This window comes from Hippoglossus hippoglossus, chromosome 6 (assembly GCF_009819705.1).
Source record: "Hippoglossus hippoglossus isolate fHipHip1 chromosome 6, fHipHip1.pri, whole genome shotgun sequence".
Classification (NCBI taxonomy): Eukaryota; Metazoa; Chordata; class Actinopteri; order Pleuronectiformes; family Pleuronectidae; genus Hippoglossus; species Hippoglossus hippoglossus.
The window spans coordinates 8,477,715-8,609,396 of NC_047156.1; the positions used below are offsets into that span (position 1 = coordinate 8,477,715).

Sequence of the window (131,682 nt, forward strand, 5' to 3'; positions counted from 1 at the left end):
GTGAGGACATCAATTGAAAGGTGGTGCGATGGAGAAGCTGAACATAACCTGGTCATGGGAAACTATATTTAGAATTTATAAGCAAAGATGTTACGATGCTATAACAGCAGTAACAGAGCTGATATATTTATATTTTGTCATCATAAGACATCATATTTAAACGGTTTCTCTCCTTTCGCCCTGGTTCTTATCGCTGCCGTGTTTGTCGTCTGACCTGAAAAAACGTTTTTTACTGCTGCGTCACTAAGTCGCTCACCACAACGGCGAAGCTCTGGCCACACTGTTGTTTACCTTTCACAATTTGTGGACCATTGTGATTCAGCCTGGTTTTCCCCCAGTGCAGCCTTGTGCCAACTTCAGTTAGTTTCAAGCAAATAAAAAAATATCATAACAGCCACTCCTTAAAATAAACAGACTTTCGGAGGAAGGCTATTGAGACGAAGGGAATCAGAATAGACACTTTCATTCATTATTCACAGATGCTGCTCGGCTGTTTGATTGACTGAACCACTTTGATCCAGTCTTTATGCAAAATGTGTAAGAGGCAAAACTGTGCCACTGTGATTATATATATTAGGATGTGTGTTTACTGCTCTTGTACTTAGACATGCCAAAGAAAAAAATATATAATTATCATCTATTCAGAGGTTCTGTTGTATACAAATGGTTCACTTTTGGGCTCCTCTCGTGCAGTGGTATGCTATTAACATGACATATCAGAGCATGGTGTCAACATGTGGCACATTAGCGTATGCAGCTCCTCTCTCCACCTCCCTCTCGCCCTCTGCGGTTGATGGAGGTGATGTGAAAGTAGACAGATGGGGTTGGCAGCCAGACAACAGGCCCTGATCCTCTGCGTCTGTCGCTGGCCTCTCGTCTCTCGCTCCCATATTTCCCAAAGTGACGCTTATTCTCCTTATTATCTTCTCGCATTTCCCCCGTTTTCTCCTAGCTCTCTTTTATTTTACACCCTTTTCCTCACTCCCGTCACTTACGTTTTTTCACTACATCGATATTTAGTGTCAACATATTTCCCCTAATTTCTTTACCGTCCCCCCTATTTCACCCCCTTCCCCCCACGCTCCATTCTTTTACCCAGCGCCATTATGGCCTCATGCTCACGGAGGCCTTCATTAAATGTCAATTATACACCAGAGACCACACAGTGGAAGGAGAGGACACAATGATTTCTGACCCCAAAAGGTCAACGTGCTTATGTGCATTCAGCTCCTGTTGGAGAACAGTCTGTCGACTCTGAGGTCGTAGAAGACCTGCAGGGAGCTGCGATAAAGTGCTGGACAAATAACACATCTATGCAAAATGTAAAAAAAAAGTGTCATAGTTTGCTGCTTGTGAGGATTATGCACAACAAACACAGAATGTGCACAGCAGCAAAAGGAAAGAAGGGCTGGATTTTCATGTTGTGCCAAAAGAAAAGGCATTGTGTCTCCATATGTGCAAGAGCATGGGAATATTTCGATCCCACATCTGTGCACTCGTTGTGCTCCCTCGCTTGTTGCTGTGCGCGGGTCTCACACACCGTGAGGAGGACCAGGCCAGATGGTGAGAGTTGGAGGAGGCGGGGGAAACCACATGTTGTGAGTCTCCATTCAGACAAGCTGTGCAGTGTGGACATGCCCCCAGCTCTAAATAAACCTGTGGCAGCACCCAGGGTGGAGCCTATATAGCCCCAAGTGCGGCGGATAGGAGGCTGAGATAGAGGATGAAGTGAGTGAAGGGATTTCACAGGGGACCACATAACAAGAGCCTGTTTGTTGTGTGGGTGGACACTGTGTGCGCTGTCATTTATTTTGTCCTGAGCTCCGTGTTGCTCTTTGTTTAGTTTTTACCCCGTTGCACAGAACAGCACGGTCCTACAGTTCTGGACATCAAGAATAAAGGTGATGGGGCTTTTGTGGTCAGGGCCCCTCAGCTCTGGAACTCGCTGCCCGAGGATCTAAGACACAATCAGTGACATCCTTTACATGATTTCTTAAAACATATATTTTTAAAAGAGTCTTTTATTAACTACAGCACAATGCTTGATTGCCAACATGTCTTATCTGTGTTGTTATTATTTATTGTTTTTTATTGTTGGGGGATTTCTCCCTTTTATTAGTCTTTGTTTCTGATCTATTGTTGTTGTTTATTATTATTATTATTATTATTATTATTATTATTATTATTATTATTATTATTATTATTATTATTATTACTATTACTATTATTACTATTATATCTACATGACCACCTCCATCCCTGACCCTGCCTCAACTATTTCTCCCTTCTCTCTATTATAAATCCAAACGAGATGAGAATATTTGCACAACACTTTATATGTTTGACTGAAACGTGGGGGAAGTGGTTTGCATTCGCAGGGAGACAATAAAAGTGAGGCAGCGATAGAAAGATGCCATCTGGCAAATTTGAACTGGCTGCTATGACAAAAAAGGGGGGGCAAAGACGAAATTCTGTGCAAAGCCCCAAATGAGTGTAGGGTATTTCTGAAGGAATACAAACCACAGTGAGTTTCACTTAATTTCTGCCCCAGCAGGCCGTACATAGATAAGAGGACCTCTATCACAGGAAAGATGTTCCGTTGGGAGGTTGTTTTTTTTTTTAGCGAAACTTCCTGGGGCACATACAAAACCCACCGGCACAGCAGTTTTATCTTTTCCCCTTCTTTCCAGGGAAGGGCTCCCAGTTTACTAATGCATCTCCCTGTCAGCAAAGGGCTGGAAATAGGTGAGCACTGACCCATTTAGTCAGACTCGTACTGACCCCTAACTGAGGTGAGAGCAAGCGTTTGGTCCGGAGCTACAGCGGCAGCGGCTCAGATCATGTGTGCCCCGCGGTCTTTCATCTGAAATTAAAGGGAGGCGAAAGTTACAGGTAACATGTGAATGGGGGCTGGTTGACTTTGGGATAATCTAATGTTTCAACACAGAGGTCATGGTATCCCCTTTTTCAACACTTTCCCACCCGTGCTGCTCGTTTCAAGGTAGATCGTTTGTCCTGCTAACTGGTTTAGCGTTTGCTGAAAGGTGGACAGAAAGTGACAGAGGGCAAGATTCTCGTGGGAGACTGATGGTTAAGTTCAGCTGGCTCGTTGACCCACGTCCACCCTCTGTATCTTCCTCTGTGTCCTGCTAGATGCCCCTTTGTGGCCCCCCCCGGTCGTCACCTCTGGTCCTCTGGCCCCTGACGTCCACCCCCAGTGTGCTCCTGTCCACCCACTGTGTCCCCCTTAAAGAGCCCCGGGGTCAAAGCGGCAGCAGCGAAGGTGAAAATGCATCGCTTCCCTGGCCTGTTTGTTCAAGGCTGCCATTATGCAGGGTGTGATCAAGCAACCAAGTTCAGCTCCAAGATAAAAAACCCTCACCCCCACTACTATACTCTGTGTATCCCCAGGGAGATGCACCCCCAGTGTCTTCTCTCTTTCATTGCAGCCCATCTCTGGCACCAGACCTGCTCCCCATTTATTCTCTTTTCAATACCCCCCTCTTTTGTATCATCCTTTCATTTGCTCTTATGCCACCACGCTATTTGCGCTGTACTATTTCTCATAACCCTCAGCTCTTTCTCCGCCTCTTTTCTCCCAACTTTAATTTCGGCATGCCTCTTTATTTCCCTCTCGTCTTTTATCTTTAGTCTTCTGTCTCTCTATCTCCTCTCTGATCTTCTCTCCTCCGTCCATCTCTCTTTCAGTGTGGCCCGAGACACACAGCAGTCTGGAAACCGGCCCATCCCAACCCTGCCCCTGAGGCCCTCCGCACGGCCCCGTGGGTAATGGGCATTGTGTATTCCCACTGATCCCTGACGGGGCCATATTGTGCCTCGGCGGGATGTCAGGAGCACAAAGCCAACCGGCCTGCCACATTGTCTCACACTCCAAATGAAGAAGTTCCTCCTCTGGCTCGCAACACAGCCTTGAAATGTCAGCGGACAGGGAGGAGGTGTCGGCTGGTGGTGGTGGTGGTGGTGATGGTGGTGGTGGTGGTGGTGGTGATGGTGCTGCTGTGTGTGTGTGAGGGTTATTGTTGGAGATGAGGGTTGTGTGTTACTCATTAATGCACCAACACTCCACTCATTTGGATCCAAATCCCACAGTCAACTCCAAGACAAACACACACACCCACACACACTGATCCACACACACACCCACACACCCACACATGTAAAGGCTTACGTACATGCAAATGTCCACATGCACACACATGCACAGGCTTTAATTCATGAATGGTACTATTTTCTTCTGCTTTGCAAATGTTCACGTTAAAAAAACTAGCGCATTTTCTTTCCACCCAATTGGTTTTTCCTCTTGAACTTGAGCCGCAAGTTCATTGGCAATTTGTCCGCTCCCTCCACACAGACCCGCCGTGCTGTCACACTGATATACACTCACTATCTGCTGTATGATTCAGATGCTGATGTGCCACTAGATAAATAGAGATAAGGAGCTTCCCAGGCAGGTCTTCACCTTCCCAGCTATCACAGAGCAGGAGTGATTGGGAAGAGACGTGCCGATCTGACCTTTTTCTTTCCGCCTGTATACGTGTCCGTCGAAAAAGAGGTCAATATTAATTGTCTGGAGATAAACTGCCGCTTTAACACGGCCCCTGCTTCTAATTTCCTGTAGCTTTTATACGTGTGTACTAATTTGTCCTTGAACTAGATTACGTCCGTCATTCACTAAGGCACAAACATTATTTCACTGTCATGAATGGGCTTTATAGTGAGCAAATCTTATTGAACCCCATCGGCCTGTGATTGGTATGATACTAACAGTCAATTTGTATTTGTATCTTTAACCCATGAAGACAATCGACCCCTAATTTTAAGTCATCAAGGAGCTTCTGTCGTTTAAAGGGTTCCTTCACTCAAATCACATACAACCACCCCCCCCCCCCAAAAAAAATCTGATAATCTCTTTAATCTCTTTTCTGTATATCAGAAATGTTTGTTAAAGTTAAAAATATGTTCTCTGTAACTTTATTATGGAATAATTTGGTAGATATTACATCCAGGCAAGAGTAATCTAAGATCTTACTTTTTCAGTTAGTTGTAAAACATACAAAAAGCATTAAAGTACAATATGAAAGTTTAGGTTTCCACTCGTGAGCTTTCAGTCACATCCCAGCAGATGGGGACAATCACAGGCTACATTTGAAAATACAAAGTTATGCCTAAGCATATAAATAACTGCATATGGATACAAGTGGCTGTGGATGCTTGATACTACGCTTTGATTCATTGCTGCTTCTTAAAATCACTGAACAGAGGAAGAGAAGCTTTTTGAGAAGCTATTGATGAAGAACATTTAAAGACCAGATACACTGAGAGAAAAAAAAGTCATTTGAATCACATTTTCCTTTATAAAAAATGTACATAAAATATGTCTCCAAACTTCACATGTCCATCATTTGTATGTAATGTTACACTATCTAATTTCTTCTCATTTTACTGTCGGTGACATGATACTAAATATGAACTTCTGATTGATTAAATCTCACATGTACTGGTTCTATGTCATTTAAATAACTTCCATTATTGTAGGAAGAGATTAACTTTGCTCTGGAGCTTTATGTCTTTTACTTGTCTGAGTGCAAAAACAGCAAAGCAGCCTCTTAATCAAATTATAGCTGCCTTGTTGACATTGCACTTTGCTCTGCACAGGAATGCTGATCTCACATACTCTCACATACTTACCGTCATTACATTCCAATTACTAAATTAGTCACTTAACAGGGACGATGTTTGTGTAAGAGTCGCATTCATCGGTGTGGACATACGTTCCTTGTGCGTGTTTGCGTAGACTTAGAAAAATCCCCGTCGTAGTTAACCAAACCAAAAGTACATGTGTGTTTGTGTTTGTGTTGCAAACTGCTCCCACCGCAGTGTTTCAAGCAGCTTAATGAAGTGGTGTTCTCTGGGTGAGAGTGTAAACGTGTGTATTTGCCTGCCAGCTGGAGCGGCCAGGTCAACAGGACGTCTGAGGGTGAAGCCTGCAGGTTGAGCAAACTGCTCCCTGCAGGTCCAGTGTGGGGGCTGTTGACAGTGACCACAGTCAGATTAGCTGGGGCTGTACTGCAGACATGGTCGGGGCTGAGGGGTCGAATCCCGCTCTGCCCAGTCGTTCAGATGCTGTGGAGAGACCCTGTCTGCATGTCTGAGCTGAAGAGCGATAATCCTTTGTAGCACCCGCCACACCAGAGCCAAATCTCTCGAACGTCAATGTCTTGTTTTTGTCCCTTATTGTTTTTCTGCTCACTTTTGGAGTACCGTCTGTTTCTACTCTCATCTTAATGTCATTTCCTTTTCAGAGCCTGTTCACAAGACTTAGTGGTTTGAAAGGAAAGGCTCACTTTTGCTCCACATGGGCCTCTAAGTTAATATAACCTTGATGCAAGGGTAGGAGACGTTTTCCTATAACATTCATTGCTTGACCAGATATATATATATATATATATATATCACACTAACCTCCAAAACAATTGCTAGAACTGTTTCATGAGTCGTCTGATGTCAGGTGGTAGTGGTGACGATGATGCTACTTGCAGTTTATTTTAGACAAAATAATTTTCTCAAACAAATCCTCACCTTTGGCCGTACCATGCATGGCCTCCTTTTTATCAAAGTCAGCAGTGATCCTGTGCATTAAAACAATAACTTGGGCGATGTTTGTCATTGTCACATTTGTCATCAGGCCAGAGAGAAAATGATAATAGATCAAGTTTTTGTTGAGTTTTGACGGTGACGGCTTTTCATTTTGTAGGAAACAAATCTCATAAGAGAACTGCTATGGGAGGGGGGTGTAATAATTTTTCCATTTGCCCTTTTTCATCTTCCAATTAAGTTAACGGGTTAAATTCCTTGTTGGAAATAGGAAATATGGTGAAAACTAAAAATGACGATTAATATTTTGATAGAATTCTGTGGTGAAAATCTGTGCACATACAAGGGGAGAGTCAATGTGCTGTGAGAAGTGAAATATGAGAATTTCCAACTTATCTCGGCACTTTTCTCCCCGAGGCTCTGACCGTTATCCACGTTCTTCGCTTACATTCTCTAAGTTTGTACATAAGCACAACCATGTCTCTGTTTTACATTTCAACTGTCCGTCTACTCTTTCTCATCCTGTCTCTCTCGCCTTCTGTCTCCCTCCCTTTCTCCCCCTTCTCTTTTCTCTGACTTATCTTTCCATTCTGCAGTAATGAGCGTGCTGTAGCTGCAGGCCTGTCCGCTCTCTGTGTTAATCCTTCCTTTCAGCTGGAGGGCCATTTAGAGTACAAGCACCCACAGCCTGTTCCAGACTTTAATTAAACATTCTTGGTGTCGCTGTGTTACCTTGCACTCACGCTCTCTCTCTCTTTCAGACATGCACACGCATGTGTGTACTCTCTATCCCCAGCATGCAACTAGTGGAATTAATGCACATTATATTTATTTGGCAGCAGCTCTGGCTCATACCTGTCTGCCCGGTTGATAGGGGCAGTCATCTATCACACATTTCATCTTTTTTTGGTTTTCAAAACAGCAACAGTCAGTGATGCAGATCAGGTCATCAGAATGTGTCAGTCATTCCCCTCATTTGCTCAAATATGTATTTTACTCCTCTCTGGCTGACATGTTAGAGATTTGAAAGACGTTCTCTTATGACTCCGTTCAGACAAGATGAAGTATTGCAAAGCGGTTATGTTATTCTTCTACTTAGTGATTTGAGGGGGGCACGGTAGAATTTATTTGACTTTGAGAAATTTGCTACAGGCGTAAAGTAACAAAGCCTGCACTCCATAAATCAATCCGGAGATATCGGGCTCCACAGTTCACCCATGCATGCACACAGCTTTGTGTACACACCCTACGTTCACACTCGTACAAGCTTTTTCTCCAATGGACATTGCTCTATGAAAAGAGCATTTTGGTGGCTGACATTCAAGTTATGTGATTTTGGCTTGGTGAATTTGTGTGTGTGTGTGTGTGTGTGTGTGTGTGTGTGTGTGTGTGTGTGTGTGTGTGTGTGTGTGTGTGTTTTGTATGTGGCTTGGCTCAGACTCTTTCTGCAAGTCTGGCAGGTTGTCATGGTATAATGACTAAAATCTCTGCGCTCTAAAGGCTTTCCCTGCTTGCTGCAAACATGCATGCACAAGGAGACATGCATGTAAATAGACATGTTCTGTGCACACACAGATACACATCATTAATGCCGATCGGCCAATCGCGACAGCGGCTCGGTCAAGATAAACCATTTCTCACCAATCAGATGCAGAGGAAGGCTGGAATACACAGCGCCGGTTCCCCCTCACTGTGAGTGAGTGTGTGTTATCTTCCCTGGACCAACAGAAAGCCTCATTCATACTCAGGTCTTTATAACTAGCCAAAGAAAGACTAATTTGGGTGGAGGGTTTTTCTTTTTTTTTGGCGGAGGGGGTAGTGTGGGGGAGCTGTATTGTTTGCCTAATCCGCAGTGACTGCGAAGTTGTACGCTGTGCAAATAACGCATATTTGAGCAGCTCTGCACCAAAGTAAAGCTCCTTCCCCCCAAATGTTGAGATAAGCATTGGGCTTGGTTTTTTTTTATTCAGAGAGCAATGTCTTAACGGTCAAATCTTTTTGTGTCCCTCTCTCTCTCTCTCTCTCTCTCTCTCTCTCTCTCTCTCTCTCTCTCTCTCTCTCTCTCTCTCTCTCTCTTTCTCTTTCTCTGTCTCATGCCATTTTGTTTTCCACCAGAGCTGCACAACACATCAAATCACATTGGAAAAACTGGCATTGCGAAATGACTTGAATCACAGAAGAAATTGTGGAATTCTTATCTTGTTGCTTATCAGCGTCTGTGTCTGTAGAGAGATGGGACAGGATGAGTTATGACATTCTTCTTTCAGAGCAGACAGAAGAGAGGCTGCTGAGTGACGAGGAGGCTGAAACATCTCTTCAGAGATTTTTCTTCTGATCATTTCTCCTTTCTCTGACCTCTTCCTCTCTTTTACACGCATCGCTATCCAAGCTTCTTGTTTGAGAGAGACTGTCAGACGACCTTTCAGAAAAGCATCATTAATTAACTGTCGCCAAAATGTCCTGTATATGTTTAGACGTGTAGTGTTTAATCAATTAATAATTGAATCAATTAGCAATCCATCCATCCATCCATGAGTGTTAAGTCCAATCGGTTTCTATATAATATGTTATGTTGAATTGAATCATTCCATCCCACATACATACATGCAACCAACCAACTGTCCCCTTAAATTAATTTGTTCCCTAAACGTGCCAGAATTTTTTCTATAATCTTTAATCTTACTTAGAAAGAAAACCAACAAACACGGCTGGTTTGACTCATCCAGACAATTAAACACCTAAACCAGCGAATCAGTCGAGTAATAACCCAACCAGTCAGTCAGTCAGTCTGTTGGTGAGGATCAGGTCCAGGTCCATCACTCTCAGCGCTGGCAGAGGACAGAGTGAAACACCCCTGTGCTGCACTAGAACTGCCTTGTCCCCCCTTGTCTGTTTATGAAGACAGTAGACCCTCACTGGTCATGTGCTGTGTTAAAGTGTGTGTCTGCGTGTGTGTGTGTGTGACGGTAAGCTGGCACGCATCGGGCCTCAGTGAAATGTTTCACCTTGTTTGACGTAGAGCATCCACGGCTGCTAACGTGGCCCTGGGCCGCATGCGGAGCGTTTTGACGATGTGTCAGTGTAAATCTAAACGTTCTGACACATTGCCTTTCTCCGCAACTTCACAGGTTTTCCCTTCACATGGCCCAGGGCGGACTCGACTATCTTGCCCACTATTTGACATTCAGATCAGTCAATCCATAACATTAGCATTGGTTCTCAAACACAGGAGACTCTCTGGCTTGGAGCACATAAGTCAAACAGAGTGCACCAAAGAGGGCCTGATAAGGAATATGGGCTAAGAGCTAAATCCGCTGTTTATTCTTTAGCGATTTAAGCCTCAATAAATTCAGACAGCTGCAGCAGTTAGTGTCATTGTGTCACCTTTTGAATTACTGCGATAGATCTCGGTATCAGAACTTTAAAGGCCCTGTGTAGTTCCGGGCCTTTTCCCTAATCTCCCAGTCATCTGCATAGAACTGCATAAAACTACCTCTCACAATGGCCGGCGCAGATCAACACCAACAAGGCTAACTTGTCCAACAAAGTGCTGCTTTATTTCAGCCACCCTTTAAAACACACAAGCGATAATCTAGGGGGGGAGTGTTTGGATTTGAGGTCTGAATCTCTCAAAAGCAAAGCAGTGCTCCCCTTTCTTCCCCTTTTTGCTGTATTGAGGAATTCCCTTATCTCGCCCCACCAGTGGCGTCGCACAGAAAAGAGCAGGCCGCTCCATTGTCAACCCCTTAGAGTTCCAGTCTTGTTTGATAGTGTTTTCTGCGGGTCACTTGACACCCCCCTCCTTCTTTTTCTCCGACCCCCCCCCATGCCCCCTCATTGTTTGCCTCTTCTATTATTCCCCCTAACCAGATTCAGGGTGTTTTGGGATTTTTTTTTTTTGAAGGAGAGTCGGGGGGTATTGAAAAGTAGGATGAAGGGAGGATAGGGAAGTTTGTCATCATTTTGAAACAGTGAAAGGCCTCAGTCTGCTTGCAGCCAGTCAGGGTGAACCGAAAAGTCACGGAACCATATGGAGCCTCCAGACAATCAAATTACCGTTTTTCTCCTGTCCTTCTCCCACCCCCCCTTCTTCTTTCTTCTTTTCGTTTTCTTAAAGAAATTACCAGCTACCCCTGAATCAGTGGAATATGTGGCCGAATTCCGCCGCTCCTAATAACTTAATGAAATAATGAGATCTTCTGTTGTCCATCATTCCCTATAGAATTCTGGGGAAAAGCCTGGCTCTAAGCGACAAGGTGGGGGCCGGGGTTAGGGTAATATATTCTAAACTTCCATCGAATTTCAGTCGTTTTTAGAAAAAGGATGTTCAGCATAGGACAATAAGCCCAGTCGTGTTACATAACTTACATTCAACATGAGCAATAGCTATTATAAAGTCTATTTTTGCTCCATTCGAGTCTACACCTCTTGTGCCGCTAATAATTCCGTTAACTGGCTGCAGTGACAGAGTCAAAACACTGTTTTGATATTTGCAGTTACAGCTGCAGACAGTATTACAGCTGATGTGAAGTATGACTGTTTTATCTCCTGTGGAAGAAGAGGTTGTCACTATCTCCTCTAGAACTCGCTTCTATTTGCCATGGTAACAACCCCCCCCCCCCCCCCCCCCCCCCCCCCCTCCCACCACCACCCCTCCATCCATTTAAATGGCAAGGTGAGTGGCGAATAGCCAGGGGGTGTTCCCGGGAGCCGAGAGACACGCACGTGTTTTGGGGTAGAACTCACGCCAGAGTCAATGCCTGGGTGGCCAATTAGCAAAAAGGAAAGAAAAGACCCTGTGCCATCAACCAATGACGGCTGGGAGAGAGGAGAAGGGGGGGGGGGGGAGGTTTTTTTGTCTGTTTTCCTCTCCCTTTCCTCCCTCCCTCTGTTTCTCTTTTGCTCTCTAACTCTGTCTGTCAACTTGGTGTCCACAGCAAAACTCCGTCGGAATACCCAATGAGGATTACTAGACTGGAAGCAGTGGGATTTCTGGAGTTGTGTATGTGTGTGTGTGTCTGTGTGTGTTTATGTATGTACGTGTGGCTGTGCGTGTGTGTGTGTGTATGTGTGCATGTGTGGGTGTCTCACTTGTTGGTGGAACAAAAATGTCCTAGTGTGTCCTTAGACAGACATTTGGCTGTGTCCCATTGGCCATAGAGGATTACAAACCCTCTCTTTGCCTCTTCACACTGGCCCACAGTGCTCCACTCCCCCCCACCCCCCCACCCCCTGGCTAATGACCCAGTGAGACACATTCATTCCTTCAAACAGTCCTCAGATCTGGGCTCATCCCTGATATTTCCCCTACATTACACATTTGAAGACCAGAGGCTGATTATCAAGAAATCGCGGAGATTTAAAATATCCGGTCTGCGGATTCTCGTGCACCTCCTCAGGCTACTGCTCCAAAGATTTTGACAAGTTCAAGTTGCAGTTGCAGAAAAAGGCCACTTGGCTTTGTTGAGCAACGATTTCCGAGTCGATCTAACCTGTGGGATTTTTATGGGCCATAGACCTTAAGAAATCTATCTGGAAAGTAAATGGCTCGCAGTTAATATTGATGCTAAAGTCATTAAGCATATGCTTGAGTCTAAACCACTCCAGTTGCTGTTCAGCTCCGTGGGCGTTTGGCTGCTCTAATGCTTCAAGAGATCAACAAGGCGGTGGTTTAGCCTCGTTCCTCCCAGGCCCGCTCATTAAAGACATGGGAGTGGATGGAGTGTAAGACAGACCTGTGGCAGCCTGTCTTTCACAGGTCTTTTACTTCAGTCTTCATTTTCTCGCCCAGCGCCTCCAGATATTCTCCCTGAGCTGCTCCTCCCTGACGCCACGCCAAGCCCTGAGCACATTACTCGCCCTCCAGCAATACATAACTATGTATACACACATCAGGGAAAGGAGTGGATATGACGGGTAGAGCTCAGGGCTGCAAAAATTTGTTTTGATCAAAGTGGGTTTGTAGTAACATTGAATGTGAATGTTCCGATTTTTTCATACTTTGAATACTTTCAATTGTTATTATTCAAGGAAGCAGGAGAGGCTTCCTGCACATATGACCTATACACTGCCTAACTGTAGAGACTGAGATTTGATATAGTTATATTGTAATACCCCAATTAACCTTTCTTTCAGAACAGTTGTAAATGCATTCAATTGTGGTGCTGCACTTACAGTAGGTGCATTAGAATGAATGCGTCTGCGCTTTTTGGACAAACAGTCCAATTTTAATGACTCCAGGCCTCGCTGTTGAAATTGAGAATAACTAATGAGTGTGTGCCAGTGGGTGTGCGTGCGTTTGTGTGCAAGCATGCAATTTTGTGTGTGTCTGTGTGTCCGGGTGCGTGTTGAGGAGCGCAGGCCTGGAGTGGGGTGCTGCTACCGCATTCGGGTCTTTGTGGCTCTCTGTGAAGCGGGGTCGACCTTGTGGGGCTCTCCTCTGGGGCCCAGACAAAGCCGGTGCAGGATTATCCACCCCGGGACAAAGTGTGTGATTACCATGAGAAAACAGCCAGCTCCAGCCCCATAGCCAAGGACTGCCAGGCCTGCTGGAGAGGTGGGCCGCCACTCATTAGCTGCAGGGAGAAGTTGAATGCGGGCACACACTCACCGCCTTAGACGCACACACATGGAAACACAATGGCACACACGCACATAGTGATACGCATGCTCATACTGATACACGTACGCGAGCACTCACTGGTTTGCAAAAACTGCACAATTATGAACGTTTCATAATTTGTGAACAGCACGCCTCAGGTGAGCCGGTATTTGTATGATGAAAATGAAATTTAGTTATCTGGACTGAACCAGGTCTTTTGTACAAATCCAAACAAAACTAGAAGAAAACCCATATATACTTATACTTAAACTTAAAGCAATGTTACTTTCTTATTCATGCAAACTTAAGCAGAATGAGTTTACCGACCACAAATACACCAAATACATTCTGGAGTTTAACTCTTAACTCCATGATGCAGAAAAATTCTAGTGTTGTTTTGACAATATGACAATAATTTGTGCTTTTTGTAAAAAAAAGAAAAGCACATTGACAAAAATGGGAATGGTACAAGTTTTTTTGAATATGTCACCTTTTGTTTTAATTAAATACCATTGACATGATCATAATTTATGACTCAGAGTAAATTGTGATTAAAAACTCACAAAATAATGTAGGTTTTTGTTTGGATGTTAAAAAAAGTCGAATGTAAGGTGTATACTAGCAGTTCACTCCACTGAGCAATGATATCTTTTCTCATGTAATTAATCACACGTTCACCATATCGTTATTAGAGTCCAACTGATATGGACTTTTGGGGGCTGATGCTGATATTAGATAAAAGTAAATATTTTATACGAATATATTGGCCGATGTTTTTGAAGGTTTTCCCTCTCCTTTGTCGAGGGTCAAGCACAGAGAATGTAGCACCTTCTACAGATTGTTATTCCCTATGAGGAAACTTGTGATTTGGGAATATCACATTTGACTGATTGATACGTATTTAAAAAATATGTGGCAATGATTCCTCATATTGGCCAACCAGGATCCTGCCAATAATTAATAAACCAATAAATCATTCTGGCTGCACTTATATGTAACCAAATTGGAAATATGTTTGATGTAATATTGTGATATTGATTCAGACCAATCTTGATATATCCCTGATGTGAATATTTGTGTGTCTGTGTATAAAAAGGCTAAACCATGTACGTGTGCATTTCTTAACGTACATCAACACGTGGTTTGCAGCTACAAAGTGCATAGAGTGTGAGTGTGTGCTCCACAATGCACAGGCAGGGATTGGTTTCCCGGCCTGCTGCGACGACTCCACACACGACCACAGGTCTTTTGTGGAGTTTGCATTTTAAGCCCCCAGATCAGTGGATTTCGCACCTCTTCACTGAAGAGTGTCTCTGTCTACCCTGGATTAAAGGGATGAGCTGATACTCTGTCTCCTCATCCCTCTGTCTCCTCGCAGGAGGACGAGGGGAAGATGTCTTTTGTTGGAGGAGAGAGGCAACCCCACTCGAGTTGAGTTGGAGAGGCCTCGGCGATGGAGGAGGTCTGGGAAAGGAGCAGAAGGAGGGAGAATGGGAGACATGATTATTGATGAAGTTTTCAAAAGACGCCTACGAGGAGGCTCCTCACTCCAAAGGCTGTAGAAGACAAGCAGACACGCTGAGAGCGAGAGGGAGAGATGATGAGCGTATTGTTTTAACGGGGAGGCCGCTCTCAATCATCGGGGAGGTCAAGAGTTCGGGCCCCTGCCACTTTGACCCCTCACTGTTACAGCAGTTTTTGTGTAAAAGCCACTCTTTTATGTCTTTGTTTTTTTACAACTTTGTGCTATTTTATGATCTCTTTGTTTCCTCATTGTTGGGAGGAGTAGAAGTAGCAGTGGGCAGGACGGACTGAGTTGGTGGGGAAATGTATTGCTCCAGACATATGCCTTCCTGAAAATGACTTCTCTTGCTTTGTTTGACGTCATCTTTGTTTTTTTGAAGCCATTGTCTTCTTTCTGTCTTCTCCTTCACTTTCATTTATCTTTAAGTGGCTTCTGTCCTTCTTTCAGTCCAACTCCTCGCCCTTTTTTCTGTTCTCCTATTCCTCTCCAGGGTGGGAGACAGGTCACAGCTTTAGGGGGACGGTGAGCCTGTCACGCGTGGCTTTGTCTCGGCCTGCACCAAAACATGCCGTCACGAGTTACCCCGGCAACTGCCTTTCCTTTTTTTTTTTTTTACCACCCTACTGTAGTTTGGTGGAAATGGCAACATTCCTCCTCTGTCCGGTGACTCTCCAGTGACTCCCCCAAAAGGTCACTGTGACTTTTAATTCCTCCCCTGATGGTGTGATTCACGATTCGCCCTCTTTTGCCGGTTTGTGTTTCATGTGTTTATATTTGACTTCCAAAAAAAGCCAAAATAAATTCCAATCTGATCAGGCACTCGGCTATTCATCTACCTGGAGAAGGTTGCCAAAATGCTCTTCGCCGAAGCAGGAGTTGTTGAATGTCACGGGAGAGAAATGAATCCTGGTGCATTGCTCTATAAATATTTGACTCTCCTTCCTCGAACCCTCACCGCGAGAAGAGGCTCTGCCTATTCCTGCTCTCCTTACCGGGGGGAGCAGGGTGGCACGCCGTCTGATTAATTGACTCAAGCAAAGCATAGATCATGTTTTTTGGGAGACCTAGAAAAAGTTTGGGCCTCTCCTCTGTATCCTACAGAACATCTTATTCAGCAGTAAATTTGAGCGTGTTATCAGTAAAACGCTGCTAAAGCCTGCCCTGCTTCTTCCCACTTTCCTTTGCAGTCTCTTCTCAGACCTGAGCTGTGTGCAGCTGTGGCATCCAATATATTTAATTTATAGATGTATCGATATCAGAATGATCATAATCATGTGAATAAGAATCATATTCAAAAATATTCCAAATTTCATCTTTAGTCTAAGACCTAAATTTAGATAATATATTGGAGTTACTGGAGTTACTGTTATAACAGTGTGGGAAAACCTGTGAATATGTTGCTTGTCTTTGGAACATACTTCCCAAGAGAATAGCTTTCGTGTGTGTGTGTGTGTGTGTGTGTGTGTGTGTGTGTGTGTGTGTGTGTTTGTGCGTGTGTGTCTGTGTGTCTGTGTGTGTGTGTGCGCACTATGAGATCATCTGTGAGTATCACAGATGGCCTGGGGTCCCTTCGCTGACATGACTCTCATTTATAACCATCAGGGGTGGATGCTGCACCCTTGTCTCTCTACTGAGCTCATTCTCCTTCACACACACACACACACACACACACACACACACACACACACACACACACACACACACACACACACACTCACACTCTCTCCATCAGACATACACACACACACACACACATATACGCACACAAACTATGGACTGGTGCACCCTGCCTAGCAACGCTCGGCACTGGAAGGCATCGCACTGCTCTGTGGTCCAACTCTATATTCAGCTGAATCAATGGATGGTTGACGCTTGAGGATTTGGCTGCTGTCCACAAGGGGGACTGTTTGTCTTTGCTGGTTTTGTCATCGCAGTCACCACAGAGTTATGTCACTTTCTATTTATCCAGACAACCACACAAAGAGGAAAAATATTTTTACTGAATATTTCTTGTGTTTAAATTCTTAAAAATGATATTATAAATATTCTTTTTGAAACCCTGGCTTCACTCTGTTCAACAGTTCCTTATGATTTTGAATTCCTCGAGTGAGGGAACTCAACAAGCTGTTACACACACACACACACCCCTCCCACCGTTTCAAACCATCTACAGCAACCAGTGTTCAGTGAAGAAAAAAGGATCAGTTCCTTCTGGTGTGTTCCCTCAGTCCGTTTAGCATAGGTCCCCACCCTGGGGCCTTCAGGCATGGCTCGGTGCCCTGACGCTGGAGTCTGGGGGAATGCACACCCTGCTGAATGCTTTCTAATGCCTCAGAATGGTCTGTAATGAGCTTGGAGATGCGGCGCTCCGTATGGCGTAGTTCACCTGGGAAAATCCCAATCTGTGCATCGGACACAGGCCTGTGTTTTCCTTCACCCCCCCCCGCACACACACACATAAAACCAGAAACACATTCAACTGGGGTTTTGCAGTCTCAGCACACTATTGTCCATTAAGTGAATAGAGCTGGAACGTGGTCAGTCACGGTTCCATTAGGGTGTGTTGTGTGTTTGAGGACTGATGTGTGCTCTGTGTGTGTGTGTGTGTGTGTCTTAATATCATTCTGTGTTTTACATCTAATTTTGTGCTTGTCATCTCCAGTTTTGCACTTGTTCCCCGTTATCGTCCTTGTGTCCAACATCTTCAAAGAATACGTTTAAGTATTTGAGTAACAACAAATATGCAGAATATGTAAAACGACACCAACTAACCTCCGTGCTGGTGCTGGGCCCTAATTAACAATAGAGGTGCCACATATAACCACATTCGTTCCCTCTCTCCTCCCCTCCAGCCCCCTCTCACTTCCACCAGTCTCCTCTCAGCCTCACAATTCTCTGGGGCCTCATAAACTAGCACACTGAATTTGGACAATCCAACATGTGATTTATTTCCCCTGACCAGGGCTTTATCCTTGTTATTAATTCCCTTGTCTTGTAACCTTTTCTGCATAAACCTTTTTCCTCAACAGTTTGCAGGTTCTCTATATATATTTTTTTCTAATTTCTGTATTTTATTCCACCTGTTTTCTTTATTCCCTCATGTGAATACCAGTTGGAAATCAAGGATGTCTTGTGTTCTTTTCTTTCTCCATCCTTGCCTTAAATCCATCTTTTACACTGTACATCACTCTCTTTGTGTGTGTGTTTCCCCTCCATCACCTCCATTTGTGTCCATACAGCTGCAGGGCCTTCTAACATCCATGACCAGCAGTGAGAGGTGCTCTATCGGCAGAGGGTGTGAACGTGACCAAGCGGGGACTGCCCTCTCTTCCTTGGGCCACAAAGGCAGGATGGCCTGCAACAGAACATCAGCACCAACAGAAAGGCACCCGCTTTTGTTTGCACTTAATGGATGCTGCCCATTCACTTAAACGCTCCCCTCCTCAGTCTGAGCTCCTTTTATTTTTCGGTTGGGTCTTCTTTTCTTTCTTTCTTCCTTCTCTGTGCCATCAGAAATCAAATCTGTGGTCTGGCATCAATACAGTTGAGTGAACATCTCACACAAAATTCAATGGTGTCTTTGAACCTATGTAAATCCTCCACTTTAGCCATTTCTCTGTGAATGCTCCCTGCAGATGTGCACTTAGTCCCCCTCCTCACCTGAGCTTTACTGTTCCACTTCACAGAGCTTCTGTGGTCAGGTCAGCCGACCACGGTGAGCCTCTGACTTGTGGGCCCCTAAGTCAGGAGTTCGGGGTCCCTACTGCCCCCCAGAGGGAGTGCCTGTGGATGCAAGGGGAGGGCCAGGGGTGGCCCTGTTTGACAGCTCAACACACAGGGTCTGCTGGTGACCAGGGGGCCATCGAAGGGGCCTTACTATGCTGCTTTAGATAGAACCACACCCCGGTTCCATCCCCCAAGCCTCCAGGCTGTTGTTCCCCCGGAGAAGAGGGTGTGTTTGCAGGAGAGACCAGGCGAGGAGAGGCAGGGCCCGGGACAAAAGACGGTCCTCAGGCCAGCACTGTTCTGCATGGTAGCGGCTGTATTCTTCTCCCGTCTTTTTTTGCCTTTTCTTTTCTTTGGGGTAGCTGCCTTTGTGGGGACGCGATGGAGGCCGGGGGGCAGATATGATGGATGGAATTGGGGGGGGGGGTGCATGGACAAGCTGGGGTCGGGGGGGGGCACGGGGCCTCAGTGTCGTGCTCCCTGTCTGAGAGGAACGTGCAAGGCATGGGGTGGCCCTGGGTGGTAGGCGGACTCGGGCTGGGGGGGTACGGTTTTCTCTCTTTCATTCCGAGGGAGTGTGGATGGAAATAAGGGGGAGGACAGAAGCCTCGGTGTGAAGAAGTGTGTGAGAGATGTAAGGGTCTGTGCAGGGTATATGGTGTGTATGAAGAAAGATGTTGCTGCAGGTGGGAAATTTCCGGGGAAGAAGGCACACGTTGAGTAAAAAGAATCACATTTTAGCCTTGTGTGGGATCCAGCTCCCCTGATGAATCTGCAGGAAAACTCCAACAGAAGCACAAACGCCCTCAAGCTGCTAAACTGTGGTTACCATCACAAAAATGTTCTAAAAGCAGTTTCCTATATGATGCAATTAAACATCAAATATCTAATAACATTTTCCACATAATTTTAAAATTTGAATAAAGGAAGAGACCAGAGGTGTGTGCACAAAGTGTGCACATACTACTGTATATGGAGCTCCACTCTCTGGGGGTGAAAAGACAGATGAGGATACAGAGTTGGGATGAGGCCACAATATTTCATCATAGACAGTATAGAACCAGGGCTGGATAAATTGTTTAAAATAATCATGATATGGTCGTCTTTCGGCCGACGACATATAATACCACACGCACGGTACGAGACGCTGTCATCAATTCTGAAGCTTCACTCTCTTCTTCCCCTCTCTGGTTTCTTTTGTAATCCACGTAACATCTTCCTCTTCACATCATGAGGATTAGAAATAGTAGTTTTCCCGAGGGATCGACCTCCTCCCTCACTGCACCTGCACACTGTGGAATGTCCTCAAAGCAAATCAATGACGGCCCGCTTCTCAACTTCCCTCTCCCGCTGTCCACCTTGCATTGAGGAATGCCCAAATCCATAGAAATACATGAGTGAGAGCTTAAAACCACAGGAATACCTTTTACCAAACCCCCCATTCACCCAATCACACTCTTTTTTGACAAGCACTTTCAAAAACAAACATCACATCAAGTGATCTCTTATTATCTTAGAATCAGCTGTTTTATTTTCTTGTTTGTTTTCAAAACTTGTTCGAAATGCTTTGGATTGTTGTCGAGGTCCTTGAATGGGGCTCTAAGACAAACAGTAACACCTCATACCACTCGCACAGTTGTCTTTCAGATGAACTGCAGCTCTTTGTTGACACATACAGACCACCTGCTGCATGACAAAGCGCCCCTACGCCACACTTTCACTCTGCCCTCACCGAAAAAAAGATACCAAACCTCCTCCTGGTGAGGAAAAAGACAAAACAAAAAGGAAATCAAGGCTGACGCCAATCTTCCGCCCATCAGATACCAATCAAGTCCTGGCAACCTGCTGGCATCCCTCTGGACGACTGAGATCACTATCTGGCAACATGCTGGTCGTCCAGTAGCAGGCAGCCCGGTGGCTGTCACCCAGTGCCCAGAGAGAGACATCCTCTTAGGGCTGGGACAAAGGTGGCTGGTCCTCAGGGATTACCCATTAGCATGCTAGTCTGTGTGTTTAACACTGGCCTGAATGGAAAGGACAAGAGCCAGCAACCCAGTCTATTCTTAAGCAGGGAAGTGTTACTGTTTCAGCTGCTAATGCTGCTCTGACTTATGCATATATAAGCATACATGCATATATATGAGAGGAATTTTTGTTACCATCGGTATTTCTGACTGATTTCATGACAGCTCTGCTTTGTGAGGTGAAATGTGTAGTTTAGGTTTGAATTACTGAAATTATAAAATGAAGACCTTAGTCTCCAACTGAACATGTTATTATCACAATCATTATTTCGAAGATATTGAGGCTCAAGACTTTAAAATCTGTATCTCGTGTCTTTGACTTTGTCCGAACAATGTGGCTTGTTTTGAACTTCTGCACTGGGCCTTATCAGACTGGGACGTTACAGTTTTTTATGGCGGCACGTGGCTCAGGAGGAAGAGTGGATCGTCCTCTAACCAGGAGGTTAGTGGTTTGATCCCTAGCTCCTCCATTCCACGTGCCAAAGTGTCCTTGGGCAAGATACTGAACCCTAAATTGCCCATGAAAGCTTTGCTGACAGTGATGTGTGATAGAGGAAGTGATGAACATATGGACTTTATGAATGTGTGAATGGCAAAAGCTGTACTATTAAAGTGGATAGTTCACCCAGAGATGAAAATTCACAGGGGTAAACTTTGTTGCAGCAGAATCCAATACAATTGAAGTAACTGGTGACCAATTCTTCAGACGTAATAAAACAACAGAATAAAACATAACATGCCTCCGTACTGCTCGTGTGGACTCAAACACTTCACCCACCCCTCCATCGGCATAGTGGTGAGTAGATAATGAGTGAATTTTCATTTTTCAGTGAACTATCCCTTTAAGTGCTTTGAGTGGGCCAGATAAGTGCTATATAAAAATGTATATATAGATCGTTTTTATTGTCAGATGTGCAGATTCACTGAGAAACAGCAGGGATGTAGGAACCAGAGTCTGATCCACTTTGGGATTCTTTCGACTGTGTGACGAGACCTGGACGTTGAAACCAGGCGGCAGGTGAAAGGATGCCTGCTCTTCTACTTCAGTGAAACAACCTAATTTCTAAATGGTGATTCAGTGATGTGTGTGTTTGGGTGACCACAGTCTTTTTTTCTCTGCGTGTACGTGTCAGCCCTAATGATGTGTAAAGACGCCTGTATGGAAATGTGTATTTGTGATCCCCCCTCTGTGATTGTGTTTTGTGTGTCTCTTTTGCGTGCTGCTGTGTGTGTGATTATGTGCTCAGACTCGCTGGCTGGTGACTGATAATAACACAAGAGGCCGTGTGTTTGTGGATCTCTTAGCTGAGGAGATTCCCACCGTGCTCAGTGTGTCTGGGCCCTGTGTGTTTTTGGGGTTGCACGCGTGACTCCGCCAGCTGTTCTATTCTCCTGTTGGCCCCCTCAACCCTGCCCAGCCCTCGCCCCTCGCCGACCCCTCCTTCCCTCAGAGGCGTGCTCTTCATCTGATAAGGGCCGCGCTGGCCAACCCTCAGCGGAGCTCCTCAGAGCCCCTCAGAGCTGCTCCACGCTAACAATGCGCCCGCCTTCCCCTCCACGTTCACACCATTTACATGTGAAAACACTGGGTCTTATCTCCAGTTCACTGGAGCTATGGCACAACAGCCAAGTGAGTGTGCACGTTGGTATATGTGTGAGTGAAAGTAGGCTTGAGAGAGAGAGAGAGAGCTGCATGAGTAAAAGCGAAGTGAACAGTGAAACACTCATGAAGCTAAATCTGTATTTACACTACCGTTCAAAAGTTTGGGGTCACCCAGACAATTTCGTGTTTTCCATGAAAACTCACACTTTTATTTATCAAATGAGTTGCAAAATGAATAGAAAATATAGTCAGGACATTGACAAGGTTAGAAATAATGATTTTTATTTGAAATATTAATTTTGTTCTTCAAACTTTGCTTTCGTCAAAGAATGCTCCATTTGCAGCAATTACAGCATTGCAGACCTTTGGCATTCTAGCTGTTAATTTGTTGAGGTAATCTGTAGAAATTTCACCCCACGCTTCCTGAAGCACCTCCCACAAGTTGGATTGGCTTGATGGGCACTTCTTGCGTACCATACGGTCAAGCTGCTCCCACAACAGCTCAATGGGGTTGAGATCCGGTGACTGCGCTGGCCACTCCATTACAGACAGCATACCAGCTGCCTGCTTCTTCCCTAAATAGTTCTTGCATAATTTGGAGGTGTGCTTTGGGTCATTGTCCTGTTGTAGGAGGAAATTGGCTCCAATCAAGCCCTGTCCACAGGGTATGGCATGGCGTTGCAAAATGGAGTGATAGCCTTCCTTATTTAAAATCCCTTTTACCTTGTACAAATCTCCCACTTTACCAGCACCAAAGCAGCCCCAGACCATCACATTACCTCCACCATGCTTGACAGATGGCGTCAGGCACTCTTCCAGCATCTTTTCACCTGTTCTGCGTCTCACAAATGTTCTTCTGTGTGATCCAAACACCTCAAACTTTGATTCGTCTGTCCATAACACTTTTTTCCAATCTTCCTCTGTCCAATGTCTGTGTTCTTTTGCCCATATCAATCTTTTCTTTTTATTGGCCAGTCTCAGATATGGCTTTTTCTTCGCCACTCTGCCTAGAAGGCCAGCATCCCGGAGTCGCCTCTTCACTGTAGACGTTGACACTGGCGTTTTGCGGGTACCATTTAAAGAAGCTGCTAGTTGAGGACCTGTGAGGCGTCTATTTCTCAAACTAGAGACTCTAATATACTTGTCTTCTTGCTGAGTTGTGCACCGGGGCCTCCCACTTCTCTTTCTACTCTGGTTAGAGCCCGTTTGTGCTGTTCTCTGAAGGGAGTAGTACACACCTTTGTAGGAAATTTTCAGTTTCTTCGCAATTTCTCGCATGGAATAGCCTTCATTTCTAAGAACAAGAATAGACTGGCGAGTTTCACATGAAAGTTCTCTTTTTCTGGCCATTTTGAGAGTATAATCAAACCCACAAATGTGATGCTCCAGATACTCAATTAGCTCAAAGGAAGGCCAGTTTTATAGCTTCTCTCACCAGCAAAACAGTTTTCAGCTGTGCTAACATAATTGCACAAGGGTTTTCAAGGGTTTTCTAATCATCCATTAGTCTTCTAAGGTGATTAGCAAACACAATGTACCATTAGAACACTGGAGTTATAGTTGCTGGAAATGGGCCTCTATACACCTATGTAGATATTTCATTAAAAACCAGACGTTTCCACCTAGAATAGTCATTTACCACATTAACAATGTATAGAGTGTATTTCTGATTAATTTAATGTTATCTTCATTGAAAAAAACAGTGCTTTTCTTTGAAAAATAAGGAAATTTCTAAGTGACCCCAAACTTTTGAACGGTAGTGTATGTCCCTACTTGAGCTTTAGTTTCCTTCCTTTTTCCTGTAAGGGAATATATTGAGAACCTATACAAACAAATTCAAATCACAGCAAGTATTGCCGAGCACTAGCTGAAAAATAAAACCCTTTACTATAAGTAGGATATGAACCAGCTTTATCACACTTGCACTGTATCCAATAGCTAGTGGCTACGGTAATGCCAAATGAAAGACCCCTGTGAGATCTCTGATCCATCACCTTGGAATATCGCCACGGTGTCCGTTAACTACAATCCTCATCTGCAAGAACACATCACTGCTTTCCTAGCTGCACCCAACACAGCTACTACTCAATCAGACTTTACTTGTACAGCCCATATTCACCAATCACAATTTGAAGGTGCAATGTCCTCTGCCATTAACCCTCGACTCAAAATTATATGATGAAAGACTATGTAAGGGAACCCTCTCCCAGGCTGTGGCTCAGGAGGTAGAGCGAGTCACCTACTTACCACAAGTTCAGCAGTTCGATCCCGGTCTCACCCCTTCTGCATGTCAAAGTGTCCTTGGGCAACATACTGAATCCTAAATTGCGAAACTGTACTGCAAAGTGCTTCGAATTGTGATCAAGAGTATAAAGCACATTTGTACTTTTTTTTTTTTTACATTTTTCATTTAGCTGACGCTTTTATCCAAAGCGACTTACAATAAGTGCATTCGACCATGAGGGTACAGACCCAGAACAACAAGAATCAAGAAAGTACAATTTCTTCAAAAAAGCCAAACTACAAAGTGCTATAAGTAAGTGCCATTTAAGTGCTACTAAATTGTTAGTTTAAACTTTTATTCATGATATCGCTATTGACAGTCATAGTCTTATCTCTGGGCAGGCATACTGTATATCTAGGCAATTTTAGATGTCAAACTACTACTATAATTCCTCTTTTCCTTTCTCTGCATGACTGAAAGGTTCACTGACGTAACACCTTTTAGTCTTGGTCTCATCTTCTGTGGAGGAAATAGGGAGAGCATCCTCTGGGCCAGTGTCACACCATGTCACAGCACATGCAGAAATGCCCAGCTGTCGAGCACAGCGAAAGAGAGAGAGAGAGAGAGAGGGACAGACGGCAAAAAGGGAAGCGTGCAGGCTTTTAATTAAAGTCTGCATAGTTAAGGGCCCGGGCTAAGCAAACATGGGCCTCCAGCATATCCAGAGTTTAGGATGAGTACAGAGAACTGCAGTGTGATGAAAGACAGGCAGCTCCTCGCATTGAATAAAGGGAGGAGGGGGTGAGGGGAGGGAAAATAAAAGAGATGCACAAGGGTGAGAAGATAAAAGATGAGCAGCTCGGGATAGAGGACAATTTGGAGGCGAGGGGGCAGGTAGAGTGATGGGATGGACATGAGAGGGGACGGGTGTGTGCTGTCAGAGATGCTATCACACGTTTATCTTATGTATCATTATGTGATACGGATATTGGGATGGGAGGGGCGAAGATGAGATCCAGAATTTTCTGTGGTGGTGGGGGTTGGGGGGGGGGGGGGGGGGGGGGGGGGGATCATTTCCAAGAGGGAAAAACACAATTAAAATTGGAGGGCGGAGGGCAACTGGTGAGATAGTATTCAATCAGAACCGGGTGTCAAGGATGTAGATAGTTGCCATGAACCAAGATATAAGCAGATGTGAGCTTGAATACTGTTGTAAGACCAAAAACACATCAGGAGCTACATGACAAAACCAACACTTGATGATTACACAAATGTAGCAGGACACAAACAAAGAGCTTCAGTTAAACACTGGTCAACTTAGAGCTGAGCTTTTTCCATGATGGTGACATGGTGACATCTATTGGTGGACATGTAGAACTACAGGGCTCTTTTCAGCTGCTAAAAACATGTGTGGAGGGCAACTATGGATACTTGAGGGACTCAAGAGCTTCCAAGCAAAATGATAATTACTATAATTTTACTGCATTTTCATGTGTACAAAAAAGCAAAAAACAAACAAACAAGCAATGATACTTCAAACACAATAGAGATTTCCCATCCAAACCTATATCCTCTTACCCCCTACATGGTTAGATTTAAACTTCAAGAGATATATCACAATAATCCCCTATTTCATCAGGGGAAAAAAAGAAATATGATTTGTGTCAAAACTTACTTAACCCTCGTGTTGTTCCTGGGTCGGATTGACCCAGAGTGTGTGTGTGTCTGTGTGTGTGTGTGTGTGTGCGTGCGTGAGTACGTGCGTGTGATCATACGCAAGCCCTGGCCGGTTAGGGTTAGGGTGACCCAAGGCTTGTCATTATCCAATTCTCCTGGGGTAATTGAGACCAATGGATTGTCATTCTCGATTGTCATGGGAGGGGTCATTTAGACCCCCAGAAAGGGCGCTGTGGTGCTCTGTGGGGTCATTTAGACCCACACCTGGTTCCAATTGAAATCAAGGGGGGTACATTAGACCCACATATAAGTCTCAGTGTGCCACTCTCTCACGGACCATGGCATGATGTCACGTCAGGAGCGTTTCACCAGAGAACAGGCTCTCCAACAGCTATTCTCCCAGCAACCATCCTCTGAACCCGAAGAGGACGCGAAAGAGCCAGACCGAGAAGCGGACGGACAAGGAGATGGAGAAGCAGACCGAGAAGCGGACAGAAAAGCAGACCGAGAAGAAGACAGAGAGGACGGAGACGACGGCGACGACGAAGACGACGACGGTGACGAAGACAGAAAAAAGCAACAGGAAGCCCGCCATTTTGACTTTAGTGGCCATTTTCCACATTTTCCACATTTTTACTTTGACGTACTTGTCCCAGGGCTTTCATCTGATCAACTTCAAATTGAGATGAGTGTCATCACAACAAGATGGAGATAAAAACTAACCCAAAGATCGATTTTTCGTCACACGGTGTGACCGTGGCATGGCGTCAAAGTTTGATTACACGCCATCAAAACACGAGGTTCTGTATCTCGGACATACATGGTCCAATCAAGTCCAAACTAGACATGCAAGACAAGAGTCCCGGCCTGATGACATCTACACAGAAATCATGACTTAAAATCACAGCGCCACCTGCTGGCTAAAGGAAGTGACATGTTTTATACTTTGATGAACTGCTCCTGGCTGCTTTACAATATACAGCTCAAGTGAGCTCAGTCAAGTCATTGGACCATGGTCAGAATTGTGACATTTCCTCAAACCGTGTAAACATTGAGGTGCGGCGAAGGTTCATCCTTCGCCAAAGGAGACGATGTTGTCATAACTCCAGTGTGCATAGTCCTATCACTACCAAACTTCTGTCACATGATTAGAGTCCAAGCCTGAACAGCTCTATGTGTCAATATTTCCTCAGTGTCATAGCGCCACCTACTGATTCGCCATGAAACAGGAAGTACTTTGTAAATCCACCTTGCATTATCCAACCGGCTCCGAACTACTGACCTATGATCACAATCCTGACCTGAACAGCTCCATATATTAATATTAGTTCAGGGTCATAGCGCCACCTACGTTACGTTACTTTACTTTACGTAACTTTTCATTACTTTTAGTTACTTTTCGTTACTTTGTAACTTTTCGTTACTGTTAGTTACTTTTCGGTACTTTTCGTTACTTTGTTACTTTTCGTTACTTTGTTACTTTTCGTACTTTTAGTTACTTTTTTGTTACTTTTGTACTTTTAGTTACTTTTTAGATACTTTTGTACTTTTAGTTACTTTTAAGTTACTTTGGTACTTTTAGTTACTTTTTAGTTACTTTGGTACTTTTAGTTACTTTTTAGTTACTTTTGTACTTTTAGTTACTTTTTAGTTACTTTCGTACTTTTAAGTTACTTTTGTACTTTTAGTTACTTTTTAGTTACTCTTGTACTTTTAGTTACTTTTTAGTTACTTTTGTACTTTTAGTTACTTTTTAGTTACTTTCGTACTTTTAGTTACTTTTGTACTTTTAGTTACTTTTGTACTTTTAGTTACTTTTTAGTTACTTTTGTACTTTTAGTTACTTTTTAGTTACTTTCGTACCTTTTAGTTACTCTTGTACTTTTAGTTACTTTTTAGTGACTTAGTTACTTTTGTACTTTTAGTTACTTTTTAGTTACTTTTGTACTTTTAGTTACTTTTTAGTTACTTTTGTACTTTTAGTTACTTTTGTACTTTTAGTTACTTTTTAGTTACTTTTGTACTTTTAGTTACTTTTTAGTTACTTTCGTACCTTTTAGTTACTCTTGTACTTTTAGTTACTTTTTAGTTACTCTTAGTTACTTTTTAGTTACTTTCGTACTTTTAGTTACTTTTGTACTTTTAGTTACTTTTTAGTTACTTTCGTACTTTTTAGTTACTCTTTAGTTACTCTTAGTTACTTTTTAGTTACTTTCGTACTTTTAGTTACTTTTGTACTTTTAGTTACTTTTTAGTTACTTTCGTACTTTTTAGTTACTTTTGTACTTTTAGTTACTTTTTAGTTACTTTTGTACTTTTAGTTACTTTTGTACTTTTAGTTACTTTCGTACTTTTTAGTTACTCTTGTACTTTTAGTTACTTTTTAGTTACTTTTGTACTTTTAGTTACTTTCGTACTTTTAGTTACTTTTTAGTTACTTTTGTACTTTTAGTTACTTTTGGGTCATTTTATTTTGCCATATCGGACTGAAACAGACATTCACAGGAAAGACCCACTCATACACATGAATTCTGAGTCAGAATTTTATATTACTTTCAATATAAAGAATACAGGGGATAAAGAGATCATGACGGGCAACACTACAGACATGTGAATATCTAACCTACAGAAAACAAATCAGAACAGAAAATATAATTTGATCTTAAACATTCCTTTAAAACAGAACTTATATATAAACAACAGAGCAGATAGACTGATATCAATCTTCTCCTGAGAAATGTTTTCCAGTTTTTACAGCAAATAACACGACTTCTGTTTGACTCAACAAGCCTTTGCACATTTTAATATGATAAAGGTTTTTATATAATGGAGGTACAAACATTTGTGACACAATTATTCCTTTGGAGGGTAACATCATAGGAGAAAGGATCAATAATGATTATCTTTGGTTTGATTGTTTTTTCACCGCTGGCTCTAGAAGAAAAGTAAAGAGGCAAAACATTTCTATGTTTCACGTGTCACACATTCATCTCTCACTTTAAGATCTAAAGATGTTTTCTACTTTTTAATAGATTTCTTTACTTTCAAATCTCCTACGTACAATGTCAGGAGCAAAGATCAATGGTACATGTGTAACACAGATCCTTCAGATGTGGAATGGATCAGTCTTTGTTTTTATACTTCGGAGGATGATTTCCCCGAACGCCACACAGTCAACGTCATATACATGAACTAATCTCAATCTCAATATGAACAATCTGATCTAAAATGAGATAATCTCAAATGTTTCCTGGTAAATCTCAGACCTGGCTTTAATACGATTTTAATTTCTGTCCAAAAACATTTCAGAATAAAGGCACTAAGAGCCATTGTGGCACAGAATAAAGGCCTCAACAAAATACTTTGAATGTATTTCTTGTCTTTGCATAAACAAAAATGATTGGTCTTCTATTCAGACGGAAATGTAATAAAACAATATTATCTTTGCCAGCAGAGGAATGATATAATGTGATAAATTTATATATATATCTGCCTAATATTATTTAAGCAAAACTCAATGGTCCTTTTTACTTTTTTGCTGGAATTTAACCAAATGACAACAAGTAATATTTTGGAAAAAAATAAACACAAAAACCACTGATCTAAAAGAAATATCTCTAATTTTAAGTACCACTAAAATAATATAAAACAGTTTTTACAGGCATCATTTATCGGTTCATCATCGAAGCAACAGGTTCATTCCTATTCGTAATGTCATCATTGTTTCGTCTTCTATTTGGATAAATCTGAAAACTGAATCCACTTCAGTTACATTGAGGCAACCACAGCAATTCATCAAAGTAAAGTGACTCCCAATAGCACAGATTTATCACCAAATGTGGGTAAACTTTGAATTTTTCTACCCGGAGAAGCCGTACGGATGAGCACGAATGTCCGATCAGTTGAACTGACGCTGCCAGCTCCACGGTACAAAGTCCTTGTAATGTCCGACTGAGCTGATGTTCAAACAGATAAAGGACTGAAAACATCTGACAATACACACAAAATGCAAATACAGCATTATGCAAACTGGTGTTTTACGGTTCCACAACAGTTTTCCGCTACGTCTACAATTTTTCACATTGACCACACACAGTCCAGCCATTTATTTGGTTTTGACCTCGTCTTGATATCTAGTATTCAGCTATTTTACAATTTGAACACAATAAAGATCTCTCATAAACCTAACTATGGAAAATACCGTAGATGTGAAATGTAAAGTAGCGTGAAGAGTATTTCAAAACGTGATTTTCATTCAGCTCTCAAGTGCTAACACTGAGAAGAATAACACCACTCTAACCTGATTAGACTGTTACACAATGATCATTTCAGGTGCTGCCACTCGCTGCTCGCATTATATATGTTGTGTTAATGACTGGAAATGTGCTCCTCCATTTACTACGTATTATACACAGTTCTTCTTCAAGGCGAGCACAGTTCACCTGCACTGAACTGATGACAATTCACTGAATATGCAACTGATTGAAGTGCAGTTCAGCCACGACCCCAGCAGGGTGAGCCAGCACACAGGATCAGTCTGCAGAGGCTGATCTCAGTCCAGTGCTTCACTCAGCCGGTGTGTGGGAGGCGAGTTAAGGATGCTGTTTAGTCTCTCGGTCCCTGTTGAATAATCCTCAGCAGGTCTTTGTTGTGGACTGTCCTGGCCTCGAATGACCCTGCAGCCTGGTCCTTCAGTCTCGAAGTACCAAATATTATCAGAAGGTTAGGGGGGGGGGGGGGGGCTGCTACAGCTGCTCGGACTCTCCTCTGGAGTTCGGCTGTGAGCCCGAGGTCACAGTTCGGGGTGTGGAGGGTGCAGCGGGACGCGCTGGTTGGTGGCTCAAAGGGTCTCGTGGGGCCTCGTACTGAGGCAGCTCGTCTGCTGACGGAAGTTCCCGATCAGGGAGGTACGGAGGAGGAGGGAGATCAAACCATGGAGGCCGACTTAGGACAAGCAGAGGAGAAAATGATTAGAATATGATGTCACATTCATGAGGTGTTACATAAAAACTGTACAATGACGTTTTTCACCACCAGCACGCAAAGATTCAGGATGTACACAGCTTTCTTTGAAAATGATCGAATATTTAAGAGACCATCCTTAATTAAGGTAACCCATTAATATTTGTGGTTCACATTTTTATCATTTAACCCAATTCACCCTTTCCACGATATTATGATTCACCTGCCATTTATTTTAAGCAGCTCTGAAGATGACAAAAGCAACAAATTGTTTTAATGGGAATATTGTTGAGGTATTAAACACATTTATGTAAATTTTTTATTAGTCTTTTAAACAGCAACATTCTGCTTTTATTATGTTAATGAGTAAATTAGTATAACAGAGTATGTAGAGGATTCATTGTTTAATTATTCATTATAATGTTGATATTCCCAATAGCATCATTTACAACAGATTTGGTTAGTGAATGAAAGTTGACAGTTTGGGACAAATTTGATTAAAGTAAATGATGTCACACCTTTATTCTGTCATATAATAATAAATGAGCTTATATTTGCTAGTGTTGCTACATGCAACTTTCAACACCACTGTTTCTGTTTCTTACTTTCATACTGGTTTACAGTGGAAATTGTTCTTTATGGCTACAGACAAAATATTATACATCTCCATACAAGTGTTAGTATCATTATTCCTCTCACCTGACATCCAGAACAGCTTGTGAGTATGATGGAGGTGAGTCCATGGAGAGTCCGGAGGGATACAGAGTCCCTGAGAGCAGCTGCAGGGCTTGTGTAGTGGAGCTGCACTGGCCTGCTGTGGTTGGCGAGCCGGGGGAGAGACCTGGACCTCCAGGATGGACGTGGCCCCGGTCCAAGATGACCAGACGGGACAGCAACAGGGGCTGGTGGTGGTGGTGGTGATGTGAGCTCCCTCTCACGCCTCTGGGCAGCAGGACGCTACGCTTCCTCTGGTGGTGGAGCACCAAGGCCAGCAAAGCCACCACCAGAACGAAGATGACGGCGCTGCCGATGACGGCGTAAGTGATGCTGGGGTAGTAGCGCAGACGGTAGTCTAGTGTCACAAAGTCCTGGCCAGGGGCTTCTGCAAGAGAGAGAGGAAGGAAATAAAGAGTAAATGAATGATGATGTAGGAGGTTGGGGAAAAGAGAGGGTGACTGATGGTGAGTGAGGGAAAGACGGATGTCGAGGTGGTAAACAATTTAGGGGAATAGGAGGTTGAGTAAACGGCAGGATGAGTTGTGAAGTTGCAGAGCCACGGGAGTAGAGAGAGGAATTGAAGTGGATGGCTGTGAATATCAAGCAGTAAATAGTTTTCTGGTTCATTTTAAAATGCGTTCTATATGATTCAATAGAGGCAGCCTCTCTAGGAGATGAGAGCGCAACATAATAAGCATGACAGCAGTCAGACTCTCCCCGAGAGCTCCCAGAGATAAGGAGAACAAATGGAGCATCGTGTACAGTGCAGAGGCTACTTTTGAAAAGCAGGGGCTCGGTCTAAAATCACGGAGCCCGCTCTTTTATTGTGAAGAAAGAAGAAGAACAGAGAGGGAAAAAAATGCTTTGTGAGGGCAAAACAGCTTACAGCTCCTTTAGATAAAAAAAGCAACTTGATATGCTTGGTGTTGAGCATGGTGATGAGAGAAGGCAGAGGAACACCAGGGGCCTTCACTGATTACCGTGCTTGTCGCAGGGAAAGGGGGAGAGTGCAAACTACTTAGTAGTCCAGGGAATGTTCACGATGGGAGCCATGGCCAGCAGTAAGAAACTCACAGCAGCCAACTGGCTGGGCTGAAATGAGGAGAGGGACGACTGTAATGCCAGACAGCAGTGCAGCTTATTATTCCGGATGGGACGAGGGAATAGCACTTAAACATTTCCGCTGACTGATATTACAGTGTGAGAATTTCAATCAGGCACTCGGGGTGAGGTTCATGTAAATGGTGTTTCAGCTGCTTACCGGCAGACAGTACTGTTGTACTGAGGAGAGCAGGAGGGAGGGAGGATGTAGGGAAAGCTATTTATTATGGATGTGCAGAGAGGCTGTGCTAATGAGGAATGGGTTACATAAAAGTATTTTACAGTTGCTGTTTTAGTTCAAATTACACAAATGCCTCAGGGGCCCTCTAAACATCAAACCTCTGCGTGCCTCATAAAAAGGTTCAAAACACTCATTGGGACACCTTCTATGTTTTGGGCTGTTTCACACACTGTGTGTATTAAAGCCTAATACTCACAACAACTCACATCTCTGTCCACTGGCCGTTACTCTGACAGTTGAGGATATTGTGCTGAGAGCTTGTCTGGAAATGACCAGATAATGTATCTTGGGGATTAATCAAAAGTCAGAAAATGCTTCCATCTGTAAGGATTTGATCTCCTGAGACCGAAAAGCAGGTGAACCCTTTTGTTGTTGTTGAGCTTTTTAATGTGTTTCAGGCTTATGTAGACTTACAGGCTCTTGGGGGATATTGTATTTAGCAGAGGGATGAGATTCCCTTCATATGTACAATCCGGAGCCACAGGCTGCGAAGAGTCAGGCTGAACGTGCACGAAAAGACAAGTGTGAAAAGTCAGTATGACCATGTTTAAGGAAGTTACAGGTGTGATCCACATTGCCAGATAAAATGACTGAGAGAGGAAACCCTTTATTTTTAATTCAGATTAAACAAATGAGATCAAATGTCTTAATTTGTGAACTTAATAAACAGATTCTATTACTGAAGCTAGCTCTCTCTCCCTATTTCCAGGCTTTATGCTAAGCTAACCAGCTGCTGGAGTTTCATAATTAATGACTAACTGACTAACTGACGCTAGGTCTGAATGCACATAAAGATTGATGACATGACAACTCCCCAAAAGTACAGCCAAAGCATCTTGATCGCCCCCTAGTGGCTTTGACTAAAAAGCCAAAGTACAAATCAGATTAACTTCTCTCAAAGATGTTTTTGGTCATTTTAGTTATTTTTTTCACCTTGACCTATGTTCCAAAGAAATTATTACCTATAAGTTTGGTTTTAATTATCTATTTAAAACTGGGTGGAATGTCATGATTAACAGCGAAGGCAGAGTCGTGATTGGTCGAGTGCATGTTTCGGCAGGATGGTCGAGTTCGTGGATAATGTGGAGACACATATTCCTTCTTTATATCCAGTCTATGTTCTGTTTTCAGTCTTTATGCTAAGCTAAGCTAACCAGCTGCCTTAGTTTCATAAACACAAGTCTTGTATATCTCCCAAAATGTCAGACTTTTCCTTGAGGACAAAGATGCTTGGTGACTAAAGAGAGACTATAACAGCTCAGATGTGCCTGAATGTTTGTGTGAACACACCAGCGATTTATCATCAGAGGACTTTTTCCCCAGATTGTTCTCTGCCAGACACAATGCTACATGTTTTCCCTGTCTCCCTGACCTTGAAGGCCTATGGGAGTATTCAGCCGCAAACGTGTGTGCACATACCGTTGAATTCCCAAAAACAACCAGCCTGGCATTCGGCCTATTTATGTACCAATGTGTAGTCAGGAGGCCCCATGCCTTAATTAAAACTAATCTAATTCAGATGCTCCCGCCCGCTGCCCCAGACCAGCCAATAAAACAAGCCCCCCTCGACCCCTCCCTTGTGAATCAAAATTGGCCGGTCCTTCACGGTACCAATTAATTATGAACTGGACCGTCAGCAGAGAAAGGCCGAAACAAAGAGGAATTATTTCCATAATTACCTTGTGAAAAAAAAGCGGCAATAAAGAGATCCCACCACTGTCACCCTAGGCTGCCTATCAAGTCTCAGTGCAGTCTTCTGGGAGCAGAAGAGTAGCACACACAAAAGGAACTAATGCTGTAACATTAACAATGGGAGCCTCTTCGGTATATTAGCAATTGAGGCCTGAAAGGCTGTTTCAAATCACACAAGAGATGAAAAGACAGGGGAGAAAAAAAAGAGAAAGAGACTGAAACAAGCTCTGTCAGAGGAGCGAGGTCCTGTGTGTGTGTGGAAGCCATCACCAGTCAGTGTGTGTGATTGAGCACAACATTCTGTGTTACAGCCAATTTTCGTGCTGTTTGTTGTCGATGTGGGACAAAGAAAGGTGTGACCATTACATGCAACAAAAGGTGAAGGGAGGTCAATAACAATAACAATGGGAAATGTGATTCAAAAGGAAAGAGTCCCAATTACACACCAGCACCTTATGGCCACACACACACTCACACACTCACACTCACGGAATACATCCATTAGTTTCTATCTGCAAATCGGAGGGTTCTATTTTTTTGTAGTAACTTTCATCTTTGTGAAGAATGGATTCGTGCATCAAAGTCCTGTACGGCTGAGCCAGAATCAGATGTTGTGTTTATGGAACATCAAAGGGGAAAAAGGGAAAATCCACACACTCGTATCTCTGATGCAGTCTTTTCATTTTAAATCCTATATGTTAACATTCCTGCCAATGACTGGTTTTCCAAATTTTACTGATACACAAATCTTTTCGCTCTTCACCACATGAACTCATCCATGCCCGGTACCACTCACATCTCTGACAGGATTACTTCGTACTGAATTTGCTCAATTGAACTATGAGGATCAAAGTTGAACATCAAAGTTCACTGGAGGCTTTTCCTGTCTTGTCAGATCTGACATGAAAAGATCAAATATATCCACCCGCCCTGTCGACCAAGGGCAACGTTGCTTGGACACCGCTGAACTTAGAGGGAGCGTCGGAAGCTTTTCTTCTACAACTCATTCAATTTGATCCAAGTCTCGTGTGACATGACAGAAACTGAAAGTAAAGACCTGCTGCATGGTTTGTCGTCAAGCTGAAGTTGATCAGCGATTTTTATGGCTACTGGCTGCCATTCTAGTTGGAGACTCGTGTCCGTAGGTGTGAATGTAAGGTTGGATGGTTTGCTTGTCTCATCTGTCGACCCACAAAGGATAAGAGATACATAATGAATGGATGGACGGTCTTAAGTAATGAATAAATGGTTAATTAAACAAGATTATGGGAAATGGGTAAAAAACTTTAAGAAATGTAAAATGTCTGCAGTAGCTAATGGATAAACAGTACACAGAGTTAGTCAAACGCAATCAGGACACTGGTTAAGATAGTTAACAAACAGTAACACCAACATTCAGCTTCTTCCACTCCAAGTCACAGTAGTAATAATGCAAACGTGACCTTTACCTAAACAGGGAGTAGCCAATTGTGTGGAAACAAGAACAATCTTAATACAGTACAGTATTTCAATCCTTGAATTTGAACAAAAAAATTGTTCAATGGACTATATTTTAGTCCATTGATGGAGTTACTTGTTTATAATTATGTAACCTTTTTTAAATAATTGCAGCGAGGACTGTCACAACATCTCCAAGAGAGAAACACTGCCCCCCTGAGGGAAATTTTGGGAGCATTTCTGGGTGTTCACATAAAGGTCAGCATATAGATGCACTTGGGTTCCAAGCAAATAACCTCACAGTGCCGTTCTCCCGATGGCTCTATACTGTATTCATAAACTCATAAACCTGTTACTGTTTGTGGAGGCTTAGAGGGGAGGACGTGGGGGGGCAAGGCGCAGCCTTTCAACTAGGCCACTTTAATTACATGAGAGTGCCTCCTCCTCCTCCTCCCTCGCCACATCTCTCTCCATCTCGTCCTCCCCTATCCTTTTCTCCCCTCTCTCCTCCACTTTGCTCCACCCCTGCTGGGGCCTTTTGTTTCCCCGTCTTGTTTCTCCTCTAATATCTCCCTCCCTCTCTGTCAGCTTCCCAGAGCTCTTTCCTCCCCTCTTCACCCTCTATCCCAATCTGCTCTCGTCTCCTTGACAATTTACTGACACGAGGATGACATGTACCTTGTCTTTAATACACAACAACTGCACTCAGCCTGGATTACACACTATCAAAAGCAAAAAAACTACTAATATAGTTTCTATTTCTTCAATTTCTCTTACTTTCCCTATTTGCACTATTCCACTCTGTTCCCCTTTCCACCGTCTTTCTCCTTCCAATAGTCTGCCACTCTTTTTTTGTATTTCATTATCTCGGCCGCATTTTATTACCCCTGCATGAGAGGAGAGAATTACAGGGAGGCAGAGAGGTCACAGGCGGCACAATAGTGGACAGAGGAGAGGAGCTGAAAGAGAGGAGAGCTGCAGACAGATGTGGATGTGTTAAATGGGAGAGGTAAGAATCCTTTGTGTCATTTCAAGTTACATGTGCACGAATCTCCTTTATCACAGTCCAAGAAAATCTCCATCTCCACACACACTGCACAAAATTACAGTTACAAGGAGCTGACTCACACGGACCCCCTGCTGTAAAGGCCTTCAGCACCAGGAATGCACTCTTTCTGCCCGCACCCCCTACTCCCCTCTCTTTATGCTCCATCCTTTATCAACCTGACTACCAGCTCTCCTCTTCTTTGACAATTTTATTTTCATTTTGTGCGAAATGAAAGGAAATCAAAACCTGTGGGGGTTCAGACTTTACTCAATGAGATCATACCTATCTATGGAGGCCCAGAGAGCTCAAAAACACATGCAAAGTATGAAAAAAAAAAAGATAAACACACTGCAGATACACACAGAACAACCTACTAGGTGAACTTGCTGCAGCAACACAGACAACATCACAAGTGTTTTGAGGGGACACAAAAAAAGAGATGAACCTGGTTGGGTTAATTACACTTATCCGATTTTCCAACAACCGCATTCAGCAACTTCAACAAAGTCACAAATCGAACAATAAGCATGTCCCATTCAGGCTCATATATTTAGTTTTGCGTCCATTGTGCAACAAACTTAAAACTTGTTTTTGTATTTGTTTGTGTTGTGTGTATTTGCAGAAGGTTACTGTATTTACTCAGGTTTTGTTGTCTTTATTTGTCTGTGTTTTCCTAAGTGCCTTGAGCTCTAAGGGCCACTGAACATACATAGTCAATGATGCTTGAGTGGATTTTGTTATTGGCTTGTCATAGATATACAAATGACAAATTACATGATGCAAGTTTGTCCAACTTATGCACATGTCTCCATTTTAAAGTAAAACAAAAATGTTACCAAACCAATACCTCAATATCATGTCTCGAATGATACTGGTATAGGCCTCAAAGATCTATATATTTTTAATGCTAAATTCAAAAGCATCAATAACAAAGAATTATTATTTCAAAAATTGTTTGACTCCTCAAGATACTGTTCACATTACAATATCTAAATGTCTCTGACAGCCCTGTGTGTGTGTGTGTGTGTGTGTGTGTGTGTGTGTGTGTGTGTGTGTGTGTGTGTGTGTGTGTGTGTGTGTGTGTGTGTGTGTGTGTGTGTGTGTGTGTGTGGGTGTGTGTGTGTATGTGTTTGTGTGGGTTTTACACATTTGGAAAACCCCAAGATTTACATTACAGTGTAGCTGAGCCCATGAGTATTAAGAGAGGAAACTTTCACATGAAACCATTTCTTAGTTGAAGTAAAACGAGAGCAACAATCCATCGAGAGATGCAGAACAAGATGACACAGAATACTTGCACACATACACAAACACAGCTACTGTACGCAGCAACTGAAGCAGAGAGAGGGCCGATGTTAGTGCACAACGGGCTATTGAGCATTCAGCGATTAAAACGAGCTCTGAAGCACTCTGTTGTTTGTCTTTAATCAAACTACGCTGCAGATCAACAGTCGACACGCTGTCAGGTTGCTGAGATACAAGCTTTTCCTTTTTTTTTAAATGGAGGAGCACATTCTTTTGTCCTGATTGGCTACCTGGCACTGAATATGCAAACTCACAACTGTCAGGATACGCTTATCTGGGTTCAATGAGCAAAATCAAATTAAAAGAAATCGGGCTAATAAAAGACTCCACATATCTTAATTGCCACACTTAAAATGCCTCAGAATAAAAGAGGCATCTCACATTCACAAAGTGCCATCTTTGAAAAGAATCCAGATTGGTTAGGGGGAGAAAAAGTCCTCATTCCTTGGCTTCAGAATTCCAGGGTTTGCTGCTGCATGTGGAGAATCTGTCCGTCTTCAGGAGGTCTGTCACAGCAGAGCTTTGTCTTATTGTCACTTTTTCTCTGATGTTAATTACAGGAACGGGCTCACTTGGACGCCCTGTGTACCACAATCACGCCCTTGATGACACAGTGATAAAATGAAGTGCAGAACCTCAGGAAAGTGACAAGCGTGGAGGAGAGAAGAGAAGAGGACCACTAGGGGGCAGACAATTCACACTTTTACTTACATGTACATGAACTGTTCACACACACACACATACACACTCCATCTGTTAGTATGGGGCGGGCATCCAGAGCAGGGGAGGGCATGAGTTGGGTTGAGGGTTGTGGGGGGGGGGCATGCCATCTGACTTCTAACATTCCGACAAAGAGATGCAAACATGTGCGATTAACATCCAGTTCCCAAATACAGAGAGCACGCCAGCCAGGCATTAAGTTCAAAGGTACAGTTCAAACACACACACACACACACACACACACACACACACACACACACACACACACACACACACACACACACACACACACACACACACACACACACACACACACACACACACACACACACACACACACACACACACACACACACACACACACACACACACACACACACTCTGCTTGCTGATGATCACACAAGTAAAAACACGCCAATACAAGCAGAATCCCAGAAAGCCTTTCATCCAGGTCCAGCGAGCGTGAGCTAAACCCGTGTCACATGGTGCAGAAATCTGAAAGAAATTTTTTTGGGGGGGAAACAACAAACAGCCACTTGCGGGTTGTTTGGTTCTCCCTTCAGACGAGGAGTCTCTACCAGCACACATGGAATCAAGAGGGTGAAAAACAAACTCTTAAAAGTGAGTGTGGTGGATATAGTCAGGGATTTTTTTTGCTAATAAAGGATTTTAAGACCGAAACATCCAGCTTTTACTGTCTTACTGACTTCATTTACATCTGCTATTAAACAATAAACTCTTGAATCTTAAGTCTGCATGTGTTGTATAATGTAACACAGTCATTTACTTATTTCAAGCATTGGTCTCGTCTGAATTCTGTGTGCTTTGCATTTTGGTCACATTTCTTATGCACAATATGCCAAGCAGGTGAGGGGTGTGGCAACTGGGCCCCGAGCTGAGAGGGGGCCCCCAAGAACGGTTGATTACGAAAGTCCAAAGAAGCAACAATTTTGTGAGAACCCCCTTAAATTCTATGACCAGCTGTGTTCAGGAGACGACAATGACGCCATGGTCGAAAACCCCCTAATGAGGCTCCACGCCACTAACTTTCTGCCCAAAGCTTCATAGTTTCTGAGGTTTGTTTGATGACTAGACGTCAGTATGTGCTTTGTTTGTAAGTCAAATAAAGGAATTGTTTGGAATGATGGATCATGTGTTTCTTGGTGGGGGGTTTGGTTTGGTTTGATGTAGGGCCCCCCCAAGTCCCCTTTGCCTGGGGCCCTTGAAATGCTACTGGGTGTGAGGTTTATCTATTGTCAACATAAACACAGGTGAGGTGAGGACACGATACAGAAAGACGTGTCTTTTTCTTTCTCTGCAGGAGGCCTTTGAAAACAAGAATTTGAATTTCACAGCAATTGCTGCAGCTGTGAATGTTTTTATTGTTTTCATGTTGATATTGAAGATGAGATTTGTCCTTTGTTTGATTCGTCATCACAACTAGCAGCTGTGATTTTAATTCTGACCCAGGAGTGGACACTGCCTTATGTTATCTAATCACTCCAGTCTGATCAGCTCCAGAGGTGGTCTGTCTGATCCAGTCACATTGTGATAGTGTCTGTACACACCTTCACCTTCCAACAACATCCAATCGCCTTTTATGTCTTAACACACCTCACGTGTTTTCACTGTTGCACCTGAGATGTATGGTATTTGTGTATGGGCTGTGTGTTACAGATAAGACATGTCCACTCAGCCAACACTGATAAATGGCTTTTGATGCAGGTGTCCCCGCAACCACCAACCTGTGAAACACCACAGTGTATTTCATCTATAGCAGAGACCAGGAGACTCTAGAGGTTTTTTCGCTGCATTTTTAAACAAAGTCTGCACAGATCCAACGTCCTCTCGGCGAGGACAGTGGATTTTTCATTAGGTGGCTACGTGCTTCACACAGTTTATTTGCAGCGAATTAAAGACTTTATCGCTCTGACCTACACCCACTGTTAAAAGCCCTTTCAGCAATTGCCTTCATGCAATCATTTCAGACCGCCTGCATTTTAAACCGAGAGAGAGAGAGGAGAGAGGGAGAGAGAGAGAGCGAGAGAGCGAAGGACAGAGAGAGAGAGAGAGAGAGAGAGAGAGAGACAGAGAGAGAGAGAGAGAGAGAGAGAGAGAGAGAGAGGGAGAGAGAAGGACAGTTTCCTATCAACACACTTCTTTTCAGAAGAAAAAACTAAAACGGACTGGACTGTTTGAAGTCTAATTAAACAATTTCATCTACATTTTAAACCTGCGCTCTCTCTCTCTCTCTCTCTCTCTCTCTCTCTCTCTCTCTCTCTCTCTCTCTCTCTCTCTCTCTCTCTCTCTCTCTCTCTCTCTCTCTCTCTCTCTCTCTCTCTCTCTCTCTCGAGACCTGAGGGGGTTTGGACCCTCGGCTCGAGCATGTGATCACCCTCGTTGTCCTCTGTTGTGTGTTATTGTTTTTATGAATCCTTGCTGCCAACAAACTTCCCCCTGGTGGGACATGAAAGATTTGCTTGATTGAAAGCTGCTCTGCCAAGCAATTCTGGGAAGCGGAGCAAGTTAACTGCTCTGCAACGGGACTGTTCCAGGTCCCCTCGGCATCCCAGTGTTAATATTCATGTCCCATGCTGTCACCCCGTTCCTGTTGCTGTGCCCTGCCATGTACTGTATGTCTGTTCTCGTTAGCATGCACAACGAAAGAAGGCATTTATGTGCAAGCTTTGTGTGTGTTTGTGTTTGTGTGTGTGTGGCATTGTTAAGCCTGCCTATCTCCAAAATAACTTCTGCATGTCTTTATGATGTTTTGGAAGAGAGCTGTAAAGACTGCATGAATATTTGTGTTGAATGTGTTTGCATGTGTTTTCTGTCTGTGTACGCGTGTGCGTGTGTATATCTGTCTGTGTCTGTGTGTGTGTGGCGCTTTGGGGAAAGGAGGTTGTCATGCTTCATCGGGCCTCTATTTGCCTGTCCTGTAATAACTTGTCCGCTCCATTGCTCACCACTATCAGACCCCCAACCCCCCCCCATAACACTCAGTCACAGCTTACTGTGGGCGGCCAGAGGAGTGTAAGGGAGGTGGGTTAGAGTTAATGGATGTCTTCAGCATCTGGAGAGCATCCACAGAGCGGAGAGCAGGGATAGATGGGAAAAGAAGACACGGACATGTAAGGTTGAAGGGCGGGTGAAAGAAAGACGAGTTACTTGATGCATTTATGCAGCAACGATTGTATATGAGCGGGGGTTAAACGCTGACTGTGAAATAATAGAGAGGAGAGCAAGGTTGAGGTTAGGAAAGAAGCACGGCTGATAAATGCAGTAGGTACGACTACAAGAGGTATTTCTAATGACAGAACCTTCAGACTAATCTAATAACCAGTGACGATGCTTATTACTGCTACTGCTTTACAATAATATTGATATTTGTATGAGGAAGACAGCACAAAGGGCAGCACAGACAAAAGCGAGATATAAATAGTTATCTCCTAATATTTAACAATCTTGTTTTTATGTAAGGATTCAGAAGCTGTTACAGTGAGGTATCACGCTATTCATGTATGTTAAATGGTTCATGTAAGTATGGATATATGTGCACATGCAGTGCAGCATGTGTGCGTTTATACATGTATTTCTATTTTACGTGCTCCAATGTTGTCTTTTACTTGTTTCTGGAGTAAAATAAAACGAATTAAAGAAAATAGAGCAAAGAAAGAATGAAAATAATACCAAAAATAGATTCTAAGTGGATGTATATATTACAAAGAGCTGCTGCTGATGAGGGATGACGGCAGAGAAGTGGGACAGAAGAGTGGTCGCTGTAACACAGTGGGGGAAAAAGACTCTAAGGTATGTTCATGATTAAAAAGGCTTTGGAGAAAAGATGGGCTGTGAGTATGACTGTTGTATCTCAGAGAAGCAGACTCAGTAAGTAGCTGCAGCAACAAAGACGCGTCACTCATCGTTTGACTTGTAACATGTTGCAAACTTCAACGGATGCACACAAGAGTTTCAGCTCTTTTTTTGTTTTTGGAAAACCTTCAGTCGAGTATGGCTCTGAAGGCAAGGCCAGTTTCTTTTCCTGGAGGACAAGGAAGAATGGGGAGGGTGAGAGGTTCGCTCAGGATTGCTGAGAGGCTTTGACTACAAGCCCGTCCCACCAAACCTGATGGGTGTCACCATGGCAACTACTCTTTGGGGCCAAAAGGTGAGTTCGGAAGCTGGAGAGCAGACACAAATAGGACTCAGATTTTTGCAGCTATCCTTATTAGAACTTTCAATTGATTTCCATTCATTGTGGAAAGCCAAACCTCAGCCATAACCTAAACCGTGACCAGTTCATGCCCGTAACATATAACCTTAACCTAACCATAATTAACAACCTTATCCAGGACCTCAGAAATTATGTTTTGGACCAGGATTTGGTCCCCATGAGGTCAAGGTCAGTGTTAATGCTGGAAATGTAAAAAATACGAGCGCACACACACACGCACACGCACACACACACACACACACACACACACACACACACGCACACGCACACGCACACACACACACACACACACACACACACACACACACACACAGCCCAAAGCCTGGATGTGATGGTGATGAGTGATAAGACCGTGGAGATTAAGAGTCTTATTCAGGACAGTGTGTGCATGATGTGCAGGGATGACATCTGCAGGCTACAACCAGCCTCCCCAGAAGGGACAGGAGACTATTATAAATTGTAGCCCGCAGCTACACAGCAGGCAGAGCGACACGCAGGAGTCAAAGAGGAGATGTAGACTCATTTGACAGCTTGAATGACAGGAGGATGATATAGAACGACTGGCTGTTGAGTGAAAATTGGATTTGGTGACTTATGAAACTTTCATACAAAACAGAGGTGGCGCTAGTTGAGAGTGAATGTTGAAGAAGAGCGCTGGCTGACATTCACAGAGAATTAGGATGTTCATTAAGCTCAAATGTGAAAAAACAGCATGTGAATAACTTATGAAAATCTGTGAATTTCTTTCTTCTTGTTGAAATATCTTCCTGCCAGCGGAGTGATTTAACACCATAAAGTATGCCATAATCTGTTAAAATCTGTGGGAACAGAGTTATGTGAGCGCAGTGCTGAATTTAAATGCCCTGCTTTCACATTTATCTGCTTTTTGTCCTGGAGGACAGAAACAAGCTGTACAGAAATATTTTTGAAGGCTCTGCAGATGAGCATCTTTCACCACGATGCTCCAGAATCATGAGTTAAGCACCACATTTTATATCCATTACCTTCAGCCTCTAATATAAGGATTTATTAGATATCAGATTACAAGGTGTGAGGACAAGTTAAATGGTGCCAGAGGCAGCACGGCCAGATAATATGATGAAGGTAGATTGTTTGATGCAGAGGAGGATAAGGCTGAGCTGATCAGTGAATGATATTTCAGAAGCATACAGTAAAGGAGAAAAACTATTTTAAACGAAGTCAAATTACTGACAGTCAGTAAATGAATGTATCCCTTCATTAAAACGCCGACATTCAAAACATGTGAGGCATCTAGAAGCCATGTTGTTGGGAGGCAAACACTGAAAGAAGCCTGAAGTGATGACATTGGGGATATTGTCATTTCTCCCATTATAACATTTGCATTTCGGTGGCTGCCTCAAATCCCCAATGTCACAGCGTCCTTGAAAACATAATTGAAGTAGACTCTCGTTTTGCCAGGAAATCAATCTAAAATTTGTTATACTGACAAAATGTCACTCACTCACACAGATGTTTTTTGTTCTCCTGGCCACTATTTTAAGTTTTACTGTCTTTGTTTCACAGCTGTTCATCAATGGCCTCAACTGAATGGATTTTTCAACTAAAAAAATAAAGTGCTCCTGTACTAAACCAACATATAAGTGTGCAGCTTTTTCCCGAAACGTGAAAAGCAACTGAAAGTGTGATAATAGTGGTTTTGAATGTTTTGATTCAATGCCACGTTAAAGTGCATATAATAATTTCCTTCTCTTTTAGTTTCATTCCCTTGTAGACAGAAAGCTCATTTGGTTTCTTTTGTTATAATAATGTACAAGTGTTTTTCAAATGTGTCTGTTTGAGCAAAAAAGTCAGGTGCACACAGGAGAACTTTGTTAAATAATTCCTCCTCTTCACACTTGTTATTAAAATGTTTCCTTTTAATGGATTTTTAATGCAAGTGATGGGGAACAAAATGCAAATATTTCACATTTATCTGAAGCTTATATGAGGCTTCAGCAGCCATATGAGTTGTCTAGTTAATAAAATCAAGAGGGTGAATTCCAAAGTTACACTCTTTTTATTATTTCATTCCAGTGGAGGAACAGAAATAAACTGAGAAAAGTTAGCACTAAAGATTTAACTATGGAAGATATTCACTTGATAAGTCAAACTCAGACGTCTGGAGCCCCACAATAAAATGTAGATTTTCTTCTGAGTCACTTTCTTTTTGTTGACTGGGGACATTAGGACAAGATCTTGAAATGGCAATTTATAATTAGAGGAATGATGACAGATTACAGAACAATTGTCAATCTATCACTTAATTAAAACACTGATAAAATGCCTGTAATGATGACATTATGAATATTGTCATGTCTCCCATTATAACATTTGCATTTCGGTGGCTGACTCAAATCCCCAATGTCAGAGCGTCCTCCAATACATAATCTACGAAGACTCTCGTTTTGCCAGGAAATCGATCGACAATTAGTTTTGCTTTCAAAAGCACTTGATAGGAATAAGTGGTGTCCAGGAAAGACCTACAAATTGAAAAAAAAATACTGTTATTTGTAAAATCTGGCTGTAAACGTACAAACAAAGGCATCTTGCGATCAAGCTAGTGCACATGTACTGCTGCTTGTTTTAAGTTGAGTGTGTGAATTTCCAGTGTAGATGTCAGCTTTATTGATCACTTAAGTGGCAGTTAAGCGATCAGGCATTCTCAAGCTGTCACTCACAGTTAAACCTGCTGACTTGGTCACAAAGTGCCCCGGTGGCTGGCAGGTCTGCAGATGAGATTAAAGCTGGTTAAAAGGGCCAAAGTGCTGCAGCTTATTGTATCAGAACTGAAATGATGACACTTGTTTTTTTTTTATCTATATAGTGTTGGATTCTGTGAAAAAATGAATCCCTTTGTGAGCAATACGTGACATCTTTTTTACGCTTGCAGAGGAAGCTGAAATACTTTGAACTGGGAGCGAACATCCAATAATATTCTTATTAATTTAAGTTATTAATGTAACCACATTTCAGAATGTGTGAAAAACAGCACTTGATGTTCCCTTTCCAGGTGTAACTCTGACACGCACATGCACATGCACACGCACACACACACACACACACACACACACACACACACACACACACACACACACACACACACACACACACACACACACACACACACACACACACACGTGCACGAGCAGTGAATTCCTCCTGGTAACCTTATCTACTGTGAAGCGGTGGTGACAGGAGACTGTTTCAGAGAGTGAGGTTCCAGTTGAAAGCACTTGAGTGAGTTTTCAGAGCAAGAGATCATAGCTACACAGACAGGAGTAATTACGGTGTGGGGAGACCCGTTTTTTGAAATCACAATGTGGCATATCCACTGCGGTAGAACAATTTCAGCTATTTTCTATTATCTTTTCAAATTTTACAACACAAAACCCTGAATAATTAACCAAATGTGTCCATCTAACCTGCCAATAACAGAGACTTTCTGTCAGACTTAGTACGGCAGGTAAGAAAATATCACAAAAACTGGAAATAAAAACCAAATGCATGCAAAACCCTGGTTGAGTAATGTGTGTGTTAACAGTATGTAATGTATGTCTGATTCCGTGTGCGTCCACTGGTCTGCACAGGGGATGAGGAATGTCATTCAAGGCCAAAGGAAACCAAGGACAGCCTGCTCAAGACTTATCTGTTGAAGGTACATTGAGCAGCAACTTCCTCCCACACCACAGGACCCACGTTATTCTGCCAAGCCACGCTACGATAGGTCTGAGCTCAGATAGAGGAGAGGGAGGGCGGGGGGGATCTGGCTTCAGATCAAGAGGGATAAACCCTGGAAAAATACACACCAAAAAGTCTGCAAAGAGCATGACTGTGTTTCGCAGCCACGCAGATACCTGCATGCACACACAGACACAAAATATCAGTGTCCCGCTCACAATGCCAGGCCTCCCCTTGGCCGCACTCCTGCCCTGTTCTTCTCCTGGTTTAAGAAACAGAGCAAGACCTCTGAAGCCCATTGCACCATCTAATCCCCTCTCCTTCAACAATACAACTGGTCAGGCTGGTGGAAGCACAAGGAGCCCCTGCTTCTTTTATCAGTCAAACAACAGAACAACACAGCCCATTGTTGAAAGCCCATGGCCCCTGCTCATATCTCTGTGTTCAGCTAGAGTGGAATCAATGGGCTCTGTCTGAGTGATAAGAAGTGGAGCATGATGGTCAGCTGGGCCGCTTGTACATATTTACTCCAAGTGTGACAGCATGGGTTGACGAAGCACGGAAAGATTGGGGATCCGTGCCTAAAGGGAGGCTGGTACCTGGAGGTCAGAGATAAGGCTGGTTGCAGTGCTTCCTCTGAGATAAGTGTTTGAACTCGTGACCTCCTGTGTATAAAAAAAAAAGGCAGGGTGGATTTGATCTGTGAAGTATAGCGGTCATGCATTCTGTGTGGTCTGAACGAATAGCAGGGGGCTGCACTGACGAAAATGATGAAGCAACAGAACGAAATCCCAGTAAGTCGTATACTCTTTGTAGTATTTTGCATACTTGCTAGCTGGTCTTGCATCTGAATCTTTCCCTTGTCTGTCAACTTATTTTCCTCCCTCCATTTACATCTCCTTGCACATCAAGTGAAGCGCACGGCTGGAAATAGCTGACAGGCATCTTCAAGAAGACCAAAATGATTCGACAGCGACAGAGTTCAATAAATTGTGAAGATATGGTGAACGGCGCATTCTTTGGCACCTCTTCTCCTGGCTATTTAAATCACCACCGCCTCATTATCCAGGGGAAAATAGAACAAAACTGCTCTTCTCGCTAAAGGAAAAGACCAATTACAATCAAAGCTTCTAAAATCAATTATGCATATTCTGTACAGCAGGGGTTCTCAAGCTCATCTATCCTAAAGACCGCTTCAGATTGTTAAAAAACATTCCAAGGAGCATCTTCCCAAATAAATATGAATAATGTAACATAAGATGATGCGAAAGAAGAAAAATTAAACCGGGCTGTAAATATTGTGTTTTGTCACTGTCAGCTGTAATGACCAAAATACAGCTGCCTACCATCAGTGAGACATTTGGGCTCGCTGCCGGGAAGTAATGAGATCGAGACCGGGTGGGATGGCTGACAGGCCGACTTACAGGGGGAGCTTTCAAAGTTGCTTTCGGTTTGTTCCTTTGCCTTTTGATTTTGTGACAGTCACAATGGAAAAAACCTGGACTTAAATGGGCAGAAGTGGTTGGGCAGGATCCACAGAGAGAGTCCGAAAATCCAAAGGTTTCCAGCTAGCTTTGTAAATGACCAAAATTTTATTTCAACTCCATTTGGCAGTACGGCTACCTCCATGTCTCACTAGGTGATGGTTCTGAAGCCCAACTTTTGGCCACATCCCACTGGTTGTGAATGACTGCTACACCACATCTTGATTGTCTCGTGGCTTCTTGGCTGAATTTAGACAGTGGGGCTCAGTGTGTGTTAAGTTTTAATTGTGTTAAAGACACTACTTTCTTCTCCCCTTGCTGTACTTGCTCCTTCCTTCCTTTGTGCTCTCATTCCCCCACAGCCTCCAGTTATTTGTCCATCTTTATTGACAGAATACTTTCCATTGTTTGATCACTAAACTTTCCAAGAATGTTTGTTTTGCTCTCTCCCTCCCTGATGTTTTTTTTGTCATCTGGTATCAAACATCTGCGTTTCCTCTCTACGCCTTATACTCAGCAGGAGCCTTTTTTAATGGGGTACACATCCACATTAATGCTTAGAGGTTAACACACAGAGCTGCATCTTTGCCAGTGTAATTGATCCTCATCCATTCACCCGCTCTCTCACACACACTTGTTTCTTCCCTATAATTATTGCTTCTGAAAATATGTAAAATTATTGATGATCCCCATCCATCAGCACCAGGCTCAGGCAAGCATGCAGATTGTATAACAACGAAACACAATCTCTCGCCCACACAACCGCAGATGAGTCGGACCACACATCAAGCTGCAGCACACAGTGCAAGCGAGTCAACTTCATGCCCATCTAATTGTTAATGCAGCCTCCAGCTATGCATCATCTTTAGCCTGAGGGAGCTGTGTGATGCTGTGTTAGGAAGGGGGATCATGTAGCATACCGAGGAAGGGTTTTGTGTTGTGGTACAACTTTCACAGATGCAATAACAAAACACAAATAAAACAGGATAAAAAGGCTAAAATAATAGACTATTATTTATTTTGATTCTCTATTCTTCTATTGATTTTGAAGCAAGGTACAAACACATTTATGAACCAGTGCACTGAAAGATAACAGTCAATTAGTTGCTTTGGAAAAATACCACCAATGAGCAAAGTGTTCTTTCAAATAATGCTTAATCTTTGTCTTCCTTTATCCTCTTTATTCTCCCTTAATGCTTTCACGAACTTCACTAAGTTTGTCCAGAAATATTCAGCTCTTTCAAAGAAAAAGAAAACCAGTGTCCACACTGTCGTCTTTCAGTATATTTATCTTTGCCAGTTTTCCTGGTTTGAATAAATGTACGGCTCAGTGAACAGCAAAGAAGTTAGTTTTATTTATTGGTGATGCAAAATGAAATGTAAGGACATTGCTACAGTAAATCACTAAATCAATAAAGCTACATCGCCTGAGGAATTTGATTTAACAGCAATTAATCGGAGGTATTTAATTTTGAACCACGGTTCTGGACACGCCCACAGACATTGCTGTTATGGAAATACGAAATTAAACAAGTGAATGAATGAAATGACATAAGAGTGGAAACATGATATGAATAAATAAAAAATGTATACTACTACTTAAAAGATGAACTCATACATATTTTGTGTGCCATATGCTAAATAACCCAGTTTTTTTTATTACTCCTATAATGTTTCATCAAATTCTTGGAGAGAAAATGAAAAAAAGACAAGTTAGAGAAAATTACAGCCTCGAGTTTTGAAGATATTTCTATGAATACCGACGCAGATACAACGTTTCCCAGTAGACTGGGAGAACTGGAAGATGCTGCTTTGAGAAACTAGGCTAGCGACTATAAAACACCACTGGAAAGCCTTCCCCCAGGAATACAGCCAGTTAGTCTAAACATGCGTGTATTGAGCATCATCTGCAAGGAGATCACCTATAGCTCAGTGCATATACAACAATGGCTATATCTGTGTGATTTAATAATTGCTATAATGTGCTATAATAATTTCTCTCACAGGACAGAAATGCATACAGAAATACAACACCATGTTTTGTATTCCCTAGCAGAGGTTTATGCAAAAACTACTGAACATATTTCCACAGAAATTGAAAGAATAGAAAGAACCCATAATTTTTGGGGTGGATCCAGGATTTCTTTTCCACTTGATTTAACATTGGTATTTTTTGACATTTTCACAGATTTCCCAATGGAAAAATTCATAATTCATGGCTTATTAGGAAACTTATATGTATGAGTGTGTGCAATTTGGTCAAGGTTGGTTGAGTTTAAGGGGACTGTTGGGCCTTGGCTGAGGTACGCGCTCTACTAAGTGTCATTCTTTAGTCAGTATTTATCCTGCAAGCGGTGGGGAAATGCTCCACTGCAACTCTGTAGCGCCATCTACTGACAATTAAACTGACCAAACTCAACTGCGTCAGTTGTTCAAATGAACAATCAAAATTCCCAGTAATGTAACTTAGATCGATTAGCACTGGGAGTGCACAACATCCATCCATACGTTCGAATGAATAAATAAATAGGGAAAAAGACAGAAAACGAAAGGGATACATTGGAGAAACAGTTAAAAAAAAGGTTAAAGCAAAAGCTCTCTTTCTATTTCATTAAACAAAACACTTAACCGGGGCCACTGCTATGGCAAACAGGTATGCAAATGTATGATGCGTATTTTGATGGTGGTTGGCGCTGACAATTAAAGTGAAAACATTAAAAACTATATTAACTAAATTAAAATTAGCTGCTTGGAAGGTAAACATTTTATTGCACATAAAAGGGACATAATATCTTTATTGATTGGGTATCAAACTGCAGACACATCCAATAAAGTGTATAGTGCTGTGTTTAGTTGTTTAGAAATTCATCCAGTAACCACGTTCAAAATGTAATGCAACATATTCATTGACAGAGCACCAGGCTAGAGTGATTCACACAAGGCAGCAAAGTGAAATCAAGTCCACATGTATTTCTACAGTCTCCGAGATCTGTGCTCGTCTCAGAGCCAGAGAAGCTTGTGATGTGTTTTTCAGACTTTCAGACTCCAGCAGTTTGGAAGATTATTATTCTAACAGTGACCCATGCCGACCAAAACATACTGAGTCAGACTGATCACTGATTAGATATCACTACAAATGGCACATGTACTATGTTTAGCCTCAAGTTAAAAACAATGTGAAGGAGATATGTCTGTGATAATAACACTGCATATGCACAGTGTGGGGACACTGACAGTGTGCTGAACAGTATAACCCAGCAGCTAGCATACACCACAGATTAGTACACACACACTTGTCCTGCAGGCACACTTGTCCTTGTTTTTTCTACATTATACAGCCACCAAACAAAGCTGGCTGAGAGAGGGGCCAAAGGTGAAAATCACAGCTCAAAAATCTCTGCATTGCTCGCTCCAGCCCTCCCTCTCCTAATCTCCAGCATGGTTTTAACATGGCACTGACATGTGGGCGTCCATGCGAGAATATCGAACAACGGGAACAACACAGAGGGAGAGGATGGGTGAGGCAGGGACAGAGACCGCAGACAAGCAAGAGCAGAGAACAGAGGCGAGCGGAGAAAGCCCGTGATGAGAGGAGACAAGACAGTGGGGCACGAGGAGGTGAAACCGTAAGAAGAAGTGATGAGGAAAAGGTGGAGATGGGGGCCAGACATCAAAACTGTGAGAAGCTGATGGGAGGTTAATGGTACATGAGCGGAGTGAGTCAGACAGAGAGGAGAGAGGCCAATGTGAAAAAAAGGAGAGACTGCAATTGAGAAAGACTGTGCCGAAGCCAGTAATTACCATGAATTAGATCACGGTGTGAGCTTCAAGTATGACCTCCATCAAAATATCATACCCTGCAGTTCATCTCTCATCCCCGCACTCCCCTGTCATCATCCACATCCACTGTTTTTGTTTGCTGATTTCATCCATATTCCCTCTTCCATCCTTTGTCTCCCCTGCTTTGTTTCAGTCCCACCTCAGCCTTCTGGCTCGACTTCAGTCATCCCGATCCCGCTCGCTTGCTTTGTTGTCCCCCCTTTCCCCAGTGCTCCTCTCTGTTCTGCTCGTACCTTTGCTTCCTGCACCTGTCTCTCAGCTTTCCGCCTGCTTATTCCCGTCTCTGAAGATGTCCTGCTTGCTAATCTTTTTTTCCTCCGCTTTGTTTCTCCCTTTACCCTCCTTCCCTACCAGCAACCATGACCCCTTCCCCAGCAACTGTTTCCATCTCTTCTGCTTCTTTATCCTCTCCCTTGATTCCCTGTCTTTCTACACAATGAATGCAGAGGGTTTTCATCTTTTTTTTTTCTTCCTCAATGGCTTTGCCACTCTCCCTAATCCCTCATCTCCGTCAGCTTCCCTCACGCTCTCCATCACTCTCTCCCTTGTGCTTTCCTTCCCTCTTCTGCTCCGTTGCACCCCCCAAACCGTCCTCTCACATTTCTGTCTCTCATACTCTCTGACATGCAATTCCTCTTCTCTTTCTCTGAGGCACTCTTCTTTTTCTTGTGTTCCACTTAAGCCTCCCTTCTTTTTGTATTTCCCTGAAGAACACAGACACTTGCACACACCAAGCTCATACAGGGACTCTCCAACCTCCAAAGCTCACACACACGTACAAGCACACTCTCTCACCTTTATCACCGACCAAACACACACCTTGATAGCAGTCGATTCTTCTCTGTCGAGCAACGCCTTCGGCTCAACCCTCACATGTGTGAAGGCACACTTAGAGTATTGGCAGAAAACACATTTGCAGAAAAATAACCTGGCCCATTAGAGTGAGACCTCGACTGACAACTAATGCATCACTCCAGGTTGTACATCTGTTTACTCCTAATAGCTGCACCCCAGTTTGATCTAATGCCACTTTAGTGGATGCACGGGTATAATGCAGCACCTCATAATTAATACTGCAAGAGTTACAGCCCCGACTAACCAATAAATAGACGTACATCATGGAGAAATAATGCATGGAGAGGTATTGCACTATTCAGTACTGAGACTGAAAGATGTAATCCAAGTGCCGTATAATTCATAGCAACCTGACAGGCAATCAATGGGATTTCGTAGCTTAAAGGAGTTGCAGGAGTGGGACCTACTACTTTTTATAAGATGCAGTGGAGCACCTGATGCTTGAGTTGATTTATTATTGATTTATTCATATTTAAGCCACTTTTATATGCTTTAAAGCACTATTTATCTAATAATTCCAGATATCTCTGTATGTCTGTTGCTCACGTGCCTCGAGAAGCACTCATCTTATCGCCTTCACACTTGGTATTGGTGTTGATAAGGGCCCAAGGAAGTGACGTGTCGGATTTGCTGTGATTTGGACACATCATACGTTCAGTGACTCGCAAGTTAGGACTTTACACAGCTGGTCTTTACTTGCCACGGCTCAATCACTGCGGGTCATTTTAAAAGTTTCAGAAAGAAAGCTGCAGCATTACCACAGGCCAAGAAAGCCCATTCCAAACAGGCAGATTTAGAACAAGCACTGCAGTAGTGATATACTGAAGCTGACAAGAGTTTGTCATGCTTTTAAGTGTTTCTGCTTTTAATTGATGGGTCTGATATATATTATCCTGAAGAAGAGATAATATGGTCAAAAAAATGATGTGGGGGGAAATTAAATCAAGCTCTGGGCATATAAGCATCTCCTAAAAGTACTGTAGCTAAGTTTCGCCAACATTCATCAAAGCCATCCAAGAGGATGGAATCCATTTCAGAGCACCTCTTCGCTTTGGATTCACACAATTCTCCATTCTCAACTGAGTGCAATTAAAAAAAATGCAAAAACAGCATTTTTCTCTTCTCTTAGGCCACAACGAGCCAACAGAGATAAAAAAGAGTCTCTTATGCAAACTAATGGAAACATTTCGAAGAAAAAAACGAAAACAAGTGGTGATTCAATTTCCCTTTTAAGTTTCTTTTAGTACATGCTGCAGCCATTTAAGACTTAATTAGTAATTTCAAAACTTTTGCAAAAAAAGTAGTCAAACTATCTGCTACCACTTTACAGCTAGTGAGGACGTTAGCAGGGAAAATAATGAGCTGTGGATATCTACATTGGTGCAGCCTCAACACCTCTTAGTTTCTCTTTAATGTGATATTGCTCCAGACGGATAATGGCCTTGTTAGACCTCATTGGAGTCTGCACAATGCAGAGTAGGTATGCACGTTTTTCTGAAAAGACTAGTGTATTGTGGAGAGAGCAGTGGTAGAGACGCAGAGATGAAAAGGAGAAGACTTTAAGAGAGAGAGCCTTGTTCAAAAACTGCACACTTTACATGGTGATCTCACCTCCTTTCTGCTGTCAGCCAACCAGCGTGCACACACTGAGGGGGCCACGGAGGGGCACGTTTTTCAAACCAAGTGTCCATGGAGCAGGGAAATGCAGGAGTAGAGGCCGGGGTTAATACACTCTGATGCAAATGTGACGCTCATAGAAGCACAAATCAGCGAGCTGACAAGCTTGTTTTTGTCTTATTTGGGGAATTCCATTTTATAGTGTCACTTAAGCAATTGTGTGGTTCAAAATGAGACCACAGAACATGATTCAATGCTTTTGGCTGCTTCATGGAGCCTCACAGACCAAGCCAGCTCAACCACAGTTTGACACTTTGTGCTATATCACCCAATTAACGCAAAGCCAGACTTTCTCTGGACTCATCAAGCCAAAAAAACTATTAAAGTAGAAGTGTGGGATGAATGGTTCCAAGAAAACAATGACTAGTAGACCCACTCCCTCATGCACCCACATACATGAACACACACAAACACAAAGGCACCCTCACTCAAAGTATAATTCCACCCAATACAGACAGCACAGCTTTTGTTCTGAGCCAAATTCCTCCACTAGTCTGTGGGTGCAGGTCGTCACTTGACCACCATCACCATGGCGACTGAACGAAGAGATGTTTAGGAGGGAAAGGTTGTTAATTTACAGGAGCCGGGACATCAACGGCTGACTGGTCCTGATTCAAGGACGGGGATGAATCATACAGACTCCGGTCCCAGGAGTGGCCCCCTGGGCGGCCATCGCCAATGGCAACGAGGCACTTAGACAACAGGGGCTCTGAAAGGACGGATACTTGGTGAGTGAGAGAGAAGGAAGGAAGGACAAGTGATACGAGATGAAATAAGTGTGAATATATTCTCAGATAAAGCAGAGAATACACACAACGTAGGATGCATCCAACCGATGGGTGGATGATGTACAGTGTTCACATGAAACAACATTATAGATTCTAAAGTTTATTGACAGATCGCCCGCTCTAAAATGCACTCTTGCAATCCTAGAAAACTATCAAGATGCTGCCAGCAGTGGCTACGCAGCATCTTGTCAACTGCTTGGCCTTCTTCTACTGCAGACCAGCAGCCAAGAGGCCCTCAACTCTGCTTTGTGAACATGCTTTCGGCAAACAAAAACAAAAACCTGAGTTCAAATCCATGGGCGGTGACATGTGCAGCGTTCCCTAGTTGTGCCTGTCAAGTGTGCGTTGGCTCTGATAAACTGGCACTATTACACTCCTCTCCCCCACCTCAGTCTACTGCCATTATGTGCCCCTACGCCATTTCACGCTCCCACCCACACCTTTCTCTCTCTGCCAGTGCTGTGAGTGCTACTGGCGAAGGGGCATGAGCAGATCAACATTTCGGCGCTGCACACGTCACTTACACAAGAATTGCACGTGTATTGAGTTGTCATTTGAATCTATAGAAGCTATATTATTCAGGCCCAAAGTCTAGCAGCAATCAGTGGGGGGAGGATGTGGCTCTGCGGAAAGCTATTAGCAAGCTAAAGGGATAGTAAGTACCGACTAAGGGACTATTAATCACTTGGGAATTCTTTGTTATTTGTATATTTGACTGACACTACATTAATTTCTAGTTTACTGGTGATGCTAATAGAGAGGCAATAGTTACTGTTATGTCAAAAGACACACATACATAAATACAGCCACGTCTGAATTACTAGTATCTATTGGCCCTGTAAATGGTAGGGCTGTGAAGACAGGTTGTTGAATACATAGTGCTTATGCAAAACAGCAGATGCGCCGCTACTGGATCTATCGAGTAGCTCTTACACAGCCTTAGGAGGATATAACAAATAGAAAGCTGCAGATTACTCACTGTAGGAGGGGAGCGTCCCTGGAGTCTGAAATGAGGGATTTGACTTCTCAGAGACGAAGCCTCTCCGTACACAAACCAGAGAAGGTTAGAGCTGCATATTGTACTGGCTGTGGGAGGCGAGAGCGCCTGTGTGTATGTGGTGGTGTTGGCCAAAGGAGTATATTATTGTTTTACTGAGCCGGCACTGTTAAAAAAAGACAAATTCCCCAGGCGTGCGATTTTCAACAGGAGGTTTATTAAAATGTGAAATAAAAAACAGAAGTGGAGGCTTTAAATATACACACTCGTGGTCCCCATCAAGTCTTGGTGCCACTAAGATCTGCAGACTCTGGGGCTGTGGGTGGGCTAATTTTCATCAAACCAATCAGGGTCAGGGGTGATGTCAGCTGCCAATGTTTTGATGATATAATCATGTTGGAGACTAACAACACTGCTGCCATCACCTCGCTCTGACTGACAGTTCTCTGAGGACCTGAAGGTCAATCATTACTCTGATGGGGTCGTCAAAACCATTACAAAAAACAAAAGTGGAGACAGCCTGGTTTCCGTCTTCTGTTCGCTATGTCTGGACGATTCCTTCTTTGTAAGAGTTATACAAGATATACCCTTGAGCCGAAAAGACAAATTCTTGTTTACAGTGCATTGTAATTGAAATCACATGTACGTGGTTACTTCCAGTAATAAATGTAGATGTATTCCAAGATGTGTCGTGAGGATTTTTGGTCTGGAGAACTGATGTTGGCCCTTTTTGTTCTAATCAGCCTGATTGATGTTGTGAGGCTTTCAAAGGCACAAGGAACCAAAGGCTGTGCCGTCTCTACCACTTTAAAGATTTATTTGCCTATTATTTGTCCGATTATTGCACCAATATTAAAATAAATGGCGTCTAGAAGAAGTGAAGCAGGTAGAGCATATAAATCTTCCCTATGTGATGCTGTAAAGTGAAAGTGCATCACGACATTTCACATATTCTTTTATGTAAAAGGACAAAACTAAATTTATTCATTCAATACTTATGTGTTGTCATTGAAAACTGATGGCTGTAGATCTAAATTTAACCCTGGAGCTCATTACCAACTGAAGTCAAATGAATTACAAATATGAAATCCTTCACAACAAAGGTTAAGGGATGAAAGCAGAGCAGGGATGTAGCCATTTAGCAAATTGTGCCCTATATTACTGTCATTGTATTTCTATATGTGTAGCGTATGGTGCTTTTATGAGAGCTGAGCGCTGCATATTTTCTAGAATAATGTGAACGTAAAAACCCAGTTAGTGACACGAGCTGAAAATTTGTAATAGCTGTAAAATATCCGTGCAGCACATTAGTTTAATTCTCTAAGTGGTACTATGTTAAACTGCGTCGGCTCATTGAAATACAAATAATATTCAATCTGAGTCACAAAACAAAAGCCTTAGATTCTTGTGTCAACACAAAACATACCTTATCTTGAAAAATGCACAAAGCCGGCAGAGAGCTTTTGAAGCCTTAAATCCATCATCTGTCCTCGAGAGTTTCTACCTCCCCCCCACCATGTACACGTCCCCTCTGTTACCTCTCAGAACAACTTCACTTAAGATGAAGAGGAAGGAGAAGACGCTTCTCTTATTTCCCCCCAGTCGTGTTCGATGTCACTAAAATGCCAGAGACTGAGAAGCTGTCTCAATAAAAATTGCTGTAGCACTTTGCTTCCAAGATGTAAAAAACAACTATGGTATACAAAGATTGAGATTCATTGCTATTTGCACACCAATGCCGGGAAATTCAATTTGCATCACAACGTCATGCAGAAAAAGTACAAAAAATAAAGAATAAATTTGTGTTTTCACCCAGGTTTCATTTACCAGAGCTGATAAAAAAAAAACATTTCAGACATAAGCCAGATGTTAGTGGGTGTTTATTGTCCAGTGGAAAAGAGTCTTGAGATTGAGGCGTTTTGAATCATTGAATCACTTTCACTCTTCCACGGTCGCAGCACCATCTGATACTCTTTGCTTGTGTTAATTAATGTGTAATGAGACAGGCTGATGTGTGCATTTTAAATCACTTGCATCACTTTTGCTAAATGGCACTAAGGGAATTCTCCCACACTTTTACAAAAGATGTCAGCCACTGTGCCGCTCATCAATTTTTCTAGCGCTGTCTTAAACTTGACCTTCAGAAAGATTTCACCGAGAGTTTACAGTGTTGTGTTGTATTAAGTAGGAAGTAAATCACTGTCAGATGTGCTGGATTCACTGAGTGTTTTGTCTGATTGTGTGTATGTGCTCATGCATTCGTGCACATGCTTCCTCGGATATTCAGAGTGGTTCTCTTGTTCTCAGCAAGGGCTCCGCCAGCAGTTAGCCAACTCCTGCGTGCCCTTCGGCTGTGTTTCAACAACAATTCGTTGCGGGGGCAAACGCGCGCTGTGTCACTGAACCCTCTATTTCCTGCTATGAGCCGACTGGAAGACCAGAGCAGAGGGAAGCTCAGCTTTGCAAAACTAGCTTTCATGTCATTTCTGTTTCTGGAGTTACACTGCTCGGCCTCAGGGCTCAACTTGAAATAAATGCTCCTCTCATCCTGTCATGAGCTTATCGCTGCCCCTCACTCAATCCAAATCCCTGCCTTTCTCTTCTAAATCACCTAACTCTGTTTGCTTACCTCCATCTTCCTGCCCATTGCTATTCATTGCTCCTCGCGACTCCCTTTTTCTGGTTTTCTATATTATGTTTTTACGTTGTGCACTTTCCATTTCTTTATCTCTGCTCTCCGTTACAGACTCCCCATCCCACTGCTAATATCTTTCCACGCCATTATTGCAGCAATGGGTTTATAGGAGATTGTGTATTGTTACATTGCAATGTTGGCCACTTTGCCAAGCCCTCTGCTATTTCGAAAATCAATTACGCATCAAATAAAACCATAAACAGTAAAAGCCGCTCTGTTCGTGTCTAACTGAGCTAAATTGTCTAAAATAACTCTAATTGAAAATAAAAGCACCTGAGATAAAAAAACATTGATGATGGTTTGTGTAGATCTAATTGTCTGACAGCTCTGGTGGGATAACCAATTGCTGGTGTAGCCATAATGATCTGTCTGCTGACAGGCAAGCTAATTTCTTGAATGTTCAGGGGAGACAAATGTGGACACACCGAGGCAAGTAATTATGGGTAAAGAGGAAGAGGAGCTGAACAGAGGAAGAGCAGCAGAGGTAGAGGAGAGAGAGTGAGGGAGGTGATGCTGTCGTCAGGTGGCTTGGAGCGGATATTGTACGTCTTATCTGTCACCTGCAGGACTGTGCTTATTATAGAGAGAGGGGAAGTCAGAGCAGAATGTAAGGTGAGTGTGAGGTAAGGTGTGTGTGTGTGTGTGTGTGTGTGTGTGTGTGTGTGTGTGTGTGTGTGTGTGTGTATAAGGGAAGAATTAAAGGTAAATGCAGAAATGCCATTACCTCCTCCAAAGCACAGAGGGTGTTGATAAAAGAAATAAAGACAGAACAAATTAACAAAAATATGAGCTTCCCCTCCCTGATCTGTTCTGAAGACCACCGCACCACAGAGCTCACAACCTCCCAGCACTCTCAGTATTTATGCAGCTCTACACCAAGTTTTTCAGCAGCCCTTCATTCATACTAATACTACCAAAAAAGTCTGTGATTGACAAAAAATGACATCTTGATAAAATCTTTCTTATCAGTCAGTATCATTAATTATCACAATAAAAGTCACATGATTATTTCTTTTTAAGAGTGAAGGTTGTGGTTTTAAACTTAATTTGCAGAGAATGACTAACACATAATTGATAATTTAATGTTTTGCTGTTTATCAAGTGTTTGAACCCCTAATAAGGAATATTATTGAACCCTTGTTATATTGCTACTGAAGAGAAATATATGGTGATAATCATTGATATTATTTCTTTATTATTTAATGTGTACTTTGAGTTATTATTTTGCTCCATGTCCCATTTGCTAACATGGAGGAGGCAGGGTTTATTACCTTCACTGCAGTCAGCCACCAGGGGGGGATCAAGACAATTTGGCTTCACTTTTATCGAGCTGTCATGTCGTCCATCTTTATAAATCCATATCAGAATAGTAGAATCCTTTGATGATTATATAAACTGCATAGTTTGTCAGTTGTGTCTCATCATAAAAACTTTTTTGCAGCCGAGCAACATCAACTGGATAAATGGTGTTGAAACCTTTCACAGGGATCTGCTTTCCATATTTTCAAGTGTACACTGTGACTCCCCTGTTTATCAGATACGTTCTGCCTCTTGAGTTTCGATCAAGTTTCTGCTGACTTAGCCTATCTTACTACTGGTAATAACATTACTGTCTCGTGGGCTATAGATGCTGACGGGTTATTGTCGGATTTTTTTCTCTCTGTACTCCAAACTTAGCCTGTTCTGACAGACTTTTTTTATTTATCTTAAAGACTAAATCAATATTACAGCAGCACTTCCGCGCAAGAAAAAAAACACAGTAACAGCAGTCCACATTTCGTTGCCTTGGGGTTTTATGCACATCAGGGTTGGACTGCTGGCAGATATCAAGTTGCCGTGCCAGTGGAAGTGCAGCTGAAGTGATGACAGAAGCTGTCTCTTGTGCCACAGTGGCAGGAGCTGCCTGTGAGAAGTGGAGCTGCCAGTGGAATTATCATGGCATTCCAGATGTAAGTGGTACCAGCGAATAAAACATTTTTTTTTCGATTTTATAACAGAAGATATCACACTCACTGTCAGGGATCATCCTACTGCTGCTTGAGTTACAATACAAACCCACAATGTCATCAACAGCATTGTACTTCAAACCATTATGCTCCTGATGCCACGGGCTGTGTCCAAAATCACCCACTCATTCACTATCCTCTACTCGGTAGAGCAGAATATTGTGAGTTTATCTGCAAACTAAAAAAAAAAACGTTTCGCACAGTTCTCGGCACATTTTCTCTACGCTGGTAATTACGTCAATGTCACAGGATTATGACGTACAGCAACAACGATGGTAAAAGCACTTTAAATGACCCTGTTTAAATGTAGAAATAAATGTTTGTCCTGCTCTACTCTTATTACATATTCTACCGCCTATACCAAAGGATTTGTCACGTGACTCTTCAAACCAGTCGGTGAAAATGTCAGCAAATATTACTTGTCTGTCTTTATCCGCATGATAATTCAGATCTTTTTTGATGAGAACAAGGAGGAGTAGAATTGCCAGAGAGAGAGAGAACGCTGAGATGTGCTGCTCTTGTTAAACTAGCAAGACATTGTCAAATTGTAAGTGAAAGGATGAAGACGATGACAAGGATCAAGAGTTTTTTTTCGATATACATATGTACACAGGTCTCTCTGAAAGTTCAACAGACATTGGAGGGACCGCTCTTCTGACTGTGGACTATAGTGGCATCCGATCTTGATGGTGGATCATGATCTTGCTGGCTGCTGACCATAGACTATGATTGCAGCAGGACTGCTCGATACATAGTATTTCTCCTCAGACACTTGACCATTAATGACACTAATCCACCAATTCACTGACCTTCAGTTATACTTCAAAATGTTTACCCTAATCAATGCTGCTAAAACCTTTATCTTGATGTTCTCCTTTACACTTGACATCCATTGCACTTCTGTCCGTCCTGGGAGAGGGATCCCTCACATGTGGCTCTCTCTGAGGTTTCTACGTTCTTTTTAAGTAGTCTTTCCTTACTCTTGTTGAGGGTTAAGGGCAGAGGATGTCACACCATGTTAAAGCCCTATGAGACAAATTGTGATTTGTGAATATGGGCTATACAAATAAAATTTGATTGATTGATTGATTTAGCAGAATTAAATGACAGCAGCCTGTGTCTCCATCAGCGTTACGATTAATCTGCAGTGGCTTTGCTGTGTCTTTATGAAGCACACACTGTAAAATGCACTGATGCCTCCACATATATCAGATGATGAGACACAGTGAGAAAAAGAATCTCTCAACTCCCTCTATCGTCATTTTATCCAAATAGAAAAGAAAATACTGTTATCTACAAGCCAGCACCTGTTCTGAAATCTGCTCTAAAGTTCACTGCCAATATTTCCCACAGACACGTTCCTGATCAAGTGAAAAAAAAATGACAGTGGTTACGTCTCAGTCTGATTTTGAAATTGTTCACATTTCTGTTAGATTACGAATCAACGGAATTAATTGAATGAAGATAGAGATGTCTAGAGACCTTTACTTTTTACTGTGGGAGAAAACGTATCTAACTCAGTCTGTATAATTGGTCTCTGCAGCTGCGTCTGCCAAACCCAACCACAGCATGTTGAGGCTTCTCGAGTTTCACGTGCAGTGTTTTTTCCCAATAATTGGCTCCAAAAATTCCCCAAAAGATAATTATCTACATGACCAGTCTTGGTACAGTGTAATAACAGTCCACGAGAAAGGGACGACTAATTACTTTCTACACATCGAGTGATGGCCAATTTGGATAGCCATTACTTTTATTTAAATGATTTATTCTTCATGAAATAAAAGCATTGTGGGTAGTTATTGTATCTTTTTGTTTCTCTATTATACTTGCACTTTAAAAAAAAAAAATCATTTTATAGATACTGAATACAAATGGTGTCTCAATCTGGACTTTGTAGACAGCCTCTAACTCACATCTCTGAAACCCATTCTGTGCATAAGTTGTCTACGACTCGAAAATGAATGTATACACACTTTTTGGTGTATAGGAGTGGTTATCAAAATGGGGAGGTAGGCCCCCCCTGGGGAGCATAGAGCTACTGCATGGGGGGGATGTGGATGACAAGGGAAAAAGTGAAATGAATTTGAATGAATATGATATATGTAAAGAAAGCATTTGCTGATATTATCGTGTTGACCTTAATTTCATGAAAATGTAACATGGATCCTTTATAGTCATGACTTCATTGTGTCTTTGTTAATAATTGATAAAGTCCATGTGGTGGGTGTGAACTTTTTGGGCTTCTGATCGGAGACCAGGGTCTTGTACTGTTTTTGCACAAACTCTATCGTTTACTGCTGTAGCAGTTTAATGGTTTTTTGTAGTTTTTGATCACCTTTTGCCCTTTTTTACATAAATATTTTCGTATAAGTGTGTCAGTCAAACTAAAATAGTTTACTATGAGAGTTAAAGGACAATCAGAGGGATGAAGACAGTCTCTGACCTGCTACAATTCACTGACCTATGTCGTAAAGTCAGCCTCAGCCTCAGCCTCAGCGTCTGATTTCCAGGGCCTGGGTAGATGTTCCGCTTCCAGTAATAAAAAATAAATCGAATCTGGAAACCTTGTGTTTGATTTAGTAACGTACCTGCTGTAGTCAGGCAGAGCTCCTCGTCACTGTTGTCCTGGCAGTTGTCCTGGCCGTTACACAAGAAGCTGCGGTCAAGACAGCGGCCATTCCGACACTTGAAGCGAGACTCCGAGCACACCAGTGGGTTGCCTGCTGTGGTTAAGTCAGAGCACAGGTCAAAGCTCAAGTGTTAGTTCAAAAAAGGTTTTCAGTTTAAAGTTATGTGAGAAACAGGAGCACCCGTCTAACTTTGCCTCGAAGCAACAAACTTCAGAGCATCAACATTCATTCTAAGCACATGCCATTAGCATTCTGTTGTGGTGGTGTGTGCATTTTGTTAGAAGTCGATTCTGGAAACCTGTTGATCGTATCCCATCTATAACACGTTGATATGATTACATTTTAAAGAAAACATGTTCGCAGGGATTCGAGAGATAAAAAATTTAAAACTAAAAAGAATTTGATCTGAGGAGTCTGATAAAAATCAAGAAAAATAAACATTCAAAATCCTGTCTCGACCTACCACTTCCGGCACTTTCGCATGTGTCTTTGTTCTGGTTTCTGCCAAATGAGACAGAATTATCTTGTGGGAAGATCCAGACAATTACACAGTTGTGACGCATCATCTGCTGGGAGTGTGGAGCAAAGCCCCATTTAAATGGCTAGATTAGATTTGTGAGTGTATGGCCCCTGCAGGCTAGGAACACTGCCTCTGACAATGGTGAGTGATTGGCTTGATGCACTTTCCCCACTGGGGAAAGCAGCAATGGGGTCAAGTGAGGACAACGTATATCCCTGATAGCACAGACCACAGCTCCAACTCCAGAGTAAAACATGACTCTCTCTCATTCATTTTCCTCTGCGAGATGAAAGACAAAGCAAACCAGCTCCAGCTTAGCTTTGTTTTCTGAGCCTTTTCATTTATTTGTTCACAAACTGACACAAGGAAAACTTGAGAGAGTAAAAGAAGAAGAGAGGAGTCGAGACAAAGAAATGAGTAACAGCTGTAGATGTGTAGCAATTGTTTTCTGCATTTTTTGCTGCTAATTAATTAAAGCATTTCACTCACTTAGTGATGATTTTTCCTCATTATTGTGCACTGATGCAACAACAAATAATTTGTACTTTTTGTAGTTAATTGATGAAGCCAATATTTATCTTAAAGGAGCACTCCAGCAAGATCGTATTTCTTTAACAATTACATTGGGTGACTTGAAAGAGACAGATTAATAAAACATATGTCAAAATTGACAAATCAGAGGCCAAACTATGCTCTTTTATTTGTGTTAAGCTAATAGACAGTTTGCCCCCTGGTGGCAGTGTGAGGAAGTGGAGATGTGTCTTCCATCTTTATATAGATTCTATGGTTTTGCTCTAAAAGCACTTAATCCTACATTTCCCACCTAATCTTTACCTTCAACTTATCTCCACACCCCTTGTTTGTAACTCTGTCTTTATGTTGTGTTTATTTGGTTTTAATGTGTTTTAGTTACGGTCTGACATGATGAGTAAAGGGACCATAATGTGTTAAATTGCTGGATTGCGTCTTTATGAGGAAGTACACATAAATACTCTACCATCCACTGACTGTATGATGAGTAGCTGCAGTAATAACTGTTATGACCGGAGGACAGTACATCACTGACTCACGGTGACCACAGCACGAGACAGATTGCTTTTATTGGATTGGGTTGCTGTGTGAGACTCACTGCAGTTCTCCTCGTCACTCCCGTCAGGACAGTCGCTGAAGCCGTTACAGCGGAAGCGGCCAATGATGCAGTGGGCGCCATTAGCGCAGGCGAAAAACGTCGGAGCGCACTTCGACTTGACCTTAGCTGCGAACAGATGGGAGGAGAGGGGGAGGAGGAGGAGGAGAAGACAAATGGATTATTGTCTGTGCGTGATGGGAGGAGGACACCGCTAATTTCCAAACTCTACATCATGTTTAATGAGAGAATTAGCCTTTGCTATAATGCACAAGAGGAGAGAGGAACCCACCAATAAGGCCGGCTGAGCTTTATTATTTTTTTATGGCAACATAACACGACTGTATGTTCTAAAATTAAAACTGTGAACCATTCAACCAGGGTTCAAACTGCTTAACAGCTGCTGTGTAGCAGAGACCAGTTAATTATTCAGCTCATTTTGTTCTGTAATGCTTATCTTCAAGTTCTCTTAAGTATGACAAGTACGGGGTGAGATCGCCAGCACAAAGTACTGATAGGCCACGAAAAACAACTGAATTGCAAAGACAAAGAGAGCAAATTGTGTGGGTGAGTGCTCGTATGGATTCTGCCATTGATCAGCCTAAGCAGGCTACGGGTCTTATCTCCCAGGACGGGCCCTGGCCTGAGTGACGATGCTGCAGAACATCAATGTCTGGCGTCCTCCGCTTAGCGCTAACCCCTGGCTTTAACTCAAACACATTGATCTTCCCCGGCAGAAGGAGAAAAACAAGATCCCAGGTAGATGCAAGCAAAGACATCACAAAAAAGAAGAACTCGCTTTATCTTAATATCTTCTTTGAAGTTTTCAATGTGACGTCAAGAGGAAAAGAACTGGAGGCCTGGCAACTGTATTTACAGTCGGAGGTAATGAGATACATCTGTGTGAAATACAGAATTAAGTCTCAGACTTCTGTTTCACTACTTTGGACTTGGTTAAACTACTCACGCATTATTCCACTTCTCGTAATTTACATTATAATACAAAAGATCAAACTTGTAAATGTGGCTTTGTGGGAGAGCTACTGCTGTTGTCGGAGTCCTTACTGGAGACAGACAAAGGAAAAGCTACTAACAACAGCTTAGACATTCTTATGAAAGAAGTTAAATAAGACTAAAAGTTAATTCCAGTGAGGGAATATCATTATAAACTCTGTATCAGATGAACAACAATAGGTTGAAAAGAAGAACAACCCACACATGTATACACACACACACACAAAGAGAGGGAAGGGTTTGTTGAGGGGGTGTTTGGGCATCTAGAAGTGAGCCACCAAACAGTCATTTTTTTTTGTTTTTTTGTCTATGCTGAATACAAAGGGTGGAATTGGCCTCCTCGTAGGTTGGCATTGTGCCGTCTCAAATGCCAGGGGCGCACATTTTTCCCTCTACAATATATTGTGGTTGGCTGATTTATGAGCTCTTTCAAGCTGCGGTGATTATGTGTAGCGAGGGGGGAGGGCTAGGCATAAAAACCACGAGGGTTTGCAGCGCCCGTCTCCAGGATGAAATGCAATCCGCTGAACGTGGGAGGGAGCTGGGATGATGCCCGATCTCTGTGTCTTCAGTCTGGGAAGCTTTTGTTTACCTGGACAGCAGAGGCCCGAACCACCCAAAGCTCATTTTGCACGGTATATCACAATCATTAAATCCAACGGAGAAAAAACTAAAACAAAAGCAGACGTGGCTTCGAGCTACAGCGACACATAAAAGAAAAGATACAAAAACATACTACTGTTGAGGGGATACTTACATTGAATTTCATCTGGTCAAAAACAAAGGCAACGTCATCCTCTATTGTGTATTTTTATTTAGCTTTCATGTCTTGAATTTTTTTGTGCTATTTCTAGATTCTTTTGTTATGAGACTATCAAGGGAATTAATGGAAACATCTTACATTATGCAAAGCGGCACAAAGCAAAGTGTCTGTTAGTTTCAGACCAAAGCAGATTGTATTTTATGTTACTCCTTAAATGTTGTGTCATCAAGTTCATTGTTTGCTTTATTGTTATCTTGAGGTAGTGAAAAGTGACCAACAAAGACCTAGTCAACATTGGACTGTTGTTTGAAGGGTGCATTGTCAAGACAGAAATATTCTTCTTACATAAACTACTGTCAGACCTGCACTGACCCCTGCATATTCTCTGGGAATATTTTGAGGGGGCTGTATGTGAGAAACGCAAAAGTCAGAGTCAGTTGCTCTGAACAATTTTCCTGCCATCCCCCCTCGTAATATGTCCGAAAAATGTCCAGGTGAGCGCAAGATAATGACCGTCAATGACATTTCTAACTACAATAATTAAAATATCTCAGGATGAAAAACAGTTCCAATAAACGTAGAGGACACCAACAACTTGAAAAGACAATGGGATTCTTGAGCTTTTGGTGATGTGGGTTTGACATCAGTGTTGATGTGCTGGTGCCGTGGAATGACACATCATGTGCTGCGTCCTGCATGCTCTACGCAGACCCCACCCCTCGCCTGAACGCTCCAGAGACTTTGCTGTCGTGAACGTCTGACCCGAACAATCTCCTGCTGCGTTGTTCGTTTACATATGTGAAAGACAAAATGGCTAGTGGCAGGTGCACAAGTGTAGATTGTTACAAACACAGATGATCTGCTTGCGTGCAAAATGAAACTAGTGTCTCTGCAGGGAGGAATTCTTTCTTCCACCATTATACTGCTGCTTGCTACACACACATGTCTTTTAAACATGACAGGAGATGCACACTGATTGGTTTATTAATGGTTACACCCAAAACACACCCATTATTAATCAAGAGATTACGCACCTTATGCATCAACCTGTATTTTACCTCGGTTAAACTTGGAAACGTGGATTTGAACGCGCCCTAACTGCACCAGCACCACGAGATGAGATTGTTAAAATAGAGGCAATAAAGTTTCTTATTGGAAATATACAAATTTCTCTTCTGTGCAGACATGGACTGATTCATTTATTTGCTTGGCAGACTTGGCAAGAAAGACAGCTCTGTTATTGCTCTGACATTCCTCATTCACTGCCTCCCTCCTCCGAATCCTCATTACCACTTCTACCGCTGGCAGAATTCATTTGACCCTGTGTTTGTTTTCCAAATTAGCTCAAAAGTCACATGAAGGGCAGGCTCATGAAGGGAACTTCGTGGGTGGGAGAGAAAGATGGAGCTAATGTGCTTAGCTTTGTTTTGGGGATGCGTGGCCCTTTATAGCCTGTGCTGAGCAGTTTTCGGAGCAAGACAAAAATTAATTAGAGGGAGCAAGCTGAGGGTGGAAGAGAAGGTGAAAACACAGGCTTTGTATGTTGATAATTCTGTTCATTCCATGTCCAGGACTTTCAATTTGAAATATCAATTTCAGCACCTCTGCCTTATTCTTCAAACAATTACCAAGAATTTCATCCTATTTTCTTTCCCCTCTGTCGTGACTCTGTTCCCGGGTTTGAGCAGCTTTTGTTTCTTGCCAAATTTTATTCCTCATCTCTAAGCCTTTGTAGAAGTTGTTTACGTAAAGCAGGCAGGGTGCTGGATGGCTTCCAAACTTAGTTCCAGTGTTCACTGAGCAGCACAAATGAAAACGAATGACTTTTGCAGTGGAGCTGATTCCTTCAGGTGAGACTATCAAGAGCAGAAAAACCTGGCTGGATCACACAGAAACGCGCAGCTGGAGGACACACAACCAAGAGAACAAAACCAGAAAAACTCTTTGTTACTGTCTCCTACACATTTACAGACACTGCATCAGAATTCTGCCATGAGAACATCTATAATTGAGAACACTACACGGTTTTCCAGCATCCATTTGAAATATTTTCACTACTAGTTTGGGGTAAAGTGTAACATGAAGCAACTCCTGTCTCTTCTGCCCTGTCATTATCTCCCTAGTGGCTTCGGCACTCATGTCACCCTGCATCCAGACAGCAAAGCTCCTGTTGCAGATTGCATGCTTTGCTATTCCCCAGTTTGCACCTCGGTGCCCTTCTACTTGCTTCTACCCCTTTTTCTCCCTCTCCTTCGGTTCCCCAGAGAGCAGCATAACTTGTACGGCACAGGTAGTCCGGGTCGTGATGGGCATGCATGATTGGCAGAGTGAGGAGAAGGAGGAAGAGACCATCAAGAAAGAAAACAGTGGCGAGGGAGCAGGGAGAGAACAGCGGCGGAGAAAGAGCAGAGACAGCTGACGACTTCAAAGGTTTCTCTGACCTTGCTGGGCATTTCAGAGAGGGAGGAAATCAATAGGTAATGGAGTCAAGGAATAAGCAAGAGGGGCAGGGGTAGATTCAGTCTAGAGGGCATCGGGGATCAAAATAATCATTCCACACATTTCACTGTCTAAGTCCTGCACTGCAGTTGTACATTTACAGCAACCGTCCGTGAGCAGAAAGAGGCATTGCAAAGTTATAGAGCTGCATAGCGTTACCTCAAGGGGCCAAACATTCACACGCCACCGGCATTCTGCACAGCCATCAACCTTCATACTAGCTGAGGAAGCAAATGTGGCCGTGCGGGAGGCGCATGTGCAAAATATCAGTTATATTTTAATGACTTTCAATAAAAGGGGGAGGGAAGGAAAGGGTATGGGAGAAAAAGCAGCGAGTGATCTGTCAAATAATGACCCGGCTGCAATATTCATCACAGAAAGTAACTTACAGCAGAAATTGCCTTGTTTGATCTGGTAGTGCCCAACGTTGTATTGTATTGTTAAAATGATGAGACAGCATGTCTTATTCTTTTGAAGACTCTGAATGAATCGCTTTGTCTAATTTGTGACTATTGATGGAGAAGTGTGTCTGAGAAAAGAAGACGGCAAGAGACAGAATCAGAGCAAGAGACTGTATGTAAGATCCTAGTCAGTATTTGATCCATGTCTCTTGGTATTAATTACACCCGCTCATTGATCAGCCGACCATTAAGCACATGCGATGCCCCAGACTAAGTCCCATTAAACCATCCCCTGCTTCCCTCACTGCTCTTCTTACTGTTCCAGTGTCTCTCTGTTTTCTCTCTATTGGTTTCTCTTTTCTTTTTGCTGTCTGAGCAGGGGTTAAAAAAACACACACAAACTGAGACATGGTCCATGGTTGGAGAGGGCATACCTCCACCAAGGCTAACGCCCTATCCTGCCATCTCAAAGAAAGTGCAAAGACATTCCTGGATGTGCCTGGTTATCTGGTAAACCGAATTGCTTCTTCCTTGGGTCACACCCCACCCTTCCACAAAGTTTCATGGAAATCAGTTAAGTGTTTTTTTGCGTAATCCTGCAAACTATCAAACAAACACAGATGATAACAGAACAGATCTGCGAGCGGTACATGGCTCTTTGTGTTTGCGTCAGTGCATTTGGTCATTGCTCTTATCGTGCACACTCTCCTAATCTCAGCAACCACTTGCCGCCCTCACCCGTGGTTGGTCTGGTGAAGAACTGGCAGTGTGTGTGAGCCTTCATATCTAAATCATAATCAATCTGTCTCACGAGTCTTTTAAGCGATTTCCACTCGAGCTGTCAAGCAGAACTTTGCTGCTGATAAGCATTTAGCGGCTCTTCTGAACTCAGTGTCTCATGAGCATTTTGAGGAGGTCAGTACACGCACAAAACCCCCCAAAAAACAAAAGCACCATTGATGTTGCTCCCGGCGTTTGGCTGTGTTATGACTGCAGAAAGCAATAATGCAATAATATTGGAGTAATCCAATAAACTGAATTTATTTTGCACCTAATTGTTATGAAGAGGTAACAGGATCAATAAACACTACATCAGGTAATGAAAACTCTAAATGGCTGTATCTCTCACTCTGATGAAGTATTAATAGACTTCTAAAATACCGGAATAACATCAGCCCTTGTGCGAGACTCCAACTGTATGTGATTGAGTGAAACAGGCCTGTACAGTGCATTCCACATTATGTATAAATAGATCTGAACTTGCAGCAAAAACCTTAAAGTATAAAGGTTTACTTCATTTTACTGGTATGCATGTGACAGGTGAGCAGTTCAAACTATATTTTCTTTGACATATTATCTTGTTTAAATCTAGACTTCTCCAATGTGCAGTAAATTCTGCATTGTCTATTACACAGTAAAGCCCTTTTCAGGCATGAATGGGTTTGAACATTTTACGGAGCTTGTCCTCCTCATATGAAGAACGCAGCAGAACATTGTCTGGATGAGATGCATTCAAAACAAAAAGAAAAAGGTCAGAACATTCAGGCGAGGGGTGGTGCCTGGGAAGCGCATGGAGGAGACAGAACACAAATCACCCCTTCTTGCCAAAAGCTCTCGAATATTGTCGTCTTTCCGAGTTGACATCTTTGTCGGCATCTTTTACGTCTATGACTCTCCTTTTTCATCCTGAAATATTTTTGCACAAGTCAAATGTTAGAAACGTCATCAACACTCCCACTCGCTCGCTTTATTCTCCCATGGGCTCACTCTGACATTTTTCTGAACTCTTTCCTAGGGGGCCGCTTTGAAAAGTTCCAGAAATTATCCAGAGCAACTGACTTGATATTTGCATTCTCACAGATTGGAAAATATCAGTGCAGGTCTGAAAACTTGTTGACATTATCCACAAAGATATCCTGGACATGCAGACAAAATAATGCTGAAGAAGTAAAACCTCAGAGAGTATTCAAGTGAGAAATGCTGCACCCAGAGGACCGAAACCAAGGAATACTTCGCAAGAAAAAGAGACTTGTTAGAGAGAAATAAAGAATAAATAAATACGTTTTTATATTAGAAGGATGTTTTGAAATTCGCCCATACTCATGAAAACATGTTCTGCAGTACAAAATGGACAGTTTGCCTTGCTTCATGCTGACGTGAGAGCAACTTGATTTTGAGCATTGCATGAGGAGACGAGCAGCCTCTTTGTGTAGTTAATGTATTCTGATTGTTTGTTTCGTTAGGAGCCACTAACCATGCTGAGAGGCCCTTCCAATTAAAAGTTAAAGCTTAACTTTCTCAGGAGTTTCTAAGTGTATAATTCATAGAGGCCACAGCCTCAGCCTGCAGCACTTCCACTACAGAATAGTCATTTCATTGAAATGTGCCTCTCTTGTTTTTTCTCTGAACAGCATTTCTGCCTCCCTCTTTGATACCTCATGTCTTGCTTTACACATCATGGCCACTCACCCTTTCACCCCTGCTATGTATCTCTGCTCTCTCTCCTGCCCGTGCCCGGCCCAGACAAGGGCAAAGAGGCTAATCCTGGCTCTGAGGCCCAGTAAGCTCAGTCAGCTCTGCTCCTTCTCTCTTCTGTCAGTATGCATTTTGTCTAACAGTCTCCCAGGCTGTCGTTATGGACACCAGAGAGCAGGATGGTACTTTTGACCTTTTTGTGTGGGGAATTAGTCAGCAGCCTGTCTCTGAATCATTGCTTGAAGTCCCCTCAGACCTGGAAACACGTAAACACACACAAGTGCACCCACATAGAGCAGATGGAGATTAAATTTGTGAAATAAATAAATTATACACATAGATTTTCATCTAAACTTTAGTTTAATTCATGTGGAGCAGAGTAGTCCATAAAAGATAGACTTGATAAAAAGGATCTGAAGGGGGTCCTGGCCTCATGCAGCAAGACAGTAATACAATAAGCTGCATCTTTAATGCAATAAGACTCAGGCTGGAGCTGTTGCCTCACTTCTTACCGCCCAGAATGTTATTTAAAAGGCAGCAAAACATATTTACATGACTCAAGCTGACCCTTGTGCCAGAGGGGACCGGAACGAGCAACAAACAAGAGGGGAGCGGTGGAGGTTGGGAGGAAGGGAAAGTCAGTGGCCTGGACTCCCTTCAGATCCTTTTTATCAAGTCCATCTTTTATGGACTACTCTGCTTTACATCAGTTCTGGATCATGTCAGGAGAATAAAACAGCTGTTCTGGTCTATTTCCGTGGATGTTTCAAGGTGCAACTACGAGGTTGTACCACTTTAAATGTTGCTGCAGCAAAGAATTGTGGGGGAGCATTTCTTCTTTCCTTTCACAAAGCATGGGCCGATGTCTCCTGCTAAAGGAGATGAGTTATGAAGCATTGACACTCCTTTCCTTATCCTTTAGAGAATTCGAACAGCTGTTACGATGGCGGACGCTGAAATACCTCAGGGTCATTTCACTCAGTTTGGAAGGTTCCTGAGCAAAATGGACGATTCAAACGCACCCTCTCTTTTCTAGATGAGGAACAATTTTGAATGTGAAGCAGATGAGGACACATCAACAATAACTAAATGAAGGGCAGAGGCTAACAAAGGTAGACCAGGTTTGCATGAATCATTTATGAAACCACTGGAGGTACAGGAATAAACGCAACTGTAAGAAATGAGAATCTGCCAGGAAGGGCATCACAAGTTCCTGTGTGGGTGGTTCTATCTTCCAACTCAATTTTATACTGGTTTGGACACTTGCACCCCCGCATGTGCAGGTGAGTGTGTTGAAGCTTTACAAATTCCATTCAGTTTCAAATGAAAATGTATTTTTTACATGTCCCACCAAGTCATTTGCACATCCAAACTGATTTGTTCTCCTTTGTGTTTGCAAATTTTACTACATGGGTTCAAAAAACAAAATTCTCGTTAATGAGACAGAGGCACATAAAGTGTGACCTTTACTTCGAGCTCTGCAGACGTATTCCTCGTATCAGAGACACATACATCAGCACAGTCTGCTTAACAGGGGATCTCCACTCGCTAACTACAGCTGTCTTCTGGTGCAAACGTGTGTGGTAAAAATAGGCACGGGTCCCACAGCAAAAGATGTACCAGAGAATTTCATGTTCCCACAAACATATCATAAAAAAATAAGAATATTATTGGCTACAAAGCACAAACTGTCCAACAGCGCCTACCAGCAACAGAAAAAAAGTATAGAGAGAGGAGAAAGGAGGGGTTTCTAAAAATATAACACTTTAATTATCTACAGTACAATCTCATTACTGGCATATTAAAAATTGGCTAATTATTGAAAGAGGTGGAGGCAAACTGTAAAAAAAAAAATCCACATTGATGGTGAATTAAAACAAATGTTCTGGGAAACCTCCAGACAGCAGCCAGCCGCTCATATTACAGATGGGAGGAAATTTAATATCCTGTGGTGGTCAACACTGCTCTGCCTCCATGATAATGACTGTGATCACAAAATAAAGTGGGCAGACGTCATCAGATACCCAGTGTGATTTCATACTAGGTTATATTAAACCTAGTATGAAGTCAGTCTGATAGTCCGTCCATCCTTCCATTATCTATACTGCTTATCTTTTTAGGGTCGCGGGGGGGAGATGGAGAGAATCCCAGCTGACATTGGGCGAGAGGCAGGGTAGTCTGATAAGCGATATTTCATGAAATAAAAGTTATTTTTCTAAGGAGTCTATTCTGAAACATACTATTTATCTCACTATTCATCCAATGGACAGAAGCAGACAAAGCTAAATCAGCTAAGTAACTGTCTATCTAGAAATATGTTTATATACATATATATATATATATATATATACAAACAGGGGGTGACTAATTATGACTGTACTTTCAGAGCTGTGCTGCAGTCTCAAAGTTTCCAGGCTCTAGAAATTAAGACAGCTCCTGCTGTAGCCACCGTAATGACTCCTCCTCTCTACCTCCTTCCCTTCGCCTCCTCACTCCCTTGCTCCCCCCTGCCTCCGTCTGTCAGTCTGTCCCTGCAGTGCCCCTAATGGAGCCAGAGGTCCGTCTGGGGACCCGTGTGAAGCAGTCGCCGGAGATATCGACTGACAAATAGCCATCTAGCCGAGGATAATAAGGCCCACTTATGCCAGAGCAGATAACGTCGGCAACAAGCACATATATTCTTCTGACAACAGGGAGGCAGGCTGAGTGTTGATGCTTTATGATAACTTGCTTTCATCTGTAGCAGTATTGCATGTAGTGTCAACCAATAAAAAAAAAAAATCCTGTCAGTAGGTTCAAAGCACTTGAGGTGTTTCTGATTGAAAATGAAGCAAGATGACACTTGCGTGATAACATAAAACGGGAACATTTACTGTATTTAATACTGATGTAATTTGTCTGAATGCATCTGAATATCATTATCTCTTCTCCAGGTCTGACAGTTGTTGACAGTTTAAGGTCACCGAGTGATGAAAATCTGCGGCACACAACCCATCAACCTAAGAAGTTTGATCGTGCGAAAGGCTTTTACAGGAATGTCAGTGGTAACCGAGTAAAGAAGACAGGCGAGGACAGCACATTTCCCTTCGTACATACAGATGACCTAGGCTGTACAAACTACAGAGATTGATGACTACAAAGTTTGGCTATAGAGTTTGTGTGTGTGTCTGTGTGTGTGATGGTATACCATGGGACACAGCTTTGTCAAAAGTAGTCTGCTTGTTCCCTGAGCTGCCAACCAGAGACAACAATGAGAGAAGTGACGGCTGAATAAAGAGAGGAGCACGAGGAAGAGGCAACACAATAGAGGATAAACCATTGGAGATATATGTTTTTTTTTTTTTTTTTGCTGAGGCAAACAAAATCTCTGCAGTATGCATTCGTGGCAATAGGCTTTTCTAACTGAAAACAAGCCTCTGTGAAGCAAATCACAAGCCAAAAGCCCAAAATCATCAGATGAAATAAAGAAGTGAGGTGTGGAGTGGTGGAAAAAAAAGAAAAAAACAGGAGTGCGAGACATTAGAGAGATGAACACATCATGTGGGGTTTCCATTCAGTGTGGCAGGGCCTCAAAGTCAATCTTCATCAGTAATCGCATCTCTGTACCGAGCTCTCGCTGAGACGTTCAGAGGAGAGGGAGGAGCAGCAGACCGGAGAGATCAAACCCCACTTAAAGTGAGGATCAAGTCTGAACTATTACTGTAGCCTTACAGTAGAATTATGCATGTGCTACTATTTCTGCACACAGAAGTAATCGGCCTTTGCTTTGATGGTATTAAGTTTTGCCCCGGTGCCAAACTGGGGCCGAGGGTCTTGCAGGGGGAGGAGGAGGAGGAGGAGGAGGAGGAGGAGGGTGCAGGCTGTGGGAGAGAGCGAACGGAGGATTGAGGAGGGAAGTTCATTTAAGTTGGCAGAGAATTAGGTTTAAATGGCCCTTGTGGCTCTATGGATGGGGAGGGGAGCTGAGGAGACGTGACTGAAGTGGCTATCTTGATACTTTGAGGCACAGCTAACAGCTAATAAAAAATTTGATTTGATAACGGAATTAAAACTGGACTTACGACAACCCCTCTCATCGCTCTTGTCAAAGCAGTCGGGCAATCCGTCACACTGCCACCCACCGGGGACGCACTTCCCATCTCCGCACATGAAGTTTCCAGGGATGTTGCACTCTGTGGTGAAGTTATTCCCTGGAAGCAGCTGGCTCTCTGATGGATACACAGTTAGAGGAGAGAGAGAGAGAGAGAAAGAGAGAGGGGGTGGGGGGGGACAAGAAAAAGAAAGAGAACAAACTATTACATTCTTACTCCATAACTAAACCAGACAGGTAGCGGGATATTGCATTCCAGCGATATTCATCACCACAGTCAAAATGGAAGACCCTTATTATCTCCATCCCGTGCTCTATTCAAAAAAGCCATATCAATCTGTGGGCAAATAAACAAGAGGACGATCCCATGAATACAAACGCAGAGGAGGTCATTCAGTGTTAACAGCACTGTGGGCATATGCGTCACTGTAAAGCTGGGCAACATCATAATAGGGGTAGATAAGGATACAAACACAGAAGACATACAAACAAAGCAGATATTTATACCATGGACACAGATGCACGGATACGCACAGTTACAGAGGATGTGTCCGAAAACTAGTTCGGGGCACGTCTAGGTTGACGCAGTGCAGCTGTGGCATAATGGGTTGGAATGTGAAACTGGGCCCGTCAGCCGAGGTTTGACACTATGCAGTGAGAAATCTAGCTCGTAAACAAACCTATAGGGCAGCGGGACGCAGGCGCTGCACCTGCTGCCAAGTGGTGTGGACCGTTAAGTCTTAAGTGAGAGTGGAGTTTACCCAAACAGTGAGCTTTTAAAAAAAGATTCTGCGGCAGAATCTGTAGGCGAAGGACAGGATTTTTAGTGCTTCTGGTTTCTGTTTCTTTGTTGGACCGATCACATTTGAGCAGGATTTGATTAGCTGCAGGTAAACAGTCCATTTAGAGAGCAAAATCTGCCTTCATATGAAAATAGTTGTTCACAAAGAATAGCCAAATTCTGGACCTAAAACATCTACACAAAGTATCACTGTTTGTGTGGAGAAAGGTGGAGTCTTGGCCCGGATACCCACTGTCTACACAGGACTCTCCTCCCACACTGCCCAATCAGTGACTGTGAGTGACACACACTGATGTTTCCAAAAGAAATATGTCATAAAAAGGGATTGAATATTCTACCTATCCGAAGCTGCGTCTGTTCTTCTAGTATTTCAAAAATAAATCAGATAAATGAATTCACTTTGTGTGGAAGAAGCAGGGTTTGTTTTCTACATTTAATCGTTACAGAGACACAATCTTGACAAGGCAGTATTCATTACTGAATAATCTATCTCACTGTGATACAAATAGAAAGTTTTGACCCCCTTGAAACGCTTGTGAATTCCTAACCAGCGATGGCAGGTTCGACGCAGATCGTTGATATTCAGTTAGCAGATTGTAGCCACTTCCCAGAGCGCAGCCGAAAAACTGGCAGAGATCATCTGTTCTTACATCATCCTTCTCCTGCTGCCCTTTTACCTCAGCAGGTTGGGGGGAGAAGCGGGAACAGATCCTCGTAAATTAGACAGCACAACCCTTCTGAACCGCTGCGGGGATGATGCAAAGCCTTCTTTTGTCTTTAGCAATATAGGAAGAGGGGGAAGACAAAAAGGCTCTTGTAATTTATGAGGACTGGAGCTTTTTAGATGTCATGTCTGAGGACCTGTCAAATGCAACAGTTGAAGAACAGATGCAATTCGAACAGATATCACCTTCACACTACTAATTCATGCAGTAGAATCTTCTTATTCACGGGACAATATAATAAGAGACCTTTACATGTACACAGCACCTTATAATGGTAAGCCTCTTGACTACACAATACAAACATACACAATACAGTGTGTTTGAGAACTGCCAAATGTAATTTTTTTTTAAGATCTATTTGAGAGAACAGCATCGTCTCCCCTGGCTCTTCCCCTGCCATCCTTGTTTGTTCAGCTCTTTCTGACAAAGGCACCTACACACACACGGGCAGTTTGGAGAGAAAAAGAAAAGTGCACTGACAAAGCAACAATGCAAAAAACAAACAGAGACTGCTGAGCTGCTGGAGAAGCTTAAAGATACGGTTGTGCTGCTAATTTCAATGAAAATTTGATTAATGTATGTATTAATGAATAAAGGAAATACGTAGGATATTATTACAAAGCTCACACTTGGTGCATTCATTGTTATCCTTCTAGTATAAATTACATTACATATTTCAGATTGAATTGTGGGTCCATTCCGACCCACGTACAAGAAGAGTAGGAATGACATCGAGGCGCCAGTGGTTCACTTGCGGTCTGAGAGGCATCAGGTTAATTGGAGAGTTGCTTTGAGACCCTTTGGCAGAAAGAGGGAAAGGACAGGAGGAGAGGACCATGTGTGTGTGTGGTTAGTGTGTGTGGTTAGTGTGTGTAGTGTGTGTGTGTGTGTGTGTGTGTGTGTGTGTGTGTGTGTGTGTGTGTGTGTGTGTGTGTGTGTGTGTGTGTGTTTGACAGACAGCTCATCTATTCCCACGAGCCTCCAATGCTGCCAAACCCTTTGCAGCACTTCTCACGTCCAGTTTGCGAGTCCCCCACTTGGCAGGCTCCACACAGCTCATTCCACTGCCCTTGTCATTCCATCGATACAGTAATAAGCCTCAATACTTACAGTGGTTTACCATTGAAGGTAACGAACAAGCCCCCCCCTCATTACCGCAGCACGTGTGGCTACACAGCTCATTACAGGCTGCTCTTTCAGCTTGTTAACGGTGTAATAACTCTCTACAGTAACTCTACAGTTCTCTGTGGACTCTCCCAAGGTGACCTGGAGAATTTTAATGGACATGGCAGTGTCCATGAGCAGTAACTCAACTCATTCATCTACCGGGTTTTAACTATTATGTTGTGGACAGCTCGGGCGTTATCCACAGCTGCACAACACCGCTGCGTACAAACAGTGGTCACGCAATGTGCGTGTGAGGGAGAGAACCGGAGGAGATAAGGCAGAGATAATGCAGGATGCTTGCGTATCTTGCTGGGAGAAGTGTAGCCCAATTGCTTAGGGTAAATGTTGACTATGCTATCCTTGCCTCTGAACACACATGCTCTGCTTCCCACCTTTTCCCAGCCTCTGGGGCAGTATCCAGCATATAGACTGTATATAAAGATGGACAACACGTCATCACTTCCAGCAACTATCCAGAAATGAAGCCAAAATATCCCAGATACAAATGCTATCATGTTTTTGGACCCAGAGTCTTTGATTACAATGGTGACCAGGGGATGGAGCCTGTGGTGTAGCAGGACTCCCAATGATTTGCGTGCTCGACCAATAGTGAGTCAGTCTCAGCTGTCAATCATGGTGTTTCACCCTGTTATTAAAGCATCATAAACCAAACAGACATACATAAAACATAAATGAGCACTTGTTCCATTACTGACAATAACTCCTCAATTTATTTCTCATTGCTGCTCCCTTCACCTCGATCAGACCAATAAAAACGTCTGAAGTTACTGGTGCTATATTTCCCTGTTATTTTAAAGGCACGTTATCAAAACAGCGAGCATCTACCTCGATGGGTGCATCATGTGCATATACTCTGCTTGTTACACACAGAGATGGTGTGAAGCACTTTCACTGCCCACACAAGCTCAGCTTCCTTTGCACAGAGGTCCAATCACCCAAGAAAGAGGAATGAAAGGGAATGGGAGAAATCACTCTGACTGGTGTATAGCATGTTACGCCTAAATTGCACCCATGATTAATAAAGACAGTAAGTACGATCCTTTTGGACAAGGTGCCTGACCCAGCAAACTCTTTTTCCCTCTGCTAAAGTAGGAAAAACTGAATTTGGACATATGCTTTGATTGTTAAAATCGAACTCACCGGATTTCCCAGGCTCTGGCTGGATACGTTTTCTAATTAGCAGTTATATTTTCTGTTTGCACGACTGCAAGAAAATTTCACAGGGTCCCTCAGGGTGAATTCCTCCCCTCTCTATACTGTATTTCAGCTCAGCTGTTGTTACAGATCACCTCTCCTGCCTGAATCATCATTTGATATAAAAAATAAGGAAACTTCCTGCATAATCAGGGGTCTAATTAGTGGATACTGAATAACACTGAGGTAAAAAGTTTAATTTGCAATATTTTCTTTGACTCATGTTTGAATCATAAGTGACATGCATCATGAGTTGGTCTGTCGTGGTGTGTGAAATATATTCAGAAGATGGGGACACTAATGAAAGCAAACATCTGTTGTATTTTTCCAAAGTTCAAATATCCCTTCTGGTCATGTTTTAAGACATAAACACAAATAATTAGAGTTGCATATTTTTCCACAAAAATGTTCAACTCCCTTCTTCAAAGTTTGGAAAGAACGTCCTGTAATGGCAGATTTGCATTTGTGTAATGTTTAATAGAAGAACAGATATGTATTTAGAAGAAGTAGATAACAAATGTGTTTCTGTGACTTACAAGAGTTGCAGAGGGGACTATAAGTGTTTATGGCCCTCACATGTGTGTCTTAGCAAATGCTTCACTGCAGGGGTTACTTAGTGTGTCTGATAGAGATGGGTGAGGGGAACTCTGCATTGTATACAGGACTTGAGTCTTTTGATGTTGTAGATCTAGATAGGGGATCTCGGAGACAGATTGTCTCACACCAGAAAGGCACACCAGGGGGCTGAGACGGAGATCTGAGACAGGAACTCTGCCCAACCTGGTCAGACATCAAGAGGCTGAAGAATACCTTTTGGCTCCTCGCGGGGAGGGGCTTCTGATTGTATAAATGAAGTGATTCTCCTGTGCTCTGTGCTCATTCTATACACGTCACACTAGGTGGCTGTGTGGGGTGAGCCCACCTGCAGGTGTAAATTAAACTTACCAGAGAGACAACTGTATGATTTGTGCTTGACTTTAAAATTCCCATGACAATTTGGCGTTGTCGGCAGGATCACTCGTGTGAGAGGACGCTCTGGATCTCATTGCTGAAGGTGACAAATGCTCAAAGAGTCTAATACTCTGACCTCAACCTCCCTAAACAGTTTGGAGAAGTGGGGGGCTTGATGCTGGAGAACCGGGAGTACTCTCACTGAAGTGATCTGGCGAACCAAGTACGGCAGGCAGCAGTGTCTTTCTGGTAAGCGAAATTTTGTTAGGATCCTTAGGAAAAGGGCCAAGGGAAAGAGATTCACTCATTCATTGTATTGAGGGACAGACGTGTCTGCATGGCAAGGTTTTGGAAATCGGTGTAGGATCCAGGAAGCTTCATGTTTCGATCTTTAGGAAAAGGTCAAAAAGGTATACATTGTAGGATATAAGTGTAAATATTGGAGTGTTTATTAATTTAAACACACTTTTAAGATTGGGCTCAGACGTCGGGCTCATGATAATTATAACTGTTGTAATAAGTAATGGTATTTTCAAGTGTTTAAAGACCTGCATGCGTAGGACTAAAGAGAAGTGTGTCTAGAGGGTTTGAATGATATTTCTCTGAAAGTATTATGATGCAGGCGGGGTATTTAAAAATGTATTAAGCAAGAGAAATAAAAACTTTTAAAAAAAAAAAAAAAAAAAGAGGGGAAAGAGAGGAGTTTTCTAAAAACCTCCTATTAGGAAAAAGTAACTACGTAAGAGATAGAATTGGGTTTGTTAAAGCTAATAATAAAAGAAGATAATCTTAAAACAAAACTCAAATAATAAAAATATTATAAATAAGATTGGGCTCTGATGTCGGGCTTATGACTAGTAGTTATTATTATTTTGCAATAGAGGTGTAGCTGGGACGGAAGGACCAAGGCCAGGTCCGGATCGTCTCAGTACAGCAATCTGTTGAAAATCTGATAATTCCAGTACATTTTGTACCTGCATGCGAGGTGCTAAAGAGAAGTGTGAATATGAGATTTCTCTAAGGCATTATATCAGGCAGAGTATTTAAAATGTATTAAGGAATCAAAAACGTAGGAACAATAATTGAGAAATTTGCCAAGTGATCAGGAATTACAAGAGGTAATTACAATAGACAACATTATATCGGAGATAGTTTTTATTGTTCCTTACAAAAGCATTTTTTTTTTTTTTGAAGGTTGGTTGAAGGTTTAAAGCATTTTGGTGTTGGTTGAAGGTTTAAGGTTACTAACACTAAAACACTAATAAACTAAACTTAACAAATTTTGTTGATGGATATGTGTGACTGTGAAAGAAGAAACATGTAGAATTTGATGAAACTAAACTGAGTATTTAAGTTGAGGATTTCAGCTGAGAAAGCAGAGGAGAAAAGAAAAAGAGAGGAATCTGAGAATCCTCGAAACTGGAGAAAAAGGTGAGTATATGTTTAAATATATTTGGGGTATAATTGCGTTTTAAAAGCTAATAGTAAAAGGAAAAATAAACAACCTCATAATAAATCTTAAAATAAATTTTTAAGAGATAGAAACGATTTGGTTAAAAAATTAAATTAAAAGACTTTTAAGTTCTTTTCCCATATAAGCAGAACTTTATTTTCCAAATTTCGTATTCTGCTGAACAAACCAGAGTTTAAATTTATAAAATAAGAGTCGGGTTCACAATTGCTGAGACAACCTATTTGAGAAAATAGGTTTAAAAATAGAGAGGATGACTGTGTCTTTTCCGAGCATGGGAAGTTTGAGTTTGAATTATCTTTGGTAATTCAAAACTAAACTGCGTGTGAAAAGAGAGAAATAAAAAGAATAAGAACGAAGTAGAGAGGACAAAGAAAAAGGAAAATGAAAGTAGGGATATTTGTGCTGGATTGAAGAGTGTATGGATGTTGTTTAACTGAAGTGAATATGCAGGAACTGAAATAATCTCCAGTCTCAGTGTCTCCGACTAGATTCTGATCTGGACTCAGCTCCACCAAGAGGTGGGCAAGAGAATGCCCTGGGAAGCAGCGCACACAGTGCGATTGATTAGCGGTGAGCTGGGGACAGTGAAGGAATTCATCTGGTGAGGACACTGAGATGGAGAGAGAGAGTTTCAAGCACGTCACTATAGTAAGAACACGGTTACACACACACCATGTGAATTAATGTTAGACATAGAACAGATGATTAAGATTGCTATTGACCATTGTGAGCTTGATCAGAAGATCAGTAGAGAGAGGCCTACTGTACTTTATGCTAAATATTTTCACATGATGTGTATAAACTAATGCCCGAACACACAAATCACAGTGAGTGGTAGAAACATCACATATATTTGTAGATTCAGGAACCGGAATCAGTTAATAAATGTGAAGAGTGTGATCTTACTCCTAAAATGAATGTTGGATATCTCATAATGATTGGAGCAACAGGTCTATCAACAGTGATAGAGAGATGCACTGTAGAATTGCTATTTTTCATGATGTGGTTGAAGGAGATTGTTTAAGATTCATTTTTGTTGTTACCACACTGCCTGATAAATCTTATGGGTAAAGATTTGATGTGTTCATTGAGTGGTATGTTAAATTTAAACACCGCAGGGCATTAGAGGTAACTGGAGTCCAAATAACATCTGCATTTGTTAGATAGAGAAAGGGGGATTTGACACTAGCATATCAATGGGATGTCTAGACTCTTTTCTACTCTCTGGAAGTAACACCCTCTTGCGAAAGGCAGAGGCAGAGAGACTTCAGACAAATGTGAACATAGATGTTATTTACTCAGAGAAGCAAACTTTTAAGTAAGAGCAAATTAAGTTTAAGAAGGTTATAGAGGATGTGAATTAAAGAAAAGATAAAGTAAGTTGGTTGTATTGAGATAGTAAACACTGTGTTGTCTTAGTAGTTTTGATAGACTCATTGGCTAAAAGATTTGTTAAAAATATCAACTTTTGATTATAATACTACTGGAGGGGAAAAGACATTTAATACCAATAAGATATTTTTAAAGAGGGTTAAAGGTTAATCGCAAACGATTTTCCATAGTGATAAATGAAATTAGGAGTGTTGAACTCATTCCTGAATGTGGTAAATCTTTTGATAAAATATATTACGATTTTTAGGTTTGGTGTAAACAGGAATGATATTCCTGAGTTGAAACAGGTACCGTCATGTTTGTGGACCGGGCACAAATATGTTTTGGGTCTGATCAAGGGATAAGACCCAACTAGAAAAGAATATCTGAATCCTCGTATGGAATATGTAAAGATTGTCTGTTAACACACTATTTTTTTTCCTGTAAGGAAAAACAAAGGAAGCAGAGCTTCAAACAATGTTTTAGAGTTTCGACAACTGCTGAGAGAGCTGTGATATTTGATGTGTGATATGTGACGCTGTGATATATGACTTTACTGGTGCCAATATGCTGATAGGATGATTTTGTTTGAGCAAAATACCTGCCACCTTTTAACAACCAGGTGGCTCAGATGTGGGACAGTATTGCCTTAGATGATAGACATCACTATTTAGAGATGCAATGTTTTTAACTATGCGACTCTTATCCCTACATCAGTAGGGAGAGCCAAATGATTGCGTAGCAGTTTGTTTTTCTTAACTAAAGAGAAAAAAGTTTTTTCTCCTAGTTTAGAATTAGATTTAAAGGATAAACAGCTGATTATGCAGAAGTGATAGTTGTTTGGTGATAAGTTCAGCATCAAAGGATGCAGCAACTGAGATAACCAAGTGGGTTTACGACTGTGTGATACAATAGAGGCTAAACCACTCCCATCACACTATTGTGCATTGACTGAAGAATGCAAATATGCTAGTGACAAGAGTGTTAAGATCAACACTAATAGCAGGTTTGCATGGGGGTGGCATGTGATTTTGGCCGAGTTGATTGAATAGGAGATTCATGAACCTATTTCACTTCACACTCATCTGTGTGCTGATAGATGCTGTGTTATCATGCAGCATCATGTTGTATGCAGTCTGCAAATGAGGAGTGCGTATTAAAGATTTTTAATGAACACTTAATGTAGGTTATAGGAGCTATAAACAAGGGTCAATCGCAATTAAATAATTTTTTTAAGAATACAGATTTAATTTAATAAATTAAGGAGTAAACTGTTGGTGGATAACAATTTGTTTGGTGGCTGACAGACTTATGATGTGGGTCACATGGATGATATTGTTTAACTTATGTATGTTTCTTCATTAGTTTGAATTGACACATGACTGTAGTCAGTGTGTCAAAAGGGAGGAATATAGATATAGATGTATTGGGTGTACAAAAACAACACTCTAAACAAGACTCAATAAAACCTTTTTATCTGAGTCGTGTAATTGAATTACAATTAAAGTAGGTAAAGAAATCCAGATTCCACAAAGTAAACAATCCACTACCAAACAAACAGTTTGATCATTTATAGAGGGAATTGGATAAAGATTAAATTGAATTGAGTAAGTTAGATAAATAAATAAATACTGTCTTGTTCTTGTTGACATGTATGCTATGCAAGTAGAAGCTTTCCCCACATCTAGACAGGATTCTTCAGCAGTGGCGCAGACACTGCTCGGAGAACTCATTCCACGTTGGGAAATTCCGAAAAGATGTCCACTGATAATGGTACACCATTTGTAAGCACAGCTTTAAGGATGCTGGTGAGTATGGGTATCGACACGAGGCAACATCGTGCCTATCATCCCGCCAGTGGCGGGGCAGTGGAAAGAAACAAACAGTGGAAAGAGACAACAACACATTGAAAAAAACGAATTGGTAGATATTGTGTAAAGCCGTCCCCTGTACTCTTTAAAATCCACAGGCAGGTGATGGACTCCCTACCGAAATCCATAGACAGGGAACTGCATGATCTGAGACCAGGAGACTGGATTGTGGTGAAGGACGTGAGAAGGAAACCAGGAGAGCACGTCGATGGAACGAGTGCAAACCAAGTGCCTCTCACCACACAGACGGAAGTGAAGGTCAACCTGGAGACATGCAAGCCATTGAAGGAGGATTTCCGGAGCCACGAGTGGATTCTACAGGACGGAGCGTGCGTTGTGTCAGTGTGCGAGCCTTCAGCCTTCAATTGTTTTGTGTTTGCAAGCAAGGAGAGGTGTGGAAATGATTAGGGCCACACGTCTCTAATCTCAAGAAGAGGCAACACTTTGAAGAGGGGGTTGGTGAGGGGCACTGCTGATACAATAGCGCCGAAGGGGGAAAACAACGACACCTGATGGGACGACTGGGATGCAGTTCGAGGGAAAAGATGGTTTCCCTGTTCATGAACACCGTCATCGTCGTCCTGCCACCAATAATATGGCATGTGAAACCTTGGCAGGAAGAAAACCACGAAATATAACCTGAGCATCAAAGTCAGGACAAAAGGAGAACTCATGTTCGACTTCCCTGATGAACTGACAAAGCCTGGAGAATGCATGGTTTGAGTCCATGAAAATATCAGAGACCCAAGCTCATTTACAGATTCAACTCATTGTGTGTAATCAAGAGATAAGAGTTCCACAGTGTGAGTGTCTCCAGATGAAAGGTTTTGGAGGACTTGCCCCGGGGGGGGAGCACTGTGAAGAACACACACAAACAGATGAGTTTGCTCTGGAGATGGAAGATTAACATCTTTAGAGGGGGGCTGGGTTTCCAACTCTTTCTCCCACTATCTAGGGTCAGGAATGACTCTGCATCACAGAAAGGCTTTGAGAAAAGATGCTAGCCAAGAAGGTGTTTGTCACATAATCAGGACGAATTGTGGCACATACACAGTGAACATTTTTGACAATATGATGCATATCGTTTCAAATTTTTAAATGACCTATTGTCCAGAGAAAGAACAAGGACACTCAGATTCCTGAAGGGCGGAATTGATGGTCACGCCTACTTTTGAATGATTGCAAAATATGTTATTGAAGTTTGTTGAAACCTATTTGAATTTTCATGTGTGTACTAGTGTTGTTGAACTGTTGTATTGTCTTTTGAGTTTAAGACTATGGTTATTTCCTTAATCAAGTCTATGATTGGACGATATGTTCAACTTCCTGAAACTCATCTATCCGGGATGTTTCCCTTCCAGGATGATGAGATGGTATAAAGATGTATAAAGGATATTGAGCCTTTTAGGCTCAAAGGGGGAATTGTAATGGCAGATTTGCATTTGTGTAATGTTTAATAGAAGAACAGATATGTATTTAGAAGAAGTAGATAACAAATGTGTTTCTGTGACTTACAAGAGTTGCAGAGGGGACTATAAGTGTTTATGGCCCTCACATGTGTGTCTTAGCAAATGCTTCACTGCAGGGGTTACTTAGTGTGTCTGATAGAGATGGGTGAGGGGAACTCTGCATTGTATACAGGACTTGAGTCTTTTGATGTTGTAGATCTAGATAGGGGATCTCGGAGACAGATTGTCTCACACCAGAAAGGCACACCAGGGGGCTGAGACGGAGATCTGAGACAGGAACTCTGCCCAACCTGGTCAGACATCAAGAGGCTGAAGAATACCTTTTGGCTCCTCGCGGGGAGGGGCTTCTGATTGTATAAATGAAGTGATTCTCCTGTGCTCTGTGCTCATTCTATACACGTCACACTAGGTGGCTGTGTGGGGTGAGCCCACCTGCAGGTGTAAATTAAACTTACCAGAGAGACAACTGTATGATTTGTGCTTGACTTTAAAATTCCCATGACAGTCCACCCCCTTCTCACACACACGCACACACACAGACACACACACACACACACACACACACACAATATTTCTCTTATTTGATTGAGCACACTGGCTTCCAAACAAACTGTGATGTTAGGAAATGATGCTTACATGTCCACAACAACCCACATTTTAGAAGAGCACAGAGAACATTCCCACCATTAGCAGCAAACTCTACAGATCCCTTATCCTTTGTGATATATGACAGTGAGGGTCTAACACCCAAGTGAAGCTGGTATGAGCCAAACACATTTATGTTTGAGTGGAGGGTGACTATAAACGTACCTTGTAAAGCTTTTGACCTGAGCTACCGACATGTGCCGCTATGAAAACTTTTATCATACAAAATAAATAATGCATACAAAAATTTACATTCACGTTCAGTCAGTGCACAAATGGGAAGCTTCCAACTTTTATTCTAAGATTTTTAAAGGCCTGGAGACTTCAGTGCACCCTAAGCAATTCTCTGCATATGCAAAGACAGGCCAAGCAAACAGCCTATGGTCCAGCAGCTCACTGTCTCCCAAGTCTTATGAATATTTTCATACCAGATGTCAGCACACCATGCCAACACTGGGCAGTTAATTTGGCAATAAAATCTATATGACTCTCTACAGGGGGTATTGAACATTTAATAAATCCCAAAGCGTGTATCCCCTTTAAAGCCCTATGGGGAATGTCGAGGCCTCGGGTTGTGCAGCAGTACTCATTAGGGCGATGGTGAAAAGTGGTGTGTTGTCGGGAAAGAAAGGCCAAGAGAGATGCAACAAGGAATATAAGAAAAGTGTGAAAGCTCACTAAGGGAAATAGGGGGAAAAAAGATGAGAAGATGAAGAGGAAAAATGACGAAGAGAGATCAAGGTCCAGCTGAACATGGGGAAATTAAGGGAGAACAAATTAGAGAGGTAATTAAAAAAGAAACAGAGACACGGATAGGAACATATTCTGCTCTCAGATTCCTAAGTGTCCCAAGCAACTTCTACACCCTGAGCTCTGAAGGTCAGTGTATCTGTATCTGAGAAGACTTTTGGCGCAGCTGCTGCTCCCTAAACCCCATCTTCTCCAGCAGAGTTAGGTATCTGACCTGCATTGATTAACCCAAGGTGAAAGGTTGCAGCCAAGATTGAAACAGCCCCAAAAATAGATTTTTACGAGTGAGAAGTGAAAGTTATACCAAGGCTGTGGATGAGGCATCGCAATAAATTGTTTATAGGATTACAATGCTGCAGAGCTCTCCTGAGGAAAAACAATACGGATATTCCCAAATTTCCGTCAACCATCTCTTCATGTCAGGTTTGGCTCCTCAATAATACACCGCCATGCTCAAGTGAACAATGTGAAATTCTGTTTGAAGCTGAGGAAGAGAAAGTACAGAAGATGTCAGTGCAAGCAGGTGAGCTCACGTTTGAGGATAAAGGAGGAGAGAATCGATACAGCCTCGCTTGGAATGAAAATCAACGTCTTCAGGTTCAAGGATAGAAACTTATTTTTCAATTACACACATACCCTTAATAGGCTGGCTATACTGGCTGTGAGGAGAGCAGCAGGGGAGTGGGGGAGAGTTGGCTGTCTCTTTCATTGTGTGTGTGTGTGGTGGAAAGAGAAAGAGAGAGCTTCCCAGAAAGGAGGAAACGCGCTCACTGAAGCGCCCAGTATAAATAAGCACAAGTGTAAAGAACCTGGTCTGCATTAATTAAAGACACCCTACGGACAGACAGACAAAGAGGCAGGACAGCATAAGCTCAGATCAACAGAGCAGGCAGGGCCTTAATGGGCAAAGATTAAGAAAAGAGCAGTCATGCAAGGAAACAGTCAACAAACAGAATGTGACACCGGATACAATTTGGCCTCTGCCTCTTTCAGTTATTGTTTTGCCTTTTTCAGCCTCTGACGGCCACACAGAAACCGTTTCCTGGGAGGAATCGGGGGGGCATAAGGCAGGTACGGGCAAAATAACTCATCCCCTTTAGCATCTGATGACGAAGAAAAAACACACTGCTAGCCAGTTAGCCGGTAAGCTATTTCTTCCTTCCACTGTCTATATTGATTATTCGCTAAAAAGCTGCAGGTAAAGTTGGTTTGTTATCATTTATAAAATGCTCATGCATGCTTTGATCATTTCAATCACTTATTAAATAACCCACATCAGAGTCGACCCGAATGAGAAGATACAAAAACAAAAGCCTATTATGAGAATGAATAATGCAATCAGCCTTAAAGAAAAGTGAAAATTCAAATCATTGTGCAGATTTTAAAACCTTGAAGGCAAACACTTAATATTAATCCATGTAGAAAATAGCACAGTACCATCTGATGATGTGATTGGCTATTCTATAAACTACCTTGAAAATGAATTACATAAACCTCCACCAAGGGCATCATATAATCACCCGTGTCGGTCAGGAATATTCAAAAAGGTATTGATTTTTACTGAACTTTGTGGAGGGGATGGGAAGAGCTCATTAAAAATTTGTGCAGATCCAATAATATGTAACTTTGGTGTTTATGGAGTTGAGATGAGATGTTGTGTTTACACAGTTTGGTACCGATCCGCTTAACAATCCTGATTTAGTGCAAGAAAGTGTTTGGCATACCTCTCCAGTTTTCATGTGGTGTTCATAAGCTCATTTAAATCACTAAGCTGTTTTCAATCTTTTTGAAAATATTCTTATTACACATTTACATGTTTGATCCCTAATTCTTTATTAAACTCACACACGCTATTGTTGGTACAGTGGAATAATGCTCACACTCCCTGCATAACTTCTTTCAGTCATTTTAGACCAATGCTTTCATTTGTCATGTATTCACAATACCACATGTTCCAATTTCCATGTATGCACAAGGCTGACTCCCTTTTATAATGCAAAGCTGTGTATGTTTATACCATGGTGTGTGAATGTAGGCCATATCTTTCATTGTAGATTTTACTGTGCTGCAAAAACTCCCAAAATAAGACCTCCCTAAAAGGGAATAACAGTAAGGGTGTTGATGTGAGTCAGTCTTATTGCAACAGCCTCTGTTGTTCCCAGAGCGGAGAAACGTGGATATGAGAGGCCAGGAAAAAGCTAACATCTTCCCTGGTCCATATTCCTCTGATACACTTCTGACGTCAACATCACAGAAGACTAAACTTAACTGCATCCTAGGACTGTGCGGATGATGATATATATTGAGTGACAATAGAAGTATATTTTTTAATTGTGTCTATCATTAATTTCCTTGTGTCACTGTGAATATTTTCTGTCATTTGCATGGCACACAAACCCGGCTGCTGTTGGTTTGTGTGCTCTATGCATGTTGACGTCAGAGCATATCAAAGATATTCGCGAGAGAAGAAACCACCACTCTGTAACACCTGTACAAGCAGGAGTGAATTGAGTGTGAACAACAATCTCGACACAGTGAGACATATTTTTTCTAGTGGGTCTGGTCACATCACTGTCAGTGGTGACGTTCTCCAAACAAAATCTAAATTTGAAGAGAAACCCTAGATGGTCCCTCATAGATGTTGAATCTAATTGTAAGTCGCTCTGGATAAAAGCATCTGCCAAATGACATGTAATACAATGATTAATTCTGTCACCACAAAAGGATCCAATTAATAAAATTGGTAATCACTATAAAGACATCACTGATCATCAAATCTCTCAACCTCTAAATCCTCTTTGCCTGTGGAAGAGTTTTATTTGAAGTGGTTGTAGTGAGCAAAGTCTGTTATGTAATCCTAATTAGTTCTATCCTAAAATTGAGAAAATGAAATTGTGAAACAGCTGCGTGGTTTGTCATTGTAAATCACATCTAAAGCTGCAGGCTCTTTTAGATTGCTAATGGAGACATGTATCGATCTTTTATCTGAATATCATCTTTTTTCATTTACTGGGGACAGCTAAAGTCAATTTGTAAAACACCTTGAGGATAGATTTTTCGAAGTCATAATATAATGTAGGCTCACGTAAGACTAATAACACCAGTAGATTTCTACAACTTTTTGACAAAGGACAAGTGGGATGATTTTGGTGACAGAGAAAATATCTATAATGTTGCTGTTCATCTGAAGGGCTGGTTCCATCTCAAGCTTATTAGTGAATGCTTGATCCAATACCAGTGTGACATTAATGAAATCTATGCTAGAGCCTGAGCGATTTATCAAGTGGCCGATATAAAACGGCCAACATGAGCCTTTCCCTAACACGTCAGTGTCTGAATTTATGTTTGCCTATATAGAAACTTTTATTTTACAGAATGAAAAATACAAAAAAGTTCTGCATTCATATTTACACATATTTATTTGAGTTGTTTATATATTTATTTGTGTTTTCTTTTAATTTATAGCTATTAACAATGTTTATAGTTAAATGTTAAATATTAAACCTCATTTAGATTTCTTTGTCACAAGGGTTTGATTATAACATATTAGGAATCATTACCACATTTTTTAAAATATGGGTATTGGGAGATCCATGTCTGTTGGGCTCTCCTGTGTGTCTCTGAGATCACCCTGTGAAAGGCAACATGATGTTTGACTAAAACAAAACTTAACAAAAAAGCACTCACACTCTCTATACTGTAGGTGAACCAGATGTTGCTTATTGGTATAGTACAGTCATATATCAGTTTCCTTTCTGTTTGACATAGAAGTAGAGGTTTCCTGTGAAATGGAAATGTCTGCATCATTCATACATTTTATTTTAGTCAGGGTACTATACACACACGCACAGAGTCACAGAGGTATAAACAGAGCGGGGGAGGTACATAAGATAGAAAGTTAAACAATCGCGCCATGAAAAATGCATAAGAGAGTAAAATAAAGTGTAAGAATCCTCCATCATTAGTCAGTGGCAGTGTAGTGCCATTATCCCCCTGGAATTTAAAATGTTCAAACGACAAAACACAACCATGCTTTCTAAGCTGCACACATTTGTTTCCACTACTAATGGCATGAACAATTCCGTACATACATATACTGTTCCAACATCCTGGAGAAACTGAAAATATCTCCACCCACTCACGGAGTTGGTGTGACGCAGTACGCCACGGCACCCAGAGACATCCCTAAGTTTGCATATTCATAGATTTTTGAATTTTAGATGAGGACTAGGGGGTAGATTTCATTTCAATCCTTTGCAGCAGTTTATTGAATACGTTTTATGGAGGAAAACATATCAGCCAAAATATTACTCAGTGATGAGTATTTAAACGTCCCTGAAGGGGATTTTGACCAAATAAAATAACTGAGGCCATCTCTGTGTTTAATCCAAATTTAAAAGCTTAAAAATGACAAAAATTTGATGAAATATTCCCCAACCACAACTCTGGGTCACACTTTGTGTGGCCGAAATGAAACAGCTTGTCAGGACCAGATCAAAACGACCAGGCGGATCACTGACAGCTCCACAACCACTGGAAAAGGAATTAGAGCCCATGAGGTCCCAAAACCACGGACTGACAGACCAAATCTATAAAAGTCTTTAATGTCAAACTCAGAAAGAGAGAGTGGTTCATGTTCAACATCATCAGCCGCAGTAGCGGTCGGCTCCCACAGGTTGTGGCATCACCCGAGTTCCATTGCTTTCATTTGAGGAACAAACAATGGAGCTTGTCCTCTCCATTAAGCTAAAGGAGGATTAGTCACCATCCATGCAGCAGATTATGAGGCTATTGTTTGGCTTGTGGACTTAGTATTAACTCTTTTGTCTTTCTTAACTTTAACTTTTAAAGCATTACCCTTGTGGGAGGAAGAACATAATACTCTTATACTCTACTACTCTTACTCTTCTACAGACTCTCACTAAAGTTTCGTGTTCGTACTGTAAATTGTATTTAATGGAAGACAGAGGAGCTATAGGTTGTATGATATCTATATTTTTAATGTTTTTTCCTATGTTAGCAACCATTTTAGTTTGTTAACAGTGATGCACAATATGTGAACGAATAAATCTTGATGACCACTCGAAGCAGTAGTTTTTCCATTCACCTATTTACGCACACATTCATACAGTGCTTCTATGTGCAGCCCTTCATCACACATCACTCATACACTGTCGGCACATAGAGGCCATTTGGGGATCAGTATCTTGCCCAAGGATACATAGAATGGGAGAGCCTGGGATTGAAACGCCGACCTTCTGGTTAGTGGATGACCCGCTCTACCTCCTGAGCCACAGCTGCACATATGGGATAATATGGGTACATCAGAACAGTCATTTTCCAGTCATTGCTTGTTATAAAGATGCTATTTTATTGTCTCTGCACTGCATCTTTTCTCCAAGACTCACATCAAACATTTTAGTCAACATGGCAGTATCAAGGATTTCTAACCTCCTATGGCATCTTCGCATCAGTCAGAAAACTAACACCCTCTATTCTTCAAGTCCCCCTCGTAACTAATACAAACACAGACAGACACAGACACACACACACACACACACACACACACACACACACACACACACACACACACACACACACGTACACACACACACACACACACACACACACACACACACAGACGTACACACACACACACACACAAAATTAGGCAGGCTGCACCGCTTGGGTTTCGCCTGAAAAGATAGTTCACTGACAGTGTAGCATGAGGCTTTCTGGGGTCTTCTGTTGTCTGCATAGAAATGCAAACAAAATATGTTCAAGTAGAATACGAAGTTAATAGAGCGATGTTTCCTTTCTTGCTTTAGTTCATCTACACCTACAGCTATGCAGTCAGTGCTCAGCTCTTTGCATCCCTGGCAACACAGTGACTTCTTGCCCTACCAGTATGAAGTGCTTTCCAACATTGTTGGGGTTCAAAAGAAAACGCCTTGATGGTGATAAAAATTTATTCGAAAATGCCGGCTAACGGGGGGGTTATTTCTGGTTTCAGCACAAAATCTAAAGACTTCTCCACGAGGATGTGGCCACCCAGAGTCTAGCAGGCATCTAGACGGGAGGGGCACTGACATACCCTCTTAAAAGCCTCAGCCTTGTTAAAGCCGCTGCATTATTGATAAAGCACATGTGGTCTGAAATAGCACCAGAGTGAGAGGGGAAGAAAATACCATAAAGAGACTATGAGAGAAACACTGTGGATTTTGAACAAAGACCAGTTGCTGAATGTGCAGATTTCAAAGACTCAATTGAAACAGTTGGTTAATATAATACATACATACATATATATTATATGATATATAATATATTATTCAGGGTCAGTGGAAGTATCATTTATATTATGAAATATTAAACGACGTCTGTATGTTTAGATTTATAATTTATTTCGAATTTTTCAATCTACTATTACTTACTTGATTGTTGTTGTTCTGGGTTTGTACCCTCATGGTTGAATGCACTTATTGGAAATCGCTTTGGATAAAAGTGTCAGCTAAATGTAATGTAATGTAATGTACTATTAATGGTTGCTTTTTAAGAGTTAAGTGTGCAAAAAGGTAAAGGACATATTCAAGCCTGACAGATTTATCAGTCGGCCAAACCATGAACCATTCACAGATATGTGTCCTCTTCCCTGTCATCTTACCTGGACCACCAGTGAATTTGAAAAAATTTAAACTGATAACATATTTTATTAGCTGTATTCTACTAGCCCTGTATGGAAGTGATGATTTCCATCATAGTTGTATGACCTGGCTCAGGTGAACTCCTCATGATCTTTCATCTGATGGTTCTTCAGAAGCTTTATGAGATAGCCAGTGTTGTAATTGGCAATACAAGTGCTACCCATCAAAACTGAAGTCTTGCATATGGCACATGTCATTGTTTTATTTGTGGGACTTTCCATCATGAAACTGCCAAATTGGCGACGTATTAGCTTCCTCTGGCTAATGCTACACCACAGGAAATCACTTCTTTGTCGCTCTAAAAACTGTTTTTACGAGTCGCTGCAGTGCAGCACAACTGCTGTTTTGGAGCAGCAGTGAAGAAGAGATTTATTTTATCTGGGTGGAACTAATATACATTAAAGATGTGCTGATGTTTACATGTTTCTTTTCTCGAGTTTGTTTATCTATATTTGGTTATCTTTTTATTTTTATGCATAGTAATTTATCATCAAGTTTATGATTAAACTGTAAAATATCAATATATATATATATTAACTCCCTGATATTGACATTGGCTCACCAAAAATCCATATCACTCGGGCTCTAATATATATATATATATGCGTTTGTTTGTATGACACAATGTACAGTTGTCTGTTTAAGTAATTATTTCCTGGAGCTATTTCTGTGTCCTTATGTATGCATCCATAGAGGTTATTGGAAACGTAAACATGCACACGTTGCAAACAAATAAGCACACACAGCTCTCTGGCAACTTGAGCACAACACTGGTTATTTCATTAGCCTCTGCCTTATTATTATGCATTCATTTAGCGGCCTCTCCTTTATCAAATAAGCCTTGAAATGACTGCCTTACACCACCTTAGGTACTTTAGAACGGTGGCTGCTCAAATTAGCCTGGCTCGGCAAAACAAGGTCCCATTAATCATACATTGCTCCTCCATTAATCTGGGATCACACATCACATTGAGCCTATAATCCCATCGCATCAGTTTATTTTGGCTGTTTATGAGTCCATCTGCGCTTCATTAAAATGGAGATTAAAACATACAGCAAATGTATTACAGTGGAAGCCCAGTATTGAGGACATAAAAGCCAGCACAGTACAGTTCAGGGCACAAAAAGCGACTTACTTGCACAGTGACTCTACAAGAGTTGTTTTGTTGTCATTTCTTGGCTGGGGTTTCAGAGAAGCAATTGTCCATCTAATCCTCTCAGAGATGACTGTGGCATTTTCAACAGCATCCCAGCCTATTAATATCACCTTGGGATTACCTTCACAAAGAGGAGCTGATGGAGGTGGGGACAAGGATGAGGAGGAAAAGATGACTAAAATAAGATTTTGTTGTTTGCAAGCTGCTCACCAGTCAAAATCGGACAGAAAAGCCCTATTGCTTGACACAAACAGGAAAAAAAGGGGGAGAATGGCCGGACTGTGACCACAGAGATGGGCGCCCGAGTACAAACAACACCTGTGAGACTCATATCTTCTTACAGGCTTGAATTCTCCATCAGATCTGAGAGGGAATTGCTTCCCCTGTCAAACAAACACATCTATCCCATTCATTTTGATTCTGCACTTTCTCCCCTCGGCAACACAAAAAATAAATGTCAACACTCCCCTGCAACCCTTTCATCATGTGGTCGGCCGCTGCACAACACAACGGTAAACAGCGCGCGCACACGGTTCCATCCGACTGCCACGCCACGAGACACTTTACCGAGAAAATTGGCATTTCCGCAGAGCCAGGGCCGGCCAGATAGTGAGAATTGAAGCAGACAGTGGCACGGAAGGAAGCTGCCAGAGCTGACCTTATGTTGCACCTGTAAGACTCGTGTTTTGTGCAGTTTGCTTCTCGTCACACAGCCTGAGCACTGAACATGATGGGAAGAAAACAACTGCGAATAAAACCATCAAAGAAAAAAGGGAGAAAAGAAATAGCAAAGTAAACAGAATTCATGAAACACTTAAGCTTACCTGTTGCTAAATGAGCCAGAAAATGGCATTTTCGAAACTCAAATGTCACATGTGTTGAGAGTACATTTAATTTAATAGGAACGATGCTCTGGCGATGGAAATTGAACTATTAATTCTTGTTAGCACACACAGGTTCATTATGCAGAGGATGTACTGCAGCAGAGGGTATGATGAAGAGGAAAGTGAAAGGGAAAGCAGAGAAATTGCACCCTTTTACTTTAAATAGTGCCGGGGGGGGATATGGAGAGAGAGAGAGAGAGAGAGAGAGAGAGAGAGAATGAGAAGCAGGGAGCTCACGACAAAAAAAAAACGCACAGACTTCCTTTTGTCTGTCTTCTCGTCTGTGTATTAGCAAGTAATGAGCTCCTAATTGTGTAGCCAGGCCATGGAGTCCCTGCAGGGGTTGAAAAGCAGTGGGAATTAACTTTATCTGCCAAAAAAAAAAGAAAAAATAACAGCAGGGCAAAGAGAGCGATAGCGAGACACAAAGAGAGAGAGCACAAGGTGAATGGGAGAAGAGACAGAGTGACACTACCTTAGAGGAAGGGGGTAAAGGGGAACTGACAGGGGTCCATTACAATAGAAATGTTTGTTTTGGCAGAATGCAGATGAGGGAATAGAGTGCCACCTTGCCCCGTGCTCTCTGTCTCTTTCTCTTCATCCGTCTCCTCTCCCTGTATTGCTCTGTATAATATACTATTTACTGAACTGAATGGTAATGAGTCAAAATGGTAATAAGTCAAACGGATCTGTTGGCTCGAATGTAGTGGGTGTTTGAATCGTTGGCAGCTGATGTTGTGACGAAAGGTCGTTTCAATAAGATTTGTCCATGTGCTATCTGTAAAAACGCCAACGCAGAAGTGACATGGCAGAAAAAGACATGAGCGCCAATGAGAAAGGTCATGAGAGCACTGGGTGAACCTTTTTTTCAAACTGGTAATTACAGCCACGGGGATGAGTTCATACAATATGGATATCTCACTCCTAGTCTCCGTTAAGCTCTTCACTTTCCTCTGCGTGACAGAGTGTGGTTGCGTGGGAGACGTTCATTTGTGTCATTCAGTGCGTTCTGTGTTTGACTGTGTGTTTTAGCTTTTGTGTGCACGGTATTTGCTCATCTAAATCTGCCTCGACATGTTTCGCAGCGTCGACGGCCACCATCTTTTCTCCTGGCTGCCGCTTAATTCTTTTCGGCTGGTAAGCCTGCGTCATCCGGCTTCACTTCCCCCTTTGAGAGATCGGCCGCATTACTCACACCCATAATTCTGTTAAACCCACTCACACACAGAGCCCCAGACCTTTATGTTGTCATGGTAATGACTAAAGTGTACTCTCACACTGCATTGAGAAAAAAGCTTCATAATGCTAGTCGGGCTCCTGTGATGAAAGCCATTTCCATCTCTCTGCATAAGATCAGGACTTGTGATGTCCGTACCACAGAATCACTGTCAGGGCTACGGTGCCTTGAAGCCTCCATGTCCCTTTCCCTGGGTCAATATCAGCATCTACTCATTGTTTCTGACGGCCTTTGGTCAATTTCCTTGCTGAGAAAGATGATTAAAAATGCATCAGTCTGCAGCAGCAGTTAGTGCCATCAGTGCCATCCACCTTATTTCTCCTCTCCACTGCTACAACAGTACTATCTATAGTGATGGAGACAGGGGCAGTGGTGCAGGTAGAAGTGGAGGGGGCTGCTCTGACAGAGAAACCTGCTAGTTTGCTGATCTGAGCTTAGCTAAAAGATGGTGAGTTAAAAGCAACACTCCACTGCACTGCGTGGTCTTATGTTGTGTGTGTGTGTGTGTGTGTGTGTGTGTGTGTGTGCGTGCGTGCGTGCGTGCGTGCGTGCGTGTGTAGGAGTGTGTGAGTGGCTGCAGAGGTCAGTCAAGGAGGAAACTATCATAATCCATTATTATCAGCTGCTGTGCTGTTCCTTCAGGACAGATGGACAAGATGAGAATCACATGAGGTTGAAATTAATTATTTTCCAGCACAACTGGTTTGTGTACAAGACACTTGCAACTCTAGTGGAAGCTGCGTGGTCGACACAAACATCCTCAATAGCATGTGGATATTAAGGAAGCACAGGATTTTTTTTTCAGCAACCTTTGCCACATGATTTGTGTTTTTTCCTCTGTCCATTTGTTAGTTTCTTGGTTGGTTTATTTAGTTGTCAGGGAATTCAGCGTTATCTGAAAGATCAGATTCCCAGTCAGTGCATTTGGCAGTACTCAGCATTATTAACGCAAACATGTACAAAGTGAGCACTCATTGGTCTGCTGTCTTCTCATATTGTGTAGAATTCTTAATGGCATGGCAAATTATATATCTGTCGCAAATCAATAACAGAGACTCAACCTAAAGGAACACTGGCCTAAATACAAACAGAAATAACCCACCACTTTTGATCAGTGGTGCAGTGCACCGACAGGACATCAAAAGCCTTGTAATGTCATTAAACAAGCCTCCAGAGTGCACTAACTCTCCCAAGTACAATAACACAAAAGCCCTGTCCAAGTCTTTGAACATTCCACCAATCCTTCATTAAGTATTGGGAGTCATTAGGCTCAGAATGGCCAGGCTGACGTATCATCCTGGGCATATAAGAAGTTAGTCAAATCTTAGGCCTGCAGCTCCTCATTAGAGCAGGCTGCACAGTGACAGACTCAATTACCGTCGCTGACACACTAGACCAAGACAGATAGTTCCTGACCATAATGACCTAAGCCAAGACGGAACCTTTTGCCCTCTCCACAACGAGCCAACCTCCACTTTCATTTGCCAACCCATTCATGTACCTTCTCGTGTCATCCTGTCCTGACAAGTTACTTTTTCTCTATTTCATTTTCACATAAATTACGTAAATTACATTTTACTCCAGGTCTCAGAGTTTTTGAGATATTCACCTTTGTCTCATTAGTTAATTAGCCCTCATGTTATACTAAATCGTGTATTTGTCCCATTCAGTTCCCTGTTGTGTTTACCTTAGTTGTACTTGTTTTTGCCCTTGTTCCTCATGTTATCTTGTATTGTCACCCTATCAGCACCTTGAATCTACCTCTGTATATGAAAGGTGCTTTATAAATAAAATTGCCTAGCCTTGCCTTTTGCCTGCTATTTGTAGATTTTTTAGGATTCTCACCTCTTCCTTAAGGATTTGTTTTCGTACTGCCTTGCTGCCTTACTGCCTCACCTTCCAAGCCTTTTGTTCTTCTTTTTGTTAATAAACCACTGACCTATTTTCTGCTTTGCCTCAGTCCCGCGGAGAGACTGTACTGTAAAGAGACTGTACTGAAGCAGGCAGGCAGAGAATCATTCTTGAAACCATGGGTGAGAAATTCCTCACCTGAATGGATTCAGGACTTTCTTGACACCCCTGTCTGCTAGCCTCCTGTCTGCACCCTAGTTTGCAAACTTTCAGTGGTCAAGCCTTAAGCTTGCTAGCCAGCCATCAGTCATCTTAATGCTACATCCCTGCCTGCTAGCCTCCAGCATAGCCAAACCAACCAGGCTCCTCTCGGATCCTGACGGCTCCTTTTTTTGAGATATCTATTGGTTGAATCCCCAAGAAGGAAACATGAGTCTCCCTGCAACCCCCGAGCCTCTGCTACCCAGTGTCATGATCCCAGCCAACATCCTGTCTGTTCCCCCGTTGAAGGTCCTGTCTGCTTTGTCATATATTGAATTTGGGTCCTATTCTCTGTGATTTTGGTTCCCCTACTTTCACCAGTTGTCGCACTTTTGCTCTTCCTGAGCCAAATACAAGTGGGTAAAAATTTGATGCAAATATAAGGTGTACTTCTTTGCGTCTTTGGTATTCATTGAACAAGGCCTAGTGCCGGGGGCTGCTGCCAAGCCATGGTTGACAGGGAGGCAGCATTAAGGCAATTAACATGGGCTTTGCATTTGATTTTGGCTGGCGAGACTGCTTCTGTAAACAGCAGGAGGGATCGGGTGATTAGTTCCTGTGAAGATGATCGCCTCGCCTCCCCTGGTCCCTGTCCAAGAGAGGATTACCCTTTTTGCATATTGTGCATCCACACTGCACCTTACACATACAGTGCACAAACACGAACATACACAGTGACTCAAAGGCACAATCTCTGCAGGAGAAGAAAGAGAAGAAGCACTGGTGAATCAAGACTGTGCACATTTGAATCAAGAGGCAGATGTCATGTCCTGTTCACACATTAACCTCCACCGTCTGCATCACATCACCTCTTCTGCCTCAAACAGACAGGGAAATTATCCCTGCCCGTCTTGACCCTTTTCATCTTCCATTTAACACACTGACTAATTCTTTGGATTCAGCTCCACTTAATGAGCAGGTTTTCAGGTATGTAATGATGGGAAATTCAATATAAATATCAAGGGGTCTTGAGTCAAAGCTCGGAAATTAATTGTGACAAATAGGCAATTATTTCAAGTCAGCCGAGTTGAGATTGATCTTATTTGTTCATTTATGCGCTTGCCTGGAGGAGTAGCTTCAAGTGCATAATAGCTTTTACGTCCTTTGATTGGAATTTCACCTGAGAGGCTGCTAAATCAAACGGGTGGCTGTGAACACGCAATAATAGGGGAAGAGGATTCCATTGGCACTGTCAACTAAATCTCAATCTGGTGCAAAGAGAAGGGCAGGTCACATCTCTCCCATATACTTTTTCCTGACGACAGGGGTAGGCCTCTAAGTAACTGAGGTTTTACCTGCATTCTACTCTCGATCTATTAAGTCTCGCCAGATACCCTTGCTCTCAGAATTATATTACTGAAATAAGGCACATAAAGGCATGCAAATGTCTCCATGGTGATAATATTACCTGAAAAAGAATCTGTCAGAATAAGACATACAGCTACACCATGTTCAGGATAGGGGATTCAGAGCAGTGGGCACATTACTGAAATTTCACTCTCTGTAACCTCAATTATAACTGTGAGTTTCCCTTCAGCTTCAGCAGGATTGTTTCATTAGCCAGCATTGAGTGCTGGACTTAGTCTCTCCCAATGACCTATTGAACAATACTAAATCATGTTGTTGTGGAAAAGAAGCAGTTCCACCAAAACTCTCCGTAATCCTAAAGATTATTCTAATTCAGCAGTTAAATACATTAGCCGCAACACTTCCACAAACAGGTTTCCATTATATTGCTAAGACAATTTGCATGACACTGAGTGCTTGCGTAATCACACTTGGCACACAAACAAGAGAAAAATGGAAAGCAATCGTCAATGTGATTGCAATCAAAAAAACGTTTGGTAAAAATAAAATGTTTACTATGATTGCATCTAATTACGAGGTCCTAAGCTAGTAGATGGAGCTGGGCCACTCTCTGGAATGCTGAAACTGCCAGGGCTGTATCACTATAGCAGAACAATTATAAATGAGGCTGCTGCATAATTATCACCAGACTTTTGGAAGCTGACAAATACGACTTCCAACGCATGAATGATGAAACACTTGTTCAAAGTGAATGATCTGTGAATGTACAAGATATTAGGGACAATTGAGCTGTTGAGCTTTGTACAGTCACCATCTTGCTTTGCTCACTGCCTGCAAATTACTTTACTTGTTTGTTTTCATGTATCTAATACATATTCTTCATAGTTAATCAATAACAATTTATTTTGCCTAAATGTAACTCATTTGTTCATTTGTCCATCAGTCAGTGCAGCTATGCAACCAAAATATCATATCCTGGATTCCTTATAGAGGTGTTTTCATATCCAGATAATGATACAAAGAGTTTCTCAGTAGCTTTTCTTGAGCGTGTAAATTGGAGCCATGTCTGCAAATGTAATTTACAACATCTGAGTGCAGGGATTTTGGAGAAATTGACTGTACTCTTGTGGCTCTCTACTGCACTGTTTGGCATGATTCTTGTGTAGGTTGTTATAAGTGTTTTGGTGAGTTTGAGTCTGGTGTGCAGACTGGTCTGAAGTTTAATTTGCAAAGCACTGCTGCTGTCTGATCTCTTTTTTTCATCCCCAAACCACACCCGTGAGACAGAGGTAGCTCCTCTTTAATGCCTAAGAAAGTCGGAGTCCTTTTCTTGTTGGTTAAGTTTCCTTCATGCAAAGCAAAACATATTGCCATAAAGAGTGGTTTGCAGAATAAACAATATATATCTTCATATTGCACATATTATGTGAGTGTTGATCATTTGAGTTTCTTGAAAACATCCATTTTCAAACCCTTAGTCATATTGGACATCTCAAGGGACAAATCAAAGTCAAATAAAGATACAAATAAATAACACCCGATATATAATACCCCTGTATATTTTCAAATGGGTCGACCAACAAACCGAGGATCAGCTAGCCTGATGTTATCTCTGTTTCTCTCTCAGTTTTTGTTGACCTTTAAGGTGGCGTTTGTTTGGTTTGACAGAGGGATGTTGGAATTTCAGACGAAAATAGCCTGTCAGTGTCCACACTGGCTGTGGCAGCGGCTGAGAGACACAGTACAGCAAATGACTGCTGATCATGGGGGACAGCGGGGGAGCCAGCTGTCAGCCTGCCAGGGTCCGCTCCCTGTCTGACAGCAGGATAAGCAACACGAGTGAGACATACAGTGGGTCGTTTCCCTCTCTGAGGAGGCACCATGGAAGAAGATAAAATTTGGGAAACCAAGGTGACTGAGCCACGCAAAAACGAGCAAATGTGCTGTGTAAGCTCTAAACAAAATAATCCATAACTTAATAGCTGAGTCGCTTTTTAAGGTTCGGATCCTTCAAGGTCTCCACTTCTAGACTATATCATCATAACAGGTAACCAAGTTCAAGGTCAACCGTTTCACAAGCTTCAAAACATTGGACCAAACTCAACAATACACCGATCAATGTATCGTGTGAACAATACACAATACACTTCACATTCTCAAATGATACAGATCTGTGCAGAGGCTGCATCTGAAACTACATCTGAACCAGATATTTATCACAGCAGTAAAAATACATCAATTATTTTAAATGCACAACTTTCAGATGTAATTGGGCGCTGCATTGTGTTTTTCCCTTTGACAATTTGAATGCTTGCAATCTACAGCTCACCGTGTGTAGAATGTTTTTCTACTAAAGAATTATTCCTACCAGCTCATACATTTGAGCAGGTTTGTGATCTTTGAGCAATTAGTTGTAAAGACACTCTGAATTGACAATTTCAACTTTGATTGTTCAGTAACCACAAAATATGGTTTAAACCAAAGTCACTGTTTTGTGAAAGATGGAAATCAGTGCTCAAAGACCATGAATAATTCGGCAGACACATCGGGAGACGGGCATTGATTTACCTGGACTCAATGACACAGGGAACAATCTTCTGTCAATAACATCGTGGCCCACACCCACAGTGATACATTTTTTTTTAAACATTAAATTGGAACACTGGGGGCGAGAAGGGAAAGAGAGTAGAAGCGAGAACATTGCTCATTCAACTGCTCTAATGCACTGTCAACGTTGGAAGTTGTTTCTGGACCACTTGAGATAAAGATGATGGGGTTTTACTGACCTGCATAAAACACTCTTGTTTCTCCAGATGATTCCTTTCAAGGTGGTTGAATAGATTTGCCGTATCACTTACTCCGGAAGTTCCAACCATTTCCCAATAAGGTTTAGAGATAACTTTGCTTTGTGAAATATTTGGCTTTGCAATGCCGAACCACTGCCACACTACTGATGTCGAGCCCCTTGTTAGTACTAGCTCTTCATCTGCCATATTGCACGGTCACGCTTGAAGTACGTTACACATGAAAGACACTCTAAGATCGAGACATGTGATAGAATTTGGCCAATCAGCACAGCCTTCTAGTAAGCGATCATTTGGATGTTTTGTGAAAATAGCATGGATCCACTTTATTAGGGTCAACCAAGTGTTAAGGATCATGGAGCCGTTCAAACCAACTTCTCTGTTTCTTTACGTCTCCTTCAATCCACATGTCACTATATAACCACACTTCATGGAACATTTCCTCTCCAACATGGCTTAAAGATCAGATATGCTAACCTACATACCACACAGAGATAAACACTACATCATTTATACATAATGGTCAAAGATCCTACAAAATATGAGTTACTGATCATGTTTAATGTGGAGTTACATTTGACGGATAAATGTTGACACAGAATCCATACAATTCGTGCTTACAGTAGTTAATGCTGCGCTGTTACCGAGGTCTGAAACGTGACTCCAGTCATGTGGGTTTGTGTAACAACTCTGGGAACTAAAGCCACACTGGCCCTTAATCCCCGGTCTTCTCTGTTCAACTATGGCTGGAAGCATTTCAACCATGTCAACAACTCTTTCTCCTTCTGTCTTTCTTTCCTGTTTCAAAGACACGCAAAGATAAGCACAAAAACACAGCAGTTTATTGGTCCAACTGGACCGGTCCCTGGGAAGAGGCCACAGCACAGAAATTACAAAGCACAATAAGTTGGAGACAATGAGATCCTGTCCCTTTGTTCAGTGGGAGAAATGAGCTGAAAGGTTTTTGGTTATGAATTAAAATATCTTACCACCCAGCCTGTGTGTGTGTGTGTGCATGGCCTGGTAACACAGGCAGAGTAATGAAGAACACATTTATGTCGAGGAGACACTTTTACCACACTGGGAAAACAAAGTATCTTGGATATTAACCTTGATAGGTTTCATCCAAAATTCCTCACTAGAGCGAGACTTGGGCTCTGAGAGCTCTGTGAGTTGACTTATTCATGAAAGGGGGAGAAAAGTCAGGAGATAATATTAATACAAACGTATGAGTAGTTTTGAATCTTAAACACATGGAGACAAGCTGGAGTCCTGCATCTCATTAGTGCATATAAATCAAAGGGAAATGTCCGAGCTGTCTCTCTATGCAGTTATACGCACATTTAAGCTCAATGCGACAGACAAGGACATGCATTCTGAACTGATATATCTGTTGAGGGACCAACGACAAAATGAAGCAGAAACCTAATTTAAAAGCTTGTAAAGAAAACGAATATATCATATTTGACCACCACATACATATCTGTAGAAGATCCGCATACAGACAGTTGACCCCAGCACCACAGGGCACCAGAGCAATCTAATCAAACATTTTTTAAAGTTGGCATTTACACATATCACGATGCCAATCCTTAACAAGCAATAATCTTCCTCGGGCGTAGTGGGAAATAACCGATGCAAAGCTAATTCATCTTCCTGACTTGCTACTTCCATTTATTCATATCAATAATTCCCCTGGTGTGTGGCTGAGCAGACCAGCTTAAATATATTTCCAGGCTGCTCACCACTCTACCAACAACAAGCCTTGTTTGTAACAGCGCGGCAACATTCTATTGTCAGTGGATTGTGTGGCTGAAGCTCATGTTACATCATAGGACCAATTTATCTCTGAAGGCAAGTAGAATGCAGGGGTACGGAAATGGTCCAGCGCTCCCAGTGTTTTACTTCACTCCTAAGTATGGAACAGAGGGTGTATGCATGGGAACAAAGTTTTTATTAACCAGAAGCAAATATTAACCCGAAGCAAATGCTGTAAATTTATGGGAAAGTACAGGGCACATTTGCTTAGAAAACCTGAAGCTGTGCAAGTTATTGAGACATTGCTGGGAAATGACCAAAACTGCATAAAAGAGTACTGGAAACATTCTGCTGAGTGTGTTTAGGACTCTAAATTAGGTTCTATCCATACGACATTTTAATTTCAATACACCGTTTTAAAATGAAAACAACTTCCATCACGACGAGACTTTTAGCTCCAAAAGAAATCTGTGTCTGTACTAACACATCTAAAAATGCATATCACATGAGCACTCATGTACACAGGGCTTAGCTATAAACATGAAGCAGACGGTCTATTTTGCAGTTGGTTCTTTGTTGCAGAGAATACTACAAACAAGCATCTGCAATGATGATAGGTAAGAGCAGGGATTTCTCTACTTGGACTGACGACGAGGTGGAAGTTACTCAAAGAGAGTGTTGGAAATGCTTTGCATCCATCACTAGTAGTCAATAAAACACAACCAGGAAGCGTATGTGGGCGACCGCATCATTGTTTATCAATGTGTCCCTTTCTTCTAACAACGTAGCCCTAGAGTTAAAGAAAATATGACAGCAGCATTTCCTAAGTTCTCTACTCTAGGTGCTTGAAGGCTCTAGTAGCAGCAGCAGCAGTAGTAGTAGTAGTAGTAGTAGTAGTAGTAGTAGTAGTAGTAGCAATTAAAAGTGAAAACTGATACCTAGTAATGTGGATGTAGCCTAAGTGTGATGATTCCTTGGGTCTAAATGACACCTTTGTTATATTTGTTGGAAAATTCTTATCATGAGGACAAGTGTGTGGAAGACATAACATCTGTGCATCTGCCACATTCAAGGTTGCAATTACGTAGGTGTAGGTAGCAAAATATTTATTCTTACAGTGCATATTTGGAGAAAACACTGAGGCTTGTGCACACATCTCACCTACAATGGATATTCTACTCCGTTAATGCATATTCCATTTGTCGTATTATTTATAGCACTGACTCAGTGTGGGGTGGATATTCTGCCAGTGTCAATTGGCATATCTTCATATGTCAATATTGGGATCATTTTAATAGGTATCACCCAGGACCCAAAATAGATTTTGAAACGTGTTAGACCCTAATGTCAAATTAAGTTCACATTATTCTGACAGAACACTCAATTTAGGCCTAATAGTATTGTTGGCTAGAGTAGCAGCAATGTCCTGTGAGAGGACAATTTTAGGCTGCTAATATCTGTGCTGTATTCTAACTGATATACAGACTTGGACACAATACATCACACATTCTGGTTGATTATTACCCTGGTCAGGGGGTATGAGCTAATACAAGACTGAAGTACAACTTTATTCAAGGCTGACAACACATAAACAGTACTTAAGTACGCAACCTTCAGTGATATTATGACATCAATCATGTGCACAGGCTCTTTCAATGCAGAAGAATGAAGAGGGGGTTTGGCAGCCAACAATAGAACTCTGCTCCACACCTAATATAATGATATTTATGCTTCACTCCCATTGACAAAAATGCCTTTTATGTATGTGCCTGGGCCACGTGGAAGAAACACTAACTTCCTGCAATAACTGGCTCAGACAAGATTCACACAACTAAATGTGAGTACAGTTTAGGTCACCACACGTCATTAAAACTTGTCCTCTGTTACACTCACAGACTGTAAATAAAGGGACAACATGACAGCTCCCCAAAAGTGAAGCCAAACCAGCTTGATCGCCCCCTGGTGGCTGGCTTCAGTGTAGATCATGAAACCCTGTCTCACCCATGTTAGTTGATGGAACATGGACCAAACAAAATAGTCAAAGTGCACAGACACATAATAGTTTTTTCTCAAATATGGTTTCTGTCATTTAAGGCAGCTCTTATTACACTGGTGGATGTCCAAGTGTAAGTCGGATAAGATTGCTTTTATTAAGTTATTTTTAATGCTAAAAATATGGGGTGAAACATCATGATTGACAGCTGAGACTGGCTTGTCATTGGTCGATAATGTGAATCGACGGGACCTTGCTACCGTAGCTTAAACATACGATATGTAAAATCGACCAAATTGTGACCTGTAGATAGTAGGGATGAAACGATTTCCGGTTTCGTGACGATTCCTAACGATTATTTGTACCTTTAAATCTTTAATTACCGTAATTACCGTGATGATTTGGGGTTGATACTCTCCAATATCTACCAAAGTCAGCAAGTCTCCAAGATGCAGACGCAGATGCTAACATCCACTGACGCCAAATTGCGTGAGTTTGACAAACGCTGATATTTTGTCCCAACTCTGATATTTGGGCTCAACGTGCTCACTGAAAACAGCAAGTTGTCGACCTTCGATAAATAATGAAGATGCTATCATCATTTTTATTGATAACGTATATAATGTCAATATAAATTGGGGAAATTACTGTTGTTTATACAGCGATAATACCGATTACCATGATAATTCTCGTCACTATAATCATAATAGAACTTTTTCACACTGTGGTGGATAGTAACAGACACCGATGCAGAATCCAAGCTAAGTAAACTTGAGGGTTACGGAGGAGCCAGCTGGTTGAACCGTGTATACGCTTCCACCTCCGGGCCACCACAGCTGCCATGGCGGGGCCGGAGACCAGATTGACTTGTCAACACTGTCCTGTCAACAACACAACCTCCCGGTCATAAGTGAGCCTGGAGGAGGCTACAACCTCGATCCGGTCAAACAGGCAGTGGATGGATAAAGCCGGGAGGGCTGTATGTAACAAGAACATTATATATATAAATATATATCCTGGGTGAGAAGAGGACGTGCAGCCACTTCTGTGCTTTGGACACGCACGGAAAAGTATGAAGCTGCTGCTCCAGCTCCCACTTTCCAGACAATACACGGCCCCCGTCAGTCGAAATGAAAACTTCTCTCCATTGAACTTGTTCCAGAGACTCTGAGCAAACTCGGGCAGAATAAATCCGAGGATCGAAGCTCGCACCGCCGCGGAAAAGATTTCACGCTTGCCCCCCTCTTCCTCCTCCTCCTCCTCTTCCTCCTCTTCCTCCTAACCCACCGTGCTCCCGTGTCCGCGCCGCCACAACAACACCACTTTGCGAATAAAATCCAACTTACCAACTGTTCTCGAGCCGGAACCAAGTAGCAGGTACCAGATCCACATCATACGGTCTCCGGTCCGCCTCCCCCCGGCCTGTCCGAGCTGTCCTGCCCCGCCGCGGGGCCACAAAACTGGGGGCGAAAAGAGGAAAAACTTCTCCTTCCTATTGTAATTTCCACAACTTTTTTTTCCTCTTTCCTTCTCTGTAGCGTCCGTTCGGCGTGAGGGAGCCGCGGGTTCGCGTCGGGGCCGCCGAGTGGAGTCCGGTTTTCAGGGGAAAGGGCTGCGGGGGGGAGGCTGTGCGGGCTGGGGCTGGAAGGGGCTTCGGGGTGGCGGCAGCCTGGCGGGGGAGACGGTCGCTCATGTGCTGGAGCTGAGAGAGAGGCGGAGTCGGAGGCAGAGAACCGGAGACCAGAGGTCGCTCGCTCCGGGACAGACAGTCTCAAACTGCGGGCATGGGACCGTTCACGGGGTTCGAGTAGTTCCACCGTTACAGCAAAGTTATCAGACGGCTGCACTGTTATTTCATATTTAAAGCAAGAAGAGGAGAAGACTTAAACAACTTGGGGACAGGTTTGCTAAAGTAAACTGTGAAATCAGGGTCAAAACTTTTTCTTATGATTGAAAAATATGATGTTGGCCTGGGTGAGGAACAGTTATGATTTCATTTCTCCAGGTTCAGAACTAACTGATCCAGTTTTGCACGGGATTATTGAAACAATAGTGTTAATACCCATCTAAAGAAGCAACAGACATAATCGTTACAGCGTAGCAGGACCAGGCATGAGAAGAAAATGTGAGAAGATTTGTTTTCCATTTCATTTTCCAAACAGCCAAACAGCCAAACAGTCCCCTTCCAAATCTCACACATTCACAGATATCAGTTCCCTGAAGGTGCCTCATGTATTCATCAAGATCCATGAATTATTATCTGAGAAAGTGTTGAAAGATGCCAATTTTCTGAGAGGGTAAAAGAGGGTAAAAGTTACTGGATCTGCCCCTGATTCAGATCCACACATTTAATGGTTTCTTCCCTGATCCACACCACAGCCTTCCTCAGAGTCTTGTGATCAATTTTGCTCAGAGGCAAAGAAATCAACCAACAAACAAATGTACAGGGTGGAAACCATTACCTCCTTGGTGGAGGTATTGAAGAGGACTTTCTTTTTTCATCATTTGAGAATAAAGTCGCAGATGTTGAGACTAAAGTTCAAATATCGAGAAAAAGCATTCAATTTCAAGATAATATAGCATAGATGAATTGGTCTAATTGAAGCCAGTCTACTTCAGAATCGTTTGTAGTAGCAGGGAAATTCTTTCTCATTTAGCACACAAATACAGTCCGGTATAAAATATTTGGTATCCGAAGAGATTCTGCCGAAACTTTCTGTTTAGAAGGAGAATCTACGCAAACTCGGAAAAAAATGAAACACTGGCAACTCACATATCGCTTAACATTTCAATTTGAACTCGAAATGCAAAAGATACCTTCATCTGATTTAGTTTGACCTAAATCTCTTCACTTTGACTTTGATCTGGGCATTTCCACTTGCACACCCCCATTCCATACTGTATGAATATTATAGCCTTTAATCTTCCTTTGTCACAAGATTCTCGTTCATGCTAGGTGTAAATAGAAAAAGGCAGTATTTTTATTTTAAAACTTTTCAAAAATGTTATTAACCTATATATGATCTCACTGTTGGTCTCGTAAAAATATATATTAATTGCATTATTCACTAGTGCACATATATGTGTCTTGTATCAAAGAACGTGTGGTCTATTATGAGAAGTTTCTGAGCTAAGAAGGGAAGCGTAAACAATTTACAATTCTTTCAGGTATAAAAAGAGCCAGTTTGGGTCTACTACACAGCCAGTATAGTGTTTAATGCAAATTCTTTTCCTTAAGAGATGTTGCAAACCCACACTGTGTTAGGATACAACTAAAAAAGCTTTGAATGGAGCCAACAGATGGCAGGTAAAAACTGTTTGGAGCAATCCTTTAGCAGATGGTTTGTCTTGATGAGAGTTAAAAGATGCAAATACTTGTAGAGAATCAAAGCCTCAAATAACTTTTATCGTTGGTTCCGAAAATAAGAACAGACACAAAGAAAGAGATGTATTCACCGATAGTATTCACCCGGTGTCCATATACAGCTCAAGTAACTTTGACACAGGGTGTGGAATTTAGTATTTAACAACTCAAATACAGCATTGATACACAACACAAACATACAGAGATAAGGGACGAGGAAGGGTGATGGTTTCTAGAAAGATGGGTCAAAAGGGGACAGAGAGTGTCGTGGAATAAATACTTCACCTATCACACCTCCCCTCTTTATCGTAGAGCTGCAGCTGTGTGCAGTCAGACAACCTTGTTTCAAACAAACCCCTTCTTTTGATAGCATGCTAACCTGGAGGCATGCGATTGGGAGGCGGCCCAATATCAACCTCCTCCAGCTCCCTGTGTAATCATCCACCCGCTGCCTTATCAAACCCAAGGCCCATGCAGACTCAAACTCCAGGGGAGGGGCTTGGCATGTCAGTGGGATCTGTTAAAACTTTGACCAGTGGCGCCCCATGTTTGTCAGTCTGTCATGAGGGGTCCTGATGGTCTACGGCTGCACATGTGCGTCTACAGTTGGCAGATATAAATATTCTAATGATCTGCAGAGTGAACAAAAGGAGTCTCCTCAACACTGAATACAATCAGCGCTAATAAAAACCAAATGCTTGTCGAGGAGGAAGAAGATTTGTCAGTCAATGTTAAATGGATTCTATTCTGCTCCCCTGGAGCTGTCATTAATGTTGATGCTGCGCAGTCTCACAAATTATACAGACGGATCCACGAACCAGGACCGTATAATCTGTTTTTTCGGGGGGGGGGGGGGGGGGGGGGGGGCTCTATACAAGGCTGCCGGCGTTTAACATCATTGCCGTCATTCAATGTGAGCTATCTATAAACAGCTCAGACCTAATTAGCCACTGGCCAACAAATGGGCTCATTAAGGTACATTAAACTCTAATATGAAGGTTGTTATTAAGTTAATCGCAGGAGAAACCCAAATAGTGGCCAAATTTGTAAAAATGACTCTGAGGTAGCCAGATGATCTGATTGGCGAGGAGGAGGGGGCTGGAGGGTGTGTGTGTGTTTGTGAGGGGGGGGTGTAGCAAACTGGGATGACTTTGCCTGTGGGCGAGTGGTGGCACCAAGAGAAAAAAGTGAGAGTGAGATCCAGCCAGGGATGCAGCGAGAGCTACGTGTAACAGGATGTTTGTGTGTGTGTGTGTGTGTGTGTGTGTGTGTGTGTGTGTGTGTGTGTGTGTGTGTGTGTGTGTGTGGGGACACGGATACCAACACTTCCAGAGGAGGTGGGAAAGAGAATGAGTCGCCGAAGGAAGCCGGGAGGGTTGGATGAGGAAACGTCTGTGAATAAATAATCAGGGGAGATATCGTAATAGAAAGACATGGGGAATAAGATGAGAAACATTAGTCCTTTAGTGCTTACCTCATATTACAGACAAGCTGAAGGGTATCACTGAAAGTAAATACGAGCGGCAGAGTCACACAAGGCTTTGCTAGTACATCATTTTATCTAACGCCGCCACTCATAAGAGCTTCAGGATGACATGTCCTTGTCACGTCAGACCTCAGTCGAGGTAGCTTGTGAAATGCCAAGGCCCCTGCAGGACCGGCAGGGGCTGTTCATCATGAGTCTCTTGACATTCATCTTACGTTTGATAATCAGCTTTCTGATGTGAAGGACATCTTTGTTTGTGAGAGTGTGCGTGTGTGTGTCAGAAAAACCAGAGCGGGGACACATCGAGGGACAATGCGTCAATAGTTTCGGCTAATGTTTCTGCCGGCCCCATTAAGAAGTTGACATGCTGGTGAATATTCGGAACGACACGCAAACAACGCTCCGCTGACAATGCTGCACAATTACGTTCAGGCTCATGTGACCAGTCATATGGAAACACATGCAAAAACTGTACTTGCAGAACTTTCCCCTCCACTCGTGTCCCATCAGGGTCTCCTTCACACTCCTCCGAAATGCATTAATTGAAACGTCATTCGATTACGTGATCAATGCCTTGTTCCTTTGACTTTAGTTAGCACAGCTGACGCCGTGGTGGCACTGCAGGGACAATAGATAGGCATCGACAATTGAATCAGAGGGAGATGGAAAGGGTAGCTTGTGTGTGTGTGTGTGTGTGTGTGTGACTGTCAATCTATAAGGCCCAGGCTGAGCATCAAATGAGGAAGAGATATTGATTTGGGATTTCAGAGGCAGAGGTGAATAACAATTTGAGTCAGAAATGCCTGAAGCATCAACAATTGCTTTCTTAAAGGTCGCATATTTTACACTTTTCCTGTGATTAAGTTCTGATATCCATAAGAAGATTGTTGTGGGTTTTTAAGAACCAAAAAGCATCTCAATGTATTTTTACATCTCTGCTCTCCAGCTTCTCTCTGCAGCTCTGGTGAGAACAGGATGTTTTGCATCTGTCAAATGAGACTATTCTCTCATTGGTTGATGCAGGTAAAGGATTGTAGGCTACTATTCCTTGATGAAACACACGATAGTCAGCCGTGGTCAGTCCGTGCTGAAATGATTCTAACAGATGGTCCAATTCAGACTTAAGTGCTCTTGTGTTTCAGAATAATTTTTTTTTTAGCCACTGATCTTTAATATTACGATGCTTGGGAACCCTGTGCAATGATATATTGGTTCCCTGACATCCAATCATTGAGCAGCGTTTCACAGATATTTTTCTGTGCTAGCACAGTGATCACTTGGTGTTTTGTTAACAATAATTACAAAAAGTCTTGACAGCTTATTTCAAGGCAGTTTCCGATTTTATAATCAGAGATGACCCAGAAACATCACTTTCAAAAATCGATAAAAAAAAGATTGGAATGAATTTACACACAAAATTGCAAAACACAAGCTTGAGAGTAAATAAAACTAAATTAGCATGAGCATAAAAAATTGTGTAACGGACAAAATACAAGGACGTCACTTTCAAAAAAGGTTCAATACCGGTGCTACTAAAGTAAAAAGCTTGTTGACACTCCTGTACTATTTATATTGGGACTGTGAAGAAGGCCCATATAGAACTAATCATATCATAAATATAAATATTTACAAAGGAAGTGGAATTAATTTATTGATTAAATGTAATGCTGTACTTCATAACAAGGAAACACGATAGTTTAAGTGGGGACGATACTCAGTGTGGTGAAGCAGCAGTCCATTATCACATCTGGTTTTCAAACAACAGACGGTGGCATTTCCAAGCAACAGCCTTAAACAAGGTGAAATCAGGCTGCGCAACGGGTCATTTTCTCTCACTTAAACATAGTTAGAGGACTGTGAGGATTTCAACCCTCTCATTGTGTCACAATATAAACAGTTGCTCGATGTGACTTCGTATGATGAAGTTATCGTCACTGGAGTTTAAACAACGGCTGATTAGAGAGAGCAGATGCGGTTCGTCAGCATGTCGGAGTGAGACTGTCGTCTATTAGGCTCCACTCAGGCACATTGGTGCACTGAGCGAACCGAGGCAGCTGGGAATGTCATTAGCTTTGCTGCTATTAGGTCCTAAACCAAAGCACTGGACACAAATGTTAATTCTGCCCAGAGGATAACGCCAGATGAAAAGTCAGGGGATCTATCCAGAGTTATTACATATCATCGTGTGGGCAGCTTGAATGTCTGAGCCAATGGTCATTGCCACCCAACTATTGTGACATTTCATGTTGGACAAAAGCTGTCAGCTTGCTGGTGATGCCAGGTGAGAAGTCCGGGGACCACCAAAGACTGTCGTGTGCTAGGACCAATGGCTTCCTGTACTTGATGGGATGGGGTTTGTTGTGTTTCTTGTCTTCATTGACGTATGTAACCTGCTCATTTTACAACGGATATCGTTCTGCTGTTCTTCCAGCGTTAAAGATCCCAAACCATCCCTGAATCACAGGTGATGTGTGACCTAATTTCTGTGGCTTTACATTTACATATAAAATGTGTTTTTCCTCGTTTTCACCCAACACGTGACAGCAGGTAAGCCTTCTGCTGTAGCCTAATACCTTTAAAGGCTAATAGGATTATGCAAATATGGGGTTTACCCAAATTTTAACTGATATTTGTATCATAAATAAACTTTATCTTCTTTATATTTGGAATTTTTTCTTAACAATAATTGAGGTTGTTTTATTGCCCAGCCCTTTATTCAAACATATTATTCACCTGTTGTTGAGCCATTTCACACAAAACCAAAATCGCTGACTTCATGATGAAAAGAAAAAGTTAACCAAAGTGTTTACGATTCATCCTGCTGGGTACACAATTGCTAGTGACTGTCATTAAAGTTTGCCTCTTGTTCCCTGTCAGCGTACATTCCTTTAAATAAAGTAGTTTGACAATAAAAGTGAGATGAAATGACAATTTAATTAATTTGTTGTTCTACCTCTACACTTCCATCTCTCTTTCTTCACCTCTGCCATGTGTAAAACGGTCTTCACATTTAAGTCAATTACTCTGGTTCATTGTTTGGCACAAAATAAATTTCAGTTTTGCTTTACTTCCCGTGAGTCGCACATGACCAACTGCACAGACAAAATCGAATACAATATTGGAGAGCAGAATAAAAGAAGTAGGAAAATCACAGATATCCCAGTAATTGAGAGACTGAGAGAGGAGGGACAGGAGGATCGGGGCCAGAAGGTCGCGTGATGGAGTTGGGCCAGGATGAAAAGAGGCACCAGAGCTCCCAGTTGGCTCGGCCTGTTTCATGGCAATCATTTTGGTCTGGCCCACTGCTCACAGCCCGGGGCTGCCTTCATTTAGCGGACCACCAACTGTCGCAGGTGGTTTTTTTATAGGCCAAAGTGGGACACTCGTTCCCTGCTCCCCGCCATGCTCTGGCTCTATTCTGCATTTTTCATCAGACCGTGCTTCAGGCTATATTTGTGTTAGATAAAAAAGACCCAGATTTGCGGGTAACATTGAGGGTAACCTTGAGAATATTGCAGCAGCGTGTCTAGGAGATGCCAGAGTGAGTGAATATACACGGCCCCCGTGCGTGAGTGGCACATGTGAGCTATTGAAGCGTGAATTAGAATAGAAGGAGCAGCAAGCAGCAGTTACAATCAGAGAGAGAAAGTTGGTGCAAAAAAAGAATTGCTTCGTGCTTGAGATTCTGTCGTCAAGTGCATAAATGTAGACAGGTGTGTGAAAAGGGGGTTAGGAGGAAAGGGAGCATGAAATATCTTAACTAAACTGAAAGTTATGGGTGTTGAGAGGGATTTCTGTCTGGGGCATGACAGACTGCATCATGTGTGCGAGATCAAAACTGTTTGAGGGGCTAAAATAGGAGGGGAAGGCACGAGGTAGCAGCTGTCGAAAAGGTTTTCAGAAAGGCCGGGACTGAAAGAGATTGTATAAGTGTGGGTGCAGCACGAGCGTGAAGTTTTAGGAGGAAGTTGGGTTTGAGGGGGAAAAGTCTAGGGACCAGTGTAAGATCTGCAAGACTCAGGGTTAATAAGCAACGGTGCCATGGGGTTATGACTCACGCCTGGCTGCTCCGGGCTCTGATTGGAGGAGTACGAACAGGGGAGGGAGGGAGACATAAGGGGGAGTGGAGAGAGGCTGGTGGTTGGGGGAGCGCACTGGGAGCCGGGCCTTTGATCACAGGGTGAAGAATTACCAGCTCAATGCCACTGCGGCTGGACCCGAGCCCCAAAGCACCAAGGGAAGTGCTCATATTCAAAACGTACCCCTTCCTCGCTACACATCTGTGATTCATTTATTGGCATGCACGCAGACAGAAATCCACACACATAGCTCACGCACTGACAAACGCACACAAACAAATAAATCGCTGTTTTCTCTTGCCCCGTCCTCGGCAACCTCTCATTAGACTCACAGTGACACAGTTGCACACATCTATACATCAGCCGGGGCCGACACAGCGAAAGGCCGGGAAAAGAGGGCAGTCGTCACGAGCGTCTAAACAATAGCGAGAAAGGAGGTAAAAAGTGGAACACAGTTGAAATATAGGACATCTTTTGAAGTGCGAGGATAATGTGGTTGGGAGACTAAATACGTCTCCGGCTGAGTGACATGGAGGGAGCCATTCCAATTCGAAAGGATGAAGGAGGGCCGTGAAGCTGCATGATTCACCTATAAACGAGTCCCCTGACAAGCACGGGACTTGGCAACAAAACACACCGAAACGTCCTGAGAATTTATGAGTGGTAATAGAAAGTTTCCAAGCAGTATTTGGTTGCATATCTCCCTGCCCTCTCAAGCATGCCTGGAGCTTATCCTGCTGGCTGATACAGAGGTGTGTGTGTGTGTGAGTGTGTGAGTGTGTGAGTGTGTGTGTGTGTGTGTGTGTGTGTGTGTGTGTGGGCCGATGGGGGTTTTCCTGGCTGTTGTTAGGAGTGGAGGAAATGTGAGTGTGGAATGAACATAGCTTTGATCATTTCTAATCCTCATAGGAAATGGGGGGGCACTTCTGCACGTCAGTAGGGGAAACGCAAATCCAGCGTTTAGGAGGAAGGAGGTGTGTCGGTGCATGTTTGCATGTTGTGCCGAGCTGGTACAACAGCTTCCCTCCACACACTTGAAACGGTTGTAGAGCTTCAAGAGTTTGCGGTGATCGTATCGGAGGAAGTTGGAGAACAAGCCCTCCTCTGTAACATTTAATGAAGTTGGCAAACTACCTTCCTAAACGCCTCTGAGACGCAGCGTGTGGTTGGGGTGTCGGCTGGGGGCAGAAAGCAATGGCCTCCGTCTTTGTTTCCCTGCGGATAATTTAATCGAAAAAAGTCTCATTAAGAAGCGTCGCTTGTGGCGCCGGGGCTCAGACACATGCTGGGCCTGACCTTTCATCATAAGAACGATTAACATGAATGGATGCTCGTTTAATCGGCCCCGCCGTTTTATTATCATTATCTTAATGGCAACTCATACATCACGGTTAACATCCCCATTCTCCGAGTTTTGGCCCCCCGCGTGACAAGGTGGGCACAGGGTTAAACGGGCGTGATTTGCGGCCAGATGCTCAACGCATCATCTTAAAGGGACCGCAGAGGACAGAGAGGAGACGTCATCCACTCATTATTCCGCTCGGTTGTACACAAAAGCTTTCACGAGGAGTAGATTCTGTACACAGGGTGATTATGACTCGAGTGCAGAGCGAATAAACAGATACTGGCTCTCAGAGGCAAGCGGGTTATTTCTTCTCCTCTCTGTCATCAGATAGGGCTTCTCAGCGAGGGTGTTCACATGGCGTCTCTTTCCCCATTATCTGCCACGCGGGCCCGTGGCAACACAGATAGAGTGGTCACATCTTAAGTGATTATGTACATTTTCAGAGGCCGACCTTTTGTAGGCGACATCAGAAGCAGGGAGAGAGCTGCCTGTGCAACTTTGTGTTTATACGAAATCGTACAAGTGCATTCACAGAGGCGTGTTTGATATGCCACCCACAGGTAGAGCTCGAAAGGCCACTCTGCAATAGTCCGGCACCCACTTTGCGGTCCTTCTGTGCACTGGGAGACCCTGCAGGGCACTCGGAGGGGTGGTTAAAATTGGAACACATTCATCTCAATCCCCCCGCCTGCCAGCACTAATGGATGTTCGCCTGTTTTGGAGAGACAATGAAGCCCAAAAGACAGAAAGACAGGATTTCCTTGTGGCGTTTGTGGACATGAATGAAAAATACAAACACGTCTAATCCCTTTGTGCCTCCGCGTGTATTATATACGTGATTTAAATTCAACGACAGCATCTTCTTAGCCTTGAAACCCGGAGCCTGCTTCCCACCGTTGTTTCGCAGTAGCCCCGATGTGTCAGTTCACTGCTATCAATTCAGGGAATAGAATTACTTTTCATTCTGCTCCATCTCCACTCTGTCTGCCATTTGTAATGTCCCATATCCCATTTCCTCTACTACAAATAAAAGATGCATCAATGATTTACAGGAACGTAGCTGCCCGCAGCTGCAGTGTATTGAATAAACCTGATGCTGAAGCTCGTCGGGTGTACTTGTATTTATGCTTCATCCTCACATCATAATACGTTTTCTCTCTGAAGCAGCGGCAGAATCATCTGCCTTCATGCTTTGTTTGCACTTTTTATTTCTCCTGTTTTCAAGCTTTTCAAACTGCACCTCGGTTCACAGGCATTTTTATTACGTTTCCCTCTGCCTCCAATGTATTTCCTTTTATTTCTGCAGTGAAAAATCACCCCCTCGAGACCACACCTATATCGTTCTGTCTTACAGAGCAGAAGCAAATTCATAAACATAACACATCGAAATATGCATTCGGCAAATTCCCTGCTCCAGTTTAGGAGAAATCCATTGAAAAAAAGTGAACGTCTCCCTTGATAGAATAAGAAATTCACAATTTCTCTTTCATTCTGTCGGATTTCTCCTCTTTTAGCTTATATGTTTGTTTGTTATTTTACTCTAGTGAGGAGATGTCTACGAAGATACCGTGGGCTACATATTATCCATCCAGAAAGACTACACAACATTGTAGTATTATGATTGTGGTCTCTTAGCAACACTATCATCATTTCAGGGCAGAGGAAGTGTTGATGTTGCGGCGGAGGCAGAAAGTTCAGTCTTCCCTCGTGTTGAATAGAGGTCATTAGCACATCAGCCGAATACCTGCAAGTGTTGGTTCTACGTGACCATATAGTATGTCTCGGTTTTATGGTAAGGGTTAGGGGTTAGGGTTTATATTCAGGTGAGAGGGAAGTAAAACAAATTTGGGAAAGAGATTAAATTGTTTTTTGAAAATGCATTAAAGAGCGCATGTTTAGTTAATGTCTTATCATCACTGCATCAAATTAGGATCTGATATTTAAGCTGCTTGTCATCTCGGCTAAGTAGTCACCATGGGGAGTCTGCAGAGGAAACATTTAGTGGAGGCGGGGAGAACAAGGACAGACGGTAATACAACATGTCAGTGAAGAACTTACTGGAGAAAATCATGTTTACTGTGCAAACTCTCACTGATACTGGTTTCTAACGTGCTGAAATAAATATCTTTTTAAATATCTTTCATTTCTCTGACTAAATCTTGAGGACATTCAGAATCGCAGTGTTCCTGGTTGGTATCACAATTGATCTGTAAATGATCAGTTATTATCAGTCCTCAAAAAATAAATGTGTTGTAAGATTGTAACAATAGATGCTCTGTTGTTAGTTCTTGATAATATTTGCTGTCCAATCAAATCAGATCATAGAATGAGCAGATTCTCATTCTCACAACCACTGCTGGAAAAACATAAAAGTACATTTCTTTCTTCCGCCATAAATTTATTTTGTTAGCAGGCTTATGCAAAAACTACAGAACAGATTTCTATGAAACTCAAGTGTGTGTAATTTGGTGCAGCTTGATTGAATTTAATGGGACTGATCTTGGTGGAGGTTTGACTTCCCCATGTAGCCTATCAGCACTGGATAATCAGGGCACACCCACAAAACGTCCACTTGTATAAACAGCCATCGTCTGGTACAGGCCATGAACCTGAGTCATATCAAGCAAACAAAGCAAACACAGACTCTGCCATGTTTCTCATGGATTTATCTAAAACTAAACACAACACCAATATGTCCCTGACTTCCTCTCTCTCTTACTAACTCTTTCTCTCTGTTTTCCAAATCTGTCCTGGTTTACTTTGGTGTATTTAAATGTCATAGTGTCCAAAACAGTATGTGATTTTTTTTTTTTACAGACTTTCTTTGTGGTGTGAGAATGGAGAGGATATACTTTTACATTTTTTATTTTAAAGACAGGTATCCTGGGATTGCCTTAACTGATAAAATAAATGTGTCCTACAGCAGCTTCTGCAAACCTGAAGTTGAGCATTTCTTTTCTGTTACGCTTCATTAATCACAGCGAGGAAACTGTCCTCCGGATCTGACCCCTGCAAAGTCTTTAGCGGCAGTAGTCAGCTGTGTTGCAGCTCCAAGGAACCAAATCCTGTCCGGAGGCCAGTGCATTAGTCAAGGGCAATGCTAGGTACATTCCTTCCTAATACCTTGTTATTTAAGAAGTCCTTTAATACAGACACATCCCAGTTGGCCCATGTGAGGTTCAAACCAGGGGCTGTCTGACTGTGAAGACACAGTGCTAACCACTCACCTGACTAAATCTCATTCACATTACTGGGGGAAATTATCCCAGAATCCCAATCTCAGAATATCAACATGTCGAGAGAAATTCTGCAAGATATACGGTCTGTATTTTACAGATCCAAGCCATCCTTTTAAATAAATCAAACTGTGTCATTCTGGGTGTTTAATATATAAATGGTCAACTGATCTCACTGGTTTCCCCCCCAAACGCTGCTTTTGATTTATTTAGGATAATTTGCAGGGTAGACGCTCTGGTCTTTTCCCGGAACAGCCTGATAAATGGGGGCCACTGACACTAAGCTACTTACCGCTAGAAAGCTATTTGTACAACAGCAGGCGGTTAAATCTCGTGGACGGGTCGGCGGGATCTACAACTTATACACAACGATGGCGTTTGATCTCGCTGCGTCAGAATCGTGAGAAACAAATAAACTGAATGGATGGGTCCCTGTCTCTTTTAAATTGCTTTTAATCACACGCGATGCCCCGAGTGAGCTGTCGCCGGAGTATATCACTGAGCTCCTGACACCCTTCTCCTCTGAACAGGCCCCTCAGATCTGTGAGTTTCCTACATGTTCCCAGTAAAAAAGTGTGATTAAAGCCTTTGTGATACTGGTTCCTTGGCTCTGAAACCCACTTCCACTGGCCATCAGGTCAGCTGACTCCATTTCTGCCATTAAATCTCATCTTAGAATTTACGTCCATGGATTTTTCTAACAGCTTCTTGTTTGCATATGAAGATGAACGACGCATCACAACCGCCCACTTTTCAGAAACAAAGCCAAAGTAACCCCGGATAGGAACGGTGCCATCTTCCCCCGGTGATGTAATTTGGAGCCAGGGTCTGATGAGTAGCGATCTAGGGAGGGAACTGCGGTATCAAAGTCTCGCCAATACATGTGTTCGACCAATCACAAATCAGGCTCAGGTGACAATCATGACATTTTGCACCTTTCTATAGCATCAAATAAGCATATAAACTGAAACTTTTCAGATAAATGTCAACTTGAACATACATCAGTGACAAAAAATACCTTTGTCGTGTAGACTGACTTTCGTTTGGTCCATATCCCTTCCACTAACATGAAGGAGGCGTTTATGACCTATCCTGCAGCAAACCACCAGGGGGCAATCGAGATGCTTTGGCTTCACTTTTCTCTTTTTATAGTCTATGTTATGATCTCTTCTTTTTAATTCTAGAGGGTTCTATCTTTTATTATCTTCCATTTACAGTTTTCCAATTATGTCTAGAATGATAGAATTCAATATTGAATATTGAATGGTTATTATTATAATTGTTATTATCATTTTTATAAAGTGTCCCTGTTTCAGTTTTCCAGCCACTGGTGAGCTACACAACCAAAATATTAGACAACGCCACAGTCAGACCTGATGAAGACAGCAATACAAGTTTGACAGTAGACCCTGTCCCTGATAAAACTACTAATGCTATCCATCTCATCAAACATGGAAGCTTGTATCTAATCTCACAGCCTTGGGGCAGACCCGGAGGCCAGACGGCCGCACCCTTCCTCTCCTCAGGCCAGGCCAGAGCAATTACGACTGCTGCTTCATACACAGACCTGTGTCACAGACGCAATTAACAAGCTCCGGAGGAGCCTGGGCAGCCAGAGAGGGACAGACTGTGTACACAGCATGAATGATGAGAGGCATGAGGAGGGACGGGGAGGGTGGAAGAGATGGAGGGGAAAACAAGAGTGGATCGAATCAGGCTGCCAGGGCTTTGGTGAACAGTTAGTGTGGGTGGATGGAAAACTTTAGTGAAAGCAAACCTGTTTCAATCTTTTCTGACACGCATGACGACATATTTCTATCATTAAAAACTAATATCATGTGTTATTACATTGTAGACACATTCTCTTCTCTTCAATGTACCTCTGGGCAGAGATTTTGGAGCGTGAGCCAGCAAACGCTTTGCCGCCCACTTCTCTGCATTCTACATTCATCCTTGCTGTGAGGATGATTCATCATAGTTGTGACAGAGGGTGTATAATGTGTTAAAGCTCCCAAAAGCAACAGCAGTAAGTGTTATCTAGGTGGGATGTTCATTTTATTCAGAGGCACGTTCCAATGTCAGCTGCAGGGAAACAGAGCGGCACGGAATCTTTCTGCTGCATCAGGATCGCCAGGATCTCTATTACCTTACATGTGACCAATTTTTATCTCTCGTCCTTGTGAGTTGAATTCTGAACTCTAATCCTCATTGAAAACCCCGGCATGCGCTCATCTGCTGCTCTTTAGATCCCAGCGTCCCCTCAGTCTCTTCCCTTGCCACTCTGCAGTTCCTTGGCCTGCCTGTGTAGGATGATCCGACAGGAAATGATTGTGCAGAGGTTAGAGCCAGAGGAACTGAGATGTCTTTGCTGACTCTGGGATGTAGGAGTGATGGAGGCTGTCGAGGGGAGAGATGGATTCTCTGGCCCCTCATGTCTCCACCGAGTCGTTGTTCATGAGCTCGAGCTGCCAGACAGTCTGTACCTGCCTCCTCTGACAGATGCCTCCTGTCAGTCAGTCTGGGCTGGTCCACAATCTGCATCGCCGCCTCCTCCTCAGCTGGGAAGAGAATATGGCCCCGTACACACCATGGTATTAACATGTGGTTTTTGTGATCCGGTGAGAAGTGGACAGCTCAAAATAAAGGTTTGAACGCCCTCAGATCAATACGATCACGCCAGACCACATTCGGAATTGGACTTCGAGGACTTGGTATAAACAACACAACTTGGTCTTCGTGAACAGAAATGATGTACGTGTTAATTTGCATGTACGGCGGGGAAGTGCTATCCGATCACGAGACGCATGTGGGGCAACATGGTAATACCAGGTGTGAATGCACACACTCAGAGCTGTCCACTTGTGATCAGATCACAAAAAACACTAATACCAGGTGGGTACGTGCCTTTTTCTTATATATACATATTTTGTATTCTTTATCTTTAGCCCTTTGTTGAACAAGATAATTTAAATGAGTTAGCGGCTAGCTAAAAGAAAAAGCTAGCACGGAGACAAGCTGCGAGTTGTTCAAAATACAAACAGCAAATTTAGAGCTGCAATCTTGAGTCAAGAAGTAATACATTTTGGTGTGTGTGTCTTCTTTTTTATGAAGCCAGCGCTATGAACAAGAGTTAGCATCAGGCTAAAAGCAAAAGCCGGCTCGGAAAAAAAGCTGCAAGTTTGTGACTGAAAACACAAACAACAAATGCAGAGGAGACGTCCTTGGGTCCAAAAAAGTCATCTATTTGGTTGCGTGCAGCTTTTTTAATCATCTACTTTATACCCTTGGTTGGTGTTTTGAAGTCCCAGTCTTTTTCTTTGCCCACATGCTAATTTTACCCACACTCCCACCTCCCATTTTGTATCCATAATGCATTGCAAACACATCACAAAGCCACATAACCACACCACAGAGGATAAAAATGTTAAATTCAACAGCGATACTATCTCGCAGTCCTCATAACGCTATGTGTGATAGTGTAAAAGTCATCTCTGGTTTCAGTTCAGTGAGATGTTGAACCCAAAGCAAACAGAGGAAAATAGAAAAATCCGGGGCTATATCCCTTTATTGTGTGTGTGTGTGTGTGTGTGTGTGTGTGTGTGTGTGTGTGTGTGTGTGTGTGTGTGTGTGAGAGATGAATAAGAAAGTGCATTTACTGTGAGACAAGCAATACATTCTTTTGAATGGTACAAGAACATGCAATCTGGAACGGAGCTGTGGGTCTCTGCAAATAAAATGTCATTTTTCACAGGCTAATGCACAGCCTCACAATTTCTGTGAAGCAAACACATATAGACATACACATCCCGCACCCCCCTCCACCAACACACACACACACACACAGACACACACACATATGATATATCTTAGGGAAATATGTGGTTTTATGAAGAAAAAAGTTTGGTTTCTCTTGCAGCTCTTGCGTGCAAACAAACAGGATCATTAAGGCATCTCATGGTGGGCTGATGTGTGGTGGAGCCGCTCCATTACTGTGAAACCAGAGCCTCCGACTGTCTTTTAAATGATGGCAGAGAGAAATAGGCTCCATTAAAGGCAGCAATCAAAGCTCCATCACCACTAGCAAGCATGTCACGTAGCTAATTCAATCTCACAACCCATGAAGCAATTAATTCATGTCAATACAACTGCACAAATAGTCTCTTTTTGCCCATCAGCGGAGAGGAGGTCTTACAGCTGTGCTTGTGTTTGCTCGTGCATCCTTGTGACTCAGTGAAGTGAACCTGGAAGAACAGGTGTAATTGGGTGTGGAAAAAAAGGGGGGGAACCTCGTGGTGTCCCAGGCTAAATGAGATCAGACAATCTTCTCCCCTTCATTTCCTCCCTCGACATCAGGCGCACTGTCCCCTACCTCAGGTTTGTTATTATTTCTCTGATCTGTTTGGGCTCGCCGACAGATGACAGGATAATGATTATTCGCTGAAACCAGCCTCTCTCTCTCTCCGCGCCGGAGCTTGTATCTGGCTATGCCCCTTCACAGCTACACAAAGTCGTTTTATTTCTTCGCTTCAAATACGCTTTAAAAATCATTCTGATGGTACACAAACATAATAGGAGGAACGGCACAGCACTCCCGGAAATGCTTGGAACTTGATTATGCTCTGGTGTACCGTGCAGGAACATTTGCGAGATTGCTTACAGCATTAGTCTCACACCAACAACCAGAGCCAGAGCTCTGAGCAAGAGTTAGCTGCTAACTAAAAGAGAAAGCCAGCTTGGTATTCAGAGTATGGACATCGTGGCAGAGCCAGCAAAGAAACTTACAAAGACATTGACGGAGGAAAGAAAGAAGAGGAGAATCGGACCGGGTTTTACTCGTTGGCTAATCTCAGATCCCATCCGCTATCGTCTGATGATAAATTAGCCTCTGGGGGCAATGGACCAATATTTTGGAGCTTCCGACTCCACCTTCCATTCACGGTACACCGTTTACAGTCTTTCTTTTATCACAGTCAAACATCTCTCCACACCAACACAGTTGAACATGAATGTCGGGGCTTGTGGACACTTGTATGACACCACACCAGCAGTATGGAGGCATGCTATGTTTTGTTTTTTTTACTTCTGAAGATAGTTCACTAATTTCTTCAATTGTATTGCATTTGGCTGCAACACTGTTTACCCCTGAAACTCCAGAAGTGTTTTGTGGACTCAAACACTTCACCCACGACCTCCATCTGCACAGTGGTGAGTAGATAGAGTGAATTTTCATTTCTGGGAGAAGTTGCAGCCCCATTATTTCTGTAAAGTTACACATGCAGAGCCAGATGTGTTGGCGCCCAGATAGGAATACCCACCAGGTTAAATGAGTTTCACTGGGTCAATATCTCAACGTGTACAGATTGGACATGCTGAGAAATCTCTCTCAGGTGTGAAGCCACATAGTGTGATTCTGAGAAGGCCAGAGAGGGAAAGTGAGAAAGAAAAATGAGCAGAGGTGAGACAAAGGATTTCTGATTGTGGCTGAGTTGATGAAAAGTGGGTTCTGGCTGGTCCGGTGCTGCAGGCGTGAATCCGGTCTGCATTTAAATGCGTCTTTAGAGAAGCAGAGACCCTGAGGAGTTCTCCTGCTCTGGACCCCTTTGCTCCCAGACCTCCTATTCCCAGTCCTATCTGGATGGTTTGCTGCTTTGAATGTTGATATAGGAAGAAGAAGAAATCCTCCTCTTTCTGAGTTCCCTCTTTACGCTCCCTCTCCATATATTGTCAAATGTCTAAGGCTTTCTGATAATAGTGTCGAGGATGAGAATGGAGAATGGATGTATATGCATGAATGTCATCTTCAACACCCAATGTAAGAAACAATCTGTTTATTTATAGATTTCAGACAAAAATAGACAAATGCAAACAGGAGAGAGAAACATCAGACAGTCAGACTCCTGTCTGTCGTTACACTAGAATAAAGAAGGATTTCAATAGGCTGTTGATTCACCAACATTTCCCTTGGGTAGGTATATACAACTCTCAGTGCATCTAAGTGCAGTTCTACAGTAGTGAAGTCATGTTGTTGTCAAATCCCTCTCGCGTCTGTCATTTTTCCAACCCAGATTAGATCAAACTACACCCAGTTGTTTTGACGAGAGCCTCAAATGACCCACCGCAGCCTTCGCTCCTCAACCCTAACCGATACTGAAGTGGGCGCGGTTTCAATCTAACTGAGATTTTGAATTTAAGGCAACAGAATCAATCACATTAAAACAAACTGCTGATACAGACAGATTTGTGGTGGTACATCAGGAGTGAAGGCTCCAGCCCCAGCGAGTCAAGGTAGGAAGTGTGTGCGTTTGTCTGGACGGCGATCCGTCATAAGCTGCAGATTGGCCCCAGAGTAATGGGCCTTTACATTATAGTGCACTGAAAGCTGATACTGTGAGAGTACAATTCGATTTTTACCTAACAAAGACTCAGCAACATTTACCAATCAATGAGTGGCAAAATGCACCCCCCCTATGTTTCTGATAACAGATCTGACAAGAACAAAAATAAGTGGGCCCAAATCTACGGGCATAAAGAATCCGCAGGTAGCTGAAGGCAACATGATGATGGAAAGCACCAGGGACAACATTGTAGAATAGAAAAAAAATAATACCCAATAGATTTATATAAAATATTATCTTTGTGATATAAGACATTGTGGCTTCGGAAAATAAAATCCCTTTCTATGTGTGAGAGCATCCGCAGTGTTTGTCACAGCAATTGAATCAAAAATGATACTGCGAATAAATGAGGAGCGAAGCGTACCATGTCACGGAATTTCCTTTTTTTTCCTGACATCTGTTGGGCTCAACAGACGCTCCGCTCGGCTGCCTACCCAGGCTTCCTCTCCGGCTCAGCCAGGCTCACCAGTAAAGCCCGGGATTTGACTGGCTGTGGAAATTGAGCCTGATGGTAATTGATTGCACATGAGTTGTGCGCTTCAATTAAAAAAAAGTTAGTAGCTAGTGGGGAATTAAAAAGGTTTGAGAGCCATCCATATTTGTCACAGCAGCCCTCCTTCAAGGTCAGGCCACTGCCAGCAGGCACCGGGGAGGGGTGGGGCGGTAATAGGGAGACGGCTGACAGAGCGAGGGCCAAGGCTGACAGCTCGGCTGGCTGAAGCAGACACTGAAGGACAGGTGGATGAAGTAAAGAGTCTGGACTGCTGCTCTCAGGGGGCGTGGTCCATGGATGGTCCGGAATCATCGTCTTCAAAGTCCCGGGGATCGAGGGGGGCTGCCCTCGGCACTGGGAACCTGGAAGAAGAGAAAAAATATATATAACCGTAACTAGAATGGCACAGTAGAGCACATAGCTCCAACAAGGCCCAACAGTAACAGGCCCTTAAATCAAGCTGCAGCACAGTTCACACATTATACCAGTTTCCTAAATGTGTCTGATTGTTTTCCTTAAGATCCATGTCTTATATAAATGATTCAAAACGCATATCCAATCTTGCAATGTTAAAGAAAAATAATTCCTGGATCTGCACCAACATCTTCCTAAACTGTTACTGCATCGTTCCACCACATTTCACGTAAATCAGTTCAGTTGCTCTGTGTAATCTTGTTTAGAAACCAACACAGGGCAAAAACATAACTTCCTCAGTGGAGGTAAATGTATCTGATCACTTCCCGTCCTCCAAATCTCTTCTTGTTTCACAAATAAACACAACCGCTCTACCCACAAAGAGACACACACACACACACACACACACACACACACACACACACACACACACACACACACACACACACACACACACACACACACACACCCCCCCCCCCCTCCGGCATGAGCACATAACATGGAAATATAATAAACCTTTGTGAAATGTAATCAGTTTCAATCAGGCTACGTCTTAAGTAGAAATCATCCATTCTGTCGTTTTTATATTAGCAGTTCTGCGGTGACAGAGACAAAGTGAGAGCTAAACTGTAGGGACCTGTAGCAATCCGAGCCGGGGCTGATAGATTCATTTTCACTGGAGACAGTCTACACTAATCATATGCTCTAATTGGACAATGTCACGAAGGTGATAGAGCACCGTTCCTCCAGCAGAAGCAACTCTCTACCGCGGCTCGTCTCTTTCTACCCTCCATCTTTCTCATAACGATTCCCCCCCCCTAAATCTACACAACCACATCCCTTTTCAATTTGACTAAACATCAGCATGTTTTTTTTTGTAAACACACACTTGCTGTATCGAAATGATGTTTAATTCAATGAGATTCAATGCATCTCAGAGTAAGTGGCATCATTTCATTATTCAGAAGTCTCTTCCCTTCCTACGACCTTGGGCGGTTCGTTAGCATTTATAATATGAATTTATTGTCATTTATTTAAGCAGGAATCAACAAAAAAGAGATTATTCCATTTATATTGATGGTGTCTGACTGTTTTATAGATCACCTGAGGTTTCTGGTGTAAAACTGATATTACAGAAACTTTTAGTTCAGGGTTACATTTGATGTAAACTAATGGTTCAGCCTGTGAGCAGCAACAACATTTGACCAAAGCTTTGTTCACTGGTTATTACATTTGACAGGAAAGTGGTTCATGACAACCATTAAAGATAATAACAGGTACTTTTTACGTCTAATTTAATGGAGAAGCACAAAGAACTTTTGCAAAAGACAGACAGATGTGAATGGAGAGCTTCCATGAGCAGTAGGAGGAGAAATTAGGTAGTTAGCAATGATGCTAAACAATCCGTTCTTCAGAAGGTTTTCTAACCTTTAAACAAAATTCTTATAAAAACAAAACTCCAGCC

General features: G+C 42.5%; 2 protein-coding genes across 5 annotated transcripts in view; both read right to left on the reverse strand.

Annotated features, from left to right (window-relative positions):
- Positions 1-30,051: 30,051 nt before the first annotated feature.
- Positions 30,052-111,535, reverse strand: ldlrad3 (low density lipoprotein receptor class A domain containing 3). The gene is made up of 6 exons (XM_034588599.1): positions 110,752-111,535; positions 76,983-77,129; positions 65,773-65,898; positions 64,082-64,216; positions 31,657-32,059; positions 30,052-30,939 (listed from the first exon to the last, which is right to left on the reverse strand). Exons 1-6 carry the CDS (start codon positions 110,798-110,800, stop codon positions 30,741-30,743), a joined length of 1,059 nt encoding a protein of 352 aa, XP_034444490.1. The 5' UTR covers positions 110,801-111,535; the 3' UTR covers positions 30,052-30,740.
- Positions 111,536-128,726: 17,191 nt separating this feature from the next.
- Positions 128,727-131,682, reverse strand: part of trim44 (tripartite motif containing 44) — a 46,626-nt gene continuing 43,670 nt past the window's right edge. For all 4 annotated transcript variants that reach the window (XM_034588803.1, XM_034588801.1, XM_034588800.1 and 1 more), the window contains exon 6: positions 128,727-130,165. In XM_034588803.1, the coding sequence (XP_034444694.1) occupies positions 130,081-130,165 (85 nt within the window). In that variant the 3' untranslated portion in view covers positions 128,727-130,080. The remainder of the gene's footprint in view (positions 130,166-131,682) is intronic.

Coding starts and splice junctions, on each gene's coding strand:
- ldlrad3 (XM_034588599.1), bottom strand. CDS start 110,800: ATGATGTGGATCTGGTACCTGCTACTTGGTTCCGGCTCGAGAACAGTT. Junction 65,899..76,982: donor GAGCGATGAGAGGGGTTGTC/GTAAGTCCAGTT, acceptor ATCTGTTCGCAG/CTAAGGTCAAGTCGAAGTGC. Junction 32,060..64,081: donor GCTCTGCCTGACTACAGCAG/GTACGTTACTAA, acceptor TCTCTCTTGCAG/AAGCCCCTGGCCAGGACTTT.